The 119420-nt window shown below is 42.2% G+C and overlaps 5 protein-coding genes across 10 annotated transcripts; 2 read left to right on the top strand and 3 right to left on the bottom strand.

Annotated features, from left to right (window-relative positions):
* Positions 1–2687: 2687 nt before the first annotated feature.
* LOC139560033 (6-phosphofructo-2-kinase/fructose-2,6-bisphosphatase 4-like) lies at positions 2688–58225 on the top strand. Of its 4 annotated transcripts, none has more exons than XM_071376532.1 (14): positions 2688–2865; positions 51772–51888; positions 52006–52102; positions 52425–52491; positions 52908–52982; positions 53113–53169; positions 53475–53596; positions 53771–53978; positions 54058–54204; positions 54340–54444; positions 54516–54645; positions 54862–54924; positions 55366–55430; positions 56150–58225. In XM_071376532.1, the coding sequence occupies exons 1-14, from the start codon at positions 2823–2825 to the stop codon at positions 56207–56209; spliced, it is 1356 nt and encodes a 451-aa protein (XP_071232633.1). In that variant the 5' UTR covers positions 2688–2822; the 3' UTR covers positions 56210–58225. The 4 variants fall into 4 exon arrangements, with proteins under 4 accessions (XP_071232633.1, XP_071232645.1, XP_071232630.1 ...); XM_071376529.1 differs by lacking the exon at positions 2688–2865 and adding an exon at positions 38722–38939; XM_071376544.1 differs by lacking the exon at positions 52006–52102 and having other exon boundaries at positions 2759–2865.
* Positions 58226–73748: 15523 nt separating this feature from the next.
* LOC139542665 (actin-related protein 2/3 complex subunit 4) lies at positions 73749–80989 on the bottom strand. 3 transcript variants are annotated; one of them, XM_071348390.1, is made up of 7 exons: positions 80934–80989; positions 78869–79055; positions 75407–75525; positions 75209–75320; positions 74770–74865; positions 74388–74558; positions 73749–74301 (listed from the first exon to the last, which is right to left on the bottom strand). In XM_071348390.1, the coding sequence occupies exons 2-7, from the start codon at positions 79013–79015 to the stop codon at positions 74296–74298; spliced, it is 651 nt and encodes a 216-aa protein (XP_071204491.1). In that variant the 5' UTR covers positions 79016–79055; positions 80934–80989; the 3' UTR covers positions 73749–74295. The 3 variants fall into 3 exon arrangements, with proteins under 3 accessions (XP_071204491.1, XP_071204483.1, XP_071204499.1); XM_071348382.1 differs by lacking the exon at positions 80934–80989 and adding an exon at positions 80414–80509; XM_071348398.1 differs by lacking the exons at positions 78869–79055; positions 80934–80989 and adding an exon at positions 77857–77935.
* A 322-nt stretch (positions 80990–81311) lies between these two features.
* LOC139542681 (histone H1.10-like) lies at positions 81312–82469 on the bottom strand. Its single transcript, XM_071348427.1, has one exon. The coding sequence runs from the start codon at positions 82388–82390 to the stop codon at positions 81815–81817; it is 576 nt and encodes a 191-aa protein (XP_071204528.1). The 5' UTR covers positions 82391–82469; the 3' UTR covers positions 81312–81814.
* A 1483-nt stretch (positions 82470–83952) lies between these two features.
* Positions 83953–95988, bottom strand: LOC139542677 (ras-related protein rab7-like). Its single transcript, XM_071348412.1, has 6 exons — positions 95653–95988; positions 93057–93119; positions 89422–89548; positions 85906–86124; positions 85477–85605; positions 83953–85321 (listed from the first exon to the last, which is right to left on the bottom strand). Exons 2-6 carry the CDS (start codon positions 93107–93109, stop codon positions 85226–85228), a joined length of 624 nt encoding a protein of 207 aa, XP_071204513.1. The 5' UTR covers positions 93110–93119; positions 95653–95988; the 3' UTR covers positions 83953–85225.
* Positions 95989–97752: 1764 nt separating this feature from the next.
* LOC139560022 (fibrinogen-like protein 1) lies at positions 97753–105174 on the top strand. The gene is made up of 6 exons (XM_071376523.1): positions 97753–98799; positions 99611–99806; positions 101335–101412; positions 101762–101874; positions 102167–102429; positions 102809–105174. Exons 1-6 carry the CDS (start codon positions 98539–98541, stop codon positions 103137–103139), a joined length of 1242 nt encoding a protein of 413 aa, XP_071232624.1. The 5' UTR covers positions 97753–98538; the 3' UTR covers positions 103140–105174.
* Positions 105175–119420: the final 14246 nt, after the last annotated feature.

The raw sequence follows: 119420 nt of genomic DNA, 5'->3' as shown, positions 1-119420 counted from the left end.
CATCATGAATCAACAATCTACTTGAAAATTATTTTCAATCCTTGCCACATGAAGAGAAATTATAGGTAAAACGTATCGGTGCTCTTCGGCCATTGGACATAAACTTTACACCAGTCGGGAATCGCAAATTCAACAATGAGGGGTTTGCAAGGAATCAGTGGCTAACTGCAAGCATTGCAAAGCAATCACTAGCCTGCTATTCAGTGGAGTGGGTGTGTGGTCCAAGTCTGGGTTTAACGGTCTCTTTTCCAAGCTTAAAAGGACAAACATTACAACATTGACCATGCCGTCAATGCAGCATGATTTCTGCTCGCTCGAATCAACTGGGAACTGAGAAATCTCAGACTTCAGTGAGTTCAAAACAACTGGTTTCTCTGGGAAAAAACGAGCTCCGACTGGGAAAATACTTTTTGAACGGTCATCCAACTCGGAATTGCAAGTCAGGAACTCAGGCCTCTTTCTAGAGCTCCAACCTGAAGATCACTGACATCATGATTCAACCCTGTTTTTTAATGAGTTCCCAGCTGTCTTGAAAGCACCATAAATCCAGAGAATGCCAAACTTTGATGACAACATTTGCAGACGAAGGACTGCACCACCGCCTTCCAGTTCAAGTGAGCACAGCACAAGGGCCAAAGAATGTATTGTATGCTGCTGCATAAATGATCTAATATGCCAGGAGATATGTATACTGTAGCTAAGAAAGTAATACTAAGTATGTTGTGTAGTAAGCTGTTAGTAGCCCATGTGCCTCAACCTAATAATTTGGTCTCTTTTCCCTTCATAATTTCGCCTACTGTTCTGACTTGGTGGTGCACATGTAGCCTATAGCAAGTTTAAGAGAAATGTAATCATCGAATATTGTAAGAGCTTTCATTGTCTGCTTTTATGCCCCCTTTATTAATCCTATGGTTCTGACTTGGTGTACAGGGAGAATACTGTAAGAACGGCCCATGATCTGAATTCTGTCACTGTACATTTCAAAAGTGCTAAACAAAGTTATATTGACTACGTCCGTCCTAGCTCACTCATTAATGTCTTAATCGAAATTACGGATTGCCTCTTATTTTGGGCTCCCGAGTGGCGCAGAAGTCTAAGGCACTGCATCTCAGTGCAAGAGGCGTCACTACAGTCCCTGGTACGAATCCAGGCTGTATCACATCCGGCAGTGATTGGGAGTCCCATAGGGCGGCGCACAATTGGCCCAGTGTTGTCCGGGTTTGGCCGGGGTAAGCCCTCATTGTAAATAAGAATTTGTTCTTAAGACTTGCCTAGTTAAAGGTTAAATAAAATAAATATATAAATACAAATTATCCGCTCGTTGTCACCTTATGCCATACTTTGTACATCTCAATTGTCAGTAGAAACCACATTTGTTTGCCTCCCTAGTGGCGCAGCGGTCTAAGGCACTGTATTGCTACAGACCCGGGTATGATCCCGGGAGTGTCGCAGCCGGCCGCGACCGGGAGACCCATGAGGCGGCGCACAATTGGCCCAGTGTAGTCCGTGTTAGGGGAGGATTTGGCCGGCCGGGATGTCCTTGTCCCATCGCGCTCTAGCGACTCTTGTGGCGGGCCGGGCGCATGCTGACACGGTCGCCAGTTGTATGGTGTTTCCTCCGACACATCCGTGTTAAGCGAGCAGTGTGTCAAGAAGCAGTGCGGCTTGGCAGGGTCATGTTTTGGAGGACGCATGGCTCTTGTACGGGAGTTGCAGTGATGGGACAAGACTGTAACTACCAATTGGATAACACGAAATTGGGGAGAAAAAAAGGCGGGGGAAAAAACACATTTGTTTAAGCAGGTCAGCCATATCAGCTGTTTTTTTTAAAGGCAGTAAATGAGTCTGAATGAACTGTTTCGCTGCCAGACAAGGCTCTGCTGATAGCCAGGTGTAGCGGTGGTAAGGTGTTGGGACTCTGCTGTTTGAACAGCTTAATGTAGGCCCTAACAGTTTGTGGGCACCGTTTCTCACCGTTATAGTGTTGTTTAGTATTGTCACTTTGCTGGCATGCATCCCCCCAAAAGCTGAGGGAGTTTGCCCCACCAAGATTTACATGCTAAAATCGCCACTGGTTTTGTCAGGTCAGTCATGTTCTGCCACTCATCATCATGTCTGTCCTCTCTGCAGACGACACCATAGTCAGAGCTGGATTCTTGCAGTGGGGTGCAGCTGTAGAGATCCCAGCTGAGAGGAGAAATATCTTGCTTTCACGAGCATGTTGTTTGAATTCAGAGCATTCTCTTCTTTTATTGAATTCTGCTTTTGAAAAAAGTTTGCATCATGATTCATTCTAAGATGTATTGTGGAAGTATTGGTATTGTATTGAAGATTGCAATGCACAATCAAGCCCTTTCTAAAATTAAATATGTGAAATCCTTTCCATTGAACTATGACTAAAATGTCCCATGAATTGTGTGTATATGTGTGAGAAAGAGAGAGATGTTATGAGTTTATGAACGTTCTCATTCTTGCTGACCTCATCACAACTCAACACAACACATGTGGTGACCCCTGATCTCATTGCCACATAGGCTGTCATCTTTTGATTAATGTGAACCCAACCATATTTAAACAAAAAAGGACATTTGTATTTTCAAAGATTAGTCATTACTGCTAGTGAAAAAATCAATTTAGCTAGTGGTCACATAACCCCGTGCCTGTTGTAGCGCATCTGCGCTGTCTGAAATCCTCTCCGTCCTGTTGGACAGGACTTGCATGCCTCTCCAAATGTCACTCCATTCATTGCCATCAAGCACCGCGGAGAGACGCACACAACGAAACAACGCTGGCAACGAGCAGCTCTCCTTCAAACCTGGACTATGAGGGGTTCCTGCCGACCACGAGCCACGCAAGACTGGACAGGTAGGGTTTCAACACCGATGGAGTTGTAACATGTATAATTTCATGATGGATGCGATGAGGGAGTTTCAACGAGGACATACTGCCTAGTGCGTCGGCGAGCTAGCGCGCGGCGGAGGAAGTAAACAAGGTTGTCATGTAGGCTAGGTCCACATACAACAACAGAGCCATATTGACTCTTCAAATAATAATAAAGCGATGTCAACAGATTTTATTTTTTTAGAAGCAACAGACGAATATTATCAGCGTTCGCAAAGACCGCTGTTCATAGTGCCCCTCTGGTAGCATCGCAATCTGTCTAGCTAGTGAACCGTCAACTGTCAGTGACTATTGGTTGGTTAGTCAATGTTAGTACCTGTTGCGTTTTTATTAGTGGAATCGTAGTGATGACAGCTGTTAGTCAAAATGTATCTTGCTAACGTTAGCTAGTTTATTTCATTATTAAATATGCGTTTAAATATTGTGCAATAAATGCTATGTGAGATGCAATGTTTTGGGAAATTAAATACATTGCGCATATTTTTTATCCACAAATAGCCTATCACGCAGTGCCCTGAATAGCGTATTAAACTCAACGATGAAGGACGTTTCTGACGACTCCACCAACAGTGGAGAAGAGAATCATGCTATGTGAAATCTAGCTCCTACTACATCGATTCGCCCAAGTTCAATATGAACGAAACATGGGAATTATGAAACACCTACCTTGTGCCTATGTTTGTCCCCAGTAGTTGCATGCTTTTCTTTGTTTGCTGAAATCCATACTTTTTCAGTGAACAAATACAACCTCTGAGTGTTTGCTCAGCGCAAATGTGCATGTGCCGATTGAATCTCAACAAGGAAACAGTCAGTGGTTGTATTTGATTAACGTTTATTGAAAAGTATGGTTTTAGCAAATAAAGCCACACAACTACAGAGGACAAACATCGGTACAAAGTAGACGTTTCATTTAAACTTTTTTTTTTTTCAAGTATTGACCTTGGCGAATCGATGTGGTTGGAGCTAGATTACACAAAACTTGGTCTCTGCGCCACTCCGTTTTTTAAAATATATATATTTGTACGACGCTGGGCCAATTGTGCGCCGCCCTGTCCTTCACCATGGAGTGGTTTAGTTTGCTAAGCCCTGAACTGACATCTGCAGGACTGGAGAAGTAGGGTGTGTGAATGTGTACGATAATAGTGTTTATGTAGGGGAGGCTTTACCCTTGGGAACGTATTATCTAATCTAAGTTCTTTAAAATGGTATTTACACGTGGCCTTGTATTTTAAAGCCCAATCCTTTTCATATAATGCTATGATTCTTAGGCCTATACAGTATATCACAAAAGTGAGTACACCCCTCACATTTTTGTAAATATTTGAGTATATCTTTTCATGTGACAACACTGAAGAAATTACACTTTGCTACAATGTAAAGTAGTGAGTGTACAGCTTGTATAACAGTGTACATTTGCTGTCCCCTCAAAATAACAACACACAGCCATTAATGTCTAAACCGCTGGCAACAAAAGTGAGTACACCCCTAAGTGAAAATGTCCAAATTGGGCCCAAAGTGTCAATATTTTGTGTGGCCACTATCATTTTCCAGCACTGCCTTAACCCTCTTGGGCATGGAGTTCACCAGAGCTTCACAGGTTGCCACTGGAGTCCTCTTCCACTCCTCCATGACAACATCACGGAGCTGGTGAATGTTAGAGACCTTGCACTCCTCCACCTTCCGTTTGAGGATGCCCCACAGATGCTCAATAGGGTTTAGGTCTGGAGACATGCTTGGCCAGTCCATCACCTTTACCCTCAGCTTCTTTAGCAAGGCAGTGGTCGTCTTGGAGGTGTGTTTGAGGTCGTTATCATGTTGGAATACTGCCCTGCGGCCCAGTCTCCGAAGGGAGGGGATCATGCTCTGCTTCAGTATGTCACTGTACATGTTGGCAATCATGGTTCCCTCAATGAACTGTAGCTCCCCAGTGCCGGCAGCAGTCATGCAGCCCCAGACCATGACACTCCCACCACCATGCTTGACTGTAGGCAAGACACACTTGTCTTTGTACTCCTCACCTGGTTGCCGCCACACACGCTTGACACCATCTGAACCAAATAAGTTTATCTTGGTCTCATCAGACCACATGACATGGTTCCAGTAATCCATGTCCTTAGTCTGCTTGTCTTCAGCAAACTGTTTGCAGACTTTCTTGTGCATCATCTTTAGAAGAGGCTTCCTTCTGGGACGACAGCCATGGTGACCAATTTGATGCAGTGTATGGCGTATGGTCTGAGCACTGACAGGCTGACCCCCCACCCCTTCAACCTCTGCAGCAATGCTGGCAGCACTCATACGTCTATTTCTCAAAGACAACCTCTGGATATGACGCTGAGCACATGCACTCAACTTCTTTGGTCGACCATGGCGAGGCCTGTTCTGAGTGGAACCTGCCCAGTTAAACCGCTGTATGGTCTTGGCCACCGTGCTGCAGCTCAGTTTCAGGGTCTTGTCAATCTTCTTATAGCCCAGGCCATCTTTATGTAGAGCAACAATTCTTTTTTTTCAGATCCTCAGAGAGTTCTTTGCCATGAGGTGCCATGTTGAACTTCCAGTGACCAGTCAGTATGAGGGAGTGTGAGAGCGATGACACCAAATTTAACACACCTGCTCTCCATTCACACCTGAGACCTTGTAACACTAACGAGTCACATGACACCGGGGAGGGAAAATGGCTAATTGGGCCCAATTTGGACATTTTCACTTAGGGGTGTACTCACTTTTGTTGCAAGCGGTTTAGACATTAATGGCTGTGTGTTGAGTTATTTTGAGGGGACAGCAAATTTACACTGTTATACAAGCTGTACACTCACTACTTTACATTGTAGCAAAGTGTAATTTCTTCAGTGTTGTCACATGAAAAGATATACTCAAATATTTACAAAAATGTGAGGGGTGTACTCACTTTTGTGATATACTGTATATTGAACCATGTGTCACCATAAACCTCATGTCAGATGCAAGCATTTCATTGCTGAGTACTGCACATTGCCTAACCCATTCATAGATGCCTTGACGATAGTATCTTCTGGCAGGGAGAGTTTTGTTAAGAGCCCGGTTTTGGAAATAAATGCAATGTATCTTTCCAGTCATTGAGAAATAATCATTAAAAAAGGGTTAAATTACTACACATTTTTAGGGCTAGGTTTCCCACACAGCCATATTCCCATGAGACGTAGCTACCTGTGCTAATTAGCTATCTGTTTCTCCGAAGAACTGTGTGCAAATAGAAGACGGAGGCCACAAACGTGTTGTTATAAATAAATATGTTGTCGGCTGCAACTGTAAAACCTCTTTAAACAGTGTACACTAAGTTTGTATTTTGCATTCGTGAAATTACTTTGATGTGATAAGGGCTTTATGTTTCTAGAACAGTAACGCAATTGAGAATCGATTCACGTTTAGATGGAGTTTTTGGTTGTTTTGGCTGCCAGAGCCAATTGGCCTCTCAACAGAACACGTAAGGTCCTTGGACTATAAGGAGTAAAGTTAGGCTCCTTTAGGCTATGTGTATCCCAATAACGGACTAACTTCTGTTCTGTGGGATTCTGAAAGCCTTGGTGAACTGTAGTCTGTCTGTGGCATGAGAGAAAACAGCAGTCTTTGTTAATACTTATACAGCTACAGACTCAGTTTAATTTACTGACACTGTTAGAAGAGCCATTTCAGGTCTGTTTCTTCCATATGTGGGACTGTCAGATTTCGCTTCCAGAAGGTTTGGCTGTTTCTCTATGAACTATCAATGCTTTGTCCCATATTAAGGGTGCAGCATGAACATGACCACGAATATAGCCTACATTTAAATTTCAGACTGGCCACATGCTGTATGTAGGCTGGAGTGTGAGTGCACAAGCTGCTTTTTCACTGAGTGTCCTTCAATGGTAAAAAGCATTACAATGTTGGCAGTTGAATAGGTATACTTTCTTCTGCTGTTGTCTGACTACACAGTATACCATTTCTATCTCCACATTTAAACAGCTGATGCTGTATGTTATCCCATGACTCAGTCATTACGACACTGCACTATTATGCAAGACCCCTGTTCTGGCATCAAAACAAGCTCAGAACTTCCATTAACCAGATTGGTGCACATTCAACAAATCTGATCTAACAAAGTGGATGTTTGTCAAATCCGTCATGATTTATGTGTTGTAACAAGTGCAGAATGTTGTTATTTAAGTCCGATTTAGATATAGTTGGCTGTTTATCGCTACATAACATGTAGAAGTTGTCCCTTTTCAGGTTTAGAAGAAGTGACTGCTAAATGCTAACTCCCGTTCGTATAAGCTGGTCAGTAATTTTTAACTGTAATGCAGTTTATTGGTAACAATGACATGAACATGTGTTGGGGTTGACATCCATACAAGCATTATACTCATTATAGATTTTTATCTCAACATAGTGTGAAATACACATAAACAATGAAATGTAGGCACAATTTGCTGGGGGGCAACGAGGAGCCTCGGGATCTTTCCCTCACGGCCCTTTCTCCCATGCATTTCCATGGCAATTCCATTGTTTTGGTCTAGTTCGAATTGACCTCTTTACCGCATCTATATGGAACCTGAATGCTTCTAATGAGGACATTAGCAGCAGGAGCATCATCATCACCACCCTCTATTCTTCAGAATTGATCCAAGTCAGGCTGGACCACGTGACTGACTTTTTCAACCTCTCCCTGACCATGTCTGGAATGTCTGCATGTTTCAAGCAGACCACCATAGTCCCTGTGCCCAAGAACCCCAAGGTAACCTGACTAAATTACTATCGCCCCGTAGCACTCACAGCTGCACACAGCAAATTCTCCAGTGTTAAATCATCCCCGACAGTGTTAAATTTAACACTGGGCAACTGTCTATACAGGTCCATGATAATGAGTGTTAAATTAACACTGTGCTTAGTGCTGATGGGGTTACACATTAACAGAAATGTTCCCTCGTCTTTTTCCGGTACTGAGCAAATTTCAGGTTTAATGAGTGCAAACTTGAACATTGTGAAAATTCTGTGCAACTTCCAGCATGTGTTTACTGTGAACTGAGGCTGTACCCGCTTTAAGTTAGTTTCAGACGGTGGTCAAGTAGGCTCTGTGTCTATTTGATCATAATGTAGGCCTACCAGAGTGGCCTGCCATCAAAAACAATGGATAAAATGCATCCCATAACATTTTAACATGGAAATAGATGTTCTATCATTCAGCCGACAATAGCAGCCAATGTGTGTTGTTCAATGTATGCTTAAATTCCTTGACTTATGAAAAAAACATGCAGGGCTTGACATTAACCTGTTTATCCACTTGTCCTTCAGACAATGAGGTGACTGAAAATGTTGTGTTTGATGCAACAACAAAAAACTTTACAAAATAAAATGCATTATTATTCCCATACAATTATTACAGAGAATCAGACAAATTATCCAACCCCTGCCTATTGGCTACTTAGCTATTCAAGCCTATATCAAAATGCAACACTGCCCCTTTTAAGACAATTTTTTTTACTTTTTACCTGAATAGCTTTTCAAAGATGTCTATAAATGTACAGGTTTTGTGCTCTTGTAGGAAGCAATCACTCCCCCATTGCTGACTACAAATGATCTATAACTGGGCTAATAACTCACTAACTAGCAAAGATATGAACAAATGTGCACACGTGGCTACATGCAGCTCTCGCTTTGATCTCAAAACAAGCACTTCTTGGTTATGCCGCGCCAATCTGTGTAGAGTATGGCTGAGTCCTGCATGTCAATGCAATAGAATCCTACTCTGATGCATTCTGCCTACAACAAAGTCTCTTGCATAGTTAGTTTTGCATAAGAAGTCTTGCATAGTTCGTTTTGTTTCGGTATGTTGCATTGAAAGTGGCTAATACTTTGTTGATTCAATCACAATTTGATCACAATTCCCACAATTCCCTTTTTTGCCTTCTATTTTTTTTCTGAATCTATGGCATTATTTAGGATGCTTAAAACAGAAGCTTATACTATACTAAATAAAACTAATTATTTGAACTACAGTGCAGAAAGTGTGGTTTCACATAAAACAATTTTCTAAATAGTGTCTTTTTAATGGGATTTACCCTCGCATCCCTGAATGTTCCATAGTTCCACACTCTACCTGCTAAACTACCCGTCAGGTAAAACTTCATAGAAAATCCTAACTAGATTTGTAAGTATGGTGTCTAGTAGAGGTCGGTGTGTGAAAGCAGCTTGGAATTGAAGAAAGCATCGGAACCACTGCAAAATCAGTGGGATCTCGCATTTTGTAACACACGGTTTGAAAAGGCATGTGATCAAACAAAGCTTTGGATGTCATTGATGACGTACCTCTGATAAAGTGACATGCATTGGCACACTGCTTCAAAGTTAGCCTCTTAGCGATTTCAACGCATACCTTGGAGCTCCAGTATCAAACGTAACATCACTACTAGGAAGTGTATATAGTTTACACCAACGGTGTTATGCAATAACATCTTGTATATTATTTTTAACTCCAGGAAGTGTGTATAGTTTGCACCAACGGTGTTATGCAATAACACCTCATATATATATATATATATATAGTATTTTGAACCAACACATAAAGGTCCTTATCTCTTGACAAGATCACTCAGTGTTAGGTTATGGACATTACAATAGTATTTATAAATCGTTATGTAAGCAAGTTATATACTTCAGCACTAGTAGTAGTCATTCTTAATGTTGATTTACATAACCATAGACCATTTAAACTGGTACAACACTTCCACTCACGGGTGGCCAAAAATATGTCCCCACCAAGCCACGCCCCCAATATAATTTCCCAGTGCCTTTTCAAGTGAATTCTAGAGTTACCACCCACCCATGACTGTATGTGTTAGTGACAGTGAAATGATTGTTAAATTCGTTCAGTTTCAGTCCTGTGCAGTTCACCAAGTGAGTTCCTACTGTAGACGAATGTTATCATTAAAATAAAACTGTTTGACAATACATATGTCGTTGAGGCCTTACTTTGATGGATGAGTTTTACCTTGACACAGTGGTGCTAGGAACATCATGGTTTACAGGCCACATCAGGCCTGCAGGGCACATTATGCTGGTTTGCAAAGTGATGTGTAATTCCAATTGGAATCCATCCAGAGTTAGGACATCCAACTGTTGGAACTTTTCATCAGCAAGCTGCATTCAGAATGACTGACATTGATAAAGGAGACTACCTAAACCATTTAAACTGGATCAACCATTTCAGTAACAGGTGCAATAAATGTAACTAGCTGATTGGATTAATTTAGAAAACATTCTGTTATTTATGCTTGTGTAGCATGAGATTAATCAATCAATCAATGTACATGCGAAAACACAGATATTTAAAAAAAATCAAAAAAAATCTAACTTCAGTAGAGCATGCTGGGAAATATAATAATGATGGGTGTGGTTTTGAAGGGAATATTTTACTCTCCACAGAGTATAACTGACACAATCACTCTTTCACACACAGCACTGGTTATTATTAACAATAACATTGCGGTACTTTTACACCACTGAGTGTTAATTTAAACCCTGAATCGACACTAGAAATGTTACACTGAAAAATCAACACTCTGTAACACTGGCCAATTTGCTGTGTAGCCATGAAATGCTTTGAAAGAATGGTCATGGCTCACATCAAAACCATCATCCCAGACACCCTGGACCCACTCCAATTCGCATACTGCCCCAACAGATCCAATCTCTATTGCACTCCACACTGCCCTGTCCAACCTGGATAAAAGGAACACCTACGGTGCCTTCTGAAAGTATTCAGACTCTTTGAATTTTCCACATTTTGTTAGGTTACAGGCTTATTCTAAAATTGATGACAGTATTCCCCCCTGATCAATTTACACACAATACCCCATAATGACAAAGCAAACATCGTATTTTTTTTATTTTTTTTGTAAAAATAAAAAAAATACTGAAATATCACATTTTACATAAGTATTCAGACCCTTTACTCAGTACTTTGTTGAAGCACCTTTGGCAGCTATTACAGCCTCGATTCTTCTTGGGTATGACGCTACAAGCTTGGCACACCTGTATTTGGGGAGTTTCTCCCATTCTTCTCTGCAGATCCTCTCAAGCTCTGTCAGGTTGGATGGGGAGCATCACTGCACAGATATTTTCAGGTCTCTCCAGAGATGTTCGATTGGGTTCAAGTTCGGGCTGTGGCTGTGCCACCCAAGGACATTGAGACTTGTCCCGAAGCCACCCCTGCGATGTCTTGACTGTGTGCTTAGGGTCGTTGTCCTGTTGGAAGGTGAACCTTCGCCCTAGTCTGAGGTCCTGAGTGCTCTGGAGCAGGTTTTCATCAAGGATCTCTGTACTTTGCTTTGTTCATCATTCCCTTGATCCTGACTAGTCTCCCAGTCCCTGCTGCTGAAAAACATCCCCACAGCATGAAGCTGCCACAACCATGCTTCACTGTAGGGATGGTGCCATGTTTCCTCCAAAAATGACGCTTGGCATTCAGGCCAAAGAGTTCAGTCTTGGTTTCATCAGACCAGAGAATCTTGTTTCTCATGGTCTGAGAGTATTTTTAGGTGCCTTTTGACAAACTCCAAGCGGGCTGTCATGTGCCTTTTTACTGAGGAGTGGCTTCCGTCTGGCCACTACAATAAAGGCCTGATTTATTGTAGTGCTGCAGAGATGGTTGTCCTTCTGGAAGGTTCTCCCATCTCCACAGAGGAACTCTAGAGCTCTATCAGACTGACCATTGGGTTCTTGGTCACCTCCCTGACCAAGGCCCTTCTCTCCCGATTGCTCAGTTTGGCTGGGTGGCCAGCTCTAGGAAGAGTCTTGGAGGTTCCAAACTTCTTCCATTAAAGAATGATGGAGGCCACTGTGTTCTTGGGGATTTCAATGCTGCAGAAATGTTTTGGTACCCTTCCCCAGATCTGTCCCTCGACACAATCCTTTCTCTGAGTTCTATGGACAATTCCTTAGACCTCATGGCCTGGTTTTTGCTCTGACATTGACTCAACTGTGGGACCTTATATAGACAGGTGTGTGCCTTTCCAAATCATGTCCAATCAATTGAATTTACCACCATGTTTCTACAACCAATCAAGTTGTAGAAACATCTCAAGGATGATCAATGGAATGGATGAACCTGAGTTCAATTTTGAGTCTTATAGCAAAGGGTCTGAATACTTATGTAAATAAGGTATTTCTGTTTTTATTTTTGCCAACATTCCAAAAAACTTGTTTTCACTTAGTCTTTATGGGGTATTGTGTGTAGATTAGATTTTTGTATTTAATCCATTTCCACAAAATGTGGAAAAAGTAAAGATGTCTGAATACTTTCCGAAGGCACTGTATGTGAGAATGTTGTTCATTGACTACAGCTCAGCGTTCAACAACATAGTACCCTCCAAGCTCATCACTAAGCTTAGGACCCTGGGACTGAACTCCTCCCTCTGCAACTGGATCCTGGACTTCTTGACGGGCCGCCCCCAGGTGATGAGGGTAGGCTACAACGCATCCACCACACTGACCCTCAACATGGAGGCCCCTCAGCAAGCACCCCTAAGTCCCCTCTACTCCATGTTCACCCATGACTGCGTGGCCGAGCACGACTCCAACACCATCATTAAGTTTGCTAAAGTTGACACGACGGTGGTAGGCGTGATCAGTGACGATGAGACAGCCTATAGGGAGGAGGTCAGTGACTTGGCCGTGTGGTGCCAGGACAAAAACCTTTACATCAATATCAACAACAACAAAAAATAAACTGATTATGGACTACAGGAAACGGAGGGCCAAGCACACCCCCATCCACATCAACAGGGCTTTAGAGGAGCGGATCGAGAGCTTCAAGTTCCTTGGCGTCCACATCATTAAGGAATTGACATGGGGCACACACACCAACACAGTTGTGAAGAAGGCACGACAATGTCTCTTCCTCTCAAGAGGCTGAACAGATTTGGCATGGGCCCACAGATCCTCAATAAGTTCTTCAGCTGCACCATTGAGAGCATCTTGACTGGCGGCATCATCGCTTGGTTTGGCAACTGCTTGGCTTCCGACTGCAAGGCACTACAGAGGTTAGTGCAACAGGACCCAGAACAGCTTCAAGCCATAAGATTGCTAAATAGCTACCCGGACCATCTGAATTGACCACCCCTTTGCAGTAACTCTTTTTACTCATCACATATGGTGCTGCTACTGCTTTTTATCTATCCTGTTGCCAACTGACTTTACCCTTACCCATATGTACATATCTACCTTAATAACATTGTACCCCTGCACATCGACTCGGTACTGGTAACTGGTAACCTGTGTATATAGCCAAGTTATTACTCATTGTGTATTTATTCCCTGCGTCATTATCTTTCTATAATTTTTCTCTCTGCTTTTTTCGAAGGGCCCGTAAGTAAGCATGTCACTGTTAGTCTACACCTGTTGTTTACGAAGCATGTGACAATTTTATTTTATTTGACCTGACCTGAAGTGGGCCACGTTTAGTTTCTAAACTTTGTGTAACGTTGCAGATAGAAATGCCATGAATAGAGCCGACATGGTTCCTTGTTTGTTTTACATTAGGCTTCATAGCGTATATCTGTCGGAACTTTCCTAAACATTGTGTCCTGCTAAAAGCTCCCCCCCGGAGAATTCTAGGGCCCAGGCCATATGGGCAGAAACATCTCCTGGCTCTACTTATGACCCAATGTCAATCCACAGAGTCTGGTTTTATTCTTTATATGATGGTGAAGTGCCTTTCACAGTGGTGTTTGAAATCACAAAACGCTACAGAGAAGTATAGACGTAATAGAAAGCAGATTAGTGACCACAAGCAGCAACCAGACCACATAGAGAGAGGAAATCTAGTTGTAAACATTTGCTATTTCGACATCAGTCAATTAGAGAATGTTTTTGACATTGACATTGTTTTTAGACATTGTGGGCCACCACATTGTTCTCACCGTCTCAGATGTAGAGCCAAAGAACCATCTGAATGTCTCAGACACTAAATAGCCTAGCTACTGAGGTCAGAGTGAAAGAGAGGCTATTTACCCCCTCATCCCATTGTTTTTTAGGTTATGTCAGTGTGTGTTAGAAACAGGTGGACCCCTAATCTTTTATGTCAGGTATAGACAGAAGGGGGTGTTTTGGAGATCTGTCATAGGGACAGGACAGGACTGGTAGGATCACAGGGTGTTTATCTAGAGCAAGCAGCAATAAGATTGGTCACTGAAATGCACCAGCCTGACCACCCTCTCTACAAGGTACTCTACCACAGAGAAGGGAGTCCTGCGAAACCAGAAACAACTGTCCAGTGTCAACGCAAGGACAAATACGCTGACAAATTCTACCATAGCCACTGCCATCTGTCACGTTCCTGACCTTATTTCCTTTGTTTTGTCTTTGTTTAGTTGGTCAGGACGTGAGCTGGGTGGGCATTCTATGTTATGTGTTTCTATGTTGGGTTCATTTTCAATTAGCCTGATATGGTTCTCAATCAGGGGCAGGTGTTTTACATTTCCTCTGATTGAGAACCATATTAAGGTAGGCTGTTCTCACTGTTTGTTTGTGGGTGATTGTTCCTGTGTCAGTGTTTGTGCCACACGGGACTGTTTTCGTTCGTTCGTTCATTTCATTCGTGTGTTCCTTCCCGTTCGTGCGTTCATGTTATATGTTCACAAGTTCAGGTCTGTTAAAGTCGTTTATTATTTTGTAGTTTGTTCAAGTGTATTTTCGTCTTCGTTATTATTATTAAAATTATTATGTATTCAACCCACGCTGTGTTTTGGTCCGATCCTTGCTCCTCTTCAGACGACACCATCAGACTTTTTAATAACAAAATGTCACTTTTTAAACTGTTCTTCTAAGCTAGGACCTTTTTTAATTGAATGTAGTATATTTAAGTATTGTCTAAATGTGACTGTGCATTCTGCATATTCAGTCTGCAAGCATGAATGATATAAATGAAATCAAATCTCTCTACGCCAACACCCTGCCTTCTCCTTCCATCCTTATCTTCATTCTCTGCCTAATAAATCCTCAAAAGTAAAAAAAATTCTCACACCGTCTGCTCTCTCTGCCTCTCTCTCCCTCCCTCTATCTACACTGCCTCTCCATCTGCCTCCCTCTATGCTGCCTATATCTCTTCTCTGCCTCTATCTGTGTGAAAGTTCAACCCCAAGCTCTCAATCCCATTAAAGGCTCCAGGGAGAGATTTATCTGTGTGTGCTACTGTGTGTCTGTGTGCATGTTCATCCTTCTAGGGGAGAGTGGGATAAGTTCAGACATTTTTTACATTCAGCATCACTACGTCAAGGGAAAGATCTCTAAATATATTTTAGGATGTTGTGTATCCCTGTAAATAATCAGAATTCATGTAAACATAACAGTTTTGAAAAACCATTCCAGGTGAAGCTGGTTGAGTGCGCCAGACGTGTGCAAAGCTATCATTAAGGCAAATGGTGGCTACTTTGAATAATCTCAAATATAAAATATATTTTGATTGAACACTTTATGGTTACTACATGATTCCATACGTCATTTCATAGTTTTGATGTCTTCACTGTTATTCTACAATGTAGAAAATAGTACAAATAAAGAAAAACCCTTAAATAAGTAGGTGTCCAAACTTTTGACTGGTACTGTAGATCTCTCTGTTAAATATCAAAATCACCTTTATTCACCAAGATCGTTTGCACATACCTGAACTTTACTTGGCAATATGGTGCTGCTAGTAACAAACAACATTTAGAGACGGACAGCTAGAGTTTAAACAAAGTTTACATACAATCATACAACTCTACCTAGTTGTAAGAGGATGAGCAGTGGATATACAAATATACAGTGGGTTTACAGTTGATATACTGTAAAATTGCACATCCACTGTATCAGTCTGAATATATCTAAATGCAGAGTTACCACTATCACTTACCTTCCATTTCTTGACCAGTTGTCTGGGACAGTGATGTTTCGATGTGCCAATTTGTATGCAAGTTCTCTGCATTTGAGACTACTAAACCCATAAAACTGGTCCACGAGATTCTTGATGTTTAGCAAGCTCAGACTCTGTCATCAGATAAGACCTTGTGTGCCTCTGCTACTCTATCATAGCCTCTCTTTCACACAGGTAAATGTTCATTTAATTTTTTGTCAATGTACCTCTTCAGTGTCATTCAGTCTATTTTTGTCATCCCTTGCTGCTGCTCAAATGGACTTCGTCCGTTCGCGCACTTCCTTGGCTGCACTATCTTGAGTTCATATATATGACATATTGCCAAAAATACTATGCATATTATGGATGAAACGGACAAAATGTTAACATCATTTGTATGGTGGCCATTGGCTCAACTTACCCCAAGGCAAACATTTTGACTATAAATAAAATAAAACTATAATATTGTCCCACAAAGCTACAAGGGTGTACTTTCATGCTAGGTTTAGGACCTCATATTGTAGCTTATAAAGACCCCAACTGATGTGTAAAACAATCTACTTTGGTTTAGATACAAACATCATAAAACCTATAACACAAATTGAATTTGATTTTGTGAAAATCAGTTTGTTGGACTTAACTTGCTTACCACTTTTTCTATGTGGTTTATTCCTTCAAAGACTCCATGAAATGATGACCTCTTCCTAAATATTTGCTCACATGATTCATTTTGTGTATTGGTTCCTAGAAACAAGGGGTGTCTCAACTTACCCCACTCTCTCCTATGTTGTGTGTCTGTGTGCATGCTCATGTTCATGAATCCATGTTTGTCTGTGTAGGTTCATCCAGATGAGAATGTCTTGGCTTCCTAAAAGCAATAGCCTACACTACAATATGAACATAGGACGAATGACAGAGGGGGCTTGCATTGAATGTATTTTATTACAAACGCAACATATTATGCTATAAGCCTTTGTCATTGATGAAATAGGCCTATTTCATTTTCTATCGTTGATACTAGTCTAATGATAGACAGACCAAGAAGTAATTATTTGGACTACATATATTTAACTGATTACAGGGTGTGCACCAGCAAGAAACAATATTAGTTAGGTCAGAGAGAGGCTGATGCCATTGTTTGTATATGTGTGTGTTTGGTTTGTGTTAAGGCTCGCAAAGCAGAGCTGCGTTTTATTGTTAGGGCCCAGGAAAAACTCCTGATCCTACTGCAGAGCTATGTCGAAGTGGAGCGTAGAACCAACCATTGCAGTGAATTGAAGCCTGATTTATGCTAGTATCTTCCGCCATAAATTGTCGTTGCACTGTCAGCCCATCCCCTGATCCCATTGTAGCTGGATGAGAGTTGATGAGGTGGGTGGTGATTGTTGTTGTGACAGAGTAATAAGTCACTGATATTTCGCAAGGACCAGGAGGAGCTTTAAAGGCGGTGTCTGTTCTGTCTGTGGGGTGGCTGGATCATTTCTAAAAGCTTGGACTGTAGCCAGTAACTTTCCATTGCTGTCTGTGTTGATGCAGGTCACTGTGCATGATGAATACAGAGTTCCCTTGATTATCACAGATTCTTTTTTTTACTTTGTTGCTAAAATTAGATAATCGCGTCCTGGTTCCTGCATTTGACTGTTTCTCTCCTACATTAGGCCTGGTATGTGATTATTCCCGAATTACCTTTGATCTGTCTGGTTTGGCAACTCTGGTAGTAGCACACTTTTGACTGTACCCAGAGGACAGCTTTGGTATTGCAGTTTAACTGATGTCCAGCCCAGAAAGACAATTCCCATAGACGGCCCCATAGGGCTCCAACGTTCTGTGCCCCTCTTCCTGTGGTTATGGTTCCGAAACTGATAAGCCACTTTTAGCATGCACATTTCAACAACACGATGGTTGTGGTTCCAAACATTGAATAGGTACTTTTAAATATTTTAAATCTCTTTTTAAGGTCCAGTGCAGTCAAAAACGTGATTTTCCTGTGTTTATATATGTTTCCACACTATGAGGTTGGAATAATACCGTTAAATTGTTAAAATGATGATAATGCCCTTTTGGTGTAAGAGCTGTTTGAAAAGACTGCCTGAAATTTCAGCCTGTTTTGGTGGGAGTTTTGGCCTTGCATGGTGACATCACCATGCGGTAAATTAGTTAAAAGACCAATAAGAAAGAGTTCTAAATCTCTCTGCCAATAACAGCTAATTTTCAGTTTTCCTCTCCCCACTCAAACACTCCCAGACAGTCCTAGCTAAATTATGTTTATTGTACTTTTACCCTTTTATCTCCCCAATTTCATGATATCCAATTGGTAGTTAGTCTTGTCTCATCGCTGCAACTCCCCTACAGACTGGAGAGGCGACGGTTGAGAGCAATGTGTCCTCCAAAACACAACCCTGCCAAGCCGCACTGCTTCTTGACATACTGCTCGCTTAACCCGGACGCCAGCTGCACCAAGTAAGCTTGCAGGCGCCCGGCCCGCCACAAGGAGTCGCTAGAGAATTTGGACAAGAAAATCCCGGCCGGCCAAACTCTCCCCTAACGTGGACGACGCTGGGCCAATTGTGCGCCGCATCATGGGTTTCCTGGTCACAGCCGGCTGTGGCACAGCCCGAAATTGAACTCGGGTCTGTAGTGACGCCTCCAGTGCCTTAGACCGCTGCGCCACTCGGGAGCCTAGCTAAATTCTTGCTTGAGAAACTGCTCTTGGCTAAGAAGACATTTTTATTTGTTTCATTTTGGCCATTTTTAATTGAAAACATTCATAGTAAAGTACTTAATTGTTACCCAGAAATTATTTGATATTGAGATAAAAACAGCTGCATTGGACCTTAAAAAAAATAAAAAAATAAAAAATAAAAAAGATATATGAAGAAAAAGGTCAATGGTACAAGGCTGTGTACATACCAGAGTTAGGGGGCAAACAAACGACTCCTCCTATACAGCATGGCGGTCTATCTCAGACATCACATGACCACTGGACTCATTCATTGGAAAGCATTGGGCCAAAACACCGCGTTGGCCAGCTCTATATACTGTAGAACAAGATAAATAATAATGAGGAATATAAGCCATGAAGGCAGCTGTCTAAGCCCTGTAGAACTAGATAATGGTTATATTTAAGCAAAACGGCCCGAGGGGGGTGTGGTATATTGCCAATGTGGAGTGCCTGGATACAGCCCTTAGCTGTGGTATATTGGCCATATACCACAAACCCCTGAGGTGCCTTATTGCTATTATTTACTGGTTACCAACATAATTAGAACAATAAACAAGTAATTTAGTGTCATACCCAATGTTCCCTCTAAGCTTTGCGGGTGCACAGCTCGTCCAGGACTGCCGTGCAGAAGAAATACCAGCCTGCGCAGACGCACGAGATTGAACTTCAATCAACTTTACTCAAGTTTGACCCGTTAATTTACACTATCAACGTTTTATTCTAATGTGAGAATTGTTTGGATCAATGCAACATACCAAAACAAATATAACTATGCAATAATTAGTCTGTGATTTTATTTTGGGCAGAGCGCATTGGACAATTCTATTGCAATGACAGGCATGAGCGATCTCGAGTAGATACACTTGTTTTGAGACCAAAGCCGCATGTTGCCAAGTGTGCACATTTGTTCATATTATTTGCTAGTTAGTGAGTTATTAGCCCAATTATAGCCAATTTCCCTAAGCAACCCCTTTATTTGTCAAGTTTTCATCCAATATGTTGTGAATACAATATTGTAAATGATGAAAGTATTGTTGGTAAGATAGGAATGTTATTTTAGGAGTCATGAGAACTTCTAATCATATCCTTTGCACATTAAGTAGCTATGCCTGAGTGAGGTCAGAGAGCTAGTCAGCATGACGGAACGCCCCTTTTGACCAGGAGTGCATAAAGGCTTGGAAGAGGACTCAACCTTTAGACCAGGAAATGTGAGGCGAGAGCTACATGTTTTAAATGGTTGAAACTCTAAACCTCAACACGAGGTGAAGAAATAAACTCCCCTTCCAGAGACACGAAGAGCTGCAGCTCATGTCCATCGTGGTCTGAATCCTGAATACCAAAACAAGGAGGAAGAGGTGAGGTGGTCTTAAGTCAGAGAAAAGCGAATCTAAGTGAGACTATTCTACTACGCTCATCACCAATGGGAACCGTCGACATGGCTGGTTATATTCCAGAGTGAACAACAGAAGACGGGAAAGGGGAGACCCCTTTCGGACAGTTGGAGCCATACAGCTGGAAGGCCAACAACCTTTTGAAGTAGGGCTGTTCCGACAGATAAAACACACACGTAAATGCATTCATGATTTCTTATTCCAAGCGCTTGGCGGTTCTTGCGCAAACTATATGATTAATGTTACTGTGAGAATAATTCTGAAATGTCTCAATGATAAGTGTGCCTTTCTCTCTCTCTCCCCTCTCTCCATCTACTATTTATTTTGATTTTACCATGATGTCAAGCAAAGAAGCACTGAGTATAGGCCTTGAAATACATCCACAGGTACACCTCCAATTGACTCAAATTATGTCAATTGGCCTATCAGAAGCTTCTTAAGCATTGACATCATTTTATGGAATTTTACAAGCTGTTTAAAGGCACAGTCAATTTAGTGTATGTAAGCTTCTGACCTACTGGAATTGAGATTAAGTGAAATAATCTGTCTGTTAACAATTGTTGAAAAAATTACTTGTGTCATGCACAAAGTAGATGTCCTAACCGACTTGCCAAAACTATAGTTTATTAACAATACATTTGTGGAGTGGTTGAAAAACGAGTTTTAATGACTCCAACCTAAGTGTATGTAAACTTCCAACTTCAACAGTAGATTTGTGATGAGTAATGCAAGATACCTAAACATCATTATTAAAGTGGCATTAATGAAGTGACTAGTGATCCATTTGTTAGAGTGGCCAATGATTTCAAGTCTATGTAGGCAGCAGCCTCTCTGTGTTAGTGATGGCTGTTTAACAGTCTGATGGCCTTGAGATTGAAAAATAGCTTCTGTCTCGGTCCCAGCTTTGATGCACCTGTACCCACCCCGCTACCATCGCCTTCTGGATGGTAGCAGAGTGATCAGACAGTGGCTCGGGTGGTTGTTGTCCTTGATGATCTTTTTGGCCTTCCTGTGACATCGGGTGCTGTAGGTAGTTTGACCCCGCTGATGCGTTGTGCAGACCGCACCACCCTCTGGAGAGCCCTGCGGTTGTGGGCGGTGCAGTTGTTGTACCAGGCGGTGATACAGCTCGACAGGATGCTCTCAGTTGTGCATTTGTAAATGTTTGTGAGGGTTTTAGGTGACAGACAAATTTCTTCAGCCTCCTGAGGTTGAAGAGGCGGTGTTGCGCCTTCACAATACTGTGTGGGTGGACCGTTTCAGTTTGTCCGTGATGTGTATGCCGAGGAACTTAAAACGTTCCACCTTTTCCACTGCTGTCCTGTCGATGTGGATAGGGGGGTGCTCCCTCTGAAGTCCACGATCATCTCCTTTTGTTTTGTTGAGTTAGAGGTTGTTTTCCTGACACAACACTCCGAGTGCCCTCACCTCCTCCCTATAGGATGTCTCGTCATTGTTGGTGATCAAGCCTATTACTGTTGTTGTCATTGATAGAAATACCAGTCGATGTAAATACATTAGACTGGTCATGCTTATCGGTCTATAGGTTAATTTGCATAATTTTGTGGAATTAAATTGATGCGTGTGTATATTCATTATGTATCTTATTTATCACATGCGTACAGCATGCAGATAGAGCGCCTAGGAGTGGAGAATCTGTCAGACAGCGTGAGAGCAGCTGCTGCAGCATCCCAAACAGCATGCATAGGAAACGGAAGGCAGGCTTCATCAGTGGGTCACACACCACTTTGCAATGAGCTGGAGGCAGTATGCATTTTGAAAACATTTACTTAATTGTTTGAAAGCTGAACGTTTGAATTAATATATATTATGAGGCATGACTTACCTTGCTTCAAAGTAGCCTAGCCAAAATGACTATATCTGTGGAGGCAATTCTTTTCTATTAACTTTCTTTCATTGTCCAGTAGCCAAAGGCACAATCATAGTCATATTAGCAACCCATGCTAGTTGTTGCATATTAGATCTCCCCTTTTTCTAAATGTTATTTAGAAAAATGAAACAGCCCACATGTGTGGCGCGCTTTTGACAACTGTGTTCCTGCTAATTGCATTATGGAACGAACATTTGCACATAACCTACTGCCTTGTGCACATTGCTGCGCTTATAATGGGAAGAAATAATAGTTTAGCAACATTTTAAGCTAAACGTTTTGATCTGTTGCATCAGACTCATCACTTTATAACACTTTTTATGTAGCCTAGGCCTGCTAGGTGTATTATTTTGTGATCTCTCGTCCCACAACTGTCCCAGTCTGTTTGGAATTGGCCAGTTCTTTCTTGACAAGCTGACCAATAGAATAGGTCAACTTTTATACTATAGGGGATAGTAGATTGACAGGCTAGTGATTTTGCTGTTCGTTACTCATCTTGTTGGCTGAGGAAAAGTAAATGTGGACAGTTATTCTAACGTGTTCAAAGTGCGCATCAGAATTATGTAAGAAGGACCGCACATTGTTGCGATCCCCGACTTGCATGTTCTATTATTATAAATGACCATAATCTAAATGTGATTTCTGTTGTTCTGACCACTGTGAGTGTATGCCCTAATCAGGTTATGCACCCAATGCATATGGTTCCGGTAAATTTCTCAAATGTCCAGTAAAAAAGAAATGCTGGCAGGTCAAATGTCTGGTGCCACATTTTCCTTACAGAAACCCTGATTCTGCATCACTATGAACATTTTAAAATGTTATTGGGCATACTACAATTATAGTTCATACCGGTATGGTCATGAGAAACTTATCAAATAAGGCACCATTGAGTTGTTTGGCGGCCATATTGGAAAAAGGCTTCTGTGGGGTTAATACGTGAATCTTGTGATGGCCCTGTACAAATCTTTTTAAAGCCCTGTTCTAGCTTTTTGTGTGAAATGTGGTGCAATCCAAAAACATAGCTGTAAATACATTTCTACATGTAATTCAATGGCTAGGCCTTTAACATTCTATGGACAATGGCACAATATGGGCTATTTTTAAACAATAGTTGTAGCTGGTGCTTTCAAAGTTGGTTATATTATATACAATTTAAAGTAATTTTATGAACTTTTTCAGAACCACTTGTCAAACAAAGATTAAAATGTATAAGGCTTTCCTTTTTTAAGCAATTTACACAGGTTATTCTGATTTGTATGCTAAAGGTCAAAAGTCAAGGTTCTGTTGACCTGAACATTCCAAAAATGTGTCCGATTTGATAGCTGTGAATCTAAGCCTTCAAATGATATATGATTAAAGAGTATACTTGTAAATTTACAACAAGTTATTTCTCATTGTTTGTCATAGGGTAAAATCTGTTATGGGGAATAACTTGGATTAAACCGAGAAAGCTACCATTGCTGCACTGCTATCACACATTTTCCAACTCTAGGGACATGGCTCAGTTGGTAGAGCATGGCACTTGCAACACCAGGGTTATGAGTTTGATTCCCACAGGGGACCAGTATGAATAAATATGAAAATGTATGTACTCACTACTATAAGTTGCTCAGGATAAGAGCATCTGCTAAATGACTAAAATGTAAATGTAATAGACCTTCAAGAAAATCACTGACATCATGAGCCTGACCGCCCTGGCTCATGGACTAATAGACATATACATCATTGACATGCACACACAAAGAAGTCAGCTCAGAGAGGCCGAGCTCCATTGGCAGCAGATTTGAATTTAGAATGGAAAATGAATTTGTTTTATGCAACAAATGTCAGTATCACAAATGTATATCGCATCTACCGAAATCACACTGATTCATTCCTCTAATCAAACCGAATCGTTTCAAACTAAAACATATAGTTTCTGGATCGGAGCCCATTTATCTAGATATGTATTAAATTGTCTTGTCTTACCAATGTATTAGACATACCAAGGTATTAGAAATACATAAACACAATAATATTGAAATAAAGAGCCTGTCAACTACTAATATTTAAATGTAGTTTAGCAGAAAGGATTTGCCTTCTATAAATTTGGTTTGTTTTGTAAGTTTAAGAAATATTGCCTAGTGCCTTGTCATTTTGTTACCAAAAACCCACATCTTAAGATGTTTTCTAATATCTCTCCCTCATGAGGAGGGTTGATAATGAAAGTTCACAGAAGTAATAAGTAAAGGTAGACCTACCACTTGTTTTTACTGATAACAATTTTGATTTATTAAGTGATTTAACTATTTATACTATTTATAAGTATAACTATTTATAACCAAATCGGTAACGGAAGGACTGAGGAATCACTAACAGAATGACTGCGGTTGGCTACAATGGGAAATCATAGTAGGCACAAACCACAAGTTGTCACCTGCTACTGTTTTCCCTTCCACTGGCATACTGTTATGGTCAGCTCATAATGTTTTCTTTCTTATTCTGTCATCTGGTGGTCAAAGAAAGTGTGAAACCAGTCTGGACAACCCCTCCCTCTCTCTCCCTCTTCTCTATCTAACTGACAACAGCCCCCTCTCTTTCCATTCACTGTAACCAGCATCCTCACCCACTGAGCACCAACCGAAACCAGACATCCATGGACGATGAGAAACAGATTACATTACATTTCGCCCTGGCCTTGATTTCAACGTCCACAGATGTCGTTTTTTTGTTCCAGACTAGCCTTGATTTGGTCCAAACATAGACTTCTAAGATTGGTTCAGATTTGGACCGGACCAAATCTGAACCAATCATAGACGGCTATAAGTACAGTGGAGCACAGTACAGTGGAGCACAGTACAGTAGAGCAGAGTTCAGTTCAGTACAGAGTACAGTAAAGCACACTAGAGCAGAGTCCAGTATTGTACTGTACTGATTTTTAACAGAGTTTTTGGGAGATATGAACGTCATCTTGTTACCAACTGTTGCATCTGTGCTGTTCTATATTGTGGAGCTCCGCCCCATAGTGGTTTACGCCGCTGCCTAGGCAGCGAATAGCCTCAGTGAAAATGATGCACACACCTGCAGCCAATAGTAGAACAGGTGTCCCTATATAAGGGTACACTTCCCCTCAATCAGCCTCCCATTATCTTTAGCGACAGGTCTGGACTGAAGAAATAAAGATATAATTCATGCCTTTGACAAGCTTCTTCTGTTGGCACTCCAATATGTCCCATAAACATCACAAATGGTCCTTTTGTTCGATTAATTCCGTCTATATATATTCAAAATGTCCATTTATTTGGCGCGTTTGATCCAGAAAAACACCGGTTCCAACTTGCACAACGTGACTACAAAATATCTCAAAAGTTACCTGTAAGCTTTGTCCAAACATTTCAAACTACTTTTGTAATACAACTTTAGGTATTTTTTAACGTAAATAATCGATAAAATTGAAGACGGGATGATCTGTGTTCAATACCGGAGGAAAACAATGTGTAGCATGCTTTCTGGTCACGCGCCTCTAACAAACAGTACACTTCATTGTAGCCTCATTCTGAACATGGCTACTTCTTCATTTCTCAAAGGAAAAACCTCAACCAATTTCTAAAGACTGTTGACATCCAGTGGAAGCGGTAGAAACAGCAGGAAGGTCCCTTAGAAATCTGGATTGAAAAAAACCCATTGAAAAGAGTGACCTCAAAAACATTAAAAAAAATATGAATGGTTTGTCCTCGGGGTGCCTGCCAAATAAGTTCTGTTATAGTCACAGACATGATTCAAACAGTTTTAGAAACTTCAGAGTGCTTTTCTATCCAATACTAATAATACTATGCATATATTAGCATCTGGGACTGAGTAGGAGGCAGTTTAATCTGGGCACGCTTTTCATCCAAACGTGAAAATGCTGCCCCCTATCCTAGAGAAGTTAATAAAGAATGTGTTCCATCTGACTTTGTCACATGAGAACCTCTTCCATAACAAAACTGAGACCGCTCAAGTTCCTTCTCTCTCTATCTCTCTTCCTCTCACCACTCTGCGTGTAGCACAGCCCACTATGAGTGTGTAGTTGAGCACACACAGAAGGACGTTGTGAGCTGATTGTCCTCACAGTGGCAGACCACATGTAACAACACCTGCACAGGATCGGTACATCCGAACATCACACCTGCAGGACAGGTACATGATGGCAACAACAACTGCCCGAGTTACACCAAGAACGCACAATCCCTCCATCAGTGCTCAGACTGTCCGCAATGTGCTGAGAGGCTGGACTGAGGGCTTGTAGGCCTGTTGTAAGGCAGGTCCCCACCAGACATCACCGGCAACAACGTCGCCTATGGGCACAAACCCACCATCGCTGGACCAGACAGGACTGGCAAAAAGTGCTCTTCACTGACGAGTCACGGTTTTGTCTCACCAGGGTTGATGGTCAGATTTTCATTTATCGTCGAAGGAATGAGCGTTACACCGAGGCCTGTACTCTGGTGCGGGATCGATTTGGAGATGGAGAGTTCCGTCATGGTCTGGGGCGGTGTGTCACAGCATCGTCGGACTGAGCTTGTTGTCATTGCAGGCAATTTCAATGCAGTGCGTTACAGGGAAGACATCCTCCTCCCTCATGTGGTACCCTTCCTGCAGGCTCATCCTGACATGACTCTCCAGCATGACAATGCCACCAGCCATACTGCTTGTTCTGTGTGTGATTTCCTGCAATACAGGAATGTCAGTGTTCTGCCATAGCCAGCAAAGACCCCGGATCTCAATCCCATTGAGCACGTCTGGGACCTGTTGGATCGGAGGGTGAGGGCTCGGGCCATTCCCCCCAGAAATGTCCGGGAACTTGCCGGTTGCTGTGGTGGAGATTGGAGTAACATCTCATAGCAAGAACTGGCAAATCTGGTGCAGTCCATGAGGAGGAGATGCACTGCAGTACTTAACTTCTCTAGGGTAGGTGAGACGCTAACGCCCCACCAGGCCAACATCCGGTGAAACTGCAGAGAGCTAACATTTTAAATACACCATTCGTTGTATTAAACATTCCTGTAAATACATGTATCTTACATAATTTAAAAGATGAACGTCTTATTAATCCAGCCGCTGTGTCAGATTTCAAAAAGGTTTACTGCAAAAGCAAACATGCGATTTTCTGAGGACGGCGCCCCACACACACAAGTATTACTAGCATTTTCCAACCAAGCATTAGCGTCACGAAAGTCAGAAATAACAATAAAATAAATTGCTTACCATTGAAGATCATCCTCTGGTGGCAATGCCAAGTGTCCTAACTGAAAGAGATTTGCGTCTGTTCAAATCTGGCATCAGGACAAAATGTGATTCAGAGTCACCGAATATATTTTAAGTAAACTCAAACGATAAATGGTAAATGCAATTTTCGTATATACGGGTTCATTGTATCTCCGCGCAGGGTAGATCAGAGAACTGTGGAATGTATTCAACTAGTAGTTTTTATACTATGACAATTTATTTCCAACTCTTCCAGTTGGCCTATCATAGTAGAGGCTTAGCATGGTTAATACTCTTGCTCCGCCTTTGGGGGCACCCGAACTTGTCCAATCCCCTTGGCGCTTTTCTTTGTCCACATCTGGTTGCTGGGTAGAGTAGCTCCGTCTTGTGTCTCCCCTTAATTTTTCACTCCATCAATTCCTAATATGGTACGGAACAGTCTCTCAACCACCCTGGTTGGCCTATAGTGATGCACCCCTCCCCTCTCCAGACTGTCCACAGCTTTTATGGCCTGTGTTGGTCAGTCCTTACACACCTACACACACACCCCCCTCTGTATTGTGTGTGTGTGTGTGTGTAACAAAACAATATTCATCTTCAAACAATATGCTAACAGGCTATAGTGCATAAACATAAATCCTAACATAACTACACAGTGAATGTTCGTTTTGTTTGATAAAATAAATTTTTATAGCCTAACACGAAACATTTGTAAACCGGTTGCGTCGTGATTTCCGTCTCATTCAACTTTGGACGACGCGTTCGTGGTAATTACACACACTAAACAAACATTTATCCAGTCATGGTTGGTTTCATTGCAATCCTCTGGTTGTTACTAACACAACCATACATGATGGCTCTTTTCCCGGGACGTATTGACTGAAACAAACCGATTTGAAGACACCAATCAATGACCTCATTGCGCACCAATGGTAGGACCGGTCTATTGTTGATTGACTGTATTTTGGCCCAATGACCACTGATCATCTTGAAATCTAGCTTGGAAGATAGTCAATGAGCTGAGGTAAACAGCAATATGTAATGGTTATACGTTTGAAGACCAGCCTTTGTCGTAAACTCTGGCGTAAAAGAGGTTAATTCGCCATTGCAAATCCTACTTGACGGAGCCACGAGTGTTACGCATAGCAGTACATATTCAATAGCATTTTCAATAAGTTTATATATTTCAATTATGGCGAATAAATCAGGAAAAGCTAAAACAAAGTCTAGGTATACAGATTTAACCCAAATTATAGAGGAAATTGATAGAGACAGCCCCCCATCTCACAGCTAGCCTTCAGGGAGCTGCTCATCCAGGAGCTTGCTAGCTACAGCAAGTCCACTGCAGCACCTTCTGCTCTGTCAACCAGTGGTGTTCACCTGCCCAGATTAATCTCTGCAGGCATGAATGTGCCTCAGGGCAAAAAGTGCACAGTGGGAAGGCGACGTTGTGCCCTTTGTCACAGGAAATGCCCCATCACCTGCACCACCTGTTCAGTAAGCCTCTGCTTTACAGCAGAAAGAGACTGCTATGGGCCATGGCACCAGAACTGAGGGCTGAGGGTCTTCACAATATTTATCTATTTATTTATTTATAAAATATACAATATTGTAAATAGAAAATGTGTAAATAGTTACCCTTGTTATTTGTTTGTTTATTATTATTATTATATATCTTTTTTTCCCATAAATATATATTTATTTTTGGGGGGTGTGTTAGAATAGCATTTATGTATTTTGTATATAGTTATTTCCTTCAAAATGTATCACTGTACCAATTCGGCCACTTGGGTACATTTGTGTGGGACACCTGGGTGACTTCATGCTCAATGTCATGTAGCTCGCTCATTTTTGAAGTTATCTGTCTAAAACTTTGCTCAGCTATTGTTGCCATCTTATGTTCTTCATTCAAATCATCCACAGCATCCTATCTGTATGTTTGGCTGTTCTTGGTTATTTGAAAGATGATGCAGCAACAATAAAAAACAGAAAACATATGTTTATTTCCTTGTATTTTCTTCTACCAGATCTATTGTGTTATATTCTCCTACATTCAATTCACATTTCCACAAAATTCAGAGTGTTTTGATACCAAGAATATGCATATCCTTGCTTCTGGGCCTGAGCTACAGGCAGTTAGATTAGGGTATGTCTTTAGGCGGAAATTGAGAAGAAGGGGGGGTACCCCAAAGAAGTTAATGCAGCTGGTGGCCACACCAGATACTGACTGTTACTTTTGATTTTGACCCCCCCCCCCCCCCCCCTTTGTTCAGGAACACATTATTACATTTCTGTTAGTCACATGTCTGTGGAACTTGTTCAGTTTGTCTCAGTTGTTGAATCTTGTTGTGTATATATTTGTATGAACATATGTTAAGTTTGCTGAAAATAAACGCAGTTGACAGTGAGAGGATGTTTCTTTTTTTGCTGAGTTTATAAGCATAGACCTAAAGGACGCATACTTTCATGTGCCAATACATCGGCGTCACAGGAAGTTTCTGCGTTTTGCCTTTTCAAGGGGTGGCGTACGAGTATGCGAGGATGCCATTTGGGTACGCCCTGGCACCTCACACCTTTTCCAAATGCATGGAGGCGGCATTGGAACCGTTGCGTCGTCAAGGGAGAAGGCTATTAGCCTACCTAGACAACCTACTGGTTTTGGCCCCGTCAGCAGAGCTGGTAATGGCACACACGACACAGACAGTGATTCATCTCACACGTTCGCTGTGAATTGGGAAAGTTCGGGGGGGGGGAGGAGAGACTTCATCGCTTGTGCCCGGTGCATGCCTTGGCGTGTTACGTGCAGCGCACGGCGATACTTAGGTCATCGCCTGAGCTGTTTGTGTGTCACGGTGCTAGTACACTGGGTAGACCACTTTCGAAACAGCGACTGTGTCATTGGCTTTGTGAAGGCATTGAGACGGCTTATGAGGCAGCAGGGCGACCAATACCTCAAGGCGTAAGAGCCCACTCCACTCGTGGAGTAGTGGCTTCTACGGCCCTTTTCAGAGGAACTGGGGTAGAGGATATTTGTGATATTTGTTTTCACAGTGTGTTACAGTTGCAGCCATTGTTGGGCCCAACCTTTCTTTAAGTGGGAAGTGTTAGGCTCGGCAGGGAGTACATTTTGGACCGTTTTGCTCCGACATAAACCACTAGGAGCAGAGCTCCCCTATGGGGCGGAGCTCCACGATATAGAACGATAGTTACCGGAGTTGTAACTCCAGTTCTACGAGTAGAGCGAAGCCCCGTAGGACTTAAGGCCCTGCCGACCCCCAGTCTCGCTGAAGATCATTTTTCGGGAGGCTGATTGAGGGGAAGCGTCCTCTTTTATATAGGGATACCTGTACTCCTATTGGCTGCAGGTGTGTGCATAATTCTCTCATGCTATTTGCTGCCTAGGCAGCGGGGTAAACCACTAGGAGCAGAGCTCCCCTATCGGGGCTCTGCTCCACCCATAGAACTGGAGTTACAACTCCGGTAACTGGGGCGGCAGGTAGCCTAGTGGTTAGAGCGATGGACTACAAGATCGAATCCCCGAGCTGACAAGGTAAAAATCGGACATTCTGCCTCTGAACAAGGCAGTTAACCCACTGTTCCTAGGCCGTCAGTGAAAATAAGAATTTATTCTTAACTGACTTGCCTAGTTAAATAAAGGTTAAAATAAATAAATAAAAAATGTAAACTATCGTTCTTCAACACACATTAGATTATAAAACCAGATGCCTAGGACTTGTTAAAGTAATATGAAGAGCCTCTGTTGTTCTATCCCTATTCTGAATGACATTGGATGCAGCATATTACTGCAGGTCTATTAGATAGATCTACAGTGCATTCGGAAAGTATTCAGACCCCTTCTCTTATTCTAAAATGGATTACATAAATAAAAATGATCAGCAATCTACACACAATACCCCATAATGACAAAGCAATAACAGGTTTTTGGAAATGTTTGCTAATTATTTTTTTTTAGACATACCTTATTTACGTAAGTATTCAGATCCTTTGCTGTGAGACTCTAAATTGAGCTCAGGTGCATTCTGTTTCCATTGATCATCTTCGAGATGTTTCTACAACTTGATTGGAGTCAGAGTTATTCCAGTAAATTCAGAGTTCCTCCAGAGTTCCTTGGTGGAGATGGGAGAACCTTCCAGAAGGATAACCATCTCTGGAAGCCACTCCTCAGTAAAAGGCACATGACAGCCTGCTTGGAGTTTGCCAAAATGCACCTAAAGGACTCTCCGACCATGAGAAACAAGATTCTCTGGTCTGATGAAACCAAGATCGAACTCTTTGGCTTGAATGCCAAGCGTCACATCTGGAGGAAACCTGGCAACATCCCTACAGTGAAGCGTGGTGGCAGCATCATGCTGTGGGGATGTTTTTCAGCGGCAGGGACTAGGAGACTAGTCAGGATCGAGGGAAAGATAAATGGAGTACAGAGATCCTTGATGAAAATCTGCTCCAGAGCGCTCAGGGCCTCAGACTGGGGCGAAGGTTCACCTTCCAACAGGACAATGACCCTAAGCACACAGCCAAGACAACGCAGGAGTGGCTTCAGGACAAGTCTCTGAATGTCCTTGAGTGGCCCAGCCAGAGCCCGGACTTCAACCCGACCGAACATCTCTGGAGAGACCTGAAAATAACTGTGCAGCGATGCTCCCCATCCAGCCTGACTGAGCTTGAGAGGATCTACAGAGAAGAATGGGAGAAACTCCCCAAATTCAGGTGTGCCAAGCTTGTAGCGTCATACCCAAGAAGACTCGTGGCTGTAATCGCTGCCAAAGGTGCTTCGATAAAGTACTGAGTAAAGGGTCTGAATAGTTATGTAAGTGTGATATTTCCATGGGGGAGGGGTTATATACATTTCTAAAAACCTTTTTTTGCTTTGTCATTATGGAGTATTGTGTGTTGATTTGAAGGGAAAAAACTTTTTTGTTGCTGCTTGACCAGTACCTAAAACACACACAAGGCCCCTTCTGGTTTCCCAAAGTAACACACACACACACACACTAGCATAAGCAAAAACAATACAACATGGATGAGAATATATTAGCCACAGAAATTGCGACAGAGGAAGTTCTCTACGGCCTTGGGCAGTGTTTGTGCCTTGGACAGTGCCCCTGTTATCTGTCTTTTGAGCCCCCCCCTCGCCCACACCCACACTTTTCCCTTCCAGTCTCTAAAGTGCCCATTTTTTAAAACAACTGCAAACGTTTTATATTTTATACTGTTTTTGTTGTTATGAACCCACTGCCCTCAAGTCTATTACATTTGCGTTAAATATGTCCCATTTAATTAGCCATTAAGATGTGGCTAGGGATGTTATGGTGACCGTATTACCGCCACACCGGTAGTCACGAGTAATGACCGCAGTTAAATTACACGGAACTCAAGTCACGGTAACTAGGCTAATCCCAAACTGTGCTCTGATGCCACTGGTGGTCATTAGTAGCCTACCAAACTTGCTAATGGCTGGTACTCAGCACTCTATTGTCCCTCTAATCACTCTAACATCAATGCAAATTAAATCGAAAATCAAATCAAACACTTCACGAGAGCCCTTGCATTCAGAGTTTGAGCAGAATAGGATCCATCGCCTGTTGCACAGCGAGAACCAGCTCCTCATAGCTGGTTGATGCATGGAATGAAATAAGTGTTCCTATAAGCCCATGTTGCACTACATTTCTATAGGCTATCCTATACAACTGCGTAAGGAAAGTTGATGGCATCTATTAAAAAGAGGAGGATCCCTTTAGCTTTCTATAGGCTAGGCCTACTATATTTATTTCTCAACTTTCCTAATATTAAGCACATTGCTTCGCTTTTCAACCGCAATACCCTACCTGGCTGGTATGAAAATGAACCTCGGGAAAAGCGTCCTCCATTTGCTATTCAAGCGCATATGGATTACATCTTTTTTTCCCTCCTGCCCCTGTTCCGACAGTGCATGATAATACACGGCAGGTAGCGTTGGGCCAGTAACTGGGCACTTAAAAGCGTTGGGCCAGTAACTGAAAGGTTGCTGATTTGAAAACTCATTCTGTCAAGATGAAAAAATCTGCCATTCTGCCCTGTTAACTGATAGCAGAATTCACTCATTTGAAGGTGTCCACATACTTTGCTTTCACATACTGTTTTCGACTCTCTCTCCCTCTCATATATATATATATATTCCAACAGATGCATATATGTATTCCCAGTCATGTGAAATCCATAGATTAGGGCCTAATTTATTTATTTAAATTGAATGATTTCCTTATATACACTATAAAAAAAATTATTGTTGCGTTTATATTTTTGTTCAGTGTAAATTAGCTTTAAAACAGCAACATTTTCTCTCAGCTCCATGGCAAAATGTGTAGAATTGCAGAAAATGTGCATTAAAATGCAAATATGTCTCTCAGCTCCACATAGAAATATGTAGAATTGCAGGATATTGGCTTAAAAATGCAAGAATTTCTCTACACCGCCAAGATGGGGGCATCTAATAGTTTTCTCTCAAATTCAACCGGGACGACCATGCCCCTTTTGATCCAGAAAATACTTTATGATCATTACCGAAATTAAGGTTATCATTACCAAAACGGACCTAAAAATTGTGATAATTAGATGCCCTTAGCTGATTTACTTACTTAATCCTATTAAATGATCAACGACATAGGCTAATAAATATCCTAATGCATGGCTGGCTACTACTGCCTGCATTTATTCCAAACACAGATTTAGATGAAGGTAGGCTAATTTGCTTGCCCCATATATTGTTTCACTTTCGATAGGAGCAAAACATGTCTTCCCCACAACATTTTTTATTTTTATTTTCTAATGATCTGTCGCTCGGTAAACATGCCTGTGCGAGAATAAATAATAATAATAGCAAGCAAGCATGGGCTTGGATAACGACAGACGTCAGCAATGGAATAATTATATGGACAAAGTAGGCCAACTACACAAGACAGACTCAAACAACCATATACCCTCAGCAAAGTTGACAGGAAATAACTAGATTGAACAATAATGACTAGCTACGGATACTGATTCGTACACGATGTTTGGAGAAGGGGAGACTTGTACCCTGAGACAAGTGACTGTCTCGGTATTTGTTTGATGAAATTAGAGCCGAGGGAGAGCGGCTTGTAATTCAATCGTTGCAGCAGGCTCAACCGATACCCCGCTCGTTTCTTTACAGACAGAAGAACTAGCCAATAATTGTTTAGAGCACACAGTGCTTCTTCCCAATTGTAGTGAGAGATTCGTGCTGCAAGTGATTATTTTTTTTAAAGTACTTTGTCATTAGCGTATTAAGAAAATTCTCCATATTCGTTACGATACTTGTTTTTGTCCAAGTATTCGGCACACCCCTAAAAATCAGAACCCATGCAGTGAACACGCCATCCCGACGACTGTGTAAGCCTTACGGTTGGACGATGCTTTTCCCCTTTTCACCAGTGATTGGTTAAACTCACATCAACGTTCTGTGCTCATCTGCGTTGCATGCGAACAGCGGAACACTCGTTTAAAAAAATTATTTGTTACCATTCCCCTACCTTTGCCGAGTGCGCCCCTCTTTTTAGCATAATGTCAGATGCACTGTTGAGGACACCCTGTTCTACTATATGACGGTACAGGCACAGCTGCACATTGTTAAGATGTTGCATGCTGTAGCTACATTGTTATAGTGAATGGGGGATAAAAGCATTTTAGAAACAGGTTATATATATTCTCTCCAAACTCTGGCAGTATTTGAAGCATTAATAGTCTTCCTATATAATATTACTTTTTGTTATTGTAATGTATCATTTACGCTTAGGCCTGTAGGCTAAACTAGGGAAGTCGTTGTCATTGGCATCCCCTTTTTCAAGTGAGCCCTGTACAAGAAAAGCATAACACACACACTTGGATGCTCTGAGTTAATAGCAGATCACTTTAATAGGAATGTTAATAAACAGAAAATTGCCTAAATAACAGTGTTTTGTTGTTCAACATAATTGAATGGTCGTGAATGTAGCCTACTAGCCTGGTCCCAGATCTATTTGTGCACTTGCCTACTCCATTGCTTGCCTACGCCATTGCTGTTCTTGTCAAGCCAAACATGTTTGGCATGACAATGAACTGGTATAATAGCACACTCAGGCTATAAAATAGCACACTCGGGCTATGAGCACAATGTCACTCAATCTCAAAGTTGGACTCATCAGACCAAAGGACAAATTTCCACCGGTCTAATGTCCATAGCTCATGTTTCTTGGCCCAAGCAAGTCTCTTCTTGTTGTTGATGTCCTTTTAGTAGTGGTTTCTTTGCAGCAATTCGACCATGAAGGCCTTATTCACACAGTCTCCTCTGAACAGTTGATGTTGAGATGTGTCTGTTACTTGAATTCTGTGAAGCATTTATCTGAGGCTGGTAACTCTAATGAACTTATCCTCTGCAGCAGAGGTAACTCTGGGTCGTCCATTCCTGTGGCAGTCCTCATGAGAGCTAGTTTCATCATTGCGCTTGATGGTTTTTGCGACTGCACATGAAGAGACTTTCAAAGTTCTTGAAATGTTCCGTATTGATTGACCTTAATTTCTTAAAGTAATGATGGGCTGTAGTTTCGCTTTGCTTATTTGAGCTGTTCTTGACATAATATGGACGTGGTCTTTACCAAATAGGGCTATCTTCTGTATACCCCCCCCCCCCCACACACACACACACATTGTCACGACACAACTGATTGGCTCAAACACATTAAGAAGGAAAGAAATTCCACAAATTTAGTTTTAAGGCACACCTGTTATGCATTCCAGGTGACTACCTCATGAAGCTGGTTGCGGGAATGACAAGAGTGTGCAAAGCTGTCATCAAGGAAAAGGGTGGCTAAATATAAACTATATTTTGATTTTTTTAACACTTTTTTGGTTACTACATGATTCCATATGTGTTATTTCATAGATTTGATGTCTTCACTATTATTCTACAATGTAGAAAATAGTAAACATAGAAAAACCCTTGAATGAGTAGGTGTTTTAATATGTTTGACCGGTAGTGTGTGTGTGTGTGTGGATAGATAGACAGATATGATTGTATTATCTCCATTACTATGTTACTTGGTGTCAATGGGGGATTGAGTGGGTACACAGCCCCTCCCAATGTTTTTAGAAAGTCCATAGTTTTAAGAAATGCCACAAGGGGGCGCTATGTTCCCTCTGCTCTGAAAGTGAGTACTGGCAATTTGGGAAAACTAGCTACAATATAGCAATATGATTCAATATTCTGTCCATTAGTAGAACTTTGTCAGCTCGGCCAATAAAACAACGACACACTGGTTAAAAGCTGTTTTTTATCCTATTGCTACAATTAAAAACACAGACCGACTGTTAGTGGCATAATAAACGTGTTTTAATTAACTTTTAATCGATTCTGATTCAATGACAATTTCTGTGTAGGGAAACTCATAATAATCTAGTTTGTCCAGGAAGATAGTGGATAAAGCTGTCCGACTGCTATAACTAACCTGTGAATCTATGCTATGAATCTGTATGATGTGCTGTTGCAAAATACAGTTATGTACTGTGTGTGGTATGTTTATCTTGGATTATTTTCATCCAGGTTATTTTGATGCAGAGGAAGGGAGTTTGTTCTGAACAGTTTGTTCGAATTGCTGAACAGAATGAATTGTACACCTCCCACTCTTTGACCACTGCGTTTATCTTCAGATCCCCATGCAGTGAACACGCCCTCCCGACCAATGTTTCGGCCCTATCATTGGACGATGCATTTTCCGTTTTCACCTGTGATTGGTTAAATTCACATGAACATTCACTGCCCATGTACGTTGCATGTGAACAGCGGAAGACGTATTTTTCTCAAACTAGTGCGTTATCTTAACCTTTCCCCTTCATTTTGCAGAGTGCGCCACTCTTTTCAGCATAATGTGATGTCAGATGCACTGTTGAGGCCGCACTGTTCTATTATATTACGATACAGGCACAATAAAACAACACACTGGTTAGAAGCTGTTTTATCCTATTGCTAGAGTTCAAAGCACATAACGACTGTTAGTGGCATAATAAACGTATTTTAATTCACTTTTAATCAACTGTTTCAATTACAATTTCTGTGTAGGGAAACTTATCACCAGTGGTGGAAAAAGTACCCAATTGTTGAGTAAAAGTAAAGATACCTTCATAAAAAATTACTCAAGTGAAAGTCACCCAGTAAAATACTACTTGATTAAAAGTAATAGGGTTTTATTTAACCAGACAAGTCAGTTAATAACAAATTCTTATTTACAATGACGGCTACACCCGGCCAAACCCTAATCCGGACGACGCTGGGACAGTTGTGCACTCTATGGGACTCCCAATCACAGCCGGTTGTGATACAGCCTGGAATCGAACCATTGTCTGTAGTGATGCCTCTAGCACTGATATACAGTGCCTTAGACCGCTGCGCCACTCTGGAGTTTTACATTTACTTAAGTATGAAAAGCAAATTGAATTGCTAAAATATACTTTTGTATCAAAAGTAAACGTATAAATCCTTATATTCCTTATATTAAACAAACCAGATGGCACTATTGTTACGGATAGCCAGGGGCACACTCACACCTCATTTACAAACTAGCATTTGTCTTTGGTGAGTCTGCCAGATCAGAGGCAGTAAGGATGAGCAGGCATGTTCTCTTGATGAGTGCAAGAATTTAACAATTTTTCTGTCCTGCTAATAAGCATTCAAAATGTAACAAGTACTTTTAGGTGTCAGGGAAAATGTAAGGAGTAAAAAGTACATACTTTTACTCCACTACATTCCTAAATCAAATTAAAGGTTGTCAAAAATATAAACAGTAAAGTACAGATACCCCAAAAAACGACTTAAGTAGTACTTTAAAGTATTTTTACTTAAGTACTTTACACTACTGCTTATCACCCCGTTTGGCCAGGTAGCTGTCCGACTGCTGTTAACTAACGTGAATATATGCCATGAATTGATGCCATGAATGAATGAAGCGTGTTGTGTTGTGTTGTTTATCGTCAGATCCCATGCAGTGAACACGCCCTCCTGACCAATGTGTCGGCCTTACCATTGGATGATGCATTTCCTCTTTTTCACCTGTGATTGGTTAAATTCACATCAACATTCTCTGTCCATGTGCGTTGCATGCGAACAGCTGAAGACTCGTTTCTTATCTTTCCCCTACTTTAGTTTAGTGCTCCCCTCTTTTTGGGGCACTGTTCTACGATATTACGGTACATGCACAGTTTGGTTGTTAGATTGTAGCATGCAGTAGCTATATTGTTATAACGTGAACATGCATTTTGAAGCATTTTAAAAACAAACGGGCTATGTATATTTTCTCCAAACTCTGACAGTATTTGAAGCAATAATAGTCTTCCTATATAACATGGCATGTTATTATGTTAATGTTGCATTTAAGCCTAGGCCTGTAGACTGAAACAGGGAAGTCATTGACACTGGCATCCCTTTTCAAGTAAGCCCCATACAATAAAGTCAGACCTCTCACACACAGATGCTCTGAGTTAATGGCAGGTCATTTTCATAGAAACGCAAATAAACGGAAAATGGCCTAAATTACAGCGTTTTGCTCAACTTTATTGAATGATCATAAATGTAGCCTACACCATCCAATGCGCACAGCGTAGTGACATTACGGTAATGATGTAGGTTTTATGTTCCTCAGCCAATATGATATAATTCCCTCGCAGCTCTGTTGCTCAAACTAGCTGCCATCAAGTAGAATACCGCTTCTGTCGCTTAAAACGGGACAGGTGCAGCGACCAGGATGACTTCCAACGAATACCATATAATGGCAACATCACCCTGTGAGCTTACTCAGAACCCGCTGAAGAAAATATGGATGCCATGGAAAAACGGGCTCTTTGTACACATTTTACAAAGAAGGGGTAAGTTGCCTTGGTGAAACACCGGCTTGTGCCAACAGCGCATGGGCGCAGCGGAAGGGTATGCTCGATTTGGCCAAATACAGAATATTTTAAACAAATGTAGATATGTTGTACTTCATCGAAGTTCGAGATTCCCAGGTTCTACACAGTGGCGTTGCGCAGCATGACAAGGTCAGGATTTTCTTCAAGCGACTAGCCTAATATTGAATAATTTCGATTTCGTCTTAAATTATTCCACTTTTAAAAATATTTTTATTTAGGTATTTCTATTTTAAAATGTTTATTCATGCCAATATTGCAATTACGCATAGGCTATATGAAATGCTAGAGAAATGGCCTATGATATCGAAATGGTATGGAAGCGCTCAGAATTGAATTAGACCAGGCAGATGACTCGCACATGACAACGCGTCCGTTTGCCCGTGATCGCAAAACCGATCAACCCAACCATGCCGATGTAGAGTACAACAAGGTTATTCTATTGTTTAACTAAACATGTTTAAAGGGAAACTGAACGCTAAAACTAACATCTCTAGTGGAAATTGCATATGTGGCATCGGTATTAGTCAAACATGTATTCCAGTGGCAAAATTGACTAAAACGTGTAAGTAGGATAACTTTGGTCATAAAGTCAAGTCTATTCCAAAACAGAGTTTTGTGAGATGTGTGTAACTGAGGTTGTCACAAATTACATGAGGGTTGGTTTGGATTACAATTATGCACTTGCCCACTAAAGTCCAAAACTTGTGTTCTAGAATATTGGACCATTGGCTTTAATACTTTTCGATTTTCGAATTATCAGCGTGGCTCAATCAAAACTGTCAACACGTTCAAATGGACGCAGTGCACTGGTTGGGAATTCTGGCTAGGTGCGCATTAGGGCTGTTAGTCCCGTGGATGGTGGTCTCAGAGCGCTACGAAGCTATGTCACAATGGGATGCCAGACTATAGCGTCTCTGTATCTGCGGACTCAGACCCTTTACAATCCTCTGTTAACTGAATTCTATCACATTACCAAACATGTACGGTATGCAATGTTCTAGAATATTGGACCATTGGCATTCATACTTTTCAAATTCTCAGCACAGCTCAGGCAATTTCTCAAACTGTTGACATGTTAAAATTAACAGAGTACATGTACTGGAGACATGTTGGTGGGGAATCTTGGGGAGGTAGGCGCTCAGGCTGTAGCCTACGTCCCCCACGGATGAGGGTCTCAGAGCAGTTTAGCTAGTGTCACAGGGATGCCGGACTATCGCGTCCTAGCATCTGTGGACTATGATTTACGATTAGTGCCTAGGGCGAATTGTCATGATTGATGGCTGATAACGCTCTATCCACTCATAGCAGCAGGACCTGAGACAAACCTGCCCATTACTCCGAGCCTCTGATTTATTTACAGTACCAGTCAAAAGTTTGCACATCTACTCATTCAAGGGTTTTTCTTTATTTTACTATTTTCTACATTGTAAAATAATAGTGAAGACATCAAAACTATGAAATAACACATTTGGATTCATGTAGTAACCAAAAAAAGTGTTAAACAATTCAAAATATATTTTTGATTTTAGATTCTTTAAAGTAGCCACCCTTTGCCTTGATGACAGCTTTGCACACTTGGCATTGTCTCAACCAGCTTCACCTGGAATGCTTTTCCAACAGTCTTGAAGGAGTTCCCACATTTGCTGCGCACTTGTTGGCTGCTTTTCCTTCACTCTGCGGTCCAACTCATCCCAAACCATCTCAATTGGGTTAAGGTCGAGGGATTGTGGAGGCCAGGTCATCTGATGCAGCACTCCATCACGCTCCTTCTTGGTCAAATACACAGCCTAGAGGTCTGTTGGATCATTGTCCTTTTGAAAAACAAATGATAGTACCACTAAGCTCAAACCAGATGGGATGACGTATCACTGCAGAGTGCTGTGGTAACCATGCTGGTTAAGTGTGCCTTGAATTCTAAATAAATCACTGACAGTGTCACCAGCAAAGCACCATCACACCTCCTCCATGCTTCACTGTGGGAAACGCATGCGGAGATCATCCGTTCAACTATGCGTCTCAAAGACACAGCGGTTAGAACCAAAAATCTCACATTTGGACTCATCAGACCAAAGGACAGATTTCCACCGGTCTAATGTCCATACTCGTGTTTCTTGGCCCAAGCAAGTCTCTTCTTCTTATTGCTGTCCTTTAGTAGTGGTTTGTTGCAGCAATCCAACCATGAATGCCTGATTTCACACAGTCTCTGAACAGTTGATGTTGAGATGTGTCTGTTACTTGAACTCTAAAGCATTTATTTGGGCTCCAATCTGAGGCTGGTAACTCTAATCAACTTATCCTCTGCAGCAGAGGTAACTCTGAGTCTTCCTTTCCTGTGGCGGTCCTCATGAGAGCCAGTTTCATCATAGCGCTTGATGTTTTTTGTGACTGCACTTGAAGAAACTTTCAAAGTTCTAGAAATTTTCTGGATTGACTGACCTTGTCTTAAATTAATGATGGACTGTCATTTGTCTTTGCTTTTTTGAGATGTTCTTGCCATAATATGGACTTGGTCTTTTACCAAAATAGTGAAGAGGCAACTCCGGGATGCTGGCCTTCTAGGCATATTTCCTCTGTCCAGTGTCTGTTCTTTTGCCCATCTTAATCTTTTCTTTTTATTGGCCAGTCTGAGATATGGCTTTTTCTTTGTAACTCTGCCTAGAAGGCCAGCATCCCGGAGTCACCTCTTCACTGTTGACGTTGACTGGTGTTTTGCGGGTACTACACTGCTCAAAAAAATAAAGGGAACACTTAAACAACACAATGTAACTCCAAGTCAATCACACTTCTGTGAAATCAAACTGTCCACTTAGGAAGCAACACTGATTGACAATACATTTCACATGCTGTTGTGCAAATGGAATAGACAACAGGTGGAAATTATAGGCAATTAGCAAGACACCCCCAATAAAGGAGTGGTTCTGCAGGTGGTGACCCCAGACCACTTCTCAGTTCCTATGCTTCCTGGCTGATGTTTTGGTCACTTTTGAATGCTGGCGGTGCTTTCACTCTAGTGGTAGCATGAGACGGAGTCTACAACCCACACAAGTGGCTCAGGTAGTGCAGCTCATCCAGGATGGCACATCAATGCGAGCTGTGGCAAGAAGGTTTGCTGTGTCTGTCAGCGTAGTGTCCAGAGCATGGAGGCGCTACCAGGAGACAGGCTAGTACATCAGGAGACGTGGAGGAGGCCGTAGGAGGGCAACAACCCAGCAGCAGGACCGCTACCTCCGCCTTTGTGCAAGGAGGAGCACTGCCAGAGCCCTGCAAAATGACCTCCAGCAGGCCACAAATGTGCATGTGTCTGCTCAAACGGTCAGAAACAGACTCCATGAGGGTGGTATGAGGGCCCGATGTCCACAGGTGGGGGTTGTGCTTACAGCCCAACACCGTGCAGGACGTTTGGCATTTGCCAGAGAACACCAAGATTGGCAAATTCGCCACTGGCGCCCTGTGCTCTTCACAGATGAAAGCAGGTTCACACTGAGCACATGAGCACATGTGACAGACGTGACAGAGTCTGGAGACGCCGTGGAGAACGTTCTGCTGCCTGCAACATCCTCCAGCATGACCGGTTTGGCGGTGGGTCAGTCATGGTGTGGGGTGGCATTTCTTTGGGGGGCCGCACAGCCCTCCATGTGCTCGCCAGAGGTAGCCTGACTGCCATTAGGTACCGAGATGAGATCCTCAGACCCCTTGTGAGACCATATGCTGGTGCGGTTGGCCCTGGTTTCCTCCTAATGCAAGACAATGCTAGACCTCATGTGGCTGGAGTGTGTCAGCAGTTCCTGCAAGAGGAAGGCATTGATGCTATGGACTGGCCTGCCCGTTCCCCAGACCTGAATCCAATTGAGCACATCTGGGACATCATGTCTCGCTCCATCCACCAACGCCACGTTGCACCACAGACTGTCCAGGAGTTGGCGGATGCTTTAATCCAGGTCTGGGAGGAGATCCCTCAGGAGACCATCCGCCACCTCATCAGGAGCATGCCCAGGCGTTGTAGGGAGGTCATACAGGCACGTGGAGGCCACACACACTACTGAGCCTCATTTTGACTTGTTTTAAGGACATTACATCAAAGTTGGATCAGCCTGTAGTGTGGTTTTCCACTTTAATTTTGAGTGTGACTCCAAATCCAGACCTCCATGGGTTGATAAATTTGATTTCCATAGATAACTTTTGTGTGATTTTGTTGTCAGCACATTCAACTATGTAAAGAAAAAAGTATTTAATAAGAATATTTCATTCATTCAGATCTAGGATGTGTTATTTTAGTGTTCCCTTTATTTTTTTGAGCAGTGTATTTAATGAAGCTGCCAGTTGAGGACTTGTGAGGCATCTGTTTCTCAAACTAGACACTAATTTACTTGTCCTCTCGCTCAGTTGTGCACCGGGGCCTCCCACTCCTCTTTCTATTCTGGTTAGAGGCAGTTTGCGCTGTACTGTGAAGGGAGTAGTACACAGCGTTGTACAAGATCTTCAGTTTCTTGGCAATTTCTCTCGTGGAATAGCCTTCATTTCTCAGAACAAGAATAGACTGACGAGTTACAGAAGAAAGATCTTTGTTTCTGGTCATTTTGAGCCTGTAATCGAACCCACAAATGCTGATTCTCCAGATACTCAACTAGTCTAAAGAAGGCCAGTTTTAATGCTTCTTTAATCAGTACAACCATTTTCAGCTGTGCTAACATAATTGCAAAAGGGTTTTCTAATGATCAATTAGCTTTTCAAAATGATAAACTTGGATTAGCGAACACAGGAGTGATGGTTGCTGATAATGGGCCTCTGTACGCCTATGTAGATATTCCATTAAAAATCTGCCGTTTCTAGCTACAATAGTCATTTACAACATTAACTGTCTACACTATTTCAGATCAATTTTATGTTATTTTAATGGACGAAAAATTTGCTTTTCAAAAACAAGGACATTTCTAAGTGACCCAAACTGGTGTGTGTGTTTATATATGTGTATATATTCATTCACACACTTTACACCGACACTTTTACACAAAACCTGCATACAGACACAACACACACTTTCATACTTATCATATACTGCTACTACTCAGTTATTTATTTTTACTTTATTATTGTCTATCCTGTTGTCTAGTTACTTTACCCTGCCTTTATGTACATATCTACCTCAAATACCTCTTACCCCTGCACATTGGTCTGGTACTGGTACTCGCTGTATTTAGCTTAATTCTTGTGTATTGTATTCCTCTTGTGTTACTATTTTTATTTGTATTAATATTTTTTAACTCTGCGTTGTTGGGAAATGCTCGTGAGCAAGCATTTCACGGTACAGTCTATAACTGTTGTATTTGGTGCATGTGACAAATACTATTTTGATTTGAAATGAGAATTGAGACAATGTGATATATCTTACCGATTCTCTACATCTTCTTTCCAAAAACAAATCCTGTGAAATGACGTCAAAACATACTGGAGGAGTTACTGGCTAGCTTAGTTAACAAACTACCTACGTTGGTTCTGGCGCGAATGACACTTCGAAGAACCACCAAAAGCACCCTCCATTTCTGTTCGAAAATTGAGGAAGAGGTGGAGTTGGACCATTTTTCATGGCCAAAGTCTATCTTTGCTTGAGAAATACTGCATCAAACACCTTAGCTAGATAAAGTTGCGCGACTAAGACCTCCTTGGCAAAAAAGTTAATTTGATTACTTGTTTCATGTTATATTAATTCATATTTATCTTATATTAATTCGGACTATTTTGAGGAAGTGGTAGTGGCTATGTTGTTACTACGGTGAATCATGGGGAAACAACAATAACTGCCAGCGTAGGGTTTGGCGGTAGGGCCGGCAATCATTTGACTGATTTGGATTTTTTACTTTACCTTCTAAAACGGTATTTTAAATGTTTGATTTGTTACAAAGAATAATTCAGTAATGACTCCAAAAAGTTTGGCAATTTTAAGACCCTGCTAACTGCTGAGAACCACTAGCTAACTTTATAGCATAAGTCAACAAATTTAGGAAGCTTTCCAAATAGACCTTTGTAAATTGGCTGACTACCCGTAGTGGCGAAAAGAAGAGGATAATAATTATTTCCATAAAGGAAATGTTTTTGTTGTTGAAATAGAAGCATACTAAAATAAGAAGGATTACACAGTGTGTAAATAATAAATTAGTTCAGGAAATGAATACATTTTTAAAAATGCTGGAAGTGAATGCTAGAATTGAACAAATCACTATGCAAATGAAAGACATTGGTTGAGTATCCGAGTTTGATAGTACACAATAGGATTTTGATTGCAATGTTCTACAAATAGGACTACTTCACTGTCAGTTTTGTCCTCATTATTAGGAGTTCATGGCGACTCAACAAATCACAGCGCAGATTGAAGGGTACAATTCCTGCTTTTACTTCCAGGTATGGGTTTAGATGAGGATTATTAAAAAAAAAAAAATGTAAATTTACAAAATACACAAGGAAGGGGTAACATTAAAGTATTAGAACATGAAGGACAAACAATACAGCATCAAGACACTATCAAACATGTATCAGTCTTTCCGCAACAGAGCCATCCTTATGTGTGAGGGTGGATGTCCATTATAGTGATATAAAATATGTCATAGTTTCCTTTTTCATGATCACAATCTTGTGAAACCCGAACCCTCCAGGATTCTAATATGCCATAACGCTTTATAACTCAGAGTCGCTATTCACCTCATAAACAAGTAGTTCCCTGAACAACGGCCACCATGGGGGGAAACAAAGCCTAGATTTAAGTAGTTATTTCTTCTAAACCAAAACACTTTTGGTGTTCTCATACCCTTACAATGTTGTTTTCATTATTGCTTGAACAGTTGCTAAGATTATACTTGATTGAATCGTTGCAAAATACCTACTTTGGATGCAGTAGTTATTTTCTGCTGGTCGAGAGAACTCCCCCATGTTTTCCCCCACGGTGGGAAAATTATGAATACCGGCTCAGTCTATGGGATCAGCTATGCTAAGCAACAGTATTGGGCCAATGAATCTGTTTTATTTTCGAAAAGCTTCCACATGGAATCATAACTTGTCCTAACCTTTGTAATCTTCAACCAAGTTATGGGTACACTCAAAATGTCCGCCACTCCACCCATTATGCCATCCATGACTTGAAAGGGGAGGCCTGTTCTATGGATTCTATTTCTATGGCTGCGACTGTCGGTTTTCTTGTCGCAGACACATGAAAAAAGTTCAACTTTGACCATGTCGTAGCGTCCGTTGTAGCTCGCCATTACCTTGTAAATAATGGACTTTGTTGTGAGTTTATTTTCCTGAATAAAAAGTAAGATGTCAGCTATGCTCTGGTCATTATTTGAACTAGCTAGCTAGTAACAAAACACTGTTTAGAAAGTTGCTTTTAGTTGCCTGGCTTATGACATATATATTTTTAAATGGATGGGCTTATTGTTATTAAAATACAGACATTTGGACCACCAGGCTGCTGATGTCATGCAGCCTGTCGTTTTTGTGTTTATACCTTCTCATAACAATAGAATGTTCATGATGTCACTGCGACAACTGTCGACAGATATGTGGATAGACCAACTGTAAACTCGGCATGGGCACTGTGAATTGAATATCCGGATATCTGAACGGACGTTAGTATTCAAACACTTGTGAGAGATAAAAAATAATGATTATTACATTTTTGGGGGGCCTATTTTAACAATGAAAAAGCTTTGTCTAAATGTAATTAAATTGTCCATGTTACATTGTTACACACAACGATATAAAGTACCATGACTTGAAATATTGTGCATGTTTATCGTCACATTTTAGACTAAAATGAAAAGTTATTTGTAGTAGTTATCGTTTTTTTCTCAGGCCATCTCATCTCGTTATCGCCATAGTTTTAGCCAGGAAAAATGTTGTTGACAAGTATTTTTTGTCATAGTTGTTGTTGACGAAATTAACGCTGTATTCCATTCTCCCTATCACTTCATTTATCATCTGCTCTAGGCACATCTCAATAGGTGGTCTAGGTTTCCTCATGACATAGCACAAGTGGGGGAGGCCGATGACATCAGAGGGCACCATCAGACCAACTCCTTGAATGGCCTACTCCTTTAAGTTTGCAGAAAAAAATAGATTTTTCTCAACATATTTGTTTGCCCTTAACCTTAAGTGTGTGTACAGTCGTGGCCAAAAGTTTTGACAATGACAGAAATATTAATTTTCACAAAGTCTGCTGCCTCAGTTTGTATGATAGCAATTTGCATATACTCCAGAATGTTATGAAAAGTGATCAGATGAATTGCAATTAATTGCAAAGTCCCTCTTTGCCATGCAATTGAACTGAATCCCCCAAAAACATTTCCACTGCATTTCAGCCCTGCCACAAAAGGACCAGCTGACATCATGTCAGTGATTCTCTCGTTAACACAGGTGTGAGTGTTGACGAGGACAAGGCTGGAGATCACTCTGTCATGTTGATTGAGTTCGAATAACAGACTGGAAGCTTCAAAAGGAGGGTGGTGCTTGGAATCATTGTTCTTCCTATGTCAACCATGGTTACCTGCATGGAAACACGTGCCGTCATCATTGCTTTGCACAAAAAGGGCTTCACAGGCAAGGATATTGCTGCCAGTAAGATTGCACCTAAATCAACCATTTATCGCATCATCAAGAACTTCAAGGAGAGCGGTTCAAATGTTGTGAAGAAGGCTTCGGGGCGCCCAAGAAAGTCCAGCGAGCGCCAGGACCGTCTCCTAAAGTTGATTTAGCTGCGGGATCGGGGCACCACCAGTACAGAGCTTGCTCAGGAATGGCAGCAGGCAGGTGTGAGTGCATCTGCACGCACAGTGAGGCGAAGAGTTTTGGAGGATGGCCTGGTGTCAAGAAGAGCAGCGAAGAAGCCACTTCTCTCCAGGAAAACATCAGGGACAGACTGATATTCTGCAAAGGGTACAGGGATTGGACTGCTGAGGACTGGGGTAAAGTCATTTTCTCTGATGAATCCCCTTTCCGACTTTTTGGGGCATCTGGAAAAAAGCTTGTCCGGAGAAGACAAGGTGAGCGCTACCATCAGTCCTGTGTCACTCCAACAGTAAAGCATCCTGAGACCATGTGTGAGGTTGCTTCTCAGCCAAGGGAGTGGGCTCACTCACAATTTTGCCTAAGAACACAGCCATGAATAAAGAATAGTACCAACACATCCTCCGAGAGCAACTTCTCCCAACCATCCAGGAACAGTTTGGTGACGAACAATGCCTTTTCCAGCATGATGGAGCACCTTGCCATAAGGCAAAAGTGATAACTAAGTGGCTCGGGGAACAAAACATCGATATTTTGGGTCCATGGCCAGGAAACTCCCCAGACCTTAATCCCATGGAGAACTTGTGGTCAATCCTTAAGAGGCGGGTGGACAAAAAAAAAAACTTCTGACAAACTCCAAGCATTGATTATGCAAGAATGGACTGCCATCAGTCAGGATGTGGCCCAGGAGTTAATTGACAGCATGCCAGGGCAGATTGCAGAGGTCTTGAAAAAGAAGGGTCAAACCTGCAAATATTGACTCTTTGCATCACCTTCATGTAATTGTCAATAAAAGCCTTTGACACTTATGAAATGTTTGTAATTATACTTCAGTATTCCATAGTAACATCTGACAAAAATATCTAAAGACACTGAAGCAGCAAACTTTGTGGAAGTTAATATTTGTGTCATTCTCAAAACTTTTGGCCACGACTGTACATTACTGGATTTTTACATGGGATATTGTTTCTCAACAGGAAAATATAAATAGCTGGAGTGTCCATTTTTAATAGCAACAATCAATACAGTATTGTAGCATAGAAGTAAGGATGGAAAAATAGAGTGATGGCTATATATCATGAGAAGGTGATATTGAACCAATGCACTGTGGGTAGATAAAACAAAACTGCTCTTTCCATGACATAGCTTTCACCTGGTCAGTCTATGATCTCTTGATGTCACTTGTTAAATCCACTTCAGTCAGTGTATATGAAAGGGAGGAGACAGGTTAAAGGATTGTTAAACCTTGAGACAATTGAGACATGGATTGTGTATGTGTGCCATTCAAAGGGTGAATGGGCAAGACAAAAATGTAAGTGCCTTTTAATTGGGTATGGTAGTAGGTGCCACCCGCACCGGTTTGAGTGTGTCAAGAACTGCAACGCTGCTGGGTTTTTCACGCTCAATAGTTTCCTGTGTGTATCAAGAATGATCCACCACCCAAAGGACATCCAGCTAACTCGCTGTGGAAAGCTTTCGACACTTTGTAGATTCCATACCCCGATGAATTGAGACTGTTCTGAGGGCAAAAGGGGGTGCAATTCAATATTAGGAAGGTGATCCTAATGTTTTGTACTCTCAGTGTATAATTAGCACAAAGAGCCTGTGAGATGAGTTGTAGTAGAAGAAATGTGTTGTACAAGTTAGCAGCGTCCTCCACTAAGCCACAGCTTCCCCTTGGCTGCGACAGACGGCTCGCTCTCTTTGCTCTACAAGATGGTGTCCGGACGCGTATTAAAAACTCTGTGCCGTCTAGCTCATTCCACATCCAGTTTAACATCCACTCAAGTGCTCCGCTGGCCGAGACGTCCAGGTTGCGCTCCACTGTCCGTCCTCATCTTCGTCAGTGTTACAACTGCCCCCCCCCCCCCCCCCCCCAAGACGCAAATCTCGTTTTTCTTAATAAGCAGCAGAAAAGCCCAGGCAAATTCTGTGAGTTCAGCCGCCCTTTAAACATAATTTGAGCAAATATATGCACAGTGAAGGCGACGTTGAACTTATGGAAATGGCAGCACAGGAGCGCCTGTTTGTTTGTTTGGACCACCTGTCCATGGCCCAGCAGCATTGAGAAGGGACTGGTAAACGATCAATATGAGCCACTGTTATTGTTGCGCTGCAGAATAACAGGCAGCCAACTATCGTCAAAAGTCCAAAACAAAACAGTTGGGGAAAACTTACTGATTCACTCCAGAACTTCCATATGTCCCTTCACTGTGGGTTCGGGTCCCAACAGGGATTGCCCCAGACGGTTTTATGAAGAACATTTCCTTAGAGGGCATATTTCTTTAATTAATCCTTATTTTACCTGGTAAATTGACTAAGAACATATTCTCTTTTACAGCCATGACCTGGGGTAGAGTTACAGGGGGGAAGAGAGGGGATGAATGAGCCAATTGGAAGCTGGGGATGGTGGCCATGATGGTATGAGGGCCAAATTGGGAATTTAGCCAGGACACCTGGGTTAACACCCCTACTTTTCCGTTAAGTGTCATGGGATCTTTAGTGACCACAGGGAGTCAGGACACCCGTTTAACGTCCCATCCGAAAGACGGCACCCTACGTGGGGCAGTGTCCCTGTCACTACCCTGGGGCTTTGGGATCTCCTTTGACCAAAGGGAAGTGCTCCCTAAAGGCCTTCCAACACCATTTTCAGCAGCATCTGATCTCCCATCCAAGGACTGACCAGGCTTAGCTTCAAAGGCAAGCCAGCAATGGGATTCAGGGTGGTATACTGCTGCATAACTGTGTTGCAGAAGAGAGATTTTGTTTGTGTGGAGGGCAGTGTCGTTTGTGTGGTAGGTAGACAGCAGATGATTACTCTGCAGTCTTGGTTTGTCTCACCTCCTGTGGAACTCTGTCTCCTTTTCGCTGAGTCAACCAAGGGTTCAGTCAGCCACTGCTTGGAATCTGTAGTATTTTAGGTTTGACTTGTTCCGTGTCCTCACACTAAAAAAACAACACTGTCTCCCTCTGACCTATTCCAGACGCTCCCTTGTGCTGAGCTCGACTCTCTCCCTCAGGTGCAACCGCTGCAGATTTCAGAGGTGGTTGTCCCCACTTTGGCTCGTTGTATATTTGGCACAGTAATTGGAAAAATACTAGAACAAAGAACCATGCCAGGCTTGGTGTGATTTCATAGGGCCAGTGGAGGGGATTACAATTTCTTGTTTACTAAGGAGGAGGGATAGCCTGTTAGCAGCCAGAGTTTGTAGTACAGTTGCCTACATTTCCCTCTGTTTTGAAGAGGGCCACAGGATTACTTTATCAAACCAGGCCCAGTTTACCAAAAGCATCTTAAGGCTAAGTTCATCGTTTCAACATTCGTAGGAGCTCGTAATCTAATGCCTGCTTCAGACCACTCGTAGAAAAGCTAAGTACATCATTAGATGCTTTTTTTGCCCTAGGGCACTAGTGTGTCACTCTTTTTGGACTTTTGTTGATTGTTTCAATAAGGCTGTTCTGTAGTTGATCACTGTAAGTTGGTTGTTCTAGGATCATCGGATAGTATGCCTGTGTGCAGTCTGTGGATCCCTCTTAGCGTCAGGTTTATTTACCCTAGTTTAATTAGATCTGTAAATGTGTGTTACAGCTTCACCAGCCTTTGCAAAGCCATAGTCTGTTTGACTTGCTCTCTGGTATGGGAGCAATTTATTCATTTCATTTTTATTCCTAGATTCCCTTCTGTCAACAACACAATTCATGCCTACTTCTCCTCTCTCCGCTCTACATTCTCATTCTTCCTCAGTTGGCTCAAATATGTTAGGGGTTTCAATTCTCATTGTGAATGCATGTATCTGTTTGTCTGCTTTACCTTCACTCAAATGATCACCCAAAGCTACTCCATCCAGTCTACGCCTTAATTAAGGTCTGAGTTGTTCGGTTCGATTCTGCATTAATGGGGCAAGGTCCCACTTGATTCAACAATAGACTGTACCTTCCACTGATATTCACAATGTGTGTGTTCATTAAACTTTCTGTCTCTCTTCCTATTTTTCTGTATCTCCTCTTTTTCTCTCAGTATGTATGACCAACTGTCCCACCCTCATTGTGACGGTGGGCCTCCCAGCGAGAGGGAAGACCTACATCTCCAAGAAGCTGACCCGCTATCTCAACTGGATTGGTGTGCCAACCAAAGGTACCTGGTCAAGCTTTTTCTCTCTGTCTCACACACACATATACACATACACACAGGGAATAGGGTTTACCCTATAAACATGTTCATCTTGACTAAAAGTATCTATGTGTTGTTTAGAGTTCAATGTGGGTCAGTACAGGAGGGAGTGTGTGAAGATCTACAAGTCTTTTGAGTTTTTCAATCCAGACAATGAAGAGGGGCTGAAGATCAGGAGGTGAGGCTGGAGAAGGGCTGATGGATTGAAATGCATGGGACAAGTTAGGCCTAGCCCAACACTCTATTCACTTATCTCTCAGTACAGGCCAAAGTTACAGGGAATAGGCTCTTTGTTGGGCTCTACTAGGCAGATACAGTTGAAAGAGGGGGGGGGGGAATAAGTATTTATTTACATGAATTTCTACAAAATGCATTTTGACCCAGTTGCTTTATTTTAGCAAAGTTTCAATTCAGGTAATTATCATAGATCTGTACCTACATTGTCTCTAAGTAGTTTCTTGCCATCTTTCTGATTCTGTTGTGTACGTGTCCACCCATAGGCAGTGTGCACTGACGGCGCTGAATGATGTGTGCCAGTACCTGACTGTGGAGGGGGGCCAGGTGGCGGTGAGTAGAGCAGATCAGGCCCACGGTGACTTGTTTGGTTCATGATCACAGTGTGAATGAGGATGTTGCTGAATAGTGGGAAAAGGGTGCACACGCCAATAGTTATTTCTTGCTTGGTAATTACATTTACTCAATGTATTTATGTACATTAGGTACATGTATTCCAATGCCACGGCTGTCTTGAATGTTAAATTCAATATACAGGTATGTAATTAATCTAGCCTACTATGCAAAGAATAACTTGTGTTTTGGCGTGTGCACCCTTTTTCCCACTTGCTCTTCAGTCTACAAGACTTGTTTGGGTAAGCGCAGCAACTCCTATACATGTTCATGTTTTGCTTGGTGCCGCCGGGACTCCTAACCTGAATGCAATGAGGATGTTGTGACTGACTGGAGTTTGATCTTCCTTACCTCAGGTGTTTGATGCCACTAACACCACCAGGGAGAGGAGAGGGACCATCACCAGGTTTGCAGAGCAGAAGGGATTTAAGGTATGGAACCCCAGGGCCAGGCGTTAGTATCTGTAGTTGTCTATTCATTGGATTCACTAGCTTTCTTATAGTGTACAGTATATTTCACTGTAGTGTATTTTATACTAAATCTTCATTTTCAACCTCCTAGGTGTTCTTTGTGGAGTCTGTGTGTGAAGACCCTGATGTCATTGCGGAGAACATAGCGGTGCGTGACATCTCTGCTATCTTTCAGCACTGTGCGTGTGTCACTGGTTGTATAAAAGATCAGACATTATTAAGCATATTTGCTCATAAAATTCAAGACTTCTGCTTTAATAAATGATATTCCTGTGTGACAGGCCTCCTGATGAATAATTTCTACTATCTTTCTGTTGATATGCCCTGGCAAACATTCAGACAAGCAAGATGTTTTTCCTCTTTTTCTCTCGACTCATTTCTTCTTACTGTCTGTATTTCTTCTTACTGTCTGTATTTCCTCTTACTGTCTGTATTTCCTATCTGTCTGTGCAGCAAGTGAAGCTGGGTAGTCCTGACTACATAGACTGTAATACAGAGGAGGTCATCGAGGACTTCATGAAGAGAATCAAGTGCTACGAGAACGCTTACCAGCCACTGGATGATGTTCTAGACAGGTGAGCACACACACACACACACACACACTAGTGGTTTCAGAATACGCTTTGACAAGATACTGGACAAGTGAGAATGCAAACACACACTCAGAATACACATGGACAAGGTCAGCAGTCTTAACCTCACACTGCTAATAGATCTGATAGTCACTCCTACTCCATCCCCCACCCCAGGGATCTGTCCTACATTAAGATCATGGACGTGGGCCGGAGATACCTGGTGAACAGGGTGCTGGACCACATCCAGAGCCGCATTGTCTACTACCTAATGAACATCCACATCACACCACGCTCCATCTACCTGTGTCGCCATGGAGAGAGTGACCTCAACGTCAAAGGATGCATCGGAGGAGACTCAGGCCTGTCTGGCAGGGGCAAGGAGGTTTGTTGGTTTGTCCGTCTGTCTTTTCGTAATAAAAATGTATATGCAACAATCTTTCTCTCCCTTTCCTGTTGGTCAGTTTGCAAAGTGTCTGGGGAAGTTTATCCAGGAGCAGAACATTAAGAATTTGAAGGTGTGGACCAGCCAGATGAAGAGAACCATTCAGACAGCTGAGGCCGTGGCTGTGCCCTATGAGCAGTGGAATGCTCTCAACGAGATCGATGCTGTAAGTCTTGTGTGTATGCAACATTTGTTTGTATTTTGGCCTAAAATATTAATTTAATGTGTCCTTTTAATTTCAATGTGATGTCTCCTAACCCTGCTGTTAAACAGCTTGTTTTGCTTTGTCTCCCTCTCCTAGGGTGTGTGTGAAGAGATGATGTATGAGGAGATCCAGGTACATTTCCCTGTGGAGTTTTCACTTAGAGACCAGGACAAATACCGCTACCGCTACCCTAAAGGAGAGGTGAGTCCATCACAGCACAAATACTGAGTGACAAAGTGTGTGTGTTAACAGGCCTCTGATTGTCCCCTCAGTCCTATGAGGACCTGGTGCAGCGGTTGGAGCCAGTCATCATGGAGCTGGAGAGGCAGGAGAACATCCTGGTCATCTGTCACCAGGCTGTCATGCGCTGCCTGCTCGCTTACTTCCTGGATAAGAGTGCAGGTACCGTATATCTCTTAAAATACCCACCACACCCCAGTATTCCGGTTGAATTCCTACTATTCAATAGAAACTGAGCATATAGGAGAGTGAGTGTTCTGCATGTGCTGTTCATCAGTCTTGATCAGATAAGCATTGGTATATGATTTTAGTAACTCTAACACAACTCAATTGAATCCATTTAGGCTTTTACAACATTGTTCTGTTTTTGTTCTTCAGAGGAGCTGCCTTACCTGAAGTGCCCTTTGCACACTGTATTGAAGCTGACCCCTGTGGCGTATGGTGAGTACACTATTATCAATAACTGCATGAAAGTGTATTAATAAACACAGCATAGTGGTTTCAATGAGATGCTTTTATTCCAGGGGTGCAACTTTCACTGGGGACCTGACCCCCCCACACATTCTGAAATAGCATTTTTGTGTACATCTCCCCCCATAGTTTTATCATTACACTGTGATACAAAAAGTGGCATTGTGTGCTTAAGTGTTATATATTTTTATTCAGTATAAAACCAAAGTTGCGCCCCTGCTTTATTCCATGCATATTTACTCCAATGACATGTATTTATCCGTTTGATTCGGAACACCTGGATCTTTTACACTGCACCTATATTTGATGTACCTTAGTAGTGTTGATCTGTGTATTAGACCCAGTGTACTGCTGCTGCTCTCTAGTGGTCTGACGAAGGAACATGTTTTGTCTCCCATCCTGTCCATGTAGGATGTAAAGTAGAGTCTGTCTGGTTGAATGTGGAAGCTGTGAACACCCACAGGGACAGGCCGGAGGTAGGTACCCCAGACAGAAGCACCCTTACTGGGCTTGCACTCTCAAAATCCTTGTTCACACTGCAGGCCTAAATGCTCAGATACGTTTTTTTGTTTTTCAAATCAAATTTGTGTGTTTAGACAGCATTCATTTGCTGACAAGGCTACACTAGGTGTCATAGTAATGACGGGTGTGTAGGCAGATTGGTAGTGGTGCTCGTGCTTCCTATCACTGAGACGCTATGTAGCGTGCTAAGGTGACAACAATGCCTGCCGTGGATGTTTGCTTTGAATGTTCAAAATCATAGTGTAAGAACACTTTTAAAGCCTCAAGATAAGATGATCCAACTTTCAAAACTGTCCTTTTTGGCTAGCCACGGCACTCAACTAGCTAGCTAGGTAGCTGTTTAACTTTCTAGCACATTCACTCATTTTTATGTAAACAATTAAGAAGCTAGTTTGCTACCACACGCAAGCAACAAAATATATAAGAATTTATATATTTTTTTATAAACCACCTAGGTGGTTTGAAATGTGTCTTGAAATATCCGATCCTATGTACTTTTTGCCTGTTCAGACTGCAGGAAAAAGAACCGATTTCGAATCGGATATGCAAATAAATTGGATTTGAGTCACTTCAAACTGCCAATGTGAACACAGCTAAACAGAGAGAGAAAGGTTCAATTAAACTAACCTTATGTTGCCTAGTCCTGACTGCTCTCTCTCTTTTCATTGTACAGAATGTAGACATTTCACGGATGCCGGAAGAAGCCCTGTTCACAGTCCCCGCCCACCAGTGATGAGTGACAGCGCACAAAGTTTAGATTCAATCAGTTCTTCCTTAACCTGCGATAACTGACAACTGCATAGCAGTTGCATTGCTTTTATTCATGGAATGTCGGAGGTGTAACTGCGTTAGAGCTGTCAAATCAGGATACCTATTGCGGACATTTCCATTTTATGTGCCGAGTCGCATTAGTAATAATCCCATGCAGCCTTGTTACAAGTTCGAACACTGGAATGTGTTGTAATATACACCTCGATTAGGCTGATATGAATCCTCATTATTTAGGTTAATGATGTTCAATTTGAGTATCATTATTTCTATATAGCCTAGACTTTCTCGTTCTGAACTTCTAACGTGAGTGGGACGGGTGTGGCTTCCTGACAATAACCGCACGAGCAGCCGCTCAGATTAGACAGCTCTAAAGCAGTTCCACCTCCAGCACCTCCTAAACACCAGCTATGCGGGTGTTGGCTACCGCTGGTTAATGCTTGATCTGATTGAATCCAGGCCCTAGACTCCAAAGTGACATCACTCACCATGGCTACTTCATCTACTCAATCAGAAATCAATGCAAATTGCCAATAACGACGCGTAATCCCTGCCCCGGTTTCGGTAAAAAGCTGAGGGATGGGCTGGAGAAATTTAGATGCATGGGCTGACCATCCATGATATCAACATTGAGTTTTAACCATGTTTTGAGGCTATATAGTGTTTGTTTACTTTGTTTACAAACATTGGAGTAGAAGCTTAGATTTTGGGTTCTGATGGAGACATTTATACATTTCATTCTTCAAGAATCATTCATTTATAAGTCCAAAAATGTATGTAGCGACTGCTGATTTCCCATTTTAAGGTTCTTTAAAAAAAAAAAACTTGTTTAATCTTGGTTTCTTCACCTGATCTGTGTCTTTCCTTCTGTGGAAAATCGACTGTGTTTAGACAGGCATCCCAATCCTGATCTTTTTTCCACAAATTGGTCTTTTGACCAATCCATATCAGATCTTTCTCATAGCTGATCTGATTGGTCAAAAAAACAATTAGTGAAAAAATATCAGAATTAGGCTGCCTGTCTAAACGCAGACGTCTAGACAACTGGAATCCAGTTCAATGGTGATTCACCCCACTATCGGGGTATGTGTGCCCGCGAGTGTGTTTTGTATGTGTGTGAGTGTATTATGAACAATGTAAGGACAATCTGATGTGAAACCTTTTTTATATACATGACATATGGCTTTTAATCAAATTGTAAAGTGTCTTGACACTGGCTGCGTTTACACAGGCAGCCCAGTTCTGAACTTTGTCCACTAATTGGCCTTTTAACCAATCAGATCAACTCTTTTGCCAATCATTTGGCAAAGATCAGAATTGGCTGCCTGTGTAAACTAAATGTAATACTCCTTGTTCTTAGTATTTTAGTTTTTGTCCAACCTGTCTGTTAACAAGTGTTTGTTTTTTAAGCTGTTTTTTTATTTTGTGAATTTCCTATTAAACCGACTATTGCGTTTACCCGCTGCAGAAGATGTGATATTTGGAATCGGACTCTAGGTGGGGACATAAATTGTAGGTCTTTAAAAAATATATATATACATGTCTGGTATAAGACATATAAAGGACATATAAAGGTGGTTTTGCACATCTATTTTTTCAATCAAGGTCATCTTCATCTAGTTAAAATCTAAACTGATTGACTTTTTTTCATGTTGCATCAGTGATCTGCTATATCTAGAATGTGTTTGGCTCTATTGCTCAATGTCTAAAATGCTGCTGTAGTTTAGCATCTGTAGTATCATGACAAATCAATTGAAATGACTACTAATATCTGTGTAAACATAAGTAATGATCACCATAATAATCAGGTGTCAGTAATGCTGTGAATGTCATTAAATCGCTCGCTGGTTGTTTATCGTTTTCAGCATGTTCACCATGTCTTGTTTGTTCATTTTGACTTGTTTGTCAACGTGCCAATAATATGATGCATTCAATGTAAATATCTACATCATCCAAATGGAATAAATATTTTTTTGTTAAATCTCTTGCTGTAGTCTTCTGCTAAAAAAAATGTCTCGAAGTGTTTCATGTAGTTATAGTCAGAGCCATATTTATAGAGTCCTTACTCAAGCCTTGGCCTTAACTGTCCAGTGAAAGTCTCACTTTTAAAAGCACATCTTAACTCATACCCAAATAATAGTGTTTTTGATTCATCCTATACTTGTATTTGTGGCCAAAGCATAAGTGAGAGAAACACTTCAAAAACCCCACCTCAAACTTGTATCTCAAACATACGGTTTCAAAAATGCTTGCTATCTTCTCAGAGGATGCTGTCATGTTTATGGCTTGAGACATGTACTTTTTATTGACCAGTATATACGCCCACACCGTTTTGTTGTTGGGGTATGCCCACAACATTCAAACAGAAAGCTGTTTTTTAAACAGGACCAAAGCAGCTGTTTCTATCTCAATATCAAAAAAAAATGGGTAACAATTAAGTACCTCAATGTGTTTGTTTTCAATTAAAATGGTAAAAAAGATATATATAATTATAGCTTCTTAGCAAAGAGCATGTTCTCAAGCAACACATGCACTAGGACAGTCTGGAATTTGTCTGAGTGGAGAGGGGGGAAAACTGAAAATTAGCTGTTGGAACTTTCTTATTGGTCTGTTAACTAATTTACCGGCCAAAACTCCATCCCACCAAAACAGGCTGAAATTTCAGGATGTCTTTTCAAACAGCTCTTAGGGTTCTATTCAATCCGCATTATGGAAATTCAGCTTTACAGCGTAATTGAAAATAAAATGCAATGTTCCCGCTTTAGCAGAGACTGCATTGATGGTAAACACTGCTTATGTTGTCTCAATCCAAAATTACATTTACAGTACCAGTCAAAAGTTTGGACATACCTACTCATTCAGGGGGTTTTCTGAATTTTTGTACTATTTCTACATTGTAGAATAATAGTGAAGACATCAAAACTATGAAATAACACATATGGAAAAAGTGTTAAACAAATCCAAATATACAGTTGAAGTCGGAAGTTTATATGCACTTAGGTTGGAGTCGTTAAATCTCGTTTTTCAACCACTCCACACATTTCTTGTTAAAAAACTATCGTTTTGGCAAGTCGGTTAGGACATCTACTTTGTGCATGACACAAGTAAATTTTCTAACAATTGTTTACAGACAGATTATTTCACTTATAATTCACAATATCACAATTCCAGTGGGTCAGAAGTTTACATAGTCAACTTAGTGTACCTTTTAAACAGTTTGGGAAATTCCAGAAAATGTCATCATGTCTTTATAAGCTTCTGATAGGCTAATTGACATAATTTGATTCAATTGGAGGTGTACCTGTGGATGTATTTCAAGGCCTACCCTCAAACTCAGTCTCTCTTTGCTTGACATCATGGTAAAATCAAAAGAAATCAGCCAAGACCTCAGGGAAAAAAAATGTAGACCTCCACAAGACTGGTTCATCCTTGGGAGCAATTTCCAAACAACTGAAGGTACCACGTTCATCTGTACAAACAATAGTACGCAAGTATAAACACCATGGGACCACGCAGCCGTCACACCGCTCAGGAAGGAGATGCGTTCTGTCTCCTAGAGATTAACGTACTTTGGTGCGAAAAGTGCAAATCAATCCCAGAACAACAGCAAAGGCCCTTGTGAAGATGCTGGAGGAAACATGTACAAAAATATATATATCCACAGTACAACGAGTCCTACATCGACAAAACCTGAAAGGCCTCTCAGCAAGGAAGAAGCCACTGCTCCAAAACCACCATAAAAAGCCAGACTACGGTTTTCAACTGCACATGGGGACAACGATCGTACTTTTTGGATAAATGTCCTCTGGTCTGATGAAACAAATATAGAACTGTTTGGCCATAATGGCCATGGTTATGTTTGGAGGAAAAAGGGGGATGCTTGCAAGCCGAAGAGCACCATCCCACTGTGAAGCACGGGGGTGGCAGCATCATGTTGTGGGGATGCTTTGCTGCAGGAGGGACTGGTGCACTTCACAAAATAGATGGCATCATGAGGTAGGAAAATTATGTGGATATATTGAAGCAACATCTCAAGACATCAATCAGGAAGTTAAAGCTTGGTCGCAAATGGGTCTTCCAAATGGACAATGACCCCAAGCATGCTTCCAGAATTGTGGCAAAATGGCTTCAGGACAACAAAGTCAAGGTATTGGAGTGGCCATCACAAAGACCTGACCTCAATCCTATAGAACATTTGTGCGCAGAACTGAAAAAGCGTCTGTGAGCAAGGAGGCCTACAAACCTGACTCAGTTACACCAGCTCTGTCAGGAGGAATGGGCCAAAATTCACCCAACTTATTGTGGTAAGCTTGTGGAAGGCTACCCGAAACGTTTGACCCAAGTTAAACAATTTAAAGGTGATGCCACCAAATACTAATTGAGTGTATGTAAACTTCTGACCCACTGGGAATGTGATGAAAGAAATAAAATCTGAAATAAATAATTCTCTCTACTATTATTCTGACATTTCACATTCTTAAAATAAGTGGTGATCATAACTGACCTAAGACAGGGACTTTTTACTAGGATTAAATGTCAGGAATTGTAAAAACTGAGTTTAAATGTATTTGGCTAAGGTGTATGTAAACTTCCGACTTCAACTGTATTTTAAAGTAGCCACCCTTTGCCTTGACAGCTTTGCATACTCTTGGCATTCTCTCAACCAGCTTCATGTGGTAGTCACCTGGAATGCATTTCAATTAGTTTTTTTACAATCTCTTACACATTAAAAGTGTTACTTGAGGCACAAAGCATTAACTCATGTACCTAATCTTCAGACCAAGTCTGCAAAACTGCAAGCACGTTATCTGCTTTACACTCAGTTTGCATTTTTAAAACACACTTTTTGCTAAACACTAAACACAGTTCTCTACATTAGACACATCTTTCAAAACTAACAGATCCTGTGTTTCGATTGGAAAACACTGCCATTCAAAATGCTACACTCATTTACCGATTACCTATACCCAGTGCTCACGTGTGAAAACACTTATAGCTAATTTCTTCACTTCAGAGAAGTGATTGAGCGCTATAAATAGGCTTCAGGTTGGCGTTCTTGGTTTGGACAACAATGGAGGTAAATTTTGGAGAGAGTAAGAGGGGGATGAGGACAAAGAGGAGGCCTGTGGTAACATAGACGAGGGGGCATGTCAGGGCTGGATACGCCACTCCAGACGCTACTTCCCCCGCTGTTTAGCCAGAGAGAACATAGCTTGTGATGTTGATTAGGAGCTGTGGCCAGACCCACATAGGAGACCGGATGCACCCTAATAGTTTGTTTCTTTATAGTAACAAGCCTATTTCTTTATCTTGTACTGTATTTGTTTTGTCTGTTACTGTTCATCCTGAAATCTGGATGAAAATACAATGTTTTGAGAAAGAAATACATTTTATTTTTCCCCTCTTACATTTCTGTTTATAGTGTAAATATATACTGATATGCATACATACTGTATATATTTGGTGCACATACATGTACGTGTGAGTGCTATGATGAACTGCCGTGGACTCCACTGCACACTGAACATGCAAAAGACACAAGATGGTAGTGTTTTTACATTTTTCAAATCTGTGTGTAGTTGGCGTGTATAAGAGCTGATCATTTTATGGTTTGTGTGTAGAGTTTTGGTGCAAAAACACAATTTTGAGAAAAGTTAAAATTGTTTGGAATTAAGTGTTTGTTTTGCAAGAGATGTGTGACGTTTTGCATGTTGTGTGTGTGTTTTGGGGTTTTGTGTGTAAAGTCTAGAGAAAAGGAGCCATAGTTTCAGATATCATGTGTAAGCAATTGTCAAAAACTGTAACAGGTGTGCCTTGTTAAAGTTTTTTTTAAATATATATAATACCATGCTATTGTTTGAGGATAGTGCACAGCAACTGGTTTGATACATTCACCTCTGAGGCTAAATAATGTACTTACATTCAGTAATCTTGCTCTGATTTGTCATCCTGAGGGTCCCAGAGATAAAATGTAGTGTAGTTTTGTTTGAAAAAATGTAGGAACTGAGTTCTACGGTTTGACCATACTGCTGTCTCTGGCTCCACACCCACCCCGCACAGCCATCTAGATGTGTCTTTTCTGTAGAGAAGCTAATGATCCATTATATATGACATTCCTGGGACTGTGTAAACTTTGAATTTTTTATTACCATAGCATTTTGTATGTTCTCTATAGTTATGTACTTGTAAATGTATAAATTGACTAATTCGGCACATTTGGGCAAACTCCTGGCAGACTTGATGCAAAATGTTGTGTAATCAGGTAATTCTTCACTGGATCAGTCTGAAACTTTGCACACACCTGCTGCCATCTTGTGGACAAATTCTAAATTACACCTAGGCTCCTATGTTAGTGTATGTATTTCAAAGATGATGAAACAAAAAATGTTGGGTTTGTATTATCTTTTACCAGATAAAATGTGTTATATTCTCCTATATTCATTTCTAATTTCCAACAACTTCAAAGTGTTTCCTTTCAAATAGTATCAAGAATATGCATAGCCTTGCGTCAGGTCCTGAGTTACAGGCAGTTAGATTTGGGTATGTAATTTTAGGCGGGAAAAAAGGGTCCGACCTGTAAGAGGTTTTAAAAGGTGCGATTTGTAGTTTGTCCACAAAATTGTACCCACATTTCTATAGACCTTTTCAACTGTCAAAAGAATAACACATTTTATATGCACGCACATCCAAGAGGTTCCCCACATCTGGTGCTGCAGTGTCATAATTGCATTACAAAATCGTGATCTAACCAAAACTGAACAAACAAGTTATAGAGTGCCTTCGGAAAGTATTCAGACGTAACAAAATGTCAAGGGGTCTGAATACTTTCTGAAGGCACTGTATATACTGAACAAAAATATGAGAAGTGTTGGTCCCATGTTTCATGAGTTGAAATAAAAGATCCCAGAAATTTTCAATATGCAATAACAAAAATGTTCTCTCAAATTCTGTACACCAATTTGTTTACATCTCTGTTAGTGAGCATTTCTCCGTTGCCAAGGTAATCCATCCACCTGACAGGTGTGGCATATCAAGAAGTTGATTAAACAGCATGATCATGACACAAGTACACTTTGTTCTGAGGATAATAAAATGCCACTCTAAAATGTGCAGTTTTGTTACAACGCAATGCCACAGATGTCTCAAGTTTTGAGGGAGTGTGCAATTGTCATGCTGCCTGCAGGATTATCCACCAAAGTTGTTGCCAGAGAATTTAATGTTTATTTCTCTACCATAAGCCACCTCCAACGTCGTTTTAGAGAATTTGTCAGTATGTCCAACCGGCCTCACAACCGTAACCATGCCAGCCCAGGACCTTCACCTCAGGATCATCTGCGACCAGCCACCCGGACAGCTGATGAAATTGTGGGTTTGCACATCTGAAGAATTTCTGCACAATCTGTCATAAACCATCTCAGGGAAGTTTATCTGCATGTTCGTCTTCCTCACCAGGGTCTTGACCTGACTGCAGTTTGGCGTCGTAACCGAAATCAGTGGGCAAATGCTCACCTTCGATGGCCACTGGCACCCTGTAGGAGTGTGCTCTTCATGGATGAATCCCGGTTTCAACTGTTCTGGGCAGATGGCAGACAGCGTGTATGATGTCATGTGGGCGAGCAGTTTCCTGATGTCAATATTATGAACAGAGTGCCCCACGGTGGCAGTGGGGTTATGGTATGGGCAGCCATAAGCTACAGACAACGAACACAATTGCTGACCATTGTTGTGGCAATCATCGGCCGCCAACACCTTGTGTTTCAGCATGACAATGCATGGCAACATCTCGCAAGGATCTGTACACAATTCCTGGAAGCTGAAAATGTTCCAGTTCTTTCATGGCCTGCATACTCACCAGACATGTCACCCATTGAGCATGTTTGGAATGGTCTGGATTGACGTGTACGACAGCGTGTTCCAGTTCTAGCCCATATCTAGCAACTTTGCATAGCCTTTGAAGACGAGTGGGACAACCTTACACAGGCCACAATCAACAGCCTGATCAACTCTATGCAAAGGAGATGTTGCGCTGCATGAAGCAAATGGTGGTCATACCAGATACTGACTGGTTTTCTGATCCACGCCCCTACCTTTTTTTAAAAGATATCTGTGACCAACAAATGCATATCTGTATTCCCAGTCATGTGAAATCCATAGATTAGGGCCTAATGCATTTATTTCAATTGACTGATTTCCTTATATGAACTGTAACTCTTTAAAATCTTTGAAATTGTTGCATTTATATTTTTGTTCACTGTAGATACATTTATGATAAACAGGAGGAGAGACTACTTCAAGTCTCAGGTGGATGACATCACACCACAGTGGCTACTACAACTCACCTGCATCTCACCTCTGCTAGTCACACCCCTTTCACCACCTCTTACACCACAGACACTATAACTCAGCCACCGACTGTGTGATCTGAGTCAATGTAGAAGAATTAAATACCCACAAAATGAATTCTGTGGGTGCTAGATTGACTCAGTTCACACAGTGCTCTGCTGGCTGCTGAGGTTGATGCAGAGAAGGAGGTCAGTGAGTGTATCAGAGGGGTGAGTGCTAGGCTCTTTCTCAATTCATCCTTCCTCAATTCCTCTCATCGCCTCCTTCTCAAAACCATTTGGAGAAGGTCAAAGGTGAGGGACCTTGTACCTTCTCCTCCAATACAGTTGCTATACATTACAGGTGAGGAGATAGGATGCGAGGAATCAAGGAAAGACAAAGTGAGACAAAGCCCTAGTAGCCATCGTGTGGTGATGTCACCCGCCCTAAGATCTAAAGTACTGTTATCCTAGCCCAACCAAGATCATGGTTTTGGTAGGATAATGGACACTGCTTTGTGAGTATGAAGTGCTGTTGTGGACAGGGGTTGCATCCTAGGTCAGCCATACAGGAATACTTACACCTGCACAAAGAGTGTTGGGCCGGTAACCGAAACGTCGCTGGTTTGAATCCCGGAACCGGCAAGGTGGAAAAATCTGCCATTCTACCCTTGAGCAAGGCAGTTAACCCCCAACAACAACTGTTGACCGGGCGCCGTGGAATCCCCCACACCTCTCTCATTCAGAGGTGCAACTGACTAAGTATCCCCTTTCAAGGACATCAGCTTCTGCTGCAAATCTGTGCAATATCAGACAAAATGAGGGTGAGTGACAACCAAATAAAACAGACAAACAGGGAATGTTCAATGACTAAAAAATACGCTATACTCAACACTTTATTTCATGTCATACAAAGAACACCTACATAAATGGTTAGTGGGTTTAGACATCCATCTTACTCTAAAACAAGAGATGATTGAATAGTGCCCGTCTCCCGGGTGGCGCAGTGGGCTAGGGCACTGCATCGCAGTGCTAGCTGCGCCACCAGAGTCTCTGGGTTCGCGCCCAGGCTGGGCTGGGTTCGGGCCGGGCTCTGTCGCAGCCGGCCGCAACCGGGAGATCCGTGGGGCCACGCACAATTGGCATAGTGTCGTCGGAGTTAGGGAGGGTTTGGCCGGTAGGGAGGGTTTGGCCGGTAGGGATATCCTTGTCTCAGTATGTAAAAATGTAATAAAATGTATGCACTCTACTGTAAGTCGCTCTGGATAAGAGCGTCTGCTAAATGACTAAAATGTAATGTAAATGTCTAATACTTGTTAACGTGCTGCTGTGCGTTTTTTTGCTAACCTTACTTTGCTACCTGCCGACTTTACGGTTTTTAATTGCCGTTTTATATTTGTATTTTTTCCATCTAATTTTTTCATTCAACTTTTTCACCCCGGACGCTTTATCTGGACGTGGTTTCTCAGGACCTCCACCATCCGAAGCTAAGTAGTAACATTAACATTATGACTTCTAATTGCAGTCGCTGTACTCTTAATATACAGGAGAATGATTGCCTTATGGCGAGGATAGCTGTGCTGCAAGCCCAGCTTCAGACGCAATCGTTAGGCAAGGGTAATTTAAGTGTAGGAATATATATTTTACCTCTTGGTGATGTCATTCGGAAACATAATGTTAACTTTCACTGATATGCGGACGACACACAGCTGTACATGTCGATGAAACATGGTGAAGCCCCAATATTGCCCTCCCTGGAAGCCTGTGTTTCAGACATAAGGAAGTGGATGGTGGCAAATGTTCTACTTTTAAACTCGGACAAAACAGAGATGCTAGTTCTAGGTTCCTAGAAACAAAGAGATCTTCTGTTGAATCTGACAATCTTGATGGTTGTACAGTCGTCTCAAATAAAACTGTGAAGGACCTCGGCGTTACTCTGGACCCTGATCTCAATTTTGATGAACATATCAAGACTGTTTCAAGGACAGCTTTTTTCCATCTACGTAACATTGCAAAAATCAGAAACGTTCTGTCCTAAAATTATGCAGAAAAATTGCGCCATGCTTTTGCCACTTCTAGGTTAGACTACTGCAATGCTCTACTTTCCGGCTACCCGGATAAAGCACTAAATAAACTTCAGTTAGTGCTAAACACAGCTGCTAGAATCTTGACTAGAACCAAACAATGTGATCATATTACTCCAGTGCCTGCCTCTCTACACTTGCTTCCTGTTAAGGCTCGGGCTGATTAAGGTTTTACTGCTAACCTACAAAGCATTACATGGGCTTGCTCCTACCTATCTTTCCGATTTGGTCCTGCCCTACATACCTACAAGTACACTACAGTCACAAGACGCAGGCCTCCTTACTGTCCCTAGAATTTCTAAGCAAACAGCTGGAGGCAGGGCTTTCTCCTATAGAGCTCCATTTTTATGGTATGGTCTGCCTATCCATGTGAGAGACGCAGACTCGATCTCGACCTTTAAGTCTTTTTTGAAGACTCATCTCTTCAGCAGGTCCTATGATTGAGTGTAGTCTGGCACAGGAGTGTGGAGGTGAACGGAAAGGCACTGGAGCAACGAACTGCCCTTGCTGTCTCTGCCTGGCCGGTTCCCATCTCTCCACTGGGATTCTCTGCCTCAAACCCTAATACAGGGGCTGAGTCACTGGCTTACTTGTGCTCTTCCATGCCGTCCCTAGGAGGGGTGCACCACTTGAGTGGGTTGAGTCTGATGTGATCTTCCTGTCCGGGTTGGCGCTCCCCCTCCCCCACGGTTCGTGCCGTGGGTGAGATCTTCGTGGGCTATACTCGAACTTGTCTCAGGATAGTAAGTTGGTGGTTGAAGATATCCCTCTAGTGGTGTGGGGGCTGTGCTTTGGAAAAATGGGTGGGGTTATATCCTGCCTGTTTGGCCCTGTCCATCGTCGGACGGGGCCACAGTGTCTCCTGACCCCTCCTGTCTCAGCCTCCAGTATTTATGCTGCAATAGTTTGTGTCAGGGGTCTAGGGTCAGTCTGTTATATCTGGAGTATTTATTCTGTCTTTTCTGGTGTTCTGTGTGAATTTAAGTTCTCTCAACTCTCTAGAGACAGCAGGAGCGGTAGAGATACTCTGAATGATCGGCTAAGAGAAGCCAACTAACATTTACTCCTGAGGTGCTGACCTGTTGCACCCTCTACAACCACTGTGATTATTATTATTTGACCCTGCTGGTCATCTATGAACATTTGAACATCTTGGCCATGAAATATGTTAATTAGCTAGCTAACATTGTTGTTTTTAGTAGATCAAGCTAACGTTTGTGTCATTAAAAAAAAACTAATATTGGATGGCAGCATAACCTATTTCTACGTATGTAGCTAGCTACCTAGCTAACTTTACCGAGAATAGATTGTTAGCTTGATAAACAACAAGTGCTACACATTAGGGTTGAATATTTTCCTGGTATTTTACAAATGTTTCATCCCGAGAATAAATCCCTTTTCTCCCGGGTAACCCGGTATTTCCCGACAAAGCCGGAAGTGTCATTCAAAAGCATATAAATATTTCTGGATTTGATTGTAGCTTTGATCAGCATGAAAATTCTAACCTGATGCTACCTGAACCTGACGAGCCATATTAAATACATTTTATGAAGCCTACATTAACGACATTTAGTGAGCTCAAGCCCAAAAAAGCTCAAATGATTGTGCCGTTATCCAATACATGTGAAATAGGCTACTGCATATTACGCACAACAGAAAAACAGAAAAGCCCATAGATGTAGCAAGCTATATGCTCTCTTCAGTGTAGTGTTATGCTTTATGTAAAGAATCCAGAGGCGAATATCACTTTGGTTGACTTTAATGAAAGAACAAGTAACATAACACAGGAGACGGATGCACACGGACCAACTTGCCCAATCCCCTTTTATATGACGTCATGAATATACTTGCACTATAATAAAATAGTTACAATACAACCCATTGGGTAAATAGATTAGACTAGCTCCAGTAGGCTAATCTTTGAGTGTGAACTGTATTACTGTACTGTACTGTTTTATACTGTATTATATGGACTGGAATTACACACATCATTCAAACCATAACAAAGCAGGGAGAGAACATGCGATTCTGGTGCAGCACATGTGGCCTACAGTTAGAAGTAGGCCTATAGGCTAGCAAATTTGATTACATTTTTTAAATATAATAGGGCCTATTTGGATAATTAGTGGGCTGACGCATATATACCTTTCATAATATTTCCCCTAATGTTATTAGTTTACCTCTTTCTCTATTGTTGCTTCATTCCTTCCTCGCGTTCAACAGTTAAATGAAATAAGTTTTGTTGTCCTTATCTTCTTCATTCTAATGACATCCTTGAATAATATAGGACTAGAATTAGACGCAGAAGGCTTTCACTTCTCTTCACAAAGATTGAAAGAGCAAACACGCGATGACGGTAGGCGATAGCAGTTATTTATTCAGACCCATAACCATTCAAACTACCTGTGAGTTCTATTGGCTGCTGTATTTAACATTCAGCAAAAAAGAGCTTGCGTCCCTCTTCAAATAGTCTATTGGTTTAGGAAATGCTACAAAAATAATGTGCTATATATGTTATTCTAGTTGAGCTTTTCCTGCATGTGATTCCAAGAGTTAAGGAGAGGCCAGTGGAGCACAGGTGCTTGCATATTGTGCAAGAGACAGCCTATACGTTAGAAACATATTATGCATAACCCATCATTATTTTTGCTAAATATAAGGATAATACTGCATTGAATGTATTACCTGAAAGAGGTAGGCTAGGACATCTATATATAGGGCTATATATTGATCTAGTACGGGATTCTCTATTTTGGATGCAATTTGAGAGAGAGAGAGACTGCAGATGCTATTTTAAAAAATGATAGTCTTTACAATTAAAGAACAAGGTGACCCCCGAAAACCAGATGGAGATAGGTAAATTAGACACTCATTAGGTCTTTATATTACTGTAGCATAGGCTGTGCTGCAACAAATGTAGGCCTACAAGAAAAACTTTTACCATGATGAGATGATAGGTCTACATGCATTGTGAACTGCGCTCAGTACTCAGATGGGCTGTCTGTCCCCACCCTGAGCGTTGATTCATCATGTAGAGGCTGTAGAGAAGCCAGATTTAGACATTACATATCATTTAACAGTTCCAATTCACGCAATGGTATTCATATAAATAATTTATTATAATTTACCTGGTTCTCACAGTTATTTATCCAAGGAAAAGGGAGTGGTTTTGGATGGTATATCCTGGTAAATCTCCGTAACCGGGTTCCAGCCATTCAACCCTAGTACACATCCTGGCGCTGTCACTTCCTGCTGCTAACATTACTATCCATGCAGGCAAAGCAGCCCGCTGAAATGCTTCTTTGGGAAATCTATAAAAACATAGATTTTCAAAAATATATTAATCCGACCATCCCACCCGCAAATACTATGTTAAAAATGCTAATTTTGACCTTGAGAAAACTAGACCTGGGCTCTCCAAACCTGTTTCTGGAGTTTCCTTCTTGTAGGTTTTTGCTCCAACCGTAATCTAGCACACCTGATTCTAATAATTAGCTGGTTAGTAAAATTAATCAGGTTAATTAGAACTGGGGTTGGAGCGAAAACCTACAGGAGAGTAGCTCTCCAGGAACAGGGTTGGAGAGCCCTGAACTAGACTAAATTAGCTAGCTAGCTGTTGTTTACAATTACACTACTTTCCGAAAGCACTGTATATTATTTAGGCTAAGGAATGTATTTATGAATCTACCTACATAAAAAAAACAGGTTTGGAGAGCTTTCACACCCGAATTAAGTGTGTAAATGGAACTTAATTCCTTTTTTTATGCACTTTTCTCTCTGTGGGTATTCTGACCTTGAACTTAAGAATGGGCCCGATTCATACTTACATTTACATTTACATTTAAGTCATTTAGCAGACGCTCTTATCCAGAGCGACTTACAAATTGGAAAGTTCATACATATTCATCCTGGTCCCCCCGTGGGGAATGAACCCACAACCCTGGCGTTGCAAGCGCCATGCTCTACCAACTGAGCCAGCCACACGGGACCATGAAATGTACTTAGGAAATGTATGCCTTTCCTACGCACTCCTCAGTAGTTGGTATTCAGACTTACCTTAAGGGCTTTGCAGGCGTAGTTCCCTTGCACGCTGAATACATTTAATTTAATCGCTGAAAACCCTCCCACTTGCTGGCCAACAGAATTTCTTGTGCCATTTTCATTCAATAGGGTTTTCATTACATTTAACTAAAGCCATACCTTTAAATTTGGTGTAGCTATAAGTAAAATTTTCTCAACAGACTCATTAGAATATATTATTTAGGGTTAGCAAAGTATTTATGAATAATAAAAAACAGGTTTGGAGAGCTTTTACGCACTAAATATATTGATTCATCCTGAAAGTTGGCATATGCAATTGTTCAATCCATGAACTATTGGAAGGTAAGTACAATAAGGGTTGAACAGTAGTCCTATAAATCTACCCTAATAATCATGGAAATGTGATGACACCAGTGCGCGAGGTAGGCTTGGGCGATATCCACATTGTCATACTGTTCATTACATTGCCATCCTGAGATTTACCGTATTACCGGCATAGCACAACGCAAAAAAAGCCCATTGGGCCTCTAATACCAAAATCCGAACAAAATTAGCACAAATAATAGGGAAATCACACCAACGCTGTTAGCTAAATGCTAACGAGGGAAGACGAACATAGACTAATTGCAAAGAAACGCAAATACAGCTCAAAGTTATACAAGCATAGCTAGTAGCTACCGAATGTCATTTTCAGTGAGTGTGGACATTTACAAGCGAAAGTAAACAATATAAATTGTGTGAGGGATCCTGAGAGGATTCATGTGAGTAGGCAGATACTAATAGAGAGTGATGGGAAGAATATGTGCTTCAGTAAGGTAGGCATTCATAGCTATGGTTGTCAATTGTACTGCAGAAATCGATCGAAAGTCACATAAAATAGAGGTTGTGGTGGCAGCGGCAGAGAAATACTTGGGATTGCAAGGTTTTACTGCAGAACAGTTGCAGGGGGTGTTGAGCCGTAGTGTTCTGTACTCCCAGACCGTTGGTCTGGAGTAGGATTGGATAGGGTAAATCGTGGAATGGGGTGGCGTTTATTTTTTTATTAGAGAAGGCTAATAGTTGGCAGGATAATTTTTCCTTTTCCCCAATTTTACAATACTGTATCACAAAGATTTAAAAAATAATAATAATAATTTAAATGTAACCTTTATTTAACTAGGCAAGCCAGTTAAGAACACATTCTTATTTACAATGACAGCCAAACCCCTATGGGACTCCCAATCACGGCCAGTTGTGATACAGCCTGGAATCTAACCAGGGTCTGTAATGACGCCTCTTACACTGAGATGCAGTGCCTTAGGCCGCTTCGCATCTCGGGAGCCTAAATGTTGGTAGACAGTGAATAGCCTCACACTCCAGTACAGTAGGTGGAGGTGCATGTACCTTAAATTGGATGCGATCCGCCAACACAATCCTAAAGAAGAGAAATTGTGCAAATTAATAAAGTTGTGATGCAAACTTTTCTGAAGGAAGAGCAGCATGTGTACATGGTGCACAGAGAAGGGAAACAATTATAGGAGAAAAAATGGCAGCTGTAAAGATAACTCAGATTATATATTTTTTAACTTCTAAAGCACGTCAGCCATTATATCTGATGGCAAACATCTAGTAGTGAATTGAATACGACACGTGACTGGCTCAACTGTTCTGGGGAACTACGGTAAGCTTCATAATGTTAAATAATGTGACAGGTGAAATGAAGAACGCAAGCTGCTTTATTTCCTAATCTATTGCACAAGTTGACTGCAGCACAGGAGGTTGGTGGCACCTTAACTGGGGAGGACGGGCACGTGGTTATGGCTGGAGCAGAATAAATGGAAAAGGTATCATCAAACACATTATGAGCAGACCTCCCCTCAGCAGCCTCCACTGGACTGCAGGCATTAACTTAAATACATTTGAATATTTGTAGTTACTTTTTAAAAACTTCAAAGACATAGTTTTGATGGTATTAAACAATGTTTGGGCTTATTCCAAAACATGGTATACCACCAAAGCCAAGCTCCAGGTTTAAACGGCTAAGTATGGTCTGTGTTCCATAATGATTCAAATAGACTACCTATCCCAAATTGTTGCACAACTTGTAATACGTTAGTTAGCCTAATATGATCCACTACTGCTAGCGATCCTCAGGAACAACCACACAAACGTGAGAGGAAAGAAAGGTAAACTAACACAAACGTGAGAGTTATAAATGTATGTGGGTCTAACTGACGGTGGCTATCAATAGTGGCTAATATTTAACACTTCAAATTGTTTAAAAAATAAATAGTGGAAAGCAGAGGCTGCTGAGGGGAGGACGGCTCATAATAATGGCTGGAATGGCATCAACCACATGGAAACCACGTTTGTCTTCGATTCCATTACAGCCATTATTATGAGCCGTCCTCCTCACAGCAGCCTCCACTGGTGGAAGGCCCAGGCGTTTAATTAAAACATTCTAGAAATCAGAAATGCCGCTATACTGTCATGTGTGCATGGCTACAGAAGCCTATAGGTTGGATCTCAATTACATCCCTGCAAGTTATAAGAACAGCATTTCATAAACTTCACTGTGGAAAAGGTGATACGCTTCAGTTTGCTGCCAAATGACTGGTTTCACATCTCCAGTGATGATAAGGTTAAATAGATCTAAAATAATTGTCATTTACAATCCCCTTATCCAGATTAACTCATTTACCTAGCTTTTATTAATAGCTCTTATCAATTTGTAAATTACAGGGCATGGAGAATGGTGTTATTTGTCGGAAAAAAGTAATGTTTTTCCACTTGGAACTGACAGGTTACTCGACATTCATTCCTCGTGCATAAAGGTGGTGGAATTCAAGTCAGTCAGAATAAGCATATCTGTAAACACACCTCTGCCACCTCCATTTCTGCAATCTCCATCCCAAACAAATACCTGGCTGGCACATGCATGCTTAAGTTCAAGGTCAGAATGCGGTAAAATTTAAGTCCCATTTAGGAATTCCCCCCTATGTAAATAGTTAATGATTCATTCATAAAAGAATGTAGTGTAATGTCTTTTTTCCATAAATAATACACCAAAACACAAACAAACAATAAAGGGGTTTATTCATCATCACTGCCAGCACTATTATCATCACAATCATTTCCATCAATGATAGGGTCTGCTCTGTGTGTATTAAGACAAGAAACAAGTGCACCAATTCATTTTTCCTCAGGTTTGAATGTTTGTAATAACAAAAACATAGCAAAAAAAATGGTGTGCATATAATATTTATATAAAAAAAGTAAAATAAACCGTTTACATTATCAAAACACAAAATCTCTGAATTTCCCTGTGCTCATTAATATTGATTAAGGTTTCATTTTAAGGACCAACCCTGATTTTAAGCTTTGTTCTAAAAGCAGAAATTAAATGAGGCTGTGAATATTCATTATGTACAAACATCAATATTTTTGAGCACAGGGATACCTTAATGATGAAGGGCCACACCCCATTGGTCTGACGAGTCTTTACTTTTTTCTACTGCGATTGACTGGTCACACTTTTGCCCCTTCTCTCTCTGTCCTGTGATGCGCACCCTCCAAGAAACCATGTTGACAGTTGTGATCAGCGTAAGGAATGTTTGGGAATTTCCTTAGAACTGCGTAAGTCAAAAACATGGATGTCAGGTCAAATGAAAACTTCTAGGTGAAAAGACAGAAAGTAAAAGAGACAGACAGGACTCACGTTTTTGAGGAACTCCTCAGCGACGATACGGGCCCTGGCGTTGACAGACAGCTTCATCTCACTGATCTCCTTGTCAATCTCTTCCATGAAGTGGATGACAAAGTCCACCAGCTTGTGCTTGTACATCTGCTCTGTGTGGAAGTTGGTGATGAGGAAACTGATGTCATAGCCCTGCGGACAAATGGAAGGAGAGGGGGAGGAGGGGAATGATGAGTAAACAGAGACCGTTTTGCTCTTTGCACTGCAAAATGTTTTCTATGTAAATATTTTATTTGAAAGTGTGAAAATATGACCGCTTGAGTTCTCTAAGAGGGGAACAAACATTATCCTAATGTTTCAACTCAAACTGTTGGTTGCACCACCAGTCCCTCTCATTTCTCACCTCCACTGGTTTCCTCCTCAGGATGAAGAAGTTCTCTGCTCTCATCATCATGAAGCGCATGAACTTATGGCACAGGATCTTCTCAATCTCATCTGCCTTCAGGGACACAGCAAATCACACAGCAGTCAGACTTAGCACCCACCAATCACAGGCTACAGCTCTAAAAGCCAGCAATCATACACCAGGTAGTAAAAAACAACTAATCACAGTATACATTTCATGTCTATGACAAACCAGCACACAATCATCCTCACATAACAGGGGGGGAAAAGGGTACAGCTGAGCTTACATCTCTGCACTTCTGTTAGGGTAACGACAATGACGGAGGAAAAGATAGGTGTTCCCTAAATATGAATAAAGCATGAAAGTCACCAAAATCAAGCCTGTCAACTGCACAGAAGGACAAGTTAAACACGTTGGAATAAGTAGTCTCACTGACCTGCTTGACAGCGATGCTGACTCGGACTGAGTTGATGGAGCCCTCGATAAGAACCTTTTCCTTGTCATTACGACTGATGATGACTGGCTGCAGCAGCAACTCTTTACTGCTCCTGAGGGGGATAGCATACACGTGCAAGGTCAAATACCCCAAAACACACACTATCCCACACACACAGACAGACACACAGGGACTCACCGGACCTCCACCTCTGGCTTGTTGTGGCGCTCCACCACCTGAGAGGAGAAGTTCTCCAGACAGAGGGCGGCCTGCAGCGTGGCACGCACAGCGTTGAGGTACGGGCGCAGAGTTGCTGTCTGAGGGAGAAAGAGAGGAAGAGGAGAAAGAAAAATTAGAAGATGAGGGGATATCTCCCATACACTTCGCCAAATACCCCTACCACGCTTTACTTAGCTACTATAACAAAGAGGCCCCTTCCCTAAATCCAAGAGGGGGAGTGAACTGGACCGCAGCCTCTGCCTCTCTTACCACCAAATACCGCCTCACTCCACCCTACTATCCTCTAAAACTATTAGCTAAAAAGGCCATTACCCATGTTCCTACACCACCACCTCTCCTTACAAACTGAGGGCAAAAGTACTGTCAGGGATGCAGGCCTAGACCTGCAGCTAAAATTCTTGGCATACTGTGTCTTCCATAGCAATGGTTCATGGTTGGGCTCATGGTTGGGCTGACAACACGTAGCTCAGCAGTGCGTATTTGATACTGCGGTTTCTAACAGCTCAACACTGGTTTCACCATCACAGAAACTCAAACACAGTCAGTAAAAGTTCAAATAGGCCTAACAACCCAAATGCAAAACAATAATGTTGACTGTGGAACATGAGTGAAGTCACCATTAAATTGATACATCCAGGAGTCCCTCAAATGGAAAAAGAGGAAGTATATTGACCACATGAGTACAGTGCATTCGGAAAGTATTCAGACCACCTTTTTAAAAATGTTAACTAAGCAAGTTCCCCTTTGACTTTTTCCACATTTTGTTTGATTACTGCCTTACTCTAAAATAGATGAAAGCGTTTTCCCCCCCTCAATCTACACATAATGACAAAGCAAAAACAGGTTTTTAGAAATGTTTGCTATGTTTTCCATTGAATAAAGCCTATAATAGATAAGGATGGTGTGTACACATTGGCTCTGGCCTAAGGCCAGTAGAGTGCACTGCCACTACATGCATTTTCAGAATGACAATATCTAGCTACTTCAATCCAGTCTGCATCTGATTTGGGCCGAGAAAAATGTTGATTTTAAATGTTATTTGTCACATGCGACACATGATCCTCACTCATAAGCCCTTCACCAACAATGCAGTTTTTTTTTAAGTAAGAAAATATTTGCAATTGTTTTTTTATTTTTATAAACTAAAGTCAAATAAACAAGGTTATATACAGGGGGTACCGGTACTGAGTCAACATGTAGGGGTACAGGTTAGTTGAGGTAATATGTACATGTAGGTAGCGCTAAAGTGACTATGCATAGATAATAAACAGCGAGTAGGAGCAGTGTAAAAAAGAGGGTCAATGCAAATAGTCTGGGTAGCCATTTGATTAACTGTTCAGCAGTCTTATGGCTTGCAGGGTAGAAGCTGTTAAGGAGCCTTTTGGATGTAGACTTGGCGCTCCGGTACTGCGCGGTAACAGAGCGAACAGTCTGACTTGGCTGGCTAGAGTCTTTGACAATTTTTAGGGCCTTCCTCTGACACCGCCAGATATAGAGATCCTGGATGACAAGAAGCTTGGCCCCAGTGAAGTACTGGGCTGTACGCACTACTCTCTGTAGCACCTTGCGTCGGATGCCAAGCAGTTACCATACCAAGCGGTGATGCAACCAGTCAGGATGCTCTCGATGGTGCAGTTGTAGAACTTTTTGAGAATCTGAGCTCTCGAACCCGCTCCACTACAGCCCCGTTGATGTAAATGGAGGCGGACATTTCAGTGGGCAAGTCTTATTGCAACCCTACATGTGTGAAGTGCAATTAAGAGAAATATAGACTTTGGACCTACCTACTGCAAAGCAAAATAATTTAGGCAAGATGCAAGTGCATAGCTAGCTAGGTGGTGAGGACAAATGAAAGCAAATGTTGAGACAGGTCCTTGCATACCTCTTAAATACCTAGGCTGGCTGCCTGAGATTAGAGATTTCTGCTAACTAGTTAGCCTCTCCTACCAGCTTGTCTTCGATATATTTTCAACGTGGCATGGGGATCTTTACTCATGGCAATAATTTTTTTCTATACCAGCTTGATAGATGACGTAAAAGAACAGACGTGAGTTCCCTGCTTCATGGTGAAGATACAGATAGCTAGCTAATAGTTACCCGAAAATGTATGTTTATATTTATGCATACATTTGAAAGGATACTTTAGTTTACAGTATTTGGCACCAACTGCCTAACTAGCAAACTAACCTTGTATCTAGCTACATCACTGCCTAAAAACAAATTCTCACTTTTGGGTGGGGATGCTAACTGACGTTAGCTAAGCTAGCTAGCTACCAAACCAAATCTAGCAATAAACATACACATTAACGCAAGCAAGGCTCGACATACTGCTCATCGTATGACTGATGTTAAAATAATGTCGAAATGTCTTTATTTTCATTGTAAAAATGATAGCTACATTCTCTTACCATTTCTCTGTATGCGCTGGGGGAAGACGGAAGTACACTTACTACGGCTCTTCCGTGACCCTCTGCGCTCACTGGAACATACTATGTACAAAACTTCATAGGGGAGCCTATATCGTTAAAACAAAGATTTTTCTATACAATTAATTGTTTGAATGTAGCAGACAAACATATAATACTTGTATTTTATTTTTAAAAGTAATTGTTGGTGGTTTTCATTATTTGGTTACACAAGTTCCCAATTTACATAGGATGAGAACATTTTGATAATATAATTCACAAGTAGCAAAATGTTCATATAAAATAGAATTCTGGATTATTTTGGGTTCTCTCATTCTTCATATGAGAACAGTACTCAATCTAGAAATGGTTAAACTGAATGATAAGGATTTTGTCTCATTGTTCTTATCAATCTAAAACGTGTCTGACTGGTATTTTCTTCCTTATAAGGTAAAAGGATCTCTCCACTATTTTGCCAATAGGGGGGAAATTTACAAAGGTCTGTTTCCATAATCTTAGTGGGTTTTATGGTACAATAATCTGATTCTGTATTATTAACAATTTAATTTTGTGAATCTAAAAGAGCTGCAGTGTGCAAGGTTCTGCTCCAGAGCCAGATTCTGTCCCATTAGATATTTCAAATAAAATGTATTTCTATAGCTCTTTTACATCAGCTGATATATCAAAGTGCTGTACAGAAACCCAGCCTAAAACCCCAAATAGCAAGCAATGCAGGTGTAGAAGCACGGTGGCTAGGAAAAACTCCCTAGAAAGGCCAAAACCTAGGAAGAAACCTAGGGAGGAACCAGGCTATGAGGGGTGGCCAGTCCTCTTCTGGCTGTGCCGGGTGGAGATTATAACAGAACATGGCCAATATGTTCAAATGTTCATAAATGACCAGCATGGTCAAATAATAATAATCACAGTAGTTGTGGAGGGTGCAACAAGTCAGCACCTCCGGAGTAAATGTCAGTTTGCTTTTCATAGCCGATCATTGAGAGTATCTCTACCGCACCTGCTGTCTCAAGAGAGTTGAAAACAGCAGGTCTGGGACAGGTAGCACGTCCGGTGAACAGGTCAGGGTTCCATAGCCGCAGGCAGAACAGTTGAAACTGGAGCAGCAGCACGGCCAGGTGGACTGGGGACAGCAAGGAGTCATCATGCCAGGTAGTCCTGAGGCATGGTCCTAGGGTTCAGGACCTCTGAGAGAGAGAAAGAAAGAAAGAGAGAATTAGAGAGAGCATACTTAAATTCACACAGGACACCGGATAAGACAGGAGAAATACTCCAGATATAACAGACTGACCCTAGACCCCCGACACATAAACTACTGCAGCATAAATACTGGAGGCTGAGACAGGAGGGGTCAGGAGACACTGTGGCCCCATCCGATGATACCCCCGGACAGGGCCAAACAGGCAGGATATACATCCTGAGACAAGGCCGAGTATAGCCCACAAAGATCTCTCCGCCACGGCACAACCCAAGGGGGGGCGCCAACCCAGACAGGAAGACCACGTCAGCGACTCAACCCACTCAAGTGATGCACCCCTCCTAGGGACGGCATGGAAGAGCACCAGTAAGCCAGTGACTCAGCCCCTGTAATATGGTTAGAGGCAGAGAATCCCAGTGGAGAGGGGAACCGGCCAGGCAGAGACAGCAAGGGCGGTTCGTTGCTCCAGAGCCTTTCCGTTCACCTTCACACTCCTGGGCCAGACTACACTCAATTATATGATCTACTGAAGAGATGAGTCTCCAGTAAAGACTTAAAGGTTGAGACCGAGTATGCGTCTCTCACATGGGTAGGCAGACCATTCCATAAAAATGGAGCTCTATAGGAGCTAAGCTGTTTGCTTAGAAATTCTAGGGACAATTAGGAGGCCTGCATCTTGTGACCGTAGCGTACGTGTAGGTATGTATGGCAGGACCAAATCGGAAAGATAGGTAGGAGCAAGCCCATGTAATGCTTTGTAGGTTAGCAGTAAAACCTTGAAATCAGCCCTTGCCTTAAAAGGACGCCAGTGTAGAGAGGCTAGCACTGGAGTAATATGATCAATTTTTTTGGTTCTAGTCAGGATTCTAGCAGCCGTATTTAGCACTAACTGAAGTTTATTTAGTGCTTTATCCGGGTACATTAGCCGGAAAGTAGAGCATTGCAGTAGTCTAACCTAGAAGTAACAAATGCATGGATTCATTTTTCTGCTTCATTATTTGCATTTGTTGAGTGTGCAAGCCCCATGTGTAAATTGACTAAACTACATATGATCTTGAAAACGATTGTACCGTTACACACTTAAATTGCCCTGTTGTGTAATTTGCTCCTACCCTCAGGCCACCACTAAAGACATGTCATGTGAACTGACAACAGAAGAGAATGAGAGACTCTGAAGATGCAGTGTAGTAATAGAAAAGAAAAAAAATAGAATGACAAACCAAATAAATATGTAGGCTACATGTATGCACTGCGGAGGCCCGTTGGATGCCTGACAAGTTAAGATCAGAACGTTGAAAAAAATATATAAATGAATGTCTGCGTTGATGTTCATAAAACTCCACAGACCTGATCTTGCACAGTGGAACCCAGAACGATATGTGACCACTTGATTACAGCGACACCATTTTGCCGAGGACACCCAAACCAGAGTAGCCACCACAAAGCCCAAGAGCCTGAACCTTTCTGGAAGTTGCTGTAGCCCCGCGTGGGATATTTAGCCTATATTGGCTATTGGTTGAGACGCAGGGCCAGTTCTAGCTTGGTAGGCTATGTCGGGGTGGGAAAATGGAAATTGGGCCAAGTTGGAGATAATGCATTTAGGTTATAGTTTCTAAAAAATATATATATTAGAGTTTGAGATGCACTAAAAGCTAGATTTGTATGGCTGTTTTAAAACGAATTGCCTGCATACTAATAGCGTAGCATAGCAGGCCTATAGGCTAATGTTAAACCTAACACCTATTGAGATTTTAGGATGGTTAGCTGTATAGTAAAACAATTAATTAATAATAATGTACCAAAACTGAGCCACTGGGCAGGATATACACTTTCAATTAAACAAAATACAAGAAAGATTAACAGTTACCATGTGCTCCAAATCACTCAACAGTTTGCTGCGCCAAATAATTATATCCGTCTGCTAAGACAGTACTAATAAGGGCCCAGTCCATTACATTTGTAATTTTAATTATTCCCGATTTTTCAGCAGGCGCTGCAGCACCCCTTCTTCCCACAGCTATGAGACCAACCTGAAAATGAAGCTGAACAATATGGGGAGAAACTCATTGAAATTGCTTGTCTCATTGAAAAACAAATGAGTCCAACATGCATAATTAAAGAATATAAGATACTCAATAGTATTCTGACATTGGTCTAAAGAGACAGTGGAGGAAATTATCCTCACATTCAAATCTAACGCCTTAAATACAAATGTTTCTATGTTTGTCACAAAATGCAAAAAAGACAGTGTTAAGGTATTTATTTACAGAGATTGACAATGACTTCAATACCACCTTTCCTCAAATAGACCTAGTGTTTTAAACCATCAGTTTCTCAGAATTACAAATACACTTTCGCAATGTTGTCAGCCACCTCAAAAATAATGAATAGTCACGATTAGGATTTCCTGGTCATATCCGTAAGGGGAAACCTTTGGGTAAAGGTAAAAACATATTTGTTACAATGTAACATTTTGTAGCAGGGAATCTCTCGGACTGACAAGTGACAACATAGAACTGGGGGCGTTGCCTGTTATTCAAAGCAACACTACACTCATGGTCCCTCTGACAATACGCCACTGAGCCAATCATTGCCTTGCAGAGAATAAACATAGAAAACAACTTTTAGCCTATAATAATCGGTTGATTATGCATTGTATGCCAGTGAAACAAACCATGGAAGAAAAAAAAACTACAAAAGATGTATAAAAATAAAAGTCTTAAAGTTCTGTATTTGATAGCGACTAGGCTACTTCTTCCTCGGTGACTTGGCTGGTGGCTTGCTGGCCTTCTTCGGCTTCTTGTTCTTCTGTGCAGCGCTCACCTTTTTGACACCCAGCTTCTTCAGTTTAGCCGCGGGCTTCTTTGCATCTGGTGCCTTCTTCGGGCTGCTCTTCGCCTTTGGCTTAACGGTTGCCTTCTTGGTAGTCGATGCGTTGGTAGTTTTCGTGGTGGTCTTGGCTTGCTTGGACTGAGTCTTTTTCGGTACCCCTTTCGCGAACTTATCTTCATTGAGCCTGAAGGAACCGTTCGCCCCCATGCCCTTTACTTGGATCAGCGTGTTGTTGAGTACCAGTGCTCGGATGGAATACCGCAGGTAGGTTCGCCCATTCTGCTCATCAAACCAGCTTGCCTTCTTGGCTTCATTATAAATTTTTACCAAAGACGAACCGCTTCGCTCATTCAACTTTTTGACAGCGTCTAGCACAAGAACACTGTATTTGCCAGGCTTATTCTTTTTTTTCTTTTTCTTGGATGGTTTAGGCCTACTTGCCACTGGAGCCTCCTCCGCGTTTATAGTCACCTCCACCTCGCTTTTCACCATGATGTTTACTTTGAAACCAAGGTGAAGTTCTGCAATGCACTGTTATCACCGTCGGGTTTGCTGTGAATGTGGGTGTGTGGTGGATTGGCTTGCCTATATAACTACCAAACGGACGTGATTGGGAACAACAACACAGAGTGCGGAAATGGTATGTTGGAATATGTGCTTTTAGGTTTTTGTTTGGAGGTGATTTTATCGTAATTGGACAGATCATTATTTTATAACCAGCAACTTTTCTGAAGCCTAAGTGATGCATTATGTTCTGTATTGCGCTCACATCGGTCCATGTCGAAATCTCAAAGAAAACAGTGAATGAGCAGAGGGCACTCCACACTCGCAGCTCCAAATAGGAGGGGGGCACCCACTTCAGGATAAAAATACTTGAAAACGGTAAATTATTTGACAAAATACTACTTGCAAATCAACAGTGTAGAGTATGGCCATTCGAAATGGATCAATGATATCCCGATTAAATGAAATACCACTGCAACACAAAACGTTTAATTCATGTAAACTAACACAAACGCCCTCGCGTGGCAGCCTATTGACAAATCGAGATTTATTCCCTATCATGCGCGGCACCAATACTATTAAAAGGATCGGACCCTTTTTTCTCTCAAATTTTCGTCTAAAATGACATACCCAAATCTAACTGCCTATAGCTCAGGACCTGGAGCAAGGATATAAATATTGTTGATACCATTTGAAAGGAAACACTTTGAAGTTTGCGTAAATGTGAAATCAATGCAGGAGAACAACGTTTTTTTTCATCATCTTTGAAATGCAAGAGAAAGGCCATAATGTACTATTTCAGGTTAGGCGCAATTTAGATTTTGGCCACTAGATGGCAGTGTATGGGCAAAGTTTTAGACTGATTCAATGAACCATTGTATTTCTGTTCAAAATGTTGTCTCAAGACTGCCCAAATATGCCGAATTGGTTTATTAATACATTTGTTCATAACTGTGCACCCTCAAACAATAGCATGGAATTCTTCCACTGTAATAGTTACTGTAAATTGGACAGCAGAGTTATTATAACAAGAATTTAAGCTTTCTGCCCATATCAGATATGTCTATGTCCTGGGAAATTTTCTTGTTACGTCATGCTAATCACATTAGCCTATGTTAGCTCAACTGTCCCTGGGGGGGGGGGTGACACACCGATCCTGTAGAGGTTAATTGACCCTGATTATAATGTATCAGCATTCCTAACAAATCCAGTTAATGCACATAATTAGGCAAAATCATTTAAAATGTGGTTCCAATCATACAACTTGTAGAGTAGCATTAGGGAGAAAGTATCCATTAAATAATAAGCCTATAAAGATACGGTAGGGATGACTGGGGATTTTAAAATAACTTTAAAACAAGCTCTCTGTCTCTCACCCATTTTACTTTCCATTTGAGTAACAAAGTGGAGATTGCTAAGCAGTCTTCACAAGTTAATCAAATAAAACATGCTCCCTATGTAAAACGCCATGTCATTCTATCCCATCAACCTTTGCATGCAACCACTCACCAGTTTTAAAACACATGGAAATAAATCAACCATAAACAATGTTTATATTCAACCTTTTTATTATTACTTTTGAAATCCCAAGACTTACTTTCAACAAATTCATTGGCATAACACTGATTATTTTGTTAAGAGTGCAAATCCTTGGACTGTTTCTTTGTAATTGATAGAAAACTCATCCAATTGTTTCCTCATCTTTTTCTTTTTTTAACACTGTCCCTGTTATATCTACACACAATAGTAGCACACAATCTGTTAGAGTAATATTAAGCACTCTTGCCACCCTGAGCTACCAGCAGAGACAGAGAAACAGAGACAGAGAATACAGACATAAGTGGACAGATGTAAATAGGGACAGAGCTGTAATTCTAGTTTTGAAACAAGATGGCTGACAAAGGACATACAGCACATAGTAGCAGTAGTTCTAGTAGTATTAAGTAGCAAATAGTATTATTATCTTATGGAGAAAGTTCTTGTCTTTCATTGTGTTTGTGTGATCAGCTTTTCTCTTGTCATTGCCTACTTATAAATATTTCCCCTGCAACATGAGGCTACTAAACCAACCAATGCACTCCAGTCCCTACAAAGGGCGTAGTTAGCCTTCTGTTTGTATTTTTTTATAGCATCAACAGGCTTCCTAGGGGTAGTAGAGAAGTATGGTGGGAGCAGTATTGTTGTTTGTGGCTTCTTGTTGGTCTAGCCGACGTTGCTCAAATCAGAGTTTAACATTTAAACCCCCCCCCAAAAACCCAGTAAAACAGTGCAAAAAAAGTATAAGCTTCCGATGGCTTAAAACTTAGACAGCCAATAAGAACAAAAATAACGTCTAATTCAGCCGATTATTTGACAAGAGTTAGGTAGGCAATATAGAACTTCAAGTCAAAACAAATTCCTGATAAACAGAAAATACATAGGATAAGAAGTCTCAGGACAATGACAAAGATATCTTAATCATGTAAAAAAGCATCAGCCATCACTTCTAGAGTTCCCCACTGCATTCTTAGGACATGGCTCCCTCTGGTCCCCCCGATTTGAGAGGCCACAGTTAGACAGACTGGGTGGGTGGGCCAGGTTGTGGGTTCACTCATGATATGGATTCAGGAACAGGCAGGCAGGAATCTACTAATGTGTTAGAGGTGCATGTGAGGAGTTATATACTCATTGTGTGTGTAACTGGTAACTTAGTGTGATTCTGGTGGGAGGGGGATGTGACATGGGTGCAGACACCAGAGATGCAGTCCTTTCCCTAAGGGGGAGCAGGTGAGGAGAGAGAAGGGTTTTCCAGAAAGCCAGACAGAAGATAGTCCATGTTCCCCCTCAGCAGGTGCAGGCCTCTGCTGAAGTCTTTGCTCTGTCATTCCTGTCTAGCTTGATGGGCTCTGGGAATTCATTATACAGCTCCACCTCAGTCTCCTGATAAGAAGAGGGGAAAAAAGTAATGAGGATGAGAAGATGGAGAAACCAGAATCTAAGTTTTACTCTTCTACTTAAGTCCCCCCCCCCCCCCAAAAAGGTCAACAAAACCAAAACACCCATTCCCTCTCCTGGACAACCATGGCCCCACCCACCTGTTTGAGGGCGTTGCGTGCAATGGTCTGGAAGGCCTGCTCTACGTTGATGGCCTCCTTGGCACTGGTCTCAAAGTAGGGGATGTTGTTCTTACTCTGACACCATGCCTGAGCCCGCTTGGTCGTCACCTGGGTGTGGATGGAAAGACATTCACAAACATCAGATGAGATCTATGAGGAGACCAGGGTTGGGCTCAATTCCAATTGAGGGCAGTCAATTCAGGAAAAAAACTGAAATTCCAATTCAATGATTGAAAAAGGGGCATCTATTTTTAATACTTCGAAACACATACATTAGATAATACCCTGCAACTAAGAAATTATTAATCATATGTATTAAAACACCAGTAGAGATGACATTAGCAACAGTAGCATTAGGTCCAGTAACTTCCATGAGATGTTTTAACACCTATAAAATCTGTCACCCACCTGTCTGTTCTCCAGGTCGATCTTGTTGCCTAGCACCACAAAGGGGAAGTTCTCGGGGTCTCTGGGACTGGCCTGGATCAGGAACTCGTCCCTCCAGCTGTCTAGAGTCTTGAAGGTGTTGGGGGCAGTTACGTCAAACACCAGCACACAGCAGTCTGCCCCGCGGTAGAACGCCACACCCAGAGACTGGAACCTCTCTTGCCCTGCCGTGTCCCAGATCTGACCATGAGGACGGGTGGAGGGAGCGACGAAAGGAAGAGAGAGGGAAACAGTGACAGAAGGCAAGAGGATTAACTATTGTTGGGCAACATATTTTCTGAACTAAGATCTTAAACTAATCACACTCACTGTGTCATGTATTCAGCCATGTTTGGTTGCCACTTCATGAAGTTAGCATCAGTGCTACCAAAAGAGTACTTTATAAATTAACTTTTGATCAAATCACACTGATCACCCATTGGCGTGACAAGTTGTTTGCCTTTCCTTAGTATGTAAATCACAGACCGTATGTCAGACGTCCTTAAAATCTATTAGAATATTGTCGTTAATGAACTTTGGGTCGTCTTCATTTGGGCAATAGCAATTCAGTAAAGTGACTTTTTCTTGTGCCAAGTTTCCTGTTATAAAAACGCCCATTTGGGTCTGTAGCCATTTCTGTAGACTTAAAATGGAACTTTATCAATGAGACTTGATACTCCTCTGGATCTTGAGGAATAGGTGGAGGAGAATGTCAACCCATCCCAAGCTCACCTAAACCCTTCACTTTCTATTGCCAATAGGTGAGTTTCTTGCAAAAAAAATAAAATAAATGTTGGCGTTCTTTTTCAAATAAGAAAATTCCTTCATTATTTTGGCTGGTTGCACAATTCCATTGACATTCCATGACACACATGTTAATGCATTCATATCTTAAGTATTATCCACGACACGTGATATTGAGATGGGTCTTTACATATTGACTCCATACATTGTGTTGAAACACTAGAAAACAGCTACAATGAAAATAGCACTTATCAATCCTCAGGCTTCTTATTGGACATGTATTCAAGACATGAAAAATAAAACAAATCCCTCATGTTCCTTTTTCACTTCCTCCCTTTTTCACTTCCTCCCCTTTGATGCTTCCTGGATGAATCTGTCCTGTGCTGTTGCACAGGTGAGAGAGAAACCTTATTGGTGCATCCATTGTAGTCATTCCCTTTAATGCAAGTTAAATGGTCAGTGACTATGTCTCTATGCAATACAAAGAAAGTATATGTACAGTCTTGGCCAGACTTAAATGCGTTCTAGTCAACCACAAATGTCCTACTTTAAGGCGCGTTATGAAGAACAAAATTCATAATAATACAACTTATGAGTCCATTGGTAAGTCCAATATAGACTCAGCGACCAGTTAATTAGGTACACCACCCAGTTCACGAAAATGGTTCACTCCTACAGACAGTGAGTCATGTGGCCGTAGCTTGCCATATAAAGCAGGCGTCGAGGCATTTAGTTACTGTTTGATTGAACATTAGAATGGGCAAAATGAGTGACCTAAGCGACTTTGAGCATAGTATGATCGTCGGTGCCAGGCGTGCCGGTTCCAGTATCTCAAACGTCCGGCCTCCTGGGCTTTTCACGCATGACAGTGTCTAGGGTTTACCAAGAATGGTGCCACAAACAAAAAATATCCAGTCAGCAGCAGTCCTGTGGCCTAAAACAGTTAGTTGACAAGAAGTTGAAGGAGAACGGCAAGAATGGTGCAAGCCAACAGGCGTGCCACAAACAGGCAAATAACAGCGCAGAACAACAGTGGTGTGCCGAAAGGCATCTTGGAACACACAACTCGCCGGTCCTTGTCACGGATGGGCTATTGCAGCAGATGACCACACCAGGTTCCACTCCAATCAACTAAAAACAAGTAGAAGCAGCTCCAGTGGGCATGCGATCACCAACAATAGAGGAGTGAGAAAACGTTGCCTGGTCCGACGAATCCCGGTTCCTGTTCCGTCATGCTGATGGCAGAGTCAGGATTTGGCATGAGTCCATGGCCCCACCCTGCCTGGTGTCAACAGTACATGCTGGTGGTGGAGTAAAGGTGTGGGGAATGTTTTCCTGGCATACATTAAGTCCCTTGATACCAACTGCACAATGTTTCCACACCCCAAATAATTCAGTCTGTTCTGGATGCAAAGGGGGGTCCGACCTGATACTAGATGGGCGTGTCTAATAAACTGGCCACATAATGGAGAAATTGATTTATGAATTGAAAATGTGTTAAGTCAGAAACATGATCTCATGCAGATTATATATATTTTTAAATCAAATACATAAATCAGTATGTGTAATCTCCGACAATAGATGGTCTGGGTTGCTGCGTGTTCAGCTTAACCATACTCTCCAGCTGTTGGGAATGGGTGAGTGTAAATACTATGTGTCCATGCTAGTCAACTAGTATAATTAGTGTTTTTGAAGTAAATATAGTGATTATTATTAAGGAGTCCTGGCTGGTTCTGCCTCCTGAGATACATGAGACACTTCTAAAAGCCAAGTGAAAGGAATAGGTTATTCCTCCCAGGGCCTAGAACAAGAGGAAAACATAAAAAGCACTTGCCATCACTGTGTTAATTGAAAATAAAATGAATTTGACTATTTAGGCACCATTACAGTATATTAAGCCATTTCCCCCCCCAACTTTCCAAATAATTCTCCAACGAAATAAATACAAACAGATACAGGCCCATAACCACTGGAGTAGCCTACAGTTCCATTGTACTGAACACAACCACATGTGGGGAGCACTTGTTTTGACCCACTGGGGGACAGAACGGGCAGATCACTAAGAGCAGGGTGGTATAATGACTTGTAATATTAAATCAACATCAGTGCCCGAACCAAAGTGAGTGCGTCCATTTATTCACCTGATTTTCAGAATTTATCAGCTACATGTTCAGTTGACCTAGCTACATTTCTTGTACATTCCACTTTAGGATTCAGTTAATGAATACATTTCAATATAATTGTCCAACAAAGAGCTTGAAATAATAATTGAAAATGTGCATAATTGTGGGCTTTGCGCACATAGCTGCTTATTTGTCTCCCTCTTTTATAAAAGACACGTAATGATAACATGTGCCCCCTTTAATAACATTTTTCAATTCAAATATCAATTTCTCAGTTTTGAATTTGGCACCCTGCACTTTCACTGGCTGTTGTCATATCGATCCCGTTAACGGGATCCCAGCCATAAGAAAATTGATATTTTAGTAAAGAAAGGAAATGCCAAACAGATCACCTTACCTCACGGTCGCCATACTGGAAATCCAGGCCTTGACTTCTCCTGTCCTTATAATATTGTCAATTCATCTGTGTGCCTGTTTGGCACTTCTGATGTGTCTTCTCGGCCTGAAAATGTCTGTTGTGCTCCTATGTTATACTGTTAATATGGTGTCAGCCAGGCTGTGCGGTTTATATGGTGACATTATTAATAGATATTGTCGCTATGATAGTGGTCCCGTGGCCATGTTTCTGTACCTGCATTGTGACGAGCCGATCGTCCACCATCACCTCCTTGGTCAGGAAGTCAGCTCCTATTGTAGCTTTGTACTGGTTACTGAACTTCCTATTCACATACTGGTTCATCAGGGAGGTCTTCCCAACTCTGAGAGGGAGATAGAGATGAAGGGGGGGGACAATCAGGGGAGAGAGGTGTTAAAGATAGATTAATAGCTGTTATTCAACATGACTGCATTATTCCATCTATCTATTCAGTCCTAATGGTGAAAGAGAAACCATGACCGATGCCTCAAGACAAAATCAATAAAGAACAGAGAGAGACACCAGACACCATTAAAACCCCATCAGAGGTGCTCTGGTGCACTCTACTGTGGACACACACTGTCCACTGTTCTCCCCTGCAGTGCTGAGCATGCAGTGACACAATGAGAATACAGCAGCATCAGATTAGTGTGAAAGGGGGAGAAAAACTGAAATAAAAAGTAAACAGTCATAAATCAAATGGATACATACAGTGCCTTCAGAATGTATTCACACCCCTTAACTTTTTCCACATTTTGTTGCTTTACAGCCTGATTTGAAAAATTATACTTTTTTTTGTCACTGGCCTGCCTATACACAATACCCCATCATGTCAAAGTGGAATTCTGTTTTTTGACATTTTTACAAATTAATTAAAAAATGCAAAGCTGAAATGTCTTGAGTCAATTCAACCCCCTTTGTTATGGCAAGCCTAAATAAGTTCAGGAGTAAAAATGTGTTTAACAAGTCAGATAATAAGTTGCATTTTGACGACCTCATCTCTGTACACCAGACAGACATGCAGATAATTGTAAGGTCCTTCAGTCAAGCAGTGAATGTCAAACACAGACTCAACCAAAGACCAGGGAGGTTTTCCAATGCCTTGCAAAAGAATGGAACCTATTGGTAGATTAAAAAATATAAGCAGACACTGAATATCTCTTTGAGCATGGTGAAGTTATTACACTTTGGATGGTGTATCAATACACCCAGTCACTACAAAGCTACAGGGGTCCTTCCTAACGCAGTTGCCGGAGAGGAAGGAAAACGCTCAGAGATTTCACCATGAGGCCGATAGAGTTTAATGGCTGTGATAGGAGAAAACTGAGGATGGATGAACCACGTTGTAGTTACTCCACAATACTAACCTAATTGGCAGAGTGAAAAGAAGGTTGCCTGTACAGATATTCTAAAACAGTCATCCTGTTTGCAACAAGGCACTAAAGTAATACTGTAAAAAAAAAAAAACGTGTTGAAGCAATTAACCATATGTCCTGAATACAAAGTGTTACATTTGGGGAAAATCTAATACAACACATTACCAAGTACCACTGTCCATATTTTCAAGCATAGTGGTGACTGCATCATGTTATGGGTATGCTTGTAATCATTAAGTACTGGGGAGATCAGGATAGAAAATTAAACAGGATGGAGCTAAGCACAGGCAAAATCCTTGATAAAAACCTGGTTGTCTGCTTTCCAACAGACACTGGGAGACAAATTCACCTTTCAGCAGGACAATAGCCTAATTAATACACAAGGCCACATCTACACTGGAATTGCTTACCAAGAAGACAGTGAATGTTCCTAATAGGCCAAGTTAGAGTTTTGACTTAAATCTGCTTGTAGATTATTCTGACGTTTTTCGTACAATGTACCCAATGACTAATGAAAACTTGCTATGTCCTCATTGAGATTTTACAGACGTGTTCAATACGCCTTATTTATACACTTTTGTAATATTTATGAAATGCATATTGTTATATTTGGTAGCACTTATTTGTTTTTCCTTTGCCTCCAACCCCCTTCGATGTGTAGAACGGATGTGGGTGGGGCCAGTTCTACATAATGTTGCAAATTTAAAAAAAATCACAAAAGCTCTGACGAAGGCCGTGTGGCCGATACGTAAGCTTATTAAATATCGGTGATACTATCAAGAGCAGTGTGGGGTTTCCTTTTTTCTTCGACTTAAATCTGCTTGAACATCTATGGCAAGACCTGAAAATGGTTGTCTAGCAATGACCAACAACTAAAATGGACAGAATTTGAAGAATCTTGATAAGAATAAATGGGCAACTGTTGCACAATCCAGGTGTGGACAGCTCTTAGGGACTTACCCAGAAAGACTCACAGCTGTTATCACTGCCAAAGGTGATTCTAACATGTATTGACTCAGGGGGTTGAATACTTTTTTAATGAAGATAGAGGAAGAAACATTTATTTTTGACAAAACAAATAACAATTCAATCCATTTTAAATCTCACTTTGTAACCCAACAAAATGTGGAAAAAGTCAAGGGGTGTGAATTAGGCTTGGGCGGTATACCGGGGCATTTGGAAACAGCCACGGGATGTTTTTTTCAATACCATTGTAACTAATTCTTTGACGTTTTTCAATACATTTTAATATTTGTAGCTATTTAAGTAAATACCTGCAGTCAACTTGTGCAATACGTTAGGAGATAAAACAGATTACGTTCTTCATTTCCCCGGTCACATTATGAACCTTACCATAGTTTCCCAGAACAGTTGTAAATAGCACAACAGGAGAAAGCGGGAGGAGCAGGTGAGTCCAGCTGTGTATTGACAGGGGTCTTATTTTATATTGTAAGTCAGTGTTTTTTTGCTTCAACAGCGTGATCAGGCACGTGCAACTATACTGTACCTGAGAAAAGTAGCTAAACATCAGTCAGAGCGCAAGATATTTCTTATGCATCAGTCAGAGCGCAAGATATTTCTTATGCATCTAAAAAAAATCCTGTGTGAAAAATGCTGAATTCTGCGTTAAAGCGACCTCTAATTTGAACTTGCTAGTTATCCAAGTAAGTGACTGAATTAATAAGGTGACTGGGCACCATATTGTGTCACTTTCTGCCGTCTTTGACAAGTTAAAGCCATTTGGATGAGTTATTTGTACAGCTGCCACTATCTTGATTTCCTTTCATTTTTTCTCCTCTACATTCTAGGCCCGTATTCTCCTCCGAGCAGAGCAAGCAGGCCCATTGCCCTTGCGACTCCAGACTGCACACAGACACAGCGTTGTACACATGCTGCTCCAGAGTCAGTACTGTTCTTCCTTCAGACAGGCATGCGTCAAAACTTTGTTCATTTGTACAATTTCTCTCGTTCACATTCACGTGTAAAGGTCCAAACTCGCCAAAAATGACATTCAGTAGCTCCTACCTAAATATGCATAACTGAGCTGGAGTGCCTGTTTTGGCAATTTGTTTTTTTTTCGTTTGCACTCTAACATATTTAGCCAACAGCCTCCATGGTAATGCAATATTACGTGTGCTAATTTTGTTAGCATTCTGTTAATAAAAACACCCAATGTTTTTTTTCGCGTTTTTTGGTGACCCCTTGTGTACTAAACTAGTAATACCTTATATCCGGGATGAAAGGACGGCATGACGATATGAAAATCTGGATACCGGCGAACCCTAGTGTGAATACTTTCTGAAGGCACTGTAGATGTGTGGGACAACCAACCAACAGCAGTCTGGTTGGACAGGAAGACTGTAGTAAGCTGTAGTTCTAATGAATCTGGCACACCCACACTGCATTTTCTGATCAAAGTAGAAGACTAAACACTGTGGTCAAACAGAAAGAGAACACCAATACTCGGTGGCTTACCCAGAATCCCCCAGGATGATGACTTTCAGGAGCACTTTCTTCCTGGATGTCATTCTGTCGTGTCTGAGGAAAGACCACACACAAAAATCAGGGTTGTGTCCCAATAATCTCCCCTTCAAGTGTGTACTCATTCACTACTCCCTACAAATTTAAAAGCCTTTAATTGGTGTAGGCCTAGAGGGAGTTTCCTTATAAATCCTTAAAGGTTACTGAAAAAGCACACTGAGAAAATGACCTTTTCAGTATGACACTCCCGGGATACGTACCATAATGAAGAACGAATGTGGTGCCCTGAGGCAAAATTTGTTTGACACCACTGCCCTACCTAAACCCAAAAGTCATTATTGCAAGTATATTGACTTGATTTTTATCTAGATATCTTATATTCCAATAGTTTCAAACTGATCGTTGGGGTTGAAATCCATAGCTCTGCACAATGAGTGTAAGACAATGCTATAATGTGTGTGAATTAGCAATCTGTGTGTAGAGTCAGGGCTATTGCAATGGGCCAATCAGACTTGAGCTCCATTCATTCCAGTCATGCGTTCCCTAAGCTGCTGGCCAAGTCACGAGTAAGACATCATTAATTCTCTCTCTTAAAACCACACACACACACAGGAAGTGAGTCTGAGGACTAGATCATGTTTCCTGTTACAGAGGCTAGAGAATGACCCAACCATAAAACTCTACTCTTTCCCAATCACTTGCAGGGTGTCCATTCCCAGACTGCAGTTTTAATAAGTGATTGCGATTACACTAACACTACTGCCATACTCTCTCAATGGAGCCATCTAGAAGGCACACACCTGGTGCAGTGTCATTGGAGCAAACCATGTCAGCCCAGCCTAGTCCTATCATAATAAAAAAGCTACCCAATGCTATACTGAAACATTGACGACATGAGTGACCCATTCAAATCCAGTGTATTTATCATGGGAATCAACAACGTAGCAGCCAAACAAACAGTCAGATTAATAGAGCCTGACCGACTTATCAGTTGACTGATATTATCGGCTGATATTAGCCTTTTGCGAATGTATTTGTATCAGCATTTAATCCACCGAAAAGGACTGTTATGAAATGAAGAGAAAACGCTAGGGAAAAATGCAGTTTTTCATTATTGGTCCAGAAGAAAGCTCTCGTTACATGGCTATTAGCCTATCTTTCCTTAGCATGCTACAGCAAGACTGGACACCATCGTCCAAAGCAACTACACCAGTCAGAGAGTGAACTAACTGTTACCGCTTCTACTGTGAGTGCTGAGTAGATAGAAGCTTGACAGCTCAATAAAGTGACAAAAATGCACACTGGCCTTATACGGTTATATGAAGAGTCGTGGTAGGGTGTTGGGTGTCAGGACAAACAATGGATGCTCTGCCCAAATATAAAGCAAATGCTGTGCTAAGAATGTTCAACTCTGTGGTAACGTTAAAGGGATACTTTAGGATGATTGCCTTTTTATGTACTTCCCCAGAGTCAGATGAACTCCTGGATACCATTTTTATGTCTTGGTGTCCAGTATGATGGAAGTTAGAGGTAGTTTCACGAGCCAATGCTAAAAAGCATTAGCGCAATGACTGGAAGTCTATGAGTATCTGCTAGCAGATACATCTTGGGACGTCCCTACCCCAGAATGTCGGCCCAGTTACATCTCGCTCTATACTCTCCCACTGCCGGCCACTGGGTTTCCTCTCCTCACCATGGTAAGGAGTGGAAATTCTAACTGGATGCTCCAGATTTAAACATCTGAAACAGCTGGCTGCTTGTTCTATCTGTGTTATGGCTGTGTTCACTCAGGCTGCCCAATTCGGATCTTTTCCCACTAATTGATCTTTTGACCAATCACATCAGATCTTTTCACATCAAATATTTTCCAGAGATGATCTGATTGGTCAAAGGACCAATTAGTGAAAAACGATCAGAATTGGGCTGCCTGTGTAAACGCAGTCATATATGCCTAGATTGTAATGGAACTATTGTAGATCCAACACTCCAACTGATAATAAACAACATGTTTCTTGTAACAACCCCAGTCCTCGCCTTCTAATCTGCAACCCATGACACTATAAACTATATATTCTAGAAGTCGGAACACATGGGATAAAGATTTTCCCAAGCTCAGGCAGCTGCCGAAAAGTTATTTGTTTTAAAATCGCCTCATTAGCATACGATATACCACGTGCAACATATCTAACAAACAATGCGACACACACAAGATAAGTGTGGCTCTTTTTGCTGTCTGACATGCACTAATGTACCCACCACCTGATTCACACACATGCAAGGACGGACACACGCCCGCACACAATCTCTCCATTTCTTTGACCCATCCCCTCTCTTTCTCTTAAAACATCGTCCGATTAGTTATCTGTAAGGTCCAGAACATCATACATTTGCGACTCGGTTGTTGCCGGACACGACGCCCATGGTTCGTCCCCGACCTATTGCTAAATTAGTCTGCAAGAGAAGCCGCCCCACTGACGGTCACACATTTCTCACATTTCCCCTGTTGCGTCGGTAAACAAAAGCTTAGTAAGAAATAACGACCTTCATATGTTGCTGTCTTAGCTAGCTAATGTTACATCATATAACTTACCTTCAACTTCCAACACACCAGAACGCTGTTTTCCGACTTGCTGTCTCAGGACAGCCTATTCTTACTGGATTTGAATAAATGTATCAGGCAAAATAGCTAGCAAGCTAGCCAGATAAAATGTTAATGTTTAGACTTGGTGGCCGTAGCTTGTGTTGCTTATCGCTCTGATATCCAGCTTCCCGATGAGTATTTTCAGACTCTCTCCACAGTAATTTAAATACAAATATCTAGCTATAGTTTCAATTCCGGCTTTGTTGGCTTGTGCCTTTTGCTCTGGGTTCTTTCCTAGACTGATTTTTTCCTCCCCTCTTTCACTTCCTCCAAAACAACTATTGCGTCATTGCTCTAAAACGTTTCACGCACAAACAGGATACACCACGCCCACTTTAATAACTGCATCAGGGATACATCTTTAGCAAGGTTGCAAATACCTTGGCTTTGACTGTACCCAATATGGACAAAGATAGAAGCAATGATGACATGTTTACTCCACGACTGTCCAGATGTAAATTCATACACTTTTGGAAGTTCTCCAAATTACAATACCACATTTCATCTGATATAACATGCCAGTCTAAACAGCACCATTAGCAGTAGGAGATAAGCAGATAACAGCCAAAAATAAGTTTTGGGAAGAAACATTTTATTTTAGAAAGAAAAACAGCATACCTGGCATGACTGTCTATTCTCCAAAAAACATTGACCACGTGTTTGATGTTACGCAAAAGCAGACTGGCTCCAAACATACCACACATTTGCCAACTGTATTCTATCTCTATAGGCCATATCCTAATATCTGGTGATTATTCCATTTATTTGATGACGACAGATATTATGGAAAGTAAACCACTAGAGGGCAGTCTTCGTTCATTTCAGACAGAAGCTCTGATTACTTGCGAACTGGTCATGATGAGATGGCGTTATTGAGCAGGCCAAAAACAATCTCCCTTACGGATTTTCTTGTAGGCCTATTGCGACAACTGGATTACGCATCATTACTATTTTGAGATAAACATCAGTTATCGTCATCACCACAGATGTTGAGGAGCTATCTATTCTCTGTTGTCTCTGTCTGTAGCTGAATTATTTGTATAATGTATCTCATGTGTAAAATATATTATTTTTATTAAATTCAAGCGCCACGATAGAAGTCTCAGATTCCTACCCACTGTTCCGTGTCTGGTTTTTGATCTAGAATGCAGCTGCTCTATACTTCATCATCAAAGTGCTGTTGTGTTCAATATCACCCTGATATTTCCTGAGATCCAGGGCTGCCTGAAGCCATTCGGTCCTCCATTATTGTCTGTGCATTCAAAGAAGGGACGCTGGTACAGGACCAATGGACTTTTCGCCATTACTGACTGACAACACGTACTGGAATGTGGATGTGGCTGAAGTGTGCCAATTGTCTGACAGTGAAAGGCCAAAGGGGAATGGTGGTCAGTCCACTGGAAGTGTCTTTGCCCCTTGGCTGTGGGCATTCTGTTAGAGTGTGTCCTTTTGGCACATCCTAATGAGTATGGATGACCCTAGTGTTTATGGAGGAATTCCTGACTGTTCTCCCCTTTTCCCCTTTTGAGTGTCTGTCTAGTCTTTATGACCTGGTAGGAACGCAGTTGATAAACACACACGCCAATAAACCAAAAGGATTGGGTGAGAAACGTGGGGGTATACAAGAGAGGGTAGTGTTTGAAAATATTTGTCTTTTTGTAGGAAAAAGCGTCACAAATATACACATTTTGTCACACAGACACACACTGACAGGAGAGAGTTAGAGGTGGGCACTGACTGTCAGAGGGAAAGTAAAAGAGGAATAGAGTGAAAGAAAGAGAGAGAGAGAAGAAGAGAGTGAGAAAAGGAGAGAAGGAGGGGAGGAACATGTGACTTGAGCATGAGAGGAGAGTAAAGAAAGGGAAAGTGATTGAACTCTAGAACAAGCTCAATCACTTTCCCTTTCTTTACTCTCCTCTCATGCTCAAGTCACATGTTCCTACCCCTCCCCTCCTTCTCTCCTTTTCTCACTCTCTCTTCTCTCTCTCTCTTTCTTTGCACTGGTTTATGTGTGTGTGAGAGAGAAAGAGAGAGAGAGAGAGAGAAAGAGAGAGAGAGAGAGAGAGAGAGAGAGAGAGAGAGAGAGAGAGAGAGAGAGAGAGAGAGAGAGAGAGAGAGAGAGAGAGAGAGAGAGAGAGAGAGAGAGAGAGAGAGAGAGAGAGAGAGAGAGAGAGAGAGAGAGAGAGAGAGAGAGAGAGAGAGAGAGAAAAAAGAGAAAAAAGAGAGAGAGGGTATGGGTCAAAGAGATGGATAGATTGTGTGAAGGCGTGTGTCCATGCGTGCGTGTGTGTGAATCAGGGGGTGGGTGCATTAGTGCATGTCAGACAGCAAAGAGAGCCGCAGTTATCTAGGAATCTGAGTCAAAGGAACCTCACTAACAGAGACAGGGAGAGAGAGAGAGAGAGAGAGGGGGGGGGAGAGTGAGCAAGCGAGAGAGTGCAAGAGAAACAGAGGGAGAGAGAAATAGGAAAGAGAGAAGTGGAGAGGATGAAAGAGGCATGCAGATAGAAACACAGACAGAGAAGAAGAAGTTGAAGTTAACACAGAAATAGAAGAAGGTTATGGGAAAAGTGTGGAGGGACACCATCGAAGGCTTCAAACAAAGCATCAAGCGGAGCAGAAACCCATCAAGAACACCAAAAAATATACAAAAGAAGAGCGTCACTAAAGACGTGTCGGCACCCAAGTCCAAGAGGCTGGCAAGGCAGAACAGCTTTAAGGTGAAAACCGGTGTCAGGGGGGACAGTAAACGGAAATACACAGAGGTGTAGTGTCTGAGAGACTGGATTCTGCCCCGAATTCTGCAGCTTTTCAAATTCTTTTAGGAGTCTTCCCATGTTTCCATTAGGCTCTCTCGGCGTGCTCCCCCTGCTGTCCCTGTGTGTAGGGGCCATGTTGTCCCCCCCGGATGCACCTCCCGCCTGTCCCCACTGCAAGGACAGTCTGGTGGCCGCTCCACTTGCGAGGACAGGGTCAGGGGGGTGTGAGGGACGCCCCGGGATGGCAGGCTGCAGGGTGGCGGTCGCCCCCCTGGCTGCCTCCGACCCCCCGCTGAGGGTGGAACACAGACATGAAGTTCGACAGGTTCAGCCCGAGGTGAGTGACATCACGCACCAGGTCAATCTGAAGTCATTTCCTGTGCTTTTCCCAGTAGAATGAGTGAGGTATTGATATAACTGACTCCGGTATTGTACACGCCAAACAATGATCATTCTGAGCTGGGTGGCACAGAGGAAGGCCTGGACAATGTTTGTTCTGTAGGGGTGATTAGATACTGCCGGGGTAGAGTCTCTCAGTCTGACACGCCATGTGCCTCTGGTTTGACAGGGGGTAAAGTTTAAGCTGTTGAAAAAGTGACTATGGACATAACATCACTCAGCCAATTGAAATGGAATCGAGCCCAACTCTGTAGCATAGTGGTATAGATAGTGACTGGTGCCTTTAGCAATAGTGTTATGGTATGTGGATAGGGGGCAACAAGTCCCTACTCTCGGGATTAGGGGCACCACATGACAGATGCTTTCCAGGGATAACAATCAAAGAGGGAGTCAAATTAGGCCTGGGTTTATAAATGTCCTCATCATATGGCTCTGCTGAGCTCATGCAATGACAGGTGTTCCACTGACATGGCTAGGAGTGATTGAAGTGTAACTGAGTGATTGAGTCTGTGGCAGTGATCTACTTTGCATGCCTTAGTGTCGGTTTGTGTGTGTGTGATATGACTGTCAATGATGGTGCGTGCTTGTGTGTGTGTGTGTGTGTTTGTGTGAGAGAGAGAGGGAGAGAGAGAGAGCAGTGGGACTATTGTGTATGTGTGTGATGTGAATACTGCTGTATGTGTCTGTCAATCCTGGTGTGTATAACATGCATATGTTATGACTGTAATGCTAAAGTGTTGTCTCTGCAGTCCAGGGATGTGTCGGAGCGTCTGGTCCAGTTGCAGCGCTGTATGAATTCCCTCCAGGAGCCAGGGGTCCCCAGGGGCCGTGTAGGCCAGGGAGGGGACACGCTGGGGGCCATTCTGGCTCTGATGGCTGCAGTACTGACAGAGTGTGACCTACACTGTCACAGCCAAACCCTCAGGGCTATGGCCAGGCGACTGGGTGAGGGGCATGGCAAACACACACACACACACACTAGTGATGTGCAGTTTTGCAAACGATTCGTTCTTTTTGAACAACTCTTTTTACTGACTTGAGAGTCATGATTCGTTTATCTGAGTGAATCATACATTTTTGTCTTCGTTTGACCTGCTAGCCGCAATGAGTCCTACTACAGCAGGATTAATACACACTCCTCCGGCTCAGCGGCTCCCATTGAGATAGCGTCTGTAACAACATGGGCAGCGCCAGTGAGGCTACAACCCAAAGGAATCCCCACCCAGTATACTACTTTGACTACATTAAAATGGCGGAAGCATGGTGGAAGCCTTCAATGGCGCTGAACATGCTAAAACGACATTTTGGCCACTAGAGACCTCTATCATTCTTTATGGCGGCTCCAGAGATGTGCTCTGACCAACAACTGTCTGTCATATGTGTAAGAACCGACGCTGGAGTAGAGAAGCAGGTACGGAGAGAGAACATTTAATATAGCACAGACATGGATCAGGACAGGACTAGCGTCAGAACCGGGTAACACAACGATATACGACAATTAATGCTGAAGCGGGGAAGAGAGCTGGGGAACAGACAGATATAAGGGAGGTAATAACACAGATGATTGAGTCCAGGTGAGTCCAATGAATCGCTGATGCGTGTGACGAGGGAAGCAGGCGTGCGTAATTATGGTGGCAGGAGTGCGTAGTGCTGGGCAGCAGGGAGAGCGGGAGCAGGCGTGACAATATGTGTGCAAGAAAATAGATCCTGAGAATAGAGAAGAAAAATATGTTTGGGCTGTTGCAGTTCTAACGCCATTGTGTTTATCACCCTCACGGCAGTCAAGCAATGCATTTCACCAAGAGTCCTTTACAATGTAGTCCGGTTGCGGCCGCTATCAGACCTCATTTCAAATGTATCAACAAATAATCTTATTTGTATACCTAGCAATCAACACATGTACATTGTTTAAAGCACATGTTTAAACGTCTCAGTCACAAACGATGCTTCCAATAAGCCCCTTATGGTAAACAACTTTTGAACGAGAGGCTTGTAGACTCATGTCTTTCGAGTTTTCAGTTCATCGTTCGCCGGTGGGGGGTCCTGCGTGCTCTGGGCATTACTGACTCAAATTAACAAAAACACACACTGATCTTCTCTCTTTCTGTGTCCTCCAGTTCATTCTCTTGATCTCTCTCCACACAAACACTCACATCTGCACACAATGATGGTGTCTCTCCTATCTCTTAAGAGGACCACACAAACACTACACACACACACACACACACACACACACACACACACACACACACACACACACACACACACACACACACACACTAAACAGAGCCTTAGTAAGGCCTGCTCTGTGTCGGTCAGAGGTGAGTGCACAGGAATGCAAGGTTATGTGTGGTATGAGTAGGGCAGATAGATAGCTCACTGCTATCTCACAACCACCATATAACTTCTACAGCAGATCAGAAGGATGAGTCCTCGATCTCACACACAACTTATTCTTTGTCGATGTGTTTAGAGGGGGCAGCGGTTGGGAGAGAGGGAGAGAAAGACCTGATACTACTGTTGAGGAGCATCACACAACACCCTCCAACAGGTGAGAGTGGTGTGTGTGTGTGTGTGTGTGTGTGTGTGTGTGTGTGTGTGTGTGTGTGTGTGTGTGTGTGTGTGTGTGTGTGTGTGTGTGTGTGTGTGTGTGTGTGTGTGTGTGTGTGTGTGTGTGCGTGCGTGCGTGCGTGCGTGTACTCTGTGTGTGTGCTCTCTATGTGTGTGTACTCTGTGTGTACTCTGTGTGTGTATTCTGTGTTTACTCTGAGTTTACTCTGTGTGTGTGTGTACTGTTTGTGTACTCTGTGTGTGTGTGTGTGTGTGTGTACTCTGTTTGTGTATGTGTGTGCGTGTGCGTACAGAATATACAGCTGTAAGAGCAAGAGTGTGTGTTGCAGTGGTCCCCTCAGCGAGGCTGCATCCTCAGGACTGTGCTGAGATCTATCGTTTGGGGATCAAAGAGAACGGAATCTACACCATCCAGCCTGATCCACACAGACCTGCAGTGGAGGTACCTCCTAATACTTACACACACTGAATGCAAACAACCTGTATACTGTATATGTGTTATGTCCCATCTGTAGAGCTTGGAGGGGAACATACAGAGAGATAAAGAGAGTAAAATATAGTATGGAGTTTACAGATTAGAGTAAACTCTCAATGCGTTACATCTCTCACTCCTCACCCCCTTTACTCCCTTTACTATTGGCAACGGTCAGGCAAACTTCATCATTATTCTCTGATGTAAATGTGACCGATGTCTGATGTCCAGGAGTTGTGACCTTTGTATCCTCCTGCCCCAGGCAGAGTGTGACATGGAGACAGCAGGCGGGGGGTGGACAGTGTTCCAGCGTCGGCGAGATGGCTCGGTGGACTTCAACCGAACGTGGCAGGAGTACCGCGAGGGTTTTGGTTCCCCACAGGGAGAATACTGGCTGGGGAACGCAGCGCTGCATGCGCTAACCAACACTGGTCAACACCTGCTGCGTATACAACTGGAGGACTGGCACCAGCAGAAACGCCAAGCCACCTACAACACTTTCAGAGTGGCAGCAGAGGCACAGAGGTAATACAAACACACACATACACCGATGAGCAAACAAGGATACACACAAATTAAAGAGAATATTTGCCACAAAATCAAACTTTGAAAGTATTTGACAAACGACAACAAAAGTGGTATAATTTCGAGATCAGTTCAGGTCCCACGGCATCTGAATGGGAAGATAGGGACGGCCTGAAATCAGACGGTGCCGATCTTTCCCATTCATTTGGGATTAAGGCATGTAGCTGGATCTACACAACAGGTGGAGTAGGACGTGGACTCATTTTAACATTAGACCTCTTTTGAGGTCTGAAAACATCTGACAAACTTCAATTTTGGCGTGAACGTATCTCTTTAACATAGTAGTACATGGTGTTAATGCTGTCTGTCCTTCTCCCAGGTACCGTCTGACAGCACGGGAGTACTCTGGTGATGCGGGCAATGCCCTAAGCTACAGTAAACGCTACAACCATGATGGCCGAGCGTTCAGCACCAACGACCGTGACCACGATCGCTACACATCAGGGAACTGTGCGGAGTACTATGGTGCAGGCTGGTGGTTCGACGCCTGCCTGGCGTCTAACCTGAATGGACTCTTCTACCGCGGGCGCTACAGCGGGCTGACCAATGGCATTTACTGGGGCACCTGGTACATCCTGACAGACAGTCACAGCGGAGAGCGCTACTCCTTTAAGAGTGTGGAGATGAAGACACGCCCACGCAACTTCTAATGAAGACTGACCTGGGAGCTAGTAGATAGACATACCCAAACATAGACATACCCAAACATAGACATACCCAAACATCATTATTTTTCAGGAGATGGCCATAAACAATAACTGGTAATGTTGCATAGTTATAGAAAAGTCTAGATCTCACCTTTCAGTAAAAAAATTGTTATAAATTGCTGAGATATACTCACTTATGAGGACACAAGCTCAATTACATAGTACAAATATTATGAAAATATAAAAAATAATTTATGTTTTTTTCCTATTTAACAAATTTCCCCTTTCTTATAACTGTAAAATAAATGATCATATTTAGTGACAATTTCATATAACTGACGACAGAGACATTTCTCCTAAAAGTCCACTTAGCGGAGCAAAGACACCATTCAAATGTGTGCAGACTCATTACATCTTCAGCGTTAAACACAAAGTGATTTTGTCTGTCTGTGATCAAGAGAATGTGGTCTTGTTTAAATTCTTCGAAATGATTTAGTCTTTTTTCATGTTGAGATCTCTAAATCCGGTTGAGAATATCACAGCGACATGAACCACAATTGTTGGGTACGCTAGACTGTTATTGTTCATATGCCGCGTGACAGGCTGGGCTCTGTCACTCATAAGCAGAGCGAATCGATTCTTTGTCTGGATAGGCCAGAAAATGTGACACGTTTATGCAAATGACACCCTATGCAAATGTGGGGTCTGATACCTGACACATCAAGTCAGCTCCGTTGAGAGAGTGGTAGCGCCGAGTAGACAGATGGGGCTTTCTGACAATATAATGCACATTCACCTACGACATTCACAGAACGCTTTGTACCCCAAAATCAGTTGGAACATGTCCCGAACCGCTCAAAGTCCCCTATATAGGGGACTTAACATCTTCAAATTAAAACATAGGCCTACTACACAATAGTCTGAGCCACAGTACTGTATATGCAAATCTAGGGTGGGGAACATTAGCCTGGTCCCAATCTGTTTGTGCTGTCTTGCCAACTCCTATAGTCATGTCACTCCAAACAATATTGGCAAGGCCACACAAACAGATCTGGGACCAGGCTAGGGAAACCCTAATCTGGCTGCAGAGTGTGTGAAGGTTATTGTTACTCAGCTAATGACTGGATGTTTGATTCACTGGATAATGTTGGGATAGTGAGCCATTAAATCAGTTTTTCCAGGTGTAAATATGGTGCTAAATGGAAAACTGGTCAGATGACTCTATCCTTATCAAGTCAAATCAAAATCAAATCAAATGTATTTATAAAGCCCTTTTTACATCAGCCGATGTCACAGCGTGCTGTACAGAAACCCAGCCTAAAACCCCAAGCAGCAAGCAATGCAGATGTAGAAGCACAGTGGCAAGGAACAACTCCCTAGAAAGGCCAGAACCTAGTAAGAAACCTAGAGAGGAACCAGGCTCTGAGGGGTGGCCAGTCCTCTTCTGGCTGTGCTGGGTGGAGATGATAAGAGTACATGGCCATTAAGGCCAGATGGTTCTTCAAAATGTTCAAACGTTCATAGATGACCAGCAGGGTCAAATAATAATCACAGTGGTTGTAGAGGGTGCAACAGGTCAGCACCTCAGGAGTAAATGTCAGTTTGCTTTTCATAGCTGAGCATGTAGAGGTCAAAAGAGAGAGAGAGAGAGAAAGAGAGAGAGAGAGAGAGAGAGAAAGAGAGAGAGAGAGAGAGAGAGAGAGAGAGAGAGAGAGAGAGAGAGAGAGAGGGTTGAAAACAGTAGGTCCAGGACAAGGTAGCGTTTATGATTAAAGTATGTGTTGAAATTGAATTACACCATTAACCAGCAGAATCTGTGACCCTAAAGGCTCATGGGCTCCTCGCCCCTGCTTCATTTGTATTATCCATCATTCAAGTCATATACCATGCAGAATCTTTTTGTTTTATGAGATTAAGACAACTGTAAAGTTTTCATATATATGTTTTGCAAATCTTTCAACAAAAATGTAATGTAGAAATGTGCAATAACAATCATGCCTGTAGAGAAATTACTGTTCAAATAAATTGCTATGACACGTATAACCAATGACTTCATTATTGTGTCTCTGAAAACAGTTTATAGGTGTTATTGACGGTGTTATTGACGGTAAACGCCAGTTGAGTACAGTACTTGACCAAAGAGGACAAGCACCTCTTTTAATTTTTCACCTGTATTTCTAGGTGAACAAGGCGTATAGCTTCAATAACAATCCCAAGTTACACTGTAAAATGTAGACATTCCGAGTTACACGGTGGCTGAGTCTCCTGCCCCCCATCCCCCCTGACTGGTGCCAGCTTCACGCAGAGGGGGGTCAGTTATCAGTTGGGTGATACTCAGACCCTTCCAAACCATGGCCCGATAACATGATAATGTACTAATGTACAACAGAGGGGCAGCCGAAAGCCAACTCAGCACTCTTTACCCACAGGCCTCCAGGCCGCTGTGTTCTGACTCCAGCTGTGGGATTGCTCAGCCAAACCCTAACTGTGCTTCTTTTGAAATTATGCTATGACACTCAACAGAGAACAGCTCAGTTTTGGTACCACCCACACATTACCTGTAACAGCTTTCACGCTGTCCCACACCAAAATCCCACACAATCATGATGGGCATTAGGTGCACGATGAAGCCTACCTTGGTAGCTCGCTCACTCTCTGGCACACAGAGCGAGAAAGAGACACACACACGCAAATGTACACACGCACACATACTGACCTCTGGCTGTCCTCTGGAGTTGGCGTCAGACGGGCGGCTCCCTCTCTGGCTGTGGTTCACAGAGCTTTTCTGGGAGTTTAGAGTGCGTGTGTGAGCACTGTCTGTGTGCAGGTGTGTGCAGGGTGTGTGCGGGGTGTGAGTGTGTGCGTTGGGGATGGTGAGGCTATGTGGTAGTGGTGGGTGAGGGGGTGTGTAAACTGCTGTTCCCATTTTAGCAGCGTTCGCGACGAGCTGCCAGTCTGTCCAACAAGCTCTGAGTGGCTAATAATAACACCGGGGGGGGGGGGGGGGGGCAAGGCGGAACTCTGATGTAGACAGATGGACAGAGAGCAGGCAGACTCCCAACCTGCCACAGTATTTCACACACACTACCCATGCACACACACCGACAAGCACAAACACATACTGCCTGCATCAAAGCAAGCACACACGCTGTCCTCAGAATAGTAGACACTATATGCAGTAAAGTTCAATAACTTGTACAAATGACCACACTGTACTTATGAATAAACACTACTTCCAGAAAAGCACACACTCATTCATGCTCATGCACACATGCATGCGCGCGCGCACACATGCACGCGCGCACACACCACACACACACACACACACACACACACACACACACACACACACACACACTCTCTCTCTCTTGAATGGGAGGTGAATGATGCGCTTGGCTTAATAGAAACAAGCCTTTATTAGAGATGAAAAGGCTTCAAGCTGGCTTCTCCCCTCACAGATGTAGTTTGATCATACCGCTTCAGTTATCATTATCTCTCTCTTACACACACACACACACACACACACACACACACACACACACACACACACACACACACACACACACACACACACACACACACACACACACACACACACACACACACACACACACACACACACACACACACACACACACACACACACACACACACACACACACACACACACACACACACACACACACACACACACAGAAATTGTCCCGGGCATTTCTAACACACTGGCCCATGTTTTCCCTTGAGGCCCCCATTACCCTGCTGAAAAAAACAGCATAGACCTGGTTATGCTGGTCACCAGAGGTCTGTGCACCGCCCTGCAGCTAGACCATGCTGGTCAGACAAGCTTGACCAGCATCAGACCAGCATAGACCAGTTTGAAATTTCTGTTGGTCTATGCAGTTTTTTTTCAGCAGGGTATTAGCCCTTTTGGGCAAAACCCTCAAGTAAGACAGACCGACTGGACAAAAAATGGACCAGGCCATCTGCCATTTGCCCTAACTGACCAGTCCACCCTTCACACACACTTTCCTATAATGTCTCTTTTGTCATATCATTGACTGACATTTTGGGCTTTATTGTAACTTGATGTGGGATAAGAGACAATCTACCCCCTTGTGGTTGGATATATAAAGAGAGAACTGTTGATCACTGCAGCAAGGGTTGAGTTAGAAGGGTTAAAACCAAAGCAGGCATATTGTCCTTTATGTTGTGGTCGTCGAATTGGTGGTCGACCTGCCCGCCCCAAAAAATTTAATACATGTTTGGGATGGGAAAATGCTTTCAGTGTAAACTTAAATCACTAAAACCAAATAGAAAGTATGTAGAAAAGATAATGGCCCTATATATTTTTCCATAATAGCCTAAAATCTTTGAGAACTTACAATCAACAAAATAAAAGCTAGACAATCAGACCCTCATTGATATTGTTATAATGTTTGAGAATACAGCCTTAACCATGTTAAAATACTTAGAATTGTAGGAAATTAGCTTAAAAATCTCATTATTGAGGTTCATTATTAGTGCTAACAAACTCAGATCTGAACATCTTCAGTTAGGATCAAAACCTAAGGCAAGTTCACTGTCACTGACACAATCAACAGCATATAACGTCAAAGTAGATGTAGTGTGATGGAGTTACAGTATTGTTCAAGGGCTATGTTTTGTGGGCCTGCAATAATTTTTTAGGCTCACAGAGTCAAGTTGAACATGGCAAAACTATGCCAGAACACATGGCTGTGGAACACTGCAGAAGAAGATCACTACATTGACGATTAAGAACACTGTCACTCAGTAACTCCTCATACCTGTAAGGATCTTTCTCCCCCTATCCTCCCATCAGTCTTTTTGACATTGGAGGAACCGAGGGCCCAGGGCTGTGTCACCACAGTATCCTGACACAGTGTCTGGAGTTGGGTGATAGTGAGGGTGCTGGAGGGCGAGAGGGGCCCCAGCAGGCTGAGCTGCCCAAGGGCCGGAAGCCCAGCCTGGGCAGCGGTTAGCCAGCAACATCCCCCCTGAGAACCGCCATGCACCCCTGGGGGAAGTGGCACACGTGACCCGTTCCATTTCAACAGCACAGAGTGGAGCACAGAGTACACAGTGTTTTTACGAACAACAACCTGCCTCATCTCACTTAGGCACTGGCACTAGATAGACATTGGGCAACAGTGACCCTGAGAGTCAGCAGACAGGTGCTCTCACAACCCACTCTCCTCTGGTTCTGTGCCAACATTACCATGGCAACCTCAAAGCACTACTGGTGATGTTCAAGAGCGTTATATGACCAAGATAGACTCAGTGTTACTCTTTTTCTGCTTTTCCCGTATTAGATACAACCTTTTGGGAGCACATGGTAGAAGTCTACAATCAGTTGGCCTGTTCAGTTGTGTAAAGTCCAATACCGTAAAATAGAAAGACTGTTATGCAAAGAGATCCAACACAATGAAACTCATCCTGACCCAAACAGGCCCAATCAAAGTGTGGGCCTGGATTTGGAGCATGACTCTATATCCAGCCTTCCATTAGGGCTGTATCCTGACACACTCAGCAGGTCTGAACACACTAACGCTAGAGCAGATCTCAGCACCAGATGGCAGCGTTGCCTGAGGGTTGACGCTTGAAGTTGAGAGACGGTTCTGGAAAAATAATCTCTTTCTGACCTGTACTAAAAAGTTAATCTGGGAACAAACTAGGCAAAAGCCTAAAATATTCACAAGCGAACACACAGAGGCAATGTGCAGCTACGTGCAGAATCACAATGTGTGTAAGCGAGGTCTCCGTCACCAGACAATAGATATTGTGTTTTGTAGGAAAATAAATAGTAAGGTAACATACAGTGCATACAGAAAACCCAAGTGTGTATAAGAAGCACATTGTGGCGGAGCAGAGCGGAGAGGGACAGGGGACGTGATCAGTGCCTCTCTATGGGAATAAGAGGCCGTTCCCACTGCACTGGGATTTGACCTCATCATTACTCTATCCTCTATGGTTCTCTGGCTGTATCATATATCCTAGAGTGGAGGATCAGCTTAGCATGATACCATTCTATAGCTATTGGACAGAGATATAAAGAGTATGTGAGGACAGGAGTTTCCAAATCGTTTAGTGCTGTGAGTCATTCCACTCTTGTGACCCTCCAAGTAATCTGTACGGTAGAGTGCAGTTCAACCACAACACACAGTGGGTCCTAATGTGATCTTTAGCAACTGTTGAAAGTATGTGAAATGTATGAATACTGAATAGCCATATGAAAATTATATGACAATAGCTGAGGATGGCATTCCCACATTCACTCCTGTAGGACTAGAGTTTAGACTTGAGCTGAGCTTCTGCTGACCTGAGTCATGCGTTACCTTATCTCAACACTTGAAGCGGCAGATCCTGGCCTAAGGGTCATTTGGGGCACATAGAGTGAGGGGATAGTAAGAGAGAGTTGTGACATGTGACTCAGAGTCTCTGGGCTGCTGGGCTAGGTCTCGGTCCTTAACTTCCTATGCTGAGGCATAAAGGCTTGGCGCTCAGCTATAGGGGCAGAAGAGGGATTGCAAGGAAAATATTGAAAAAGGGGATAAAGAGAAAAGATAAAAGAGAGCTCAGTAAGTGAGAAGCAGCAGTCTCTTACTTTATCCCTTTATGATCTTTAACGTGTAAAGATCCCTACGAAGGGATGCACTCTGCAATGCACTCTGGACCCAATGTAAGGTGAGGTGAGTGAGTTTGGGGGAGGGTGGGAATGTGTGTCGGCGGTGAGGTGGGGGGGTTAGTAAGGCGGTGGGGTGGTTAAGAGTCCGTTAGGGGCGACCCTCCCTGACCACCAGCCCACTAAGAGGGGACGGGATGTGTCTGCTAATAATACCGGGCCTGCGGCACACCAGAGAAAGACAGGGTTCCGTTTGAAACCGGATCCCACCAAAACAAGTGTATCCTGATGTGGTAAGGAGAGGGGTTAGGGGAGGGAGGGAAGGAGAAGATAGAGGGCGCCGTGTGGCTGGCCTAACTCTCATTCTTTTTTCTGTTTCTAATGCTCTCTCTGTACTCACAGGTGGATTGAGTGGAAGAGAGGGGAGGTGCGGTGGAGGGGCTTTTTTGTAAGGGACGGTTTGTTGTGTAATTGGTTGGTAACCTCAAGCAACACCTTCTCAAATCAAATGTGTAGGCGTGCAGTGTATCTCCAACCACAAACTCCACACACGTACTGTATATGAAGACAACAGTAGATGCCGTAAATGTTGTGCACACTAATAGAGGGTGAAAGGAAGGAATTTAGTCTGCAGAATGTGCTGATTTGCTCTCCAATAATCCCGTGCTCAACTGTCATCTGTCACCTTTACAAGAGAGAAGAGGAAAGGGTAGGATGAGGATGAGGCAGAATCTAATCCTCATATCAAAGGGATGTCTCCCCTTAATAAAACTGCCCTGAAAGTCACAAACACATACACACAGAGTGTTAAGCTAAGTTTATTAATTTGACCATTTTAAAAAACAAGCACACATAAAAATAGAAAAAGCCATACATGCACATGAGTGAAAGCATGGAGGATAACACACAATAAAGTCTGGGACTTATTTCCATTGTTAAATCATGGAGGATAAGACACAATAAAGTCTGGGACTTATTTCCATTGTTAAATCATGGAGGATAAGACACAATAAAGTCTGGGACTTATTTCCATTGTTAAAGCATGGAGGATAACACACAATAAAGTCTGGGACTTATTTCCATTGTTAAAGCATGGAGGATAAGACACAATAAAGTCTGAGACTTATTTCCATTGTTAAAGCATGGAGGATAACACACAATAAAGTCTGGGACTTATTTCCATTGTTAAAGCATGGAGGATAACACACAATAAAGTCTGGGACTTATTTCCATTGTGGTCCTCTTGAGACAAGATCAAACACGGTTGAACATAGTATGACTGCAAGATAAGAAAACAAAGAAGAAGAACATCTATCTCATCATTGCAGTTACATCGTAGGCTACATTCATATGGGCACAGAAGACATCAAACAGTTTTTTACTTTATTTTTAAAGCTGCCCAGAGAGGACGCAGTTTTTATGGGCAGAAGCACCTCATTTCACTCTGAGGCTCCGGTACACCAGAAAGTACATTAACCAGCATTACTCCTGAGCCTGTATAAGCACACATTAGCAACACCTGATCTGGTGCTGTGGTTGTGTGCATCCCTAACATGGCAAAAGTAATCAGTTAGATATCTGGGCGCAGAACCATAGATACTCCTGTAAACCAGACACAGTCTAATCTGGGACACCCTATCCTCAACAGGCAGCCAGTTGAGTTCCTGAAAGCAGCTCCTGCCTATGTGAATACGTGGACTCACCTTCAATACTACCCTGATCAGCTTATTCTGGGCTATCTGGAGCTTCCCCTTCAGAAGCTTAGATAAGCCCCAAACCAGGAAGTACAAGTGTAGTCAAAATGACATTGAATGAGGGCAGTGGCTAGCACTCTCATGAAGTCCTTATCAAGCAGCTTGGACTTTCTAGCCAAAACTTTAGTCCAGGCATTAACCTTCCCTAGCACTTTAGTGACCATGCTCACACGCCGCAAGCTTCGTTCAAGGATGCATCCCAGGTAGCTAACAGAGATTTCAGTAGTCAGCATCTCACTCCCTAACTTCACTCTGATTTCAGAGGACCTACTCAGTTTAGGTCTGGACCCCAAAATAATTGCCTCCGTTTTATCAAAGTACAGAGATAGCTTATTACCTACAACCCATTTGCTAATGTCAGGAAGCTCTGGGCTAAGTATGCGCTCCAACATAGTTTAACTTTTATGAGACACCAGAAGTGTAGAGTCATCCGCATAAAGGAAAAGACGCCATGAACAAGTATCTTTCATATCGTTAATATACAGTAAAAACAGTAGAGGCACAAGCACGCTCCCCTGTAGAACGCCACAACTTACTGGTTTTGCCTGAGTCAGTGAACCATTAACCTCTACCACTTGCTCTTTACCTGTCAAGTAGGACTTTACCCAGCCTAGAGGGATACTGCTTAACAGCAGGACCTCCAGTTTGGATATTAGGAGACAGTGGTTAACTGTATCAAAGGCCTTCTGTAGTTCAAGTTGTACCATTCCACAAAGATTTCCCTCATCAATCTATTTCCTGATGAAGTCAGTCAAATAAAGTATACACTTCGGAGAATCCCAAAAATTGGTCTTCTCACAAACATTTCTGTAGCGTCTGAACGGTTTGGCCCCTCTATGGAAAGGTGAGACTCTCGTGAACATGTACATATCAACTGTTTTGCTCTAGGACGCCGCAGGCCTCAAGGTAGCCTAGTACCAGTTTAAAAATGTATGAAAGTATACACTGAGTGTACAAAACATTAGGAACACCTTCCTAATATTGAGTGGCGCCGCCTTTTGCCCTCAGAACAGCCTCAATTCATCAGGGCATGGACTCTACAAGGTTTCGAAAGCATTCCACAGGGATGCAGGCCCATGTTGACTCCAATGCTTCCCACAGTTGTGTCAAGTTGGCTCAGTTGTGTCAAGTTGGCTGGATATCCTTTGGGTGGTGGACCATTCTTGATACACACAGGAAACTGTTGAGCGTGAAAAACCCAGCAGCGTTGCAGTTCTTGACACACTCAAACCGGTGCGCCTGGCACCTACTGCCATACCCCGTTCAAAGGAACTTAAATCTTTTGTCTTGCCCATTCACCCTCTGAATGGCACACATAATCCATGTCTCAAATGTTTCATGGCTTAAAAATCCTTCTTTAACCTGACTCCTCCCCTTCAGATACACTGATTGAAGTGGATTTAACAGGTGACATCAATAAGGAATCATAGCTTTGATCTGGATTCACCTGGTCAGTCTGTCATGGAAAGAGCATGTGTTCCTAATGTTTTGTGCACTCAGTGTATATGGAAGTAGTTTAGTGCCCCCAAAATATTTATAAAAAATCGGTACATTTTTTAAAATAAAAATAAAGAAATGTATATATTTCCTGATCTTTCTTATATCTCTTCGATATAGGACAGACACTTTAAAACAAACTTCCTTTTGATTTATTTTTGGACTATCTGTTTTTCCATGTACGAATCTATTTAATGTTTAATCAAATAATTTCTGTATACATTTTTTAAATACCTAGATCCTAAAATTCTAAACCAAATAGCTAAATGATCCTTTGTATGAACATCTTAAAACAATGATGTATGTTAGCTTAGTAGACAATCATCCATAGGCCAATCAACACCACCATCTTCAGTGACAGTAGCCCCCTAGCCCCTGCCCCTGTCTTTTCCCACCACCCATGTCTGTGCAGGTGTGTGTGTTGGGGATGGACATAGAGAGAGGTGGAGGATGAAGGCTGTGGTAAAGTAGCACAACAGCCAACTGTGTCTCCCTCAATTGCACCTGCAGGGCTGCGGTGAAAAGAAAACAGACAGACAGACAGACAGACAGACAGACAGACAGACAGACAGACAGACAGACAGACAGACAGAGAGCACAAGTGCACAGACACAAACACAAACGCAGACGGAGAATCACTGACTGACCGCTATCTAGAAGGAGGAGACAAGTGCATCAAAGCTGGGACCGAGAGACTGATAAACAGCTTCTATCTCCGGGCCATCAGACTAGCCGGCCTCCGCCCAGTGCCCTGCCCTGAACCTTAGTCACTGTTACAAGCCGGCTACCACCCGGTACTCTACCGTGCACCTTAGAGACTGCTTTGCTTTTCCCTATGTACGTACAGTGCCGTCGGAAAGTATTCAGGCCCCTTGACTTTTTCCACATTTTGTTACGTCACAGCCTTATTCTAAAATGTATTAAATATTTTTTTTCTCAGAAATCTACACACAATACCCCATAATGATGAAGCAAAATCTGGTTTTTAGACATTTTTGCAAATGTATTAAAAGTAAAAAACAGAAATACCTTATTTATATAAGTAGTCAGACCCTTTGCTATTAGACGCGAAATTGAGCTCAGGTGCATCCTGTTTCCATCGATCACCCTTAAGCTGTTTCTACAACTTGATTGGAGTCCACCTGTGGTAAATTAAATTGATTGGATGTCATTTGGAAAGGCACACACCTGTCTATATAAGGTCCCATAGCTGACAGTGCATGTCAGAGCAAAAACCAAGCCATGAGGTCGAAGGAATTGTCCATAGAGCTCTGAGACAGGATTGTTTTGAGGTACAGATCTGGGGAAGGGTACCAAAACATTTCTGCAGCATTGAAGTTCCCCAAGAATACAGTGGCCTCCATCATTTTTAAATGGAAAAAGTTTAGAACCTCCAAGACTCTTCTTAGAGTTGGCCGCCCGGCCAAACTGAGCAATCGGGGGAGAAGGGCCTTGGTCAGGGAGGTGACGAAGAACCCGATGGTCACTCCGACAGAGCTCTAGAGTTCCTCTGTGGAGATGGGAAAACCTTCCAGAAGGACAACCATCTCTGCAGCACTCCACCAATCAGGCCTTTATGGTAGAGTGGCCAGACGGAAGCCACTCCTCAGTAAATAGGCACATGACAGCCCGCTTGAAGTTTGCCAAAAGGCACCTAAAGACTCTCAGACCATAAGAAACAAGATTATCTGGTCTGACTAACTCCCAAGAAAGCTAAGGTAACTGAGCTAAATGACTATCACCCCGTAGCACTCACTTCCGTTATCATGAAGTGCTTTGAGAGACTAGTCAAGGATCATATCACCTCCACCCTACCTGACACCCTAGACCCACTCCAATTTGCTTACCGCCCCAATAGGTCCACAGACGACACAATCGCAATCACACTGCACACTGCCCTAACCCATCTGGACAAGAGGAATACCTATGTAAGAATGCTGTTCATCAGCCTTTAACACCATAGTACCCTCCAAACTCGTCATTAAGCTCAAGACCCTGGGTCTCGACCCCACCCTGTGTAACTGGGTCCTGGACTTTCTGACGGGCCGCCCACAGGTGGTGAGTGTAGGAAACAACATCTCCAACCCGCTGATCCTCAACACTGGGGCCCCACAAGGGTGTGTTCTCAGCCCTCTCCTGTACTCCCTGTTCACCCATGACTGCGTGGCAATGCATGCCTCCAACTCGATCATCAAGTTTGCAGACGACACTACAGTGGTAGGCTTGATTAACAACAACGACGAGACACCTACAGGGAGGAGGTGAGGGCCCTCGGAGTGTCAGGAAAATAACCTCACACTCAACGTCAACAAAACAAAGGAGATGATCGTGGACTTCAGGAAACAGCAGAGGGAGCACCCCCCTGTCCACATTGACGGGACAGTAATGGAGAAAGTGGAAAGTTTTAAGTTCCTCGGCGTACATATCACGGACAAACTAAAATGGTCCACCCACACAGACAACGTGGTGAAGAAGGCACAACAAGGCCAAAAAGATCATCAAGGACAACAACCGCCCGAGCCCCTGCCTGTTCACCCCGCTATCAGCCAGAAGGCGAGGTCAGTACAGGTGCATCAAAGCTGGGACCGAGAGACTGAAAAACAGCTTCTATCTCAAGGCCATCAGACTGTTAAACAGCCATCACTAACATTGAGTGGCTGCTGCCAACATACTGACTCAAATCTCTAGCCACTTTAATAATTAAAAACTGGATATAATAAATGTATCACTAGTCACTTTAAACAATGCCACTTTATATAATGTTTACAGACCCTACATTACTAATCTCATATATACAGTGGGGAGAACAAGTATTTGATACACTGCCGATTTTGCAGGTTTTCCTACTTACAAAGCATGTAGAGGTCTGTCATTTTTATCATAGGTACACTTCAACTGTGAGACACGGAATCTAAAACAAAAATCCAGAAAATCACATTGTATGATTTTTAAGTAATTAATTTGCATTTTATTGCATGACATAAGTATTTGATCACCTTCCAACCAGTAAGAATTCCGGCTCTCACAGACCTGTTAGTTTTTCTTTAAGAAGCCCTCCTGTTCTCCACTCATTACCTGTATTAACTGCACCTGTTTGAACTCGTTACCTGTATAAAAGACACCTGCCCACACGCTCAATCAAACAGACTCCAACCTCTCCACAATGGCCAAGACCAGAGAGCTGTGTAAGGACATCAGGGATAAAATTGTAGACCTGCACAAGGCTGGGATGGGCTACAGGACAATAGGCAAGCAGCTTGGTGAGAAGGCAACAACTGTTGGCGCAATTATTAGAAAATGGAAGAAGTTCAAGATGACGGTCAATCATCCTCGGTCTGGGGCTCCATGCAAGATCTCACCTCGTGGGGCATCAATGATCATGAGGAAGGTGAGGGATCAGCCCAGAACTACACGGCAGGACCTGGTCAATGACCTGAAGAGAGCTGGGACCACAGTCTCAAAGAAAACCATTAGTAACACACTATGCCGTCATGGATTAAAATACTGCAGCGCACGCAAGGTCCCCCTGCTCAAGCCAGGGCATGTCCAGGCCCGTCTGAAGTTTGCCAATGACCATCTGGATGATCCAGAGGAAGAATGGGAGAAGGTCATGTGGTCTGATGAGACAAAAATTGATCTTTTTGGTCTAAACTCCACTCGACGTGTTTGGAGGAAGAAGAAGGATGAGTACAACCCCAAGAACACCATCCCAACCGTGAAGCGTGGAGGTGGAAACATCATTCTTTGGGGATGCTTTTCTGCAAAGGGGACAGGACGACTGCACCGTATTGAGGGGAGGATGGATGGGGCCATGTATCGCGAGATCTTGGCCAACGACCTCCTTCCCTCAGTAAGAGCATTGAAGATGGGTCGTGGCTGGGTCTTCCAGCATGACAACGACCCGAAACACACAGCCAGGGAAACTAAGGAGTGGCTCCGTAAGAAGCATCTCAAGGTCCTGGAGTGGCCTAGCCAGTCTCCAGACCTGAACCCAATAGAAAATCTTTGGAGGGCGCTGAAAGTCCGTATTGCCCAGCGACAGCCCCGAAACCTGAAGGATCTGGAGAAGGTCTGTATGGAGGAGTGGGACAAAATCCCTGCTGCAGTGTGTGCAAACCTGGTCAAGAACTCCAGGAAACGTATGATCTCTGTAATTGCAAACAAAGGTTTCTGTACCAAATATTAAGTTCTGCTTTTCTGATGTATCAAATACTTATGTCATGCAATAAAATGCAAATTAATTACTTAAAAATCATACAATGTGATTTTCTGGATTTTTGTTTTAGATTCCGTGTCTCACAGTTGAAGTGTACCTATGATAAAAATGACAGACCTCTACATGCTTTGTAAGTAGGAAAACCTGCAAAATCGGCAGTGTATCAAATACTTGTTCTCCCCACTGTATATATACTGTACTCTATACCATCTACTGCATCTTGCCTATGCCATTCGGCCTTCGCTCATCCATATATTTATATGTACATATTCTTATTCATTCCTTTACACTTGTGTGTGTATAAGGTAGTTGTTGTGAAATTGTTACTGCACGGTCGGAACTAGAAGGACAAGAAGGACAAGCATTTTGCTACACTCGCATTAACATCTGCTAACCATGTGTATGTGACCAATAACATTTTATTTTATTTAATTTTATTTGATGAAACCAAGATTGAACTCTTTCTCCTAAACGCCAAGCGTCACGTCTGGAGGAAACCTGGCACCATCCCTACGGTGAAGCATGGTGGTGGCAGCATCATGCTGTGGGGATGTTTTTTCAGCGGCAGGGACTGGGAGACTAGTCGGGATCGAGGGAAAGATGAATGGAGCAAAGTACAGAGAGATCCTAGATGAAAACCTGCTCCAAAGAGCTCAGGACCTCAGACTGGGGTGAAGGTTCACCTTCTAACAGGACAACAACACTAAGCACACAGCCAAGACAACACAGGAGTGGCTTTGGGACAAGTCTCTGAATGTCCTTGAGTGGCCAGAGCCCGGACTTGAACCTGATCGAACATCGCGGGAGAGACCTGAAAATAGCTGTGCAGAAAAGCTCTCCATCTAACCTGACAGAGCATGAGAGGATCTGCAGAGAAGATTGGGAGAAACTCCCCAAATACAGGTCTGCCAAGCATGTAGCGTCATACCAAAGAAGACTCAATGCTGTAATCGCTGCCAAAGGTGCTTCAATAAAGTATTGAATAAAGGGTCTGAATACTTATGTAAATGTGTTATTTAAGTTTTTTGTTTATATATGCAAAAAAAAAAAAAAAAAGATGCTTTGTCATTATTGGGTATTGTGTGTAGATTTATGAAGGGGATGTAATCAATTTTAGAATAAGTCTGTAAAGTCAAGGGGTCTGAATACTTTCCGAAGGCATTGTAGTTATTGAACACTGGTCACTTCAATAATGTTTACATACTGTTTTACCCACTTTACACTGTATTCTAGTCATGGCTCATCCTATATAACTACTGCTGTACAGACCTTTTTATATTAATATACTGTCCATACTGCCAAATGGCCAAAACAAAAGTATATTTATTTTCTGGACTCTGACAATGATTGTTCTAAAATGTCAAAAAAAAATGTATTGTTACTTTTGGTTATGTGCCTATTGTTTTGTATTGCTAGGTATTATTACTGCACTGTTGGAGCTAGAAACACACGCATTTTTCTGTACCTGCGATAACATCTGCAAATCTGTGTATGCGACCAATAAAATGTGATTGATTTGTTTTTGACTGGCTAACTTCCAACAGAGGAGAGGATTCCGGTGTGGAGAGAGTGACATTTCGTGACAAAGAGAAGAGAAACAGGGAGATGATGAAGTAGGTGGATGTGGAAGAGAAATAAATTAACTGTGTGTGTGTGTGTGTGTGTGTGTGTGTGTGTGTGTGTGTGTGTGTGTGTGTGTGTGTGTGTGTGTGTGTGTGTGTGTGTGTGTGTGTGTGTGTGTGTGTGTGTGTGTGTGTGTGTGTGTGTGTGTGAGAGAGAGAGAGAAAGAGAGAGCATTTGAGTGACTGAATGAATTAACAATGTAATGTTTATCATTTAGATGCTAACGTAAAATACCAGATTTAGTTGAACTTGAATCATAATCACACACACACACGCACACACACGCACACACACACACACACACACACACACACAGACACACACACACACACACACACACACACACACACACACACACACACACACGCACACGCACACGCACACGCACACACACAGACAGATCCGCATCTTATTTACTCCCTGTCTGTGTGTATATAGAGTGGATGTGACAGGCAGGACCAGATGTTACTGGTGAATCAGCTTAAAGCAGAGACAGCTCCTCAGAGTAGGATGACGTCTGCTGGGGATCTATGTCTCTCCATCAACCAGGATCT

This window comes from Salvelinus alpinus, chromosome 2 (assembly GCF_045679555.1).
Source record: "Salvelinus alpinus chromosome 2, SLU_Salpinus.1, whole genome shotgun sequence".
In the NCBI taxonomy this organism is placed as follows: domain Eukaryota; kingdom Metazoa; phylum Chordata; class Actinopteri; order Salmoniformes; family Salmonidae; genus Salvelinus; species Salvelinus alpinus.
Note: the sequence above shows the minus strand (reverse complement) of the source record. Positions and strands in the feature narration are given on the sequence as shown.

Excerpts from the sequence above, each read along its gene's own strand:
- LOC139560033 (XM_071376529.1), top strand. The coding sequence starts at position 38,819 with ATGACTTCCAACGAATACCATATAATGGCAACATCACCCTGTGAGCTT. Across the intron at positions 51,889-52,005 it reads GATTGGTGTGCCAACCAAAG|AGTTCAATGTGGGTCAGTAC; the intron begins GTACCTGGTCAA and ends TGTGTTGTTTAG. Across the intron at positions 54,925-55,365 it reads GCTGACCCCTGTGGCGTATG|GATGTAAAGTAGAGTCTGTC; the intron begins GTGAGTACACTA and ends CTGTCCATGTAG.
- LOC139542665 (XM_071348390.1), bottom strand. The coding sequence starts at position 79,015 with ATGATGACTCCTTGCTGTCCCCAGTCCACCTGGCCGTGCTGCTGCTCC. Across the intron at positions 75,321-75,406 it reads AAGCCAGAGGTGGAGGTCCG|GAGCAGTAAAGAGTTGCTGC; the intron begins GTGAGTCCCTGT and ends TATCCCCCTCAG. Across the intron at positions 74,866-75,208 it reads TCAGCATCGCTGTCAAGCAG|GCAGATGAGATTGAGAAGAT; the intron begins GTCAGTGAGACT and ends GTGTCCCTGAAG.
- LOC139542681 (XM_071348427.1), bottom strand. The coding sequence starts at position 82,390 with ATGGTGAAAAGCGAGGTGGAGGTGACTATAAACGCGGAGGAGGCTCCA.
- LOC139542677 (XM_071348412.1), bottom strand. The coding sequence starts at position 93,109 with ATGACATCCAGGAAGAAAGTGCTCCTGAAAGTCATCATCCTGGGGGAT. Across the intron at positions 89,549-93,056 it reads ATCATCCTGGGGGATTCTGG|AGTTGGGAAGACCTCCCTGA; the intron begins GTAAGCCACCGA and ends TCTCCCTCTCAG. Across the intron at positions 85,322-85,476 it reads CACGCAACGCCCTCAAACAG|GAGACTGAGGTGGAGCTGTA; the intron begins GTGGGTGGGGCC and ends TCTTCTTATCAG.
- LOC139560022 (XM_071376523.1), top strand. The coding sequence starts at position 98,539 with ATGTTTCCATTAGGCTCTCTCGGCGTGCTCCCCCTGCTGTCCCTGTGT. Across the intron at positions 99,807-101,334 it reads GGCTATGGCCAGGCGACTGG|AGGGGGCAGCGGTTGGGAGA; the intron begins GTGAGGGGCATG and ends CGATGTGTTTAG. Across the intron at positions 101,875-102,166 it reads CACACAGACCTGCAGTGGAG|GCAGAGTGTGACATGGAGAC; the intron begins GTACCTCCTAAT and ends CTCCTGCCCCAG.